Raw genomic sequence first — 144,179 nt, forward strand, 5'->3', positions numbered from 1 at the left:
CTGCAACAGATAAGGACTGCGGGTCATAGTCGCAAATGTCATAATAATTGTACATGGAAGAAGGGTCAGCTAGCCAGTGAGTATAGTACCGTGCTTGTAAATCTTGGTTTACTAAGGCAAGACTGTCCTTTAGACTAAGGTTCTTGTTTGCTGTCTTTAGGGAAACCATAGGTTTATGCATAGGTTTCTTAACCCGAAAGGAAAGCATCTTTGGTCTGTGTGTGCCTTTCCGGCCTTTGGCTCTTGCATTCTGTCAGGAATGGCACTCTATTAAGAATGGCACAGGACACCCAGAAAGGGTTTGGGTGGTTGTGCCAAATAAAGTGGACAGATAAGAACACACACAGCGGAAAGGAAAGAGAACGAAGAGTAGGCAAGGGAAAAGATACAGAATGAATACCCTCTTGGGGTGTATGCAAATATAGGAAAAGAGTATTCCACGAACCTTGAAAATACTCTAGCCTTCTGCACAGTTTGCTATAACAGAGGCCCACGCTGTTTGCTCATGACTTGGAACAGCAGCTATGGGTGTCTGTGATGTAGAAATGAGACAAGGGAAGGGGCAGAGGTTGACTGATGGGAACCAACAGACAAGCTCTGTACAAAAGGGTCTACAAACAGTACAAGAGAAGATACTACAGACAAATCCAGGAAAGAAGGTGATAGCAAACTAGCAGAAGGAAATGAAGGGAAAGTCGTGTAACAGGATAGGATTGCAGAGGACAGTAAGGAACAAGGTTGAGAGCTCAGAGGAGCAGGAAAGCAATGAATAAGCCCACAGGAGTAGGACTGTAAGGTAGAAAGCCCAAAGGAAAAGGGCTTAGGGCAGCAGAGTAAAGCAGACTGCACGGCAAGGATCCCAAAAGGGCCGGGCAGTAAAGAGAGAACCCTGAGGGACAGGGCCACTGAACGTAGAAGGTAGCAGAGGACTGTAGGGGGCTGCTAGGCCGAGCACCCAGCGGAAAAGGTAGGTAGTAGGCAGCGAAGCGTGATAACCTGCAAAGTAGGAAGGCCCAGAGGACAAGGGCTGTAGGTAGTCAGAGTGAGGTAGGCTGTAGAGCAGGGAGCCCAGAGGACAAGGGCTAAGGCAGCCGGAGTGAGGCAGGCTGCAGAGCAGGGAGCCCAAAAGACAAGGGCTGAAGGCTGGAAGGCAGCAGAGCGTGATCGGCTGCAATGTGGAGAGCCCGGCAGGGCAAGGGCGGAGGCTGGAAGGCAGCAGAGCGTGATCGGATGCAATGTGGAGAGCCCGGCAGGGCAAGGGCGGAGGCTGGAAGGCAGCAGAGCGTGATCGGCTGCAATGTGGAGAGCCCGGCAGGGCAAGGGCGGAGGCTGGAGGGCAGCAAAGTGTAACAGGCTGCAAGGCAGGAAGCCCAGAGGAGCTGGACTGAGGCAGGGAGCCCAGAATGCTAGGGCTGTAGGCAGCAGGGTGTAGCAAGCAACAAGGCAGGGTCCAAGTAGGAGTGAAGGTAAACAGCATACAGGATCCGTAGGAAGACGCGAAAGGTGGAGGAAGGACTCTCAGATGCAAGAGGCTGAGCCACTGCAGGCAGCAGCCTTTATACTGCCTAGCCCAGCACAGAGGCAGGCTAATTGGTTGCACCTGGCTAAGCACACCTGCAGGCAATCGGCCACCTCCCTTTCTGTTCCTGGGCTGGTGGAAGCAGGGCAAGTCCCTTGGGCTTCTGGGGGGGTGTAGTTCCTTTGATAACCCATAGGAACAGCCAGGAATCGATGCTTGTAGCCAGGTGCATTGTGGTATACGTAGTTTGTGGGAAAAATAATAAAGTTCCCAAAGCAAATATAGATGGATCCAAGAGTCTGTTGCAAATAAATGATAAACAAATAGTCCATATTGAGCGTAAATGGATGCGCCCATGGCGCAGGCATGACACTGGCCTCATACACTTCAGTAGAAAGGCAATGGTTTCGCCATCATTAGGCCCTTCTTCAGGCTCACTCATTGTCCCTCACAGACCCAGGCACTTCCAAGCACATCAACTGGGTTAACACCATTAGCCGCCACATGCTACGCACTTTATACGCACCTCAATTACACTTAATCTAACTCTTTGAGGCCATTCTTTCAGTGGTCACCCTGCTTCTGCAGAGTTACTCCTCCTTTTCGGAGTGGGTCCCTGGTACTGGCAGGCTTGCCCCACCCCTGCTTTCGCCCTTCCCGTTTCATGTACCTACCCACAATGCTCCTGGAACACTCACATGCCAGCTGCTCTGCCTATCGCACATGGATTTGCGGTTTATGGCTTTGGGGCGCTTTGTAAACGGCTACACACAGAGATTAGCGGATCCAGGGAGACATCAGTCAGGTGGGCAGGTGCTCACAGGCTCTGGCCTTGCCCTTTGAACCGCTGTGCCTCTTCCTCCACGCATTTCCTCTACTATCATGCTCGCTGTGAACAGAGGCACCCGGGGCCATGCGGCGGTGGTCTGACACAGAATGTAACAGAGTGAAGACTGACTGGGCTTGGGCGTGCTGGAAGGGCTGAGGCAAAGTCAGTCACACGTCAGAGGAGGAGGCCATCTCTTTGAACGCCCCAAGTGACTCTCTGCGTCTGAAAGTGGCGTAGGTCTGGGGAGTAATCAGTCAAATGCCAGCCGCGCCTTTTCCTCTACAAGGAGAGTGGGGATGGAGAAGAGTCAGTCACAAATCTGGCATGTTGATGGCTATGAGATCTCGCCAGACTTCGAATTCTGCCGCGTGCCAGGCACACCTGACATGTGACTGACTTTTTCGCACTCTGCACTAACACTTAAAGCCGTGATCCCGCACTTCCATCTTATGAAGTGGGCATGAATGGCCCTTGAACTTCAACAGCGCCCACGTTTCTATTGGTTGTCTTTTTATTTTTAAGCGGTAGCCAACATGTTAGACCGGGGGCCAAAGGCCCAAGAAGTACAAACAAAGCCAGCGCAGTACATTATATAAATAATGACAGTAGCCTTCACAGAACATAACCTGACCCACGTCAGAGGTTGGTGCTGGGTCATGGGAAGGGACAACACCGGAAGGGAACATTTTTAAAGTGAAATATGAAAATTGTATTCAATTTTCTTTTTTTATCGAAGAAAGTGCACAGGCCACACGAACCTTGGCGGGCAGTAGATTAATCACCAACACACAGAAAAGTTAACTAAGAGAGGAGTTTGTCCTGTCACTTTGCATTCAAGGTATAAAGGACACGCACCTTTTAAACCCAATATCCACAGTGAAATATTCCATTCACAGCAACATCTCAATAGGACATTTTGCAGAATAATTACCTACTTGTGGGGTCTAGCAGTAAGTATGCTTGTTTTATGCTTTGGCCTAGAATACTCAAGGTGGGTGGCGTCCACCCGCTGAAAAAAGTGGCCAGACACTGCCCATCAAAGTGTACTCTCGACTTAAGCCCTGAAGGGTGAAATGGATTGTGGGCCCTAAGAATCCCACATCTTAACGAAGAGAGAAATGTGACCTCCGCTAGGCACTATTCTGTGGATTCAAAGTCCAGGTCTGAATGGAAGCTGGAGTTTTGCTCTGTGAGAGCTGTGGTCGCAGCCATTTCATCACTCTCACGACCCCCCCCCCCCCAAAACCCTATCAGGGCTTTCCAACCTTTACGTTACCAAGAGCTATTGGTAGTTAATGGGCAATAGGCAGCAGCTACTGGCAAGAGCTACTGGTGGGATGTGGGGGAGGGGCAGTGAAGTCCATGAATATAAGTACAAAGACATTTCTGAGTGGTTTATTTGCTCTTTTTATAACAAAGGAAAAACATATGCATGTACCATGACATTTATATCTTCAAAAGCATCTTTATCTTCTGTTCTTAGCTGTGTCCTAAACATTCTATGTCAAGACCAGAGGCGAGCATTATACTTCAACTTCTTTAATCTACTCTTCAGCAATTTCAATTTAAAACAGAAAAAATACCAAACTTTTGTTTGTTGAAAACTACATTTCCCAAACTTGAATCACTCTCTTGTAGTCCTTCTCACTTCCCGTCCTTGTAGCACTTAGCCACTTCCTGTCTGTAACTCCTCCTCTTCTTTAGCTGCTCTTCAGCAAATTAAGTATAATCTGTACTGTCGAGCAAATACTTGATGTAATTATTGGGTTTTTGATGTTGGCTACAAAGGTTTATGTGGCACTCTTAAGCAAGATAAATATTAAAGACTCGAGTAGATCCGACTAGTAGTGCGCTCCTGATTTATAGTCCGGCTTGCTGCAAATCCAGAAACCTGAGGCTCTACTTCCAAACCCAAAGGTAAACAGAAATAGTATGCTAGTTGGTTCGGATTGTTGCACTAGCCTGTGTAATCATTAGTGACCTAGTCATATATAGGTCCCTCAAAGTGGTGGCAGACTGGAATGTGCGCTACCTGACGCACTCAACTGCTGGAAAACTGTCAGGGGAGTATTCCAGCACATAGATCTGCTTTGAGAGTCAATTCAAACAGACCTATTCGTGTCCAGACAGAATGCACAGATGGACAGCTTATTCAGTTGGAGGCTAGATCCAGCCGCAAAAAGGAACAGACGCATTCCTGCAGGACTGGGGTGGAGGAGTGCACTATGTGTTTCCGCCATTCATGATGCTAAAGCAGGGTGCTGGCAAAATTTAGCAGGAAGATGGTGACGATTGTGATCATGGCATCCATGTGGAAATCGCAAGTGTGGTTTCCAGTTCTGATGGAACTTTCCTCAGATTTCCAGTGGACTCTCCCATCAGTAACCCACCTGCTCACAGATCCAACGGGGTTGTTTCATCCTCTGAAAGAGAAGAATATGCTCCCGATGATGGTTTGCAGGGTGTCGCACAAAGATGGGCAATGCCAGGCATTTTGTGACACGCTGTCCAGCTCATATTGGACTCACGGGGCCCTTCCACCCACAGGAGCTATAATGCGGCGTGGTGTAAGTGGGAGCAGTGTTTCCTCACGTTTCTGCCCCTATAGTATCCGTCCTGAATCCCCTGGCATCTATTTTGAAAGGCGTCAAGGCATTCAGGACAGTCGGAGTGTATAGATCAACCATATCGGCGGAACACTCGGTGGTGGAGGTTGTGTCAGTGGGTGTTCTTCCGGCGGTGGTTACTCTTATGAAGGGGGCGCACTTTCAAGTTTCTTCGACCCCGAGGTATACATACCTTTGGCATGTGAACTTAGTGCTACATTTTCTGTTGGCTTGGCAGGCAAACAAACACCTCTCAATGGCACAGCTGTCAGGGAAGTTAGCTATGTTGCTGTGTCTAGTGTCATGCAGGAGAGTCTCAGACATCAACGTGCTAGAGATTGACAGGAAGATAATTGGACCAGATGGAGTGACGTTCACTTTGGCAAAGAGGAACAAGACCAATTCATCTTCCATCTCGTATCCTTAACTAACAGGACAGCTGCAGTGGTGTGTGGCAGCTTGCATTCACGTGTACAAGGCCAGGACAGCAGAGGTTAGTCCGGCAGGAGTGACGCAGCTGCTCATAGCTTGCAGGAGACATTACAAGACAGTGGCATCGGCTACGATTGCCAAAAATTGGTCCGGGAGATCATGCACTAGGCAGGGATCAATTTGGCCAGATCCGGAGCACACTCAGGGAGAGGAGAAATGGCACCCAAAGCCTTCACGGCAGGGTTACCACTCGTAGATGTATTGAGGGCAGCAGACTGGTCTAGCGATAGTTCTTTTAAGAGGTTTTACTTTAAGCAGTCACATCGGTAGCTGAGGCGGAGGTGCAGACCTTTGAACAAGCATAATGCCCACCTCCAGGTTGACATAAAATGAAGATTACCTAGGCTTACAGCCCTGGGAGTCTTGATTCTATTAAAGACATGAAGGCGAGCACTACTTTCCCGTCCGGCGCATGCAATGTATTGTGGTTTTATGATAACACTGTACTTTTCTATCTGGCTGTGAAGAAGGGCAGTGCATTCTCCCTCCCTAATACTGTTCTTTCTGATTTGGCAGGAGATGACCAGATGAATGGATAAGGGGAGCCCAGAGCAAGGGACTAGCACACAAACAGAGTTTGTGGAGCAAGTAGTTTGTTTATGTAGTGGTGTAGAGACGTTCTATCAGGATTGCAGTTCACTTGGCGTGCGTTTTACAGATGCAATATAGTTGTGTCTGTTCAGAGCATCCAAAGAAGAGGAGGAGTTACAGACAGGAAGTAGCTAAGGGCTACAGGGATAGGAAGTGAGAAGGAGTACAAGAAAATAAGCACAGTTTGGGGAAAGTCGTTTTCAACAAAAGAAAGAAAGAAAAGTTTAGTTATTTTTTTCAGTTTTAAGTTGAAACAGCTGAAGAGTAGATTCAAGAAATTGAAGCATAATGCTCGCCTCCGTGTCTTTAAAAGAATCAAGACTTCCAGTGCTATACGCCTAGGTAATCTTCCTTGTAAAGCATATCAGAATGTAGGAAACCAATCGAGATATTCAATGTGAACGCTGACACTAAATGCTATCCACCAGTGCTTAGTGAACTGGTGTGTAGCTTGAACAGGAACAGCACTCAGAGGCTGTCAGACAGAATCAACGTTTTGATTTCAGGAAGCTCTTGTCTGAAAAAGGCAGATTCACAGAGATAGGCAATCAGATTGGCTGATAGTGCTGATGCCCTCCATGCCATAGTGTTTGCACCGAGCTGCACACCTGACATGGCAAACATAAATACTGGACAGTTTTTAAAATCTATTACAATAGACTCAGCCACAGAAATCACTGCACTCTTCACAATTGCACCAAAAGTACCTTTATTTGTCATCAAATAATTAGCAACTTAGAAGGACTTCCTCTGTAATAGCATTTGCATTGCGGCATTCCATTTACCTACTTTTTAAGATCGCAGACGGTTGTTTCAGAAAATTAGTTTCATAATTTGTGTGTATTATTGCAAAATGCCTCTGAACGTTATTTATTTTTTTGCCCACTGTACCATGAGCACTGTAGATTGAAGATGCACATTTTCCTTTTGCGCTAAAAGGAAAGAATATTGGTTTCCCACTCTGGATGGAAATTGCACATCATTTGCCTTTTGTTGGATGGTGTGTCTGCATCTGCATCCGGAATTTCATCAATGGAAGTTTATTTGTTTCTTTTGGAGCTGCATGTGCAAAAACAATCTGCGGAGTATTTCAGTCAATGTGTTATACGGTTTTATAATAATTCAGCATATATCCTGTGCTTCTTTGTTAAAAAATACAATTAACTCCCAGTTTAGCATATCTCCAATTCATGCAAATTGCTCACGTGCCAGGTTACAGAATTCAGCCAAGGAAAAGTAAGCCAATGCATTCTTTGCTGACTAACCTTAAAAGCGTTTATGTCAAAGTAATTGGCAACATTGAACAAATGAACATGTGGAAACAATGTGATATAGGTATTTGGACAAAAAGTGCAAATCACAGGGGTAATATACATTCAGTTTTATAGCGATGACTTGAAAAAGAGTATGAATCATATTACAAACCAACCTGGCAATATATGAATGGAGTAACGATTTGTAGTGAGGGGCGACTTATTCCTAATGGGTGGCGATCTGCCACCCATCTGCCCTTTTATGAAGGAGGCAGCATTACAGAGTATCTTGTGCATGACCAAGGGGCCATAACTGGCTTGCATGCACAGCTTTCTCAGACATATTATGGACTCTATCTTCACAAAAATATTTACAAATGACAATGATGACATATTGTTTGCAATGGCATCCACATGTGTTTTACAGTGGCAGTGCCGGCACAGTGCCAGCATATCCTGCGTACTGTTTGTGACCAGGCATCTACTGGACTTTCCCATGTGTTGAAGAATTACTTGAAAATTGTATGGTGTTTTGCCCAACATTTAGCAAAACCAGTGCTCATAAAATGAATTTGAATATATCGGCATACAGGTTCCCCACAGATCTCTGTAGATCTCCAGGCTCGTGTACTTAGTCAAAGAGGATCAACCCCATTAATTGTTCGCCCATCCCATTGCTCTCCTCAATGTTCTCTCCCTGTATTCACCAACCTTTTTTGTGCAGTGCTCTGTTACTTAGTATTAGGTTTCAACTATATTAATCCTATACATATTAAAATACATAGATACAAACCACTGCTCACTTTTCTCACCCAAGTACTTAATTCGTACTCTTGTTTCGTAAAACATAGGCTGAAATAGAACTCTAAAATAATGTTTTTTAAGTCCTTGCATTGATAGCACATGTCATTTGACATTCCTGTTTAGTTTTATAAATGTAAGTGGACAAGCACCAGAATGCAGTGCAGCTAGTAGTTTTGCACATTTGCTTAAATGTAAAATTGCTGTTAGCGCTTGAATTCCTGTATTCGGACATGCATAGAAGTGGGCTCCTTCATATCACAGCAAATTCCATCTTAACCATTAATGCAAATGGGGTACTACTGCCTTAACACAAATAACTCAGTATCTTCCAATCAAAAAAAGGATTCACAGTTTTATCATAAACACCAACATGTACTACTGGATGTACCTTTTTCTTGCAAGCTGGGACTCACACCGATTGTCTTATTTCTATACACACCCACACACACACACACATCCACGCTCAGCAAAAACGATTACAGTTGTAGCTTTATTTAACCCATTCTGATTGAAAGCCTACAATTACCAGCGTGCAAGTCAATAACAATTAAAATGAATCTAAAGGAACACAGTGAGACTGAAACGATCACCAGCACCCAGCTTTGTTTCACACGACATGGCATGCAGATTTATGCACCCCTTCCCTTTCTAATCAGCCATCATTAGCACCTCTTGGCAACATTGGCCACAAAACACATTTCTCATCCCCTCCTCTCACCACGCACACAGCTGTTGAGGGTTTGCTTTGAAGGTGATGGAGGGGGGTGGGGGAGAGACCCAGGAATTTCAGACACCAAAATAAACACACACTGCTCATTTTGGTGTCTGATGCAAGGAGCTACATCGAAGCCTCACCCGAGCCACCAGTGGCTCACAAGCTACTGGGTGGAGGTCCTGGCTACATGCATCTCAATATGAGAGTCTATTATACAGTATAAAGTTTTATTGTCATCACTGCCCCCTTAAGGTAAGTGTCCTTACCTTACTCCTGCATAACAACTTTGCATAGATCAGTATCTTTGCAACACACATACAGGAGAACATTGTACAGTCAAGCAAGCCATAGTTGCCCACTACAGAATATTTGACAGCACAGTACCCCAGTATACTTGCAGGAGATCACTGTAGAGTGAAGCACTCCCAGAATAACCCTGGAACAGAATGCCATGAAGCTTAGTACCTCACAGTATGCCTGAGCAGTGGCGCAACACCATTGAGCAGATCGGGCTCTTGCTCCCCCAGGTTTAGGGGGTCGCATGAGGTCTCCCTTGCTACCCCTAAAAAAAATGTAAAACCTTTTTTTATTTTTTTTAAACAAATTGAAGCTCGTGGGCTGTGGCCAATGCCATGTGCCTCTTTGTTTCTAGAGTGGCTGGCATTATTGTTCAGGCTGCTTAAAACAAACAGGGGGCTCCACAAATGTAACACTATGAGCAGTGACCCTAAATAAGAAACAATAGGAATAACAAATGATTTGTCTTTCTGGAATCCTATACAATAATTGCTAGACTCATTAAAGGTTTATTTCAGGCACACTTTAGGGGGTGAGTCACTGATTTATGGCCTCATTCCGAGATTGGAGGTAGCCATGGCGCTATTTGCACCATGGCTGCCTCCAATACTGGGTCCGGCACCGGTCTGGTTCAATGGGGACTTACCAGTGCATTCCGACCCTGGAGGGACCGGTAAGTCCCCATTGGACCAACCATTCCCCATTCCCATTTGAGCCCCCCAATGGTAATGGGGAGGGTGCTAATAACGGGCTCGTAAATAGCAGGCATGTTATTAGCGCCCCTGTCCCTTAGCGGGATCCGTAAAGGACCTGTGGTCAGACCGCACGTCCTTTACGGTTCTCGCTAAGGGTCCTCGGAATTTGGCGGTAAGGGATTACCGGCACTGGTCTTTTTACCGGTGCACGGTATCCCTTACCGGCCAACTTGTAATGACCCCCTTAGTCTGTTCTTAAACACCTCAAATTCACAATGCAGACAAAATCCTCCAAAAAGCATTTAGAGTAGAATAAGCATCCATTTCGGACATTGTATTTTGCTTTTTGCAAGTTGCAGTTATAGCATGTTTTTTTTCTTCCGATACATATGGTGATCTATTCTTGTATGAAATGTATATCACGTTACAGTGATATTGTAACCATATTTTTCATAGTGTACTTAGAAACAATGCTATGTGATGCCACTTCCTGTTTTGTCAAGGGGTAAACAGTCGTGTTCCCACGTTTCCTGTGATGTCACTTTGGGGCAGGGTCAAATAACATCACTTCCTGTAATGTAATCAGAGGTCAAGGGTCATGTGATGTCACCTCTGCTACCCCAGGCATTTTGGTGAAATGTCGTCCCTGTGCTCCCCCCCTGAAATGTTGGGCTATGTTGACTCGACCTGGCTGACCTGCAGAGTTGTGGCCGGGCAGAGCAGGACACAGATGTTAAATGGCACCTGGGCTTTGCTGTTAACAAAGGCCCTGCAATTATTAACATAATGGTTTTAATTGTTAGGACCTGCATATATGTTTATGCAATTGAAATTGTGATGTGTGGTTAATACTTGCATGCTAGGAGAGTGACTGGAAGGGAAGGGGGGAACTAATTCTCACAGCAGTCCTTAAGGGTGTGGTTTCAGTTGCGAAGGCAAGAGTTAACCTCTTGTAACATTGAAGCTGCACTAGAATAGTCTCATTGGAATGTGTAAATACAGGTGCCCACACACAAGTACGTTTGTCCCTCCCCCACATTCTCTGAAGATGTATTTGTATTTGGGAATTTATAACACGCATAGCCACCAGGGAACCGGACAAAAAGATTGCATCTGGGCGCAGATATTAAAACATCATAGAAACAGCGAACCAGCATTGCCTACTATTTTAAATGAAGAGATGAGTTTTCAATTTTTTTCTATAGTCCAACAGGGATTTAGTATTGTGAAGATCATGAGGCAGGGCTTTCCACGCTCTTGGCCCTACATAAGAAAAACGTCTATCAACCTATGTCACAGAGTTCGAATGGGGAACCACCAAAAGCTGTTGTTGCGACGAACGCAAACAATGTTCTGGCTGATAAGCCGACATTTCTGACATCAGGTATCTCAGAGCAGTCCCTTGAATACACCTAAAAACAAAACAGAGGGTCTTGAATAGCACCCTCTGTTGTACGGGCAGCCAGTGGAGATCCCTCCAAGGTTGCAAAATATGTGAACGGTGTGGCAGTGAGAAAAATCAACCTAATGGCTGAGTTCTGTGCAACCTGCAAGAGCTGAATTTGCTTCTTCTGTGCTCCTGTTAGGAAGGTATTGCAATAGTCGAGCCTCAAATTAATGAGGGCACCGACCACCAAAGGGCGATCTTTAGGTGAGATCAATGTTAATAGCGGTTTTACCAACCTAAGTTGGATATATATAGATTTCACTGTATCATTGATCTGCAAATTACAGCTTAAATTTGCTTGCCAGGTACAACCAAGATTTTTTACTTTTGAGGCAAATGATGTAGAGGCATCACATAGCTTGGGACAGGGCAAATGTGATAATGTTTTTGCCAATTTTTTCTTCGATCCAAACAAAATAATCTCAGTTTTAACCATAATTATTCCCTACGACGATATTCTTTTTTCTGCGTTCTCAATGAATCAGTGAACCACTGGTTAGTCCTACAGCTGGGTTTCTTGATACGAGTTATAGGGGCCAACTTGTCACAATTAATTTGTAAGCAAGTCATAAGATTTGTATATAGTTCTGCACAGCCTGAATCAGTTGGACATGCCGAAAAACCATACAATAAATCAGAACTACTAATGGTGTCCATTTTTTTCTTGCTACAGGAAAACTGAGTGCTGTAGCTAGTGACTTTTCCATGTTGTTTTAACTCATTTGGAATAGCAAATTCAACCAAAAAGTGGTCCGACCATGATACTGGTGTATTCTTGTGATGGTATACTGTGTTGCCTCTGAACATAACTATGTCCAGACAATGATCTTCTAAATGAGATACAGCTTCAGTCAATAGGGAGAGACCGTGAGAGAACATAATGTAGTGTAAAGCTTCAGCTTCCAAGTAGCTGTCGAGACTGTGTAAGAAAGAGTCCATTTGTCCTGGAGGTCTATAACACAGCACCAAATGAGAGGAACTGTTATGAGATGTGTGTAAAGTACAATTTAGAAGTTGGGATTGTGCGTCCAAATTTAGGATTTGAAAATTCAACAACTCCAGGGGGGGTTGGGCAATAACAGGCCCTCCTCCTCCTCTTGTATCCTCTCTATTTGCGCCTCTCCCAACATTTGAAGGGTTAGGACCCCCCACAGAAATATTATCCTTGGTGCCCCTCTGCGCTTGCCGGAAATCACCCTATTGTCAAAAACCCTTAATTACGCTGGGAGAAATTGACATGAAACAAAGCAACCCTGTATCCCCGCAGGAGGTGACCGTGCACCTTCTTATAAGGAAAGTTGCTCCCCATTCCACTTGCCGAAGAGGTGTTTGCACTAGTAGGAAGGAACGCACTGAACAGCATACCATTTTGCTGTTGTGGTGTAGCCCAGATCCACCTGGGGTGCCACCGGTGATAGCGGCAGAAATCATTGGGCTATTTGCAACTGACAGTTTAGGGATTGGCAGCACCGGCTTAAGGTGCGCTCAGTAGATGCGGCTGCACAAGGGCACCCCCCCAGGCAGCAAATAAAGGGCACCTTGCCTCCAGCTCAGTGTTATGTAAACATAAGTATCGTATGGCCCAGCGCTTATCAAAGATTCAGGCTGCATCAGCACAGGTCTTAAAAACCACTTTACAAGAATAGCCGGGGGCTCAGTTCTGTTGTTCAGCTGATACTTGTTCTTAATAGGCCTTTGTTGTGGGTTGGCAAGATTAGTGATGGGCCCAGGACCCCTCGGCAAGGGGATCCCGATTCGACACTAATCACGCTAAAAAAACTGCTTACATTTTTCTGAAGCTCAATGTGAACTTTACCAAATGAAAACATAGGTCTAGGCTGGATACTGCATTTTAGCCAAAGCTCCTAGAGCCAGGGGACAAGGCACCAGTTTAAAGGTGAAATTAAACAAGTGTGCACCGACCCACCCTACACAGCTCTCAGTCCTCAATGTGTCTCATTTCCCAAGGAGTGGTGAAGCGGCAAGGGATCCGGATCTGCCACGCGTGGAGGGAGGCAGATTTCCAGCTACATTTTCTGCGGTGTGGTGCCACAGCGGGCCAAACATTTTAAAAGGAGTTAAAAAAAATGTTAACTGCTGACATCGGTCATGGCTGGCAAAGCATACGATGAGGACTGAGAAAGAATGCAACAATTCACTGTAGTGCCTCGACTCAGGCCGCCCCTGACCAGTGCTGTCAGAATGTTGGGGAGGGCGGGGTGAGGGTTGCGGTGCACCAAAAAATCTCCCACAGGGTGCTGGCAGACTGGGGATTGGCACAGTGAGAAGTGAGTAAGGGTGGGATGCAGCAGCACCCTCTATTGCCTTGCTGAGGACCACAGGGCTGACCCACCTTTTCAGAGCTGGTCCATCTCTCTGGAGACTGGACCGTGGCAAAACATGTGTGCAGAGCACCGCATGGTGTTGGAGTTCCTGGCGTGTCCAGCACAATATGTCTGCTTGTCTTGTGAGTCTGATGGTCCTTCATGCACAAAGCAGAGTGCAAATTCAAATTTGCCTTCCTTCTGACATGATAAATATGGAGTGCAATTTGTGGAAGCGAGGGACTCTAGTAACCGAGAGCTTAATATGGCCAAATAGTGCCCTCCTAATGCCTGCGTGGGACGCAGGAGGGTACTAAGGCTGAGACAATTTCATTGCATAATCACAGTGCTGTAAATTAGACTGGAATACTGTAAGTGCTGGCCCTAGAACGGAGAAGAGACTTTGCACAGTTGGCTGCGGTAAAAATCATTTAATTGCATCCACCTACCGGGTAAGGAACATGACATCTCCCCAGAGGTCGAAGTGGGCAGAACCTAAAGGGTACAACGTTCCCCTTGTTTTTGAGGAGATCAAACATCGTTCCCTTACATTCCCTTACATTATGTCCCTCAGATCACCACTGCATGATGGCAGGAAAGGGCACCTTTGTTCGTTTCGAACCTCGGCCATGCTGCTAATACTCCATTGTCACTTCTTCCTATTCTATCTGGTGTGCTGCATTCCTTTTGTTTATTTGAATAGACTGCTTGGGACATAACGCCCATTCCGGAACCCCACAAAGCTCAGCTCAGCAATGATCGGCCTTTATCTTCTGCAATCCAAGCCCTGTATTATCTCTGGTATGCAACAAAACAATTTAAACCTAAGTTGCATGATGAAAGTTCTAAGCGGTCTACAATTAGCAATAATGATATGTTATGTTATGTTGATTTATACCAATCAACGCTACCACCACGGGCAGTTTCCAGTATAACTAAAGGGGCTAGGAAAAGTAAAACCTTGCCTGACATACTCTTGGTACTCACTCTTTGCAGACAACTAGCTCAAAAGGCAATTTCTATCCCAAAGCGTAGCCTTTTGTTTCATATCTTTGAGCAATAACCCAACGTTAAAAGGTCGAGTAAATTCAATAATAGAATGAAAAATCTCCACCTCATTAATAAAATCACTAAATGTGGTTGATGGACCACCAGTCATAAAAGAGAGATAGTGTTACCCATATCTGCCATCATTTTAAGATATAGAGAACTTCGTACAATTTTCCATAAAGTGAGAAGTGAAGTCAGCCCCAACAAACTGCTTCAGAAGTTGTTGAATTTGGAAGTCACAGACTTGCCGCCAAAGCTTGTCCTCCAGTTTCTTACGCCAACCAAGTTCCTTTTCAGTTAAGGCCTCCAACCCATACAAAATTCCGGGAATGAGGCTGGCTTTAAAAACTTTTAATAAACCTTCAATCAAATATCTATGCTTCGTTGATATGAAGGATTTAATTTTGCAGAATTTTCTCAACATTCTGGGGGAAATGGATTGGGTCAGGGGCATCTTGCCAAGGCAATCACAAGTCAATACACATAAAAATATATACTCTAACTACTTCTGCGGGATAATTATCTAACTTCCAAATATATTTATTAGGCCTCTTCCTATTGGCATCAATTATCATAATTGTTGTCTTTTTCAAGTTAATTGACACAATATTATCCCTAGAGTAAACAGGGAGTGCCTGTAAACTGCGTTGTAAACCAATTTCCATCCTAGCCATAATAATGGTATTATCCACGTAGGAAAGCCAGGTGTTGGGAAATGTTCCAATACGCGGAGGAAAATGATTACATCAATTTAGAGATTCATGCATAGCTGTGACATACAGGTTTTATAACAGAGGTGCCAAAATGCAAGCCTGCTTTAGCCCATAAATAGTACCAATAGGTAGAAATAGAAGGCTAACACAGTTAAGCCTCACGTAAATCGTGGTGCCCCGATAAAGTTGTTTTATCAATTTACATTTTTTTTCTTTTTTAATTGTGCACATAGTCACATAAAATAACTTTTTACACATTCTTCATCCGATTTAAATGACAATTAAAGAAAAAAGAAAAAAACAATGATTCAACATGAATTTCATAATACTGTTTCTCTAACCAAGAAACAGTTGTCAACTAAGATAAGACATAAAAGAAGACAAAGCATGTCAACTTACAATAAGACAATATAAAATGCAACTGATGATTATTACTATTAGTAATTCAGTACAATATGTGTTATTACAGTGCGATTTTTATGAAATTCAATTCATTTAGGTATTTTACCAAAGCAATAGACAAATGGATCTCCTTACCAGATGAAATCCTATACCAAAAGTCCTGTGTGGAGAGCTAAACTGGATCATGAACGAAAAGGTGGGAAATACTTTACTCTGATAGAAGAAGTAAAGGAACATGAAATAACCAAGTGTCTCAGGTATTGTACCAACCCTTCACCACACAATGTTCATTCCCCTGCAGAGGAGTATAATTTTAACCATTTCTGCTGCGTTTTGCTTGTTTTGATTAGATTGAGACAAATAAAGTTTAACAAAATCTAGTTCCCACTTCTCTAATTTCCCCCCAAATTTCTGTTGTGAAACCGTGCGTGTCAAAGGCACCTGCATAATCCACAAAGCAGATGAACAATCTCGAGCCCTTGGTGCTCAAGGTAGACCAAATTAAGTAGATCACAATTCAAATACTATGCATAGTGCCAAATCCCTTTCTCAAACCAGTTTGTTGAGATTTCGAAAGATTGTTCTCCATAGCCCATTCATTCAATTTTTTTAACAACTTATATCGAGTTCATCATGCTTATGAATGTGTTTGAGATTGGATTTCTTCCAACTAACCGGAATATGACACGATTTAATAATATCAGTAAAGATAATATGTAATAGATTAGTAGCCGAAGATGGGGGAAATTCCTTAATTATTGTGTTGGCAATACCACCTGGACAAAGGATCTGAGAGGGCTTAAGCATAACTATCATTAATATTTGGTACTGAAAAGTGTACCAAGATGAGTCACTTCATCATACCACTGACTCAGAAGTCCCCACAGTATCCCTCACCACCGTAGGGGTTTCAATATTAAGGTATAGGGAACGAACGTGTTCAATCAAGGCCTTTTTGGTTACCGGATTAATGTACTTTTTATCATTATCTGTCATATGCTTAAGATAGTAATACCAACATTTCCGATTGTCCTTATCCCTAAGAGCCGTATAAACAATCTGCCAATGACCATTCCTAGTCAACGTTTTGTGAGTCTTAACCCAATTTTTATATTTAGTTTGAAGATTAGCAATAGAAATCCTTTTGATGGTGTGATTTATGCGACGTTTCTTCACTTTTCTAATATTTGCATACATTTCTTTTTTGTTGTTGCTGCGTCATTAACCTTCGATGATTTGATTTTAGCACAGGTTAACAGATTCAAAGAATTTTCTACTAATCTCTTCTGTAACAATTCTGGTGCTCAAAAAACAATCTCTTTAATTTAAATAGGCTTCATAATTCCAATTACTTAGGTTACTAAAGAGCCTTGCGTTGAATTTATCTATGTTGGCCACATTCCAAATCAGTCTATTTCAATTAATATTACTCACAGTATAATTCCTTACATAATCATTTCTAAATACATGGTTCAGATTAAGAGCACATTTCAACACAACATGATCACTCAGATTAGCAACTATAGGAGTGTAGTCGCAAAACAGCGTCTTCAATGAAGGTGTAAAAAATATATAATGGATCCTTGAATAAGAATCCCGATTATGACAAGTGTATTGTTGTTATTGTTGCTGGTATTGTAATTGCGCATTTGTATAGCACCTTATGTACCATTGGTATGATCTCAAGGCACTTGTGGGTTGAACGCCCTTGGGGACCATAGTCCAGATCAGTGGAGAGAGTTGGTGTAGTCTATAGTGCTTGGGTGCACTTTTTTATGTGTGCAGCCTAGGTGGATGGCACGTTGGTAGCTGCATTCTAACACAAGGTGCGGTGTGGTGGTTGTGAGAGATCAGTCGAATGGGAGCAGCAAGGAAGATGGTATCCGAGTCTGCATTCTGCAGACCATTGTCATGTGTAAGAGATTTATGTGTGCAGCTAGACTGATTTTTTCATGGGGTATAGCTGTGTTCTATTGTTTGTTGGTGTAAAGTGGAGAGTGAGCATATTGGTCTGAGTGATGAGTGATAGTGCTTAGTGGTAGGAGGCCTCTGATTCTGATTTCATAAGAAGTCCAATGTGCATGCTGTATTTGTGCTGGACATTCGTGGTGGAGGATCTTTGAGTCGTATTCTCTGGTTGGAGCGGGTATGTTATGTTCGCTCAGTTGGCGGGTCCTTGAAATCTGTAACTACATTTTAGGAGTCAGAGGGGCCATATTCTGTGTCCCTTGTCATGATTTATGGCGGTTGGTAGGGTTGACTCGTTGGCATGATGGAGGATATAGAAGTGAAATTATATCGCAGCAATGTGGTTTCATCATGGCAGGGGTGCCAGAGAGCAGATTGGGGGAGGCAGTACTGCATATTTGGTTTTCCGCCTCAGGAGGGTAGTGCGTAGCCTTCTTGCTTGCCTGACCTGAGCGTGTACCGCTTTGTATACAAGGTGAGGGTGACATGATAAGGCTATGTTTGAATCATAGTGCTTTAGGTTCTGCAGTAGTGGCTCGTTGGGTAGATTCTCGGTATGCAATGGTGGTTTGCGGATTCGTATCAGCGGAGGCAAAGTTGGTTAGAGCAGGTCCAGTTGCGTTTGCTGTAAGTAGGGCAGATTGAGCTTGTGAGTGCGGCAGTGCAGCGACTGCGGATTTGGAGGAAAGGCAGAGGTTTGTATCTCCTGGGCGGGGGCTGTACCTCCTTATGGGAAGATAGTTATTAGGCTTAGTTATGGTGCTGCTGAGCTATGGTCCCCAGGATGATATATACAGACAGTCATTTTATCGTCTTAGAGTTTGGGTATGTCAGGTCTGGATGAGATGTGCATGTCAAGGCGAAGTATATGATTAATATTGGCCTATGTAGTCAGGCCAAGATGCTCAGAGTCAGCAGCTGCATTATTGTCCAGCTTCTGAGGCCGGCAGTTGTTATTTTGAGGTACTGCCGAATTATTCCAGTTATGGTCACTGGTGGAGTGTTTCGACGGTCCTGGGTGGTCGCTTTCAATGATTAGGGAAATAGCCAGGTTTTCAATGCTTTATGAAAGGCCATGTGGTCCTGGATGTGTCGAATGTGGGGAGACAGAGAGTTCCAGAGTTTTGGTGCTAAGGTAGAGAATGCTGACCTTCCAATCCTGGCTGAATTGGAGGCAGGAATCACTAGTAGGAGGGTCATATTAGATCTTAGGGTGCGTGTTGGGACGTACGGCATAATCTTTTCGGTGTCCAGTCATTTGGTCGACTGAAAACTGGTCGAATGACATTTGGTCGACGCAATTTGGTCGAAAACCAAATGGTCGAATTTTTTTTTTATTTATATATTTATTTTTCGGGTTTTCGTTTTTTAAAAAAAGGGGGTTTTAGAAAAAAAAGGGGGTTGGAGGGGGGACCCCCCCCAAAAAAATGTAAAAAAAAGGGGTGAAAATAATAAAAAAAAAATTCGACCATTTGGTTTTCGACCAAATTGGTTCGACCATTTGTCTGGTGGACCAATTTTTTTCGACCAAATGTCTGGTAACCATCTTTTCTTGTAGGTATGTCGGACCGGTCTTGTGTACTGCTCTGTGGGTTATGCACAGGGTTTTGAAAGTGGTCCTTCGACCAATAGTGAGCCAGTGAAGGGTGCGGAGAGCAGGTGAGATGTGATCCCTTCATCCCTGTGCGAGAAGGAGTCTGGCGGCAGCGTTTTGCGCTCTTTGGAGTTTGTTAAGTTGGTAGGCTGGTGCACCTAGATAAATGGAGTTTGTATAGTCTAGACATGACAATGGACATAATAGCAGCTCATCTGTTGGGGTATGAGAGGTAAGAGAAAATGCGTTGGCAGGAGTATGAGGTGGAAGTGACAGGATTTTGATTCATTATTTATTTTAAGGGATAGGGTTAGGTCCGCGTCCATTGTGCAGCCAAGGTTTTTTACTTTGTTGGAGGTTGGCAAGGGAGTGCCAAGGGAGGGGGACCTTGGGGGTGGTTGCAGGAGTAGAGCTACATTGCCCCACACCCTGATTTCAGTTTTTCCAGTGTTCAGAAGTAGGTGGTGTCTTGTCATCCATAGGTCTATGTTTCTGAGGCAAGCTGCTAGGTCGGGTCATGGGTAGATGCTTGTTTTAGGGATTCTCAAGATGATTTGCGTATCGTCAGCGTAGTTCTAGCCGGTAAGTTTGTGTGGGAGGATGATCCCTCGGAGGGGGGACCGGTAGAGGTTGAAAAGGGGAGCTGAGAGGCAGGCACCAGCATTCACTGAGCAAGTGGTCGAGAGAAAAGGGGGGAGGCGGGTGATTTGTTTCCTGTTGTTGAGGAAAGAGGTAATCCAGTTGTAAGGAAACTCAACATCACTGCTATCAGAAGGGTCCAAATGGGTCATTTCATAACCCTTAAGCAACAAAGATGAGCAAACCCCTGCCTGAAACTTATGAGCATTTCATGACCAACTAGACATGCATATCACCTAGTGCAATATATTGCAAACAGGGGTTTTAGTAAAACCATTTGGTTACAATGAAATCGATATGTTTCAATATAAACTTAGTTTGAATACCACCTGGAGGGTCATGAACATTAATGACAAGTATCTTCATAGGAGGAGTAATGGTTGGTATAGCCAAGAATACTGCCAACACATATGGATGTGTTGTAGAGTGAGACTATTCACTAAGATGAGAATTCGATTTAACTCCTATTATGAGCCCTCCAGATGGTCTTCCCAGTCGTTATTGTAATGCAAATCTTTGCGATATGGTGTAACCATGAATCTGCAATTTATCAGTCCACCATGTCTCTTGTAATTTTTTATTGAACAGGTAATATGCAAAATGTGTACTTATGCGTCGTGGCAACATGGTGGCTATGCATTATGAATAATAAGGGTCGATCTTATTTGGCCTGGAGACTGTTACAGAGTTCCAAGTTCTTATTAAACTAGTTACTGAAGTTCACACATTGATTATTCGATAAGTGAAGTGCAAAACCATTCTCACGTGGGATGCTGGTGTAGGGTTCCACTAGCACAGGTCCACCAGAGCCCGTCAGTACCTGTTGTCTGTTCTTCTAGAGCAGGGATCTGTAAATCTGATGTTTCAAACTACAATTCCCATGACGTCTGGCTAATGACTATGCTAGTTAGGAATTTTATTTATTTTATTTATTTATTAAATTTATATAGCGCGCAGGCAGCCCAGGGGCATTGTGGCACTGTTACTTGCAAGGAAGACTTAGTTACAATGTGAGCAGGTTGTGCCTTGGGTTACAGTAAGGCAGTGACCTGTGATCAGATATATCACATAATACATCATACAATACAATTATGAGGGCTAGGCCATGTAATTGTTAGATGAACAGGGTCGTTTTCAGGGTTTTCCGAAAGGCAGTCTGGTAGCAGTTGTAGTCCAAAAGCATCTGGCGAGCTAAAGGGTGCAGGCTCCTGTTCTAGAGTGTGAAGAGAGTTAGAGGGATATACACAGTTACTGAAGGAGAGATTGACAGTTCAGTAATAAACATTTAGGCACTAATTTGTGGGACTTGCCCCACTCTCCGCGGACTTAACAAAAACCTTTGGTGCATGAGCTAATTTCTTAGAGTTGGTTTTGGTGTCATTGAGGGTTCCTGTGAGGTACCTGCAGGACTATCAATGTACCTGTTGGACAACATCATGGCTCATTTTCTTTTGTGCTTGCTGTCTAAGGCTTGAGGCGAAGCTGGAGAGGGTGGGGAAGCAGTGATGGCAGCTGGACGTAAAACAGTTGAGGGAGGCAAGCACAGTGGATGAGAAAGGAGGAGGTGAGCACAGTCGGTAAGGAACCAGGAGGCGAGCACAGAGGATTAGGAAGTTGGAGGTGAGCACAGTGGATGAGAAAGCAGCAGGCTAGCACCGTCGATTAGGAAGCAGGAGGCAAGCACAGTGGACAAGGAAGCAGGGGCCGAGCACAGTCGATGAGGAAGCTTGAGGTAAGCAGAGTGGATAAGGAAGCTGGAGGTGAGCACAGTGGACGAGGAAGCAGAAGGTGAGCACAGTGGATGAGGAAGAAGTGGGTGAGCACAGTGGACGAGAAAGCTGGAGTCGAGCATAGTGGATGAGGTCGCAGGCAGTGAGCACAGTGAATAAAGAATCTGGAGGTGAGCACAGTGGACCAGTAAGCAGAAGGCGAGCACAGTGGATGAGGAAGCAGTAGGCGAGCACAGTGGATGAGGAAGCTGGAGTCGAGCATAGTGGATGAGGAAGCTGGCGGCGAGCACAGTGGATAAGGAAGCTGGAGGTGAGCACAGTAGACCAGGAAGCAGAAGGCGAGCACAGTGGACAAGGAAGTAGTAGGCAAGCACAGTGGATGAGGAAGCTGGAGTCGAGCACAGTGGATGAGGAAGCTGGAGTCGAGCACAGTGGATGAGGAAGCACAAGGCGAGCACAGTGGATGAGGAAGCAGTAGGCGATCACAGTAGATGAGGAAGCTGGAGGCGAGCACAGGAGATGAGGAATCTGGAGGCGAGCACAGTGGATGAGGAAGCAGCAGGTGAGCACAGTGGACGAGGAAGCAGTAGGAAAGCACAGTGGATGAGGAAGCACAAGGCGAGCACAGTGGATGAGGAAGCAGTAGGCGAGCACAGTAGATGAGGAAGCTGGAGGCGAGCACAGGAGATGAGGAAGCTCGAGGCGAGCACAGTGGATGAGGAAGCAGCAGGCGAGCACAGTGGACGAGGAAGCAGTAGGCAAGCACAGTGGATGAGGAAGCTGGATTCGAGCACAGTGGATGAGGAAGCACAAGGCGAGCACAGTGGATGAGGAAGCAGTAGGCGAGCACAGTAGATGAGGAAGCTGGAGGCGAGCACAGGAGATGAGGAAGCTGGAGGCGAGCACAGTGGATGAGGAAGCAGCAGGCGAGCACAGTGGATGAGGCAGAGAGAATTTCATTGGTAGTTGGAGGCAAGAAACATAAGTATTTTTACCCTTTTCAGTCATAGACATTTGGATAGATATCAGGTTACTTCATCCAGTAGGTGTGAGTCTTAAAATATTGCTAAACCTTTGAAATACAATTGGTTAAATCATACCTTTGCCATAAAATAATATTGAAGGAACAGATTTGTGGCCATATGTGAAGTAACTGCAATCTCTTCAGATTACTATTGTAGAGAAGTGAAGATGCAATGTCAATGTCTTTGACAAAGGGTTTTGTTTGGGAAGAATTCTACAATAGAACACTATATACATGTGTATACATTTATGTAGTTGAGGTGAATGATGTGACAATAACATTATTATCATTTACACAATAAAACATAGCCACTAGGCCATAGGATTTACAGTTACTGGTTTTATATATGTACCCGCAGCCTAGTGTTGGAGGTGTAAAACACCCTCAGACAGGAGATGGGGCGGGATGCAGCGCCTTACCATGCACAGCCTGAAGCTGTAACCACGAAGGGGTACACATGACCTTTAAACATGCATGCACATGTTCCATAAAGATAGGATGGGGGAGTTAGATACCTGATTTAAATTATTTTCAAAGCCCATTTAAAACAATGCAAACTTTAATTTTGCAATGGACTACTGTCACAATACAATACAGCCTCATAAAGAGAACCAATGACACCTTAGTATAGTGCCCTATGACAGCACAACAATATCCAATGTAAACACAATTGTATCCAAAGCCGGCGCAATGGGTCCCGATGGCATCACAGCAGATGAGCAGGACGGCCCAACAGGAACCAATGTCAGGAAAATAGTTCTCAGTGACAATCGGACATAATGACATGGCAATAGAATACTGTCATGTTGTGGTTAGAATTGACGGCATTACAATGAAGCCCAAATTATGAAAAAACTATACTCCGTGGTAATGAAGCACATGTCACTTTCCTGCTTTCATTCACTCATGGTCCTTTCAGAATGCTTGGCTTCTATGGCCATCTCCAGTCTTAACGTATAATTCTCACTACCTGTACCCGGCTTCGCATAGGCCTACCTAGAGAGCCCTCTTTCTTTCGCTTTCTCTCTTTTTCACACTGTATACTTAATTTCTCTCTCTGTCTCTACATATCTGTCTCAATCTATGGCTCTCTCTCTCTCACACACGCCTTCGTGTTCACTCCCTCTTTCTCTCTGAAAGTCACATTGTCAGGTGCGCATTTGCTTGGGCCATCGCAGCCATTACAGACATCAGTGAAACCAGAGAAGAAGCGCAGAGGAAGGGATGGTGCTGAGCTTTTTCATGGTTAAAGGTAAAATAAAAAGAACAGCAGCAGAGTTCGGAGGACAGGCTTGGTATTTGGAGACATACAGTTTCGTTGTTTGTGTCCTGCAGGAACGTCGCCTTCGCATTGAGGGTACATTAGGGAGAGGCGAGGGAAAGGAAAATAGGCCTCTGTAAGAGATATGAAGCCCAGGATCTGGGGTATACAACTTAAGGGTCTACAACTCTATTTGTTATTTCTATGTTGTTTTTAAATTCTTGATTTTGTGCACTGTAAAAAAAAGTTGCCAGTTCGACAGTACTACCAATCAATCAGCTACCAGCATGCAAAATAAAACTTTGCATTGGTGCTCACAGAAGAAAAAAGATCATCCGTTTTAATCCGGGAGTGGCTGTTTCCAATAAGAAAGGACATTTTAAAAGACAAAATTGTGTGTAGTATGTGCAAAATAAGTTACTAAGCAAACTAAGCTACTAAGCTACTAAGCAAAGGAAACTTACATTTTACTAACAATTCGAATTGTCTCTTTTTTACAATGTTCATTTCTAATGATCAATTTAAGTATGCACTGTAATCATACTAAGAACATTACACTTGCCATACTGAGAAACGAACACTATCAAAGACTAGAATAAACATTCCATTTATTTCTGATAACGGGTTGTCATCCCAAGGATGGTAGGGTACACTGCTATTGTGCTCTTTCGAAATACCCATATGAGAAAGGCAATGGATGCAATAGCACCAACAAAGGTTCCTGGCTGCCTTGCATGAAATCGAATTGTATTTTGGGAACATAAGAATAACCACATATCTTTATATTTGACTGGGAAAGAAAGGGTTGTATATATGAATCACCAAGTACATAATGCACACTCGCCCTAACATTACATTGTTTGTAACCATTAACCATATGTACTCATTTAGGCAGGCAGTGAACTTATATGAGAGGCTGAAATGGCTGCAGCATCTGTTACTCCACTGTAGCCCAAGGGCCTACTTGTGTCCACATTTTACAAAATGATGGGAAGGAAGGGTAATATGGTCCACAGATAACCTTAGAGAATGGTATATAAAGGAAACAACGTTATCATGGATTTAAAGCTGGCATTCCTGCCCAGTGCCTGGACACTGGCTATCCAGGTCAGTGCTCTGAGCGTGATGTTCTTCACATCTGCAGCCATGCTCTACTCTCTCGGTACTTGCTGTCCTACAGCACCCGTTTGACTGTAGACAGACAGACTGGTTTCTAGTTTTCTCCACTGTGCCCTGTGACTACTGCAGTTGAGTCTCATATGTATTTCATTTAGTGCCCCAGAAGAAATCATAACATGTGTAACACTCTGCAGCCAGTAGCAGCTACACATACAGGCTCCCAGTTGCCTCTGTATCTTAGACTGTGCCTTCCAATTCTGCTGATCACTTGGGACATGTGTTGAACCCTGCTGATGATGAAACATGCACAGGTCCAGACCTAGGTCGATAGAATGGACCTACCTTACCCACAATACAAAATTACTAGGACTTTAAATTGACTGTCGCATCTCCCACAAGACTGAAATCTACATGATACCAATTCTCTGTATTACAGAATGTGAAGCCTTACCTTTCCAAAGCAAACTTTAGGTCCAGGGGGGCTGGCAACACCCTCCTTGCCAGTATTCCCAGCACCACTCCACTCTCACTCCAAAGAGCATTCTCCACGTAACACCATATCTGATCGAAGGACTGAAACAGCAGGACCGTAGCAACCTGTATCATGCAGGTATTAACCATCAAAGCTCCCACTGACCTCAACAAACATATTATTTATTTCTTAAGACCAAGGCCACCCTAGAAACCTTCTCCAACTATGCAACGAGAATATGAAGCAAATATTCAACCCCACATGGGCCTTGCCCCCCCCCCCGCCCACCTGCTGTAATTAAGTAAAGGTCAGCATGATAAATCTCTCCAAAAATGATATCACATATCACCCGTCTATCCTAAATGTATCTATATTATTTTAGCCTAGCACCCAAACTCTTGTGCTCTGTTGCTTTGTAGCTAGGGTTGTGCCTTGGAAGCAAGACAACATGCTGCACCACAGGTTTGATCCCCGGGGCCGCGCTTAGAAACCTCTGGGTATTGTGCAAGTTATAAATAAACGATCATATCATATCAAACTAGTGACATTAATGCAGATCAACCTTGTTTAATCGACAATCGTGGCTCTGTCCTTCAGCTCTCAGATCAATCCCAATCTACCAGTGCCCATTCATAGGATTGGGGAACAGGCTGAGATCTACAAGCAGTCATTCATTGATGGCTCCCAGATGTCCTCTTCAGAGGCGTCACGCGGGCGCTATGCTCCTTACCAATGCAGTGCGGCACATATCGGACACAAGCTGGCATTCTGTCTGTCAAACAAAACTTGTTTATTGATGGTATGGAGGCACCTCCGTATAGTTTATCTGTACAGCCGGGGGTGAAGATACTCTTAAGGGGTGACAATCCTATCGCTTTTTCAAAACCATACAATGCAAAAATAACACAATGTTTGACGTTTTCAATGAACCATTACAATTTCCCCCAGTAACATTTGTAAAGACAATTCAGATTTTTGGTGATTTAAAGTGATAACAATACAAAATTGGATGTGGTCTGGAAGTGTCTCCCTGAAGAGAAATGATTGACTTTTCTAAGTGATGGTTGACCTCACAACCCAAATCCCTAGTGAAGCTAAATCCTGCCATCATAGAAAATCGAACTTTAAGTGTCAGAGATGGGTTCATAATGGGGTGATGGTAGATGTGGCCTTCTCACTCCTGGACAGTATCCAGAAGACAGTCCATAAATGTGGCCTGTATTGCTTTGGCACTCGTAAAAGGCACATGCCCCGTCACACGCGAACCGAAGAACACATGGCTTTGACTGTCCACCTGGAAGGGTTGCTGATGCAGACCTTCCCGCACTCTGCTAGCAGATCCAGAATGCACACCGAAGCCATGGAACATCCTCTTTCTGGACAATGTGGATTCCTGCATCTTCCCTAGAGCAGTGCCAGAACACCACATCTGCGAGTCGGAGGTCCAGGGATTGCTGAGTTGCAGTAGTTCCTATGCCGAGGATGTTTATTAAAGATTTGCGAAGACATGATTTTCTTTTACAGGTTTATCCATTTATTGATCAGTAAATGAAACAGCCTTAGTGATGGCTGATCAACCACGTCAAACCCTGGCCACTGCAGTTTCTTGACCCTTACCCTGTGGACCTTGTTTGGCTTCATCTGTCCTGAAGCCAGTGATGATCCTACTGCACAAAGTCCCAGCAAACCCAAATCACGCTCCGGTTGCAGGACATTCTTCACATTTCTGGGTCCGTTTGACAAACTCCTCTGCTTGGAGTCCACTTTCTTGCTCTTCTGGTATCTGATAAGTCCCTCCCCAGAGGAATCTCTTTCGTGAGGAGTGGGATTCTCTACAGAAGGCTTTTTTATATTGTCTCTTATAGTTCATAAACGTTTCAAAGGCTCATCAGCCTCATTTAACAAAATAAAAATATACCTTCTTCACGTAATATGTTAAAATATATTCCTTCCAGATCAACACATTCCCTCAAAATACAGTAACATTAACAGGCACATTGGTGCAATATATATTATCCAAAGAAAGCTGTGTAGCAAAAGACGGTTCCCCTTCCAGGCTTACAGGAAGCAACATGGCAGCGGTGGAAAGTGATGTCACTTTCAAAATGGCCACCTGGTGCGAGAGATTGTCTTTGGAGTGAATTGTATTTGTTGGACTGTGGGTACCCTATGCGCCTTTTAGCAGACACCCATCAGGGCATGTACTCTTCCTTAATAGTCAGTGAAGAAGGGGACATGAGGTTGCTGGTGCTGCTGCATAGGTTGCCCATGACACCCCCACTGGAACCAACTGTTGGAGGGGTTGGGGTTGTGGTGCTGGCCTGCTGGCTCTGCTGTTGCATTTTCTTCTTGTTCACCTTCCGCTCTTTTGCCCGTCGATTCTGGAACCAGATTTTCACCTGCAGTTTGGAGAAATCATGATAAGAAGATTAGTTCTTGGGGCATATGAGAAGGGGGAAATTGTCAAAACCTCCACTCAAAAGGAAAGCAAAATGAAAAATACAGAAAGGGGAAGAAGAAAGGAAATAAACGTGTTCAGACTAAATTTGTTGACAGAGATTGCTTGGTTTGGTGAGACATTTTTAGAATTCCCAGCATCCAATAACATACATCTGTCTCAGAATATAAAGCATTTGCAACCGGGGAAGGGTGCTCAGCCAATCAGGTGGTTGGAACAGCGGCGAGAATACACAATCCCTGCCTGCTGTCTGAGCCACCTAAGGCCCTTCAATGGGTGGCGCTTTTTTTCTTCTTTTTTTTCATTGCGGGGAGGCAACAGGGAGCGTCTCCCTATTGCCTTCCCATCCCCTCCACTTGCCAGCGGGACCGAAGCATTGCCTTTACTCTAGCCAGACAAGTGACTGTTTTTTAAATATCATTGATGGGAAAGCAAACACAAAAACACATCTCATCTTTTGGCAACATCTCAGTAGCTGTAAGAGTGCTTGCATTTCTCAATGAGGCGTCATGGCACTAGAATAACCAAGAGAGAGACAGATAACAGGGCAAATAGGGGTGAATTACAAAGGAAATAGGAAAATTCTCTGATATTTGTTCAAATCCAGGTGATTCTCTGTAAGACGCAGATTCATTGGTAGGGAGTTCCCGGGACATGTGGCTTGGACTGAAATGTTCTTCCACCTCTTCCCTCTCTTTTATAGACAGGTTCAACTAGCAAATTATTATCAGAGGAAAAAAGAGGTATTAATACCATATGGATACAACTAGCAAATTATGATCAGACGAAAAGAGGTCTTAATACCATATGGATATGACTTTCAAATTATTATCAGAGGAACAAAAATGTCTTAGTACCATATGAATACGACTAGCAAATTATTATCAGAGGAAAAAATAGGTCTTGGTAACATATGGATACGACTAGCAAATTATTATCAGAGGAAAAAAGAGGTCTTAAAATGTCTTAGTACCATAGGGATCAAACTTTTCCAATATAAAACAAGGGTTGCAGCTATCAATGACAGCTTTCTGAACGGTGCACGCTGTTCTATCCCGCAGACAACCAATCCAATGCAGGAGACACGGGCACTGTCTTATAAGGACCAGTATCTATCTGGCAGCAGCTTTCTGAATCATTTGGCTGTGTCTGATGTCAAATTTAGTGAGAATCAAACAGACTAAATAAAAATACTCAAGTAAAGATAAAAACATAAAGCCTTGACTTAGCTGACTCAAAATGCCTGAAAAGGCATAGGTAGAAAAAAAAATACATTTTGGTAACTGCTTGCTTCTGGCACCGATGAATAAGGCACTAATCAATTACAATGTCCGTGTTCTGCGTCTTAAACTCAGGCTTTGGATGGAAACCGAGGGAAGGAGGCAAGAAATAAAGAGTAAGTAGAGGAGGGAACAGGAAGGAGCCCTAAGGAACTCAGCAGTCCATAATATTGGCAGGCGACAATCAAGGAGGAAGGGAGACACCCTTTCTTTGATAAGTGAGAAAGGGCTTGCTCTGTTTCCAGGCCGAGCCCTTAGACCCACGAATAGAAACTCTGCCCAGGAGAATTGGTAGAGCTAGTAATGTGAGTGCCCGACGTTGGAGCCATCCAGTATGTTCCTCAAGCTACTAATCATTGAGAAAATGGATGTCATTTTGGAATTACTAGGGGTAGCGACCCTATCCCTAAGTCACTTCTGACTAGCCTTGTGGACTTTGCATCTGGTGCGATGTTATCAATCTGACCATAGATCTATCCAAAGTGAGAATGCTAGTTTTAGCAGAGTCGAGTTTGCCTACTAACAAAGCCTGTTTGTTACATGTGGTATCCTTGGAGATGTAATAAAGAATGTTTAAAAATACAATGTTACTTAATGAGTGCTAACACCAAGTTGAGCTAGCGGATAGCTCAGGGTCAACGTGCTCGCCTTTGAAGCAAGACGTCGCGGAGCAGCATAGGTTCGATTGCCCGGGTCCACGCTTAGAAACCTCTGGGTATCAGGCGTGCTATAAATAACCAGTTGCCAAAACTTCTTAGAGTAAAGCCAGCTTATATGAAAACAACTTGTTTAATACATAGGCAGGCACGCATTTGCCAGAATCTGAGTGTGGCCAAAGCCCAAGGTCATAAGAAGGAAAATTGATTCAACAAAACTGACCACCTGCGCCCAACCTTGCCACACTCATCACAACTTAAATCAGAATCCCGGTGGATTAATTAAGCAATAAGCCCTGAGTCAGGTAATGCCCCGAGACCCATAGTTATACCTGACTCGGTAATGTCCCTGCGGCAAGGGGCTTATTGCTATTAGTACCCCGGCCCGCAAGACCGGGGTACTAATAGCATTTTTTTCAAAGAAAATGCCCATCGGGGAAGGGAAAACAGAGTCTGTTTTCCCTTTCCATGGTGGCCATTGTGAGCGGACGCGCTGGGAACAGAAGTGTTCCCAGCGCGTTCGCTACCGAAAAAGGAGAAATAAGAAGGATAGTGGGGAGGGCGGGAAGGGGATTGTTTACAGGGGTCAGGGGAGGATAAAAAAAACACTTACCTGAATCCCCGGCAGAGGAGGATGGCAGCCTCCAGCTGTGTGGAGGCTCGAAGCGGGATGGCCCCGTTTTGAACCACCCCATTGGCTGAGGGGCTGCAACACTCCCCGCCGGAACAATGGCAAGGGATCCCCGCCGAGAGATTCCCTGTCGGGTAAAGCCCTGGCGAGGGCCAATCAGAATGTTTGTTACATTCTGATTGTCCCTTTCCGGGTACTAATAATCATTTAATCAACACTGAAATGTAAGTGTTTACTGGACAGTCAACACGTATTTAAACCTATTTATGGTCTTCCTCAGGTCTGTATTACCAGGTGCTTCTAAGAACATATACATTCAAATGTTACATCACAATTCGAGGATGACATTATCCAAGTCAACATAAAATTCGAAAAAATACAAAGGTTTGTTGCAACAGTTTGAAATAATTATCACCCAGTTATATTAGTCAGAATACCACACAAATATTTAAACCAAAAATGATCAGAAAACGTAGTTGAAAAAAATGATATGAATGAAAATAACAATAGAGATGGGGAAAAGAAAGGGAGAGTGGGGGAGAACAGACAATTGATCACAAAGTAAATTCCATACTGACACTTGCAACTATTGGAATGTTAAATGTAGGGGTGCAACTTTTAAAACACCAATCCTTTATCCACCACCACCACATATCACCATAGTCCATCTATGTGGATAATGAGTCCTTAAATAAAATCAACACCACCAACCAAAACCATAAACAAACTTCCAAGGATGAATGTGTCCCACTAATTGTGCAAAAAGTGCAAATAGTGACTGCAAAGAATACACATATATAGTCACCAAGTCCTCATTAGCTCTGTTATGCTTTCAATATCTCCACAATCTTTAAGCTAATGTTCTTAGTTAAATCGGTCTTTGTAGCATAATAAACAAAAGCTTGCAAATAAAAGCCTACAAATTAGCCATATTATTCAGACTTATTACTCCATTCCAAACCAATGCCATTTTAGCCCATCTGAACGCTCAATGGCAATTATCACACAGCTCCACATATAACTGGGGTGCCAATCCAAGTGGCCTCTAATTGGGAAGCCATTTTCCTCAATGTGAAGGTGTTTACCAAATGTTAGATTCCATTGCAGCTGTGAATTCCTTGATTAAAAAAAAATATACGGATAAAGAATATGTAGTCACAACTTTCTCTCCATAACGTCACTGTGACCTCTCAAATCATCTGCTGAAACAAAGACTCACATTCACTAGGCTAGCTAGGCCTAGTGCCCGTACGTATTCAAACACAGCGCTCTATGTGGCAAAAAGCGGCTGCCATATTGGTGACGTTGCAGGCTAAATGGCTGATGTCACACGGCGATCTAAATAAATAAACACACCTCGTGCGATATGCACTTGCACAATCTGAACGCACCAGGCCTTTGATGATCCTCTATCTATCTTCCATGTATGCCCTCCCTAATGATTTGGGAAAAACCGCAACATAGTCGCCAGACCTATTTGCTGTTATCTACACTGTTAACTGTACTATATGCACTTGAATGACTGTTGTTTTCCCCCTTGTTCCCTCCGTCCTTGAGCGCTTTGAAACATTTGCCTTGTCTATAGGCGCTTTACAAATAAACATTACCATACCATAAATTCCACATATCTCACCGAACCTCTGCAGTAAATGTGTAATGCCTATTCACATAAGCACAGAGAAATGTACCAGTCGTTAGCGTTACTAGTCAAAGAAACGTGGTAAATAATGATGCAAACTTGAATAAAATAGATAAAGCATGCCAGGGCTCTGAGTACTTAAACAAAGTAATGCGCAGGACCGCTTAGTCGATTCCACATGTGTAGCAAGTGTAACAAATAGCACGGAAGCTATTCAGTGTTTGGGGAAAATATGCTCTAGTTGTTAACGCTATTTAGACTAAATAAATGCCAATACATATGACCATTTCTTACATTTCACACCCAAAAAGCAATGACTAAGATCTCCCACACACACACACACTGAACATGAACCTATTCAGTGGCTTCACCAGTAAAATAAGCTTGTGGCTGGATTTAAGGACTCAATTGACTAACACATCCCATAAATCAGCCAGTTGCTCAATAACCTCAAGTGCACTCAACACTCTGCAAGGCACACCGACTCAAGCCTGCTCAATCGAGATTACAACCTATAAACTTGACACTGATTAGCTCATATGTGACTGAATAGAATACTCCCATCGTAGAGATGTGCATTATTTAAAAAAAACACTCACAGATAATATGTTACCTAAGGTAAATTCAGTGACAACTAAAAAGTTAGATTGGACATGATAATAAAAATGCTTGGTCACAAAACGTCCTGAACTTCCAGATATTAATAGATAGAATGCTAGAAAGCCATAAAGCACAGCATTAAATCAGGTTGGGTAATAAACATTATTGAACATTTCCCCCCAAAATGTTAAGAAATGCCACATTGTGCATTTATTTATTTATTTATTTATTTATTGACTGATTAGGCATTTGTATGGCACCTATACACACGTGTTTCCAGCCACCACAAGACAAAAGGGATGGATAGGTGGGTATCATTGGGAAAAAATCAACAACAGCAAACGGTCCTTCTAGGCCTTGTGAAATTCGGACTGTGCAAGTGCAGTGAGAATAAGTGCGGGGGGATAGGGCAGAAATGTTGGGTTAAGGGAGAGGGGGAGAGGGGAAGTGCAGGAAGGAGGGGCCCCAGGGCTGGACAAAGTGTTGGGGGAGCCCAGGGAAGGCAGAAGGCAAGTGCAAGGGGAAACCAGGATCAGCTGGTCAGGGAAGGGTGCCCAAGGGCAAGTGCAGATTGGGTATGCTGGTGCAGACTGGTCGAGGAGGGCATGGCCCCAGTAAGACTCATAAGGGACCAGGCACTAGTTGCAGCAGCACGGGGGGATTAACACGGGAGGGTGAGTGGGAAGGAGGAGGAGAAAAGGAAAGTATTGAGAAGCTTCCGGAAGTTAAGGAGATCCAGGTAAAGCCTGAGAGTGGTAGGGAGGTCGTTCCAGAGGCAGGCTCCTGCCGAAGAAAGAAATTGACCCCCTAACTCTATGCTTGGCAAAGCGTGTGATCAGCAGAGAGTTGGAGCTAGAGGACCAAAGGACTCTAGCAGGGAGGTATTTAGGGAAAGAGAGTTGTACGTAGCGCAGTACCATGCACCAGAAAGTCTTGTGCATGATGTAGATGGTCTTGAATGTGACCCTTGCAGTGACCGGGAGCCAGTGTAGAGAGTTTAGGGCTGGAGAGATGCGGTCCCTGGGTTTGAGGCCAAGGATAAGTCTTGCAGCCCTATTCTGGATTAGTTGAAGAGGGTGACGGGAGGAAAGAGGCTGTTGCAATAGTCCAGCATGGAGAGAACCAGAACTCTGGAGACATTGAGCTTTTTGGGAAAGGTGAGGAAGGGTACAATGCGTCTGAGGAGATGGAGATGAAAATTGGACTTCTTGGCAAGGTCCATGATCTGAGGGGAGAAGGAGAGAGTGAGGTCAAAGATGACCCCAAGATCAAGATATATGCCCTGCAAGAGGGCGATGGGTGGTAAGGAGGGCAGCCAGAGAGTCGGAGGGAATCTGGGAGCAGGCGTCCCAATGAGAAAGATCCCGGTCTGACTGCAATTAAGGCAGAGATCATTAGCTGAGTACCAGGCCTGAATAGCAGACAGGCAGTCAGGTATGAGAGAGGAGGAAGAGGAGGTAGAAGAGGGACGCTTAAAGAAGAGCTGTGTGTCATCAGCATAGCACTGGAAGTGGGGAGAGAAGGTGGAGATCAAGTGGGCCAAAGAGGCAAGGTAGATATTGAAGAGCCATGCAAATCATTATAAACCACATAACTCCAGATTACATTGCAAAACATCACAAAAATACTCCCATTTCATGGTCTGTGCTCAAACCACTCTGCATCGTTCTATATTTGCAAATCATTTTAGCTTCTGTTTGTTGTAATGTTCTCTCTTTGTCTCCTCCCCTAGGATCACTTTGTAGCAGTTTCAGTCCAAAACATTGAATTTCAGTTTTGTCATCAAGCTGATGGTGTTCCTGCCAATATGTTGATAAAGACAGTCTGGGATCATCATTTTTCAGTGCACTCAAATGTTCTCGAATTTGTACATGCAGCTCCTGAATTGTGCTTCCAACATATACAAATCTACACAAACATTTGATACCATAAACCACAAATTTGGACCTGCCATTGATACATACAACTAGGTGACATTTATTTCAAACTGTTGCAACAAACTTTTTCTTTTCCTTTTTTAAAAATGTTATGTTGACTTGGATAATGTCATCCTTGAAATGTCATGTGAAATTTGAATGCATACGTTACAAGCACCTAGTAATACTGCCCTGAGGAAGACCATAAAGAGGTCAAAACACGTGTTGGCTGTCCATTAAACACTATTAAATGTAAGTGTTGATTATTTGATTATTAATCCAACTGGATTCTCATTTAAGTTGTGATAAGTGTGGCAAGGTTGGGTGCAGGTGGTCAGTTTTGTTGGATCTATTTAAAAACACAATGCCTCATCATGTAGGTCAAGAGCATGTGACTCAATTTTCTGTGATGTCATAGGAGGCAAAGGTTGTGCAATGTCTCTTCTACTACCTTTGAGAAACCCGAAGGTGTCTCACTTACTAGTCCCTGGGGATCTGTCATCCAGGTGGCCAGGACGCGGCCATCGCTATTGGATCCAGTTTCTGGGGGTGGACTAGTGCGGGAGAATCACCTAGGTGAGGGGTCCTTAGGGAGTGGAGGTGGGATACCGGCGGGTGAGATGCGGTACCCCTTTCTATTGACACCTTTTCCCCATCCTACCATGTAGGATACTCCCGACACTCTACCTCCTCCCCTTTTTCGACACGAACACTTTTTTACACCACGAAAGACCATAGACTAACACTAAAGACGTTTACCTTACATGTCCCAACACATGGGTCAGGCAAAGTCAGGCAACTGACCAGAACCACACACACCCGACGGCTTTCCCTTCCCCACAGGGATAAAAGTTGGTGCACGAGAGCACACTACGAGCAAGGCAGAACGCACGATGAGACAGCTATCTAAGTATGGCAGTTGAAGAGGAGGAGAAAGGCAGCGAGAACTGAAGGGGGCGACAAGGAGAGAAGCAACCTTTCCCTTTCTGACCCAGACCCGCAAAGCCTCGAAAGGAATCATAAGACAGCAAACAATAGCCAGCGTGTGTTACAGCAGATGTCAACAGTACACAAAGCCCTCATACAACGAAATCAAAGACCTTTTAACAGGGGAAAACCAGCTACTCTGCTTAATTTCCCTGCTGTTGAAATTACAGAAATCAGAAGGCCATAAGAGAGCCGTAAGGAAAAGATCAAAGTTGTCATACAGGGATCTATCAAAACCCCCTGTACAGTCGAAAGTCTTTGACCGGCACATACCTGGAAAGCTAAGGGAGCCGAATCCTGCATAGTAAGAAAGGAGAAGGAACTGTGTGGTTGACAAGAGTGAACCCGACGGAGGGTTGCCGACAAAAATGGGCGAAACATGATGCCCTAACGAACATTGGGCCTCATTACGAGGAGTGCGGCCACGGTATGAACGGTGCCGGTACGGGACCGGCACCGTACATACCGGCCCGCCCCATTATGAGTCCTGCAGCGGGTCCCGCTCTTCACGCCTGGTCAGACCAGACGTGCATAGCGGGACCCGCCAGCAGACCAGGATGCTAACAACGGGCCCATCATTAACGGGCTCGTTGTTAGCATCCCCCCCATTCCCATTGAGCCCTATGTGGGCTCAAATGGGAATGGGGATGTACCGGGTCTGGGTCCCGCGCAAAGGAAATACTGGGCCCTCCAAGGTCGAAATGGCCCGGTAAGTCCCCTTTTGCCGGACCCGGACCTGAGTTTGGAGGTAGCCATGCCTCTAATAATGGCATGGCTACCTCCAAACTCGTAATGAGGCCCATTGTGTTGATAAGAGTGAACCCGATGGAGGGATGTCCGCAGTGGATTGTTTAAAAAGACATTAAGACTTGTGAATGCGAAAACTGAGAATATTATGAAATAAAAGCCGCAGTGAACCGACAGAGGGAGGCAAACAGTCAAGAAGGGTCTGAGCCCAGAGGAGGGGGATCCAGGGGTGAAAATCCATCACCCAACGACATGTGAAACAGCCGAGAAGCCACGAGGACTGCCTTATTATTATTTGATGGTCGTAGCTTGCTCCCATCTTACAAACTTAGGTTTACATTACGCATTTTTCCAACCAACCTATACAGTTTAATAAAGACCCTTGAACTCTGATCACTTGTGTCTGTCTTTACTGACGACACCATGAGTTCCTTACATACCGTATGATTTTGGTGAAATTGCACCACTGATTGAGACCACCTCTGACTCCCTAATGTAGGCTGGTCAAAAGTCTGCTTTTGGGAGTGGGGATCAAGTGAGTGGTGGCCTTCAACAAATTTCTGTGGTTGGATGTTAGCTGACGCCTCAAGAAGTTTAGCAGAAAAGGGGAGTAGGAAGATAGGAAAAATTGGAAGGAGAGGTGTGCCATATTGTATGTTGTATTTTGCATCAAATTAGACACCTATCACCAGAGTCAGTAATGTACATAGCCTGTAGATAATGTATACCTCAGGGCATTAAATAGAGGTAGCCAAACGTTTGCTATTCTTGCACATGAATTAGATCAAAATCTGAGTTTAGTAAATAATGACACAGACTTACACCTACACGTGTTTCAAGCTGAGATCAGGTATGGTGACCACTGACATGCTTTCTCAAGGTCTTCTCAATTGTTCTAAGTATGTTTTCAGAACTGTCTCATCATGCAAGTTATTCAAATAAAAATTGGCAATGATGGAAATCAGTTTGTCATCGTGTGTAGCGTATTCTTCATATTAATGGCTTTTATATCCTTATCTTCATAACAGACATTCAAAATCACTTTTCATATTAGGCACTATAGTTTTTCTTTTCCTATAGGTACCGTTTCTTTGTGTGTTTTAATGCTATTTTACATTCAGGTGTGGTTGGTTGGTATTGGGATTAAACCAGCTTCCAATCAGATGCAGGTTTCCACATTTTCTCCTTATAATTCCTCTGGGTATTGACATAATAAGTATTTAGGCATCTTAGAATTGAATGCCGTCACAGCTATTTCAGTTTCGCCATCTTCCACCAGTGTTGCCTCTGACCTCAGTCACAACCTGAGGCCCTTTTCAGGTCATAGCTGGCTATGGATTCCCAGTTGCAGCAATTCTTGGGGGCTGAATGTTCTCTATAGGTAGAGCCAACGCCAGGCATAGGGATGCGACAGGAATACATGAATGATCAGACCATCAGTGGGATGGGATCACCAACTGGAATCAAATGAGTGGACGAAAAGGTCCCATCTAGAGTATGGCCTCTCTCCTTGGAGGGACAAGCCTCTTGTTGACATATGCCTGCTTGGTCCTCTAGTGCTTCGAAGCAACATTTTGAACCAGAAATATCTCTCCTTTCCAGCCAATGATTAAATCAAACAGAGCAATCAGGTTGGAACAAGAAGTGATAATGTTCACAAAACGGTCTGCAAGGCTGGAGGGGTAGATCAAAGTGGCACATGGTGGCCTGTAGAGGAAGACCCAGACCAGATTAATCAGTGGGAGGCAAAATGCTTTAGACATGCAAGATTGCGAGCATGCAAGTTTGGATTCTTTTTATTCATGCAGTGATATCGATTTTTTAAGAATCAAAGCAAGTCCCCACCTCCAATTTTCTCCTTTTGATTGATGGAGAAGGCAGTATCATTACTGCCACTGCATCATTCAGAATGATTACATAACTTCATGAAACCATTTCTCGACTTTACCACTCTATGCTGCAGCACTTTAACCAGACTCGGTGAGTAGCCCTGTTTGCAGGACTTAAGACTTTTTCCCCGTGCAAATATTAAACTTGATGAGCTTTTGAATTACCTTTCGATAGAGAGGACAAGCAAAAGGTCAACATTTCTGTAAATCCTGAGATGAGTAATGAAGGGCAGGGCTATAATCCATAAATTAACTTCCATCTGCTTCTGGGACGCAGACAGGCTTCCCGTTGGTACACATTTGTCACACAACTGCCATGCCGAGAGTGTGCACCCGCATGGGCGTAGGACATGAGGGGATAGGGGGGACAAATCTCCCCCACAATTGTAAGTGGGGGGACATAATAGCTTTTATCCCCCCAGAATGTGTGTCTCTAGCGCCTTCACCTCAATGCCACGTTTGTGTGTCGCATTCCTGCGGTGCCATAAACCACCTCACCGGGTCCAGGACCAGAACGCCCCCGCCCCTCGCCCACAGTGACAGAGTACACCGGGTGTTCTCCCTGCTGCCCAGTACACACAGTGCTAGAGCATGCACACCTTTTCATCCGTGTCTTTGTCACTGAAGTCCTGGGTTAAGGGCTGTGGTGAGGAAGGGGGGGTGCACTGCTGACTGCCCCCGTTCACAATCGCTCTATCTTCCTTGATTGCATGCAGTGGCAGACCACACCATATTTTTACCACTGCACTCAGTGCCCCAACAAAACACACATTTCTTTCCACAATGTATGCAGTCCCAGCACACACACCATATAACGTTCTTCTTCCAATGCATGTATTGTTAGAATACCCACGCTTCCCATCATAATGCATGCAATGCCTAAAGAAAGCACCCCAGATCACACGCACCCTAGCTCCCTTTAACACTTGCATGCAGTGACAAAACAGACCATCTATTTCACTGCACCCCCCACTACATGCACTGTGTGAAGACACACCATTTCTCTCCCCCATCAAGCGCATGTAATGCCAGAACACAACACACCCCTCCGACTCCTTTCACCCTAATACGTCAATGCCCCGTTGCAGGCCTTGCCTCCTCCCTTCACCCCTTGGCCACAATGCATGGGCTGCCACACAAGGTGCCTCGCCCACCTCTCCCCACTGTATGCAGTGCCACAGCGGCACTCGTGCGCCCTCCACCCCCTTCCACTGCAGTGGTGCCAACCTTGGCCCTCCCCGGACACTCCATTGCCTCTGCATGGAGAGCTGCAAGTGCCATTGCCACGGATGCCCCCACTCCATCGGCCTTTTGTTGCCAGGCCGCTGTGTCAGCATTGCTGTCCCTTCTTGGCCACATCAGTCGCCATGCCGACACTCTTTGTCGCCTCCTGTGAGATATTTTAGGAAGCATTTTGATAACAAATTATTCACCTTGAAAGACGAGCCTAGTCCCAAAAGAAAAATGTTTCTCCTTGTGGCGATATTGTAGCGCTTTTATATATTCCTGGCACTATGCAATACTCAGTTAGTCCAATATTTGGAGAACCAGCATACGCTGCCTCGTACAAACAGGGGGTGATACTCGGCTAGGAGAGAGAAGGGGGGAGGGGATAATGGAACTGCTGCACAGCACTGGTAGGGGGAGGGGGGTCGCATAATATTGAAATGCGTGCATTTCTTATGCTGTCGTTGAAAGGCGGAGCTGGGGGAGAAGAGGCAGTTGCGTGTCAGGTGGGTCGAGCGCTTCCATGTATCTTTCTGTAGGCAGTAAAAGAAAAAATTGATTTAATAATAATCCAGAAGTATTATAGATGCTGGTACTTCGAGGCTGTGCTAGGGCTGGGGCAGTTACATGTTGGTTGTGCCAACATAACCTTCTGTTCTTCTGACGGCCATCAAGCGTCTGCCACGGAATTGTGTAATGTATGAATGCATGGGTTTTATAAAGCATAAACCTATGTGGAAAGCAGCCCCTGTACATAGGTGATGCACCCAGGTAGCCATTATTAAACACAGGTCACTCTTAAAGACCAGTAGGGAAGAGGAGGAGTCAATCACATGTCACATGTGCCCAACGGAGCCCTTTATCTCGCCTAGAACAGTAAAATGAGAGACATTGAAATGGGGAAGATTAACATGTGCAGGCTTCCTACAAGGTAGTACTTAAGGCCATTCTCAAATGGTGCCGACTAGAATGGCTTCTTTGTGCCCCTGACAAACTAGTCAAAATATAATAAAGATTTCTCCAAAATGTGTTTGCACAAAGCGCAAAATGTAAGCACCACACCTCTCGCATCAACCTGGTTTGAGGGGTGCCACCCTCATTGGGATCAGCGTCACCCTCACGAAAAGCCAAAGGTTTTTCATAATCTAGAATGGGGTGGACGGACTAGTAATCCCTAATTACCGCCAGAATATATGTGATCTAATTTGCTTTTAATGCGATCACCACTACCAACATCTGAATTTGGCCATCTTGAAGGGACAGGTGGTTTAGCTGGCCCTGGAACACCAGGCAAGTATCTGCAGTGTGTGAAATACGATGTCAGCTTGCAAAAGTTAAAAATAGACTGTCTGCAACTTCTGCTGCGGTGCCCCGTGCCTGCGCATAATTAACGTGCCCAGGCCGGGGGAACAAACTGCACGTGCCCTGCCTGCGCAGTGCACTGCTGCGCAGCCTCAGCCTTCGTTTTTCCAGAATTAAGAAGATGCCAGGCAGCTACGCGTGCTCCAGTGACTCTGGGACAGCGTGTGTTATCCAGGAAGACGGAGATAGAGGCGACTCGACCTCCACCTGAGACCTCAGCTATCGTGAGGTAAGTCAAGTGGCATGGCCCCCCCTATCCCTGGTGCAGGGCGGCATTGGCAGGATTTATTAGAGGGAATGTGCCACTGCCAAGGTCAGATACGCAGTTTCTAAACACGCGTGGTGCTCAACTGATCGGAACCCTGGCCTCTTAATGTTTCATGATGAAACATTAAGAGGCAGGATTCCCTCATCAGTTTGCAACGCACCGCGCATGTTTGGAAACTGTATATTTGACGTTGGCACACTTTCATGAATTGAAAAACCTGAGGCCCTTCCGCCCCCAGGTTTTTCAATTCATGAAAGTGTACCCCTGCCAAAGAGAAACAACACATTGGAACAGCTCTTTTTTCGTTCCTTACTGTTGGGCAGCCAGGGCTGACATTTAAGCTCCAAGCATTGGCCAACACAGGCTTGCACGGCTGCACAAACAAAATACGGAGGCCATTCACTGATACAGCATAGGATCAAGGGTGCACAATGGGAGCTGGTATTGACATGTACATGCATTTTCTATACAAATGCCAGGCACAAAACAGTTTAATATATTATGTATTGCCTTTTTTAAGGAGAAGGGCATGACGATTATTTTTGCTGCTTACACTAGTGCTCCTTAACTGTCAGGTTACTTTGAGATTGTTTCTAGTTTATTTCCTTAGAGTTAGATCACGCTGACTGCACCTGACATTTATCTGCAAAATAAATTACAAATTCTATGAATGTATCTATAACTGCTTCCCAAAATGAGACCTGGTCCCCGAGCTGGAGGTGACATCTATTGCTGTGACACTTTGTCCCTCTTCGCACTCACTCAACATGCTTAGCATACATGGAGCAACAAGAAACACTTTTAGAACATTTACGATTGAGGCATTTCGTTATGGTGTACAATGCCAACTGAGTCACTTCTAGGTGATCCCAAGTAAACTTATAGAGAAAATAATGCACAGTGGAGGGGGTCACACGATTCGCCCAGGATCACACAATTTGGCAAAGACTGGATTTTCTCTAAGATGTCCCTGTACCCCAGGCCTGGCGTGCAAAGTGCAGACATTGCCTGAGCTATCAGCCTGACACTGTATACGAAATCCTTGTGAAACCATATAAAGTAAAATGAGGATGAGCCAATCTCAAGAAGAGCCGCTACGTGGGGTGTTTGCTCTTTTCCATAGTGATGTCTAAAGTAGGCAAGGGAAAACACTTGATGTATACTCTAATATCAGTAGGATTTAAGGCACACCCGCCACCTCTTCCCACCAACTCACACCTGCTTGAAGTTTGGATGGTACCACACCTAAAGCTTGGTCTGTGACATGTGGGCTACCTGCATTTCGCTAGTTCAATTCCAGCAGCAGCCGGGTCCACTTAACCTTTCATAAATTCAGCACCGTTCAAATGAGGGTAATAATACTTGCTATTACATTGCCTAGAAGATGAAAGCATCTAGCATGAAGCGCTATGACCAAAGTGTTATTATATTCCATAAAGCAAACTATTACCAGCCCAGACCTGAACTCTGTCCCTGCCCAAAATAAACCATTTGGTGGTGCCCATCCTGCGCATCTCTCAATTGAAATCAAGTGTTAATCTTTTGTAGGTCTTGGCTAAGCGTCACCCTGTTTTATTCAGCCTGGCTATTTCTGTCAGCGTACTTGAGTGTTCGCAGTGTGATCAGATTATGGGTTAGAGCCTCGGCAGTACATGGATTTAGTGACTTCTGTGTCTGTCCCCCCTTCCAAATATCCATGCTCCTGCCTATTTCTTAAGAGTTAATGCTTGCAGGTATCAATGGGCCCTTTTAAGGTCATGGATCTGGCATGGCTGTTCCAGTTTATTCTGAGAAGCTATATGGAGTGGTTGGTCATGAGAGGCGTACAAAAGAAAAACCTGTGAAATGTAAGCCAGGATATCGAGGGTGCTCTGAAGACTGAGGAGAAAGTGCTGAGTAAGTGTACAGATGAGAGTTTTGTGGGGTGCTGGCCATGAGGGAATGGGAAGCAAGGTACTGGGGTGCAGTAGATTGTGGGACTGCAAAGTGAAAAAGGGTAGAAGGGGTGAAGAGGACAGAAAAAGAGAGGAGCAAGGGAGGGGAGAGATAGGAACAAGAACAGAGTGCAGATGAAAGATTGGGATGGTTTGAAGCACAGGGTGACCAGTGTGTGCAGGGGAGGGAGGGGTGCAGGAAAGACCAGAACACAGGTAGAGTGGTGTAGGGCAGAAATGGCATAGGAGGAGCTTCAGGTTAGCAAATGAGAGAGAAGTACAGACAAGTGAGAAAGTGCAGAGGGCAATGTGTCAGAGGAGTGACTTGGTGTGGGGTGCAGGGGAGGGACTTGGGAGAAAAGGGTGTACAGCAGACGAGAATGTGGAGTAGAGAAGTGTACAGTGGGGAAATTTGAACAAGGAAGAATTGTGCCTCGCCTCATAGTCCCAAATAAAGGGTGGAGTCACGAATGCGTCTTCTTCTAACGCTTGATCCATGCTCACGAGGCCTGCACAAGGACGATTAGAAGTCGTTTGTTGAAATAATTGCAGATATATACACTACACCATATCTGTCTGCGCATTGATTGGGCCTGATAATACAAACAGTGCCCCCCCTCTTACAGGTGCAGGCCGGCATGGGGAGGATTTATTAGAGGGAACGTGGGAGCTCGGGCTCGGCGCTCTCCCACTGCCCCAGTGTCATCTACACTCCTGTATGATTCCTCTCCAGGAGGAGACAGTCACAGTAGGCTGTTCCTGCATCAACTCCCTTTTCACTCAATCCTACCTGCAGCCTAGGTCTGAAGTCAGGACTAACCTTAAATGAGGTATATATTCACCTCTGACCTGTCCTGTAGTAGGAGCTGGTGCCAGGGTGCGTGGCATCTTGCCTTGCGACACAGCATCATGTTAGTTGGGCTATCTTAGCAACTTTCATGGGTTTTGGTGGATGGATACCACGCAGGCCGCAGATTCATTTTACGCCATAACCTATTCCTATAAAGAAACACTAGAATGATCTATAAAGGGCATGTAAAGTGCCAGTTCTGGTTTAGATAAAGCCACTGACTTAGGGATGTTTACTACAAAGCTCTGTGTAGGTAATAACTTAATTTGAGATGGGAACATACTACTGGTGTAATATAAATGTCTTCTCCAGGGATGCCTTCACCCACTCTATTAGCACTATGCATTTCCTTCACTGAAGTCCTGCTAAAAACCAGCAACGGCAAGTGTTTGCTTGTGTATAAGTATTGGGCATTTGCCAGGCACTGCTAGTAAATGTCCAGGTACTTGCACCATTTTGCAGCTGCTACCATCAGTGGGTACCTAATACCACTACGGCGGTGCTTTGCAAGTGTCTTTTCCATGCTTACATTAAAGCCCAAATGGTTGGCGTTGCCAACACTTGTTTTAAAATAGGGATGCAATTGCATTTTTGGTACCCACCACCAGCTGAATAATGAGTTGTAGACAGGTTTTGATAGAGGCCACCATAAACCATCTGGGTTACCCAGAAAAAAATAAAGCAGCGCCTCGAGATTCACAACAGCACTTGTTCCGCTATCCATGTAAATCCAGTGAATACCCTGGTGCCGAGGTATGATTGCAGCCCATACACTGCTGTAAAGGGGCACACTCATGTTCCATCATTGAGTGTTCAAGTGGAATAGGATAGGATTGGTTGGCGAAACTCCATAAAGCATCTAAACTTAAAGCACAGGTGAGAGTATTATAAAAGATCCCTCTAAAGGTCCATCGCTGGGAGGATTTTATACTCTGAACTGCTTTTCTTTTTCTTAATTTTATTGTTTCTTTTCGTCTTTTCTCCTGCTTTATACAGTGATGATATATGCAATTTAATACGTACTGCTATTTTAATTTTGTGAAAAGTCGAGTTCTTTGACTAAAACACAATAAATAAAAAAGCAAAGTCCCTAAGGTGTCCCCTGTCCCCCCCAGATGTTATGGGTCTCCTACGCCCCTGTGCGCCTGTTGTACAGCAGGTGGACAGAGTGCCTTAACTAGTGCACTGTACAGGCCTCTGGAACGCACGGTTCCATGATGGCCGCCAGTAACGGAAAGAAAGAAAGGACTGTCCCTGCCTGGTTCCAGCTTTACAGGGCTGCAATACCCCTGACAGAAACAGTGCCCCTCAAATAAATCCGTAAGAAGTAAAAACTCAATATGGCACAAAGACAATAATGCTAGAAATACTCAGATAATGGGCGTGAAGTGCCATATGCAGCAAGGGGTAAAATGTGTCCAGAATATCTGAAATAAGGCGGTTTTCCGTCCTGGGAACAATCAACAGCTTGATGAGGCAAAAGGTAAATCAGCACATGGCCTACCAGACCTCTGAGGTCGCAAATGTCATTTAAGCAGCTGATAGCAGATATCTCCAGAGCTTAAAGATTGCGCCACGCATTAGACAATATAGTTTGGGGATAAAGCCGTTATTTTCACAGGCAGACAAAGCCTTCAAGAACACATTCCAATACCCTAGACTGATTTAAAAATGCTGTGGGGACGTGTCAAAGAGCTTCGACCTTCATATTCTGGACAGACACAAAATGCGCGTAAAGTAGAAAACTGAAAACAGCCTTTCCAACCGCAAGAAACGAATCCATAAACAACACCAGCCTCTGCTTCTCCGAGTGTGTTTTTATAATGAGAGGTGTTAACTGTTCAGGTTTAACAATGCAGGTAAAATATTAAAACGGTCTATACGGCACACAATGGGTCAAAAGGAACCACGACTAGTGGTTAAGTTGGGCTACCACAGTTCAAAGAGTGCTCAGAGTTTGTTGTGTTATATTCTGGGTGTCCGTCGTCGTAACAGTAGAGATATTTATAGCATTCGGAAAATCAGGTCTCACAGGACACTGGGAGATGGGGGATCATTCCATAGACAGCCAGAGCCAATCATCCCTCGCACTCCTCCTTGCAAACAACTGGATCAGATCTCAGAATAGTGTGAATTATTCCACGCTCATCTTCCTCGTCACAGTGCTTAGTTGTGAAGACAGTCCTTCTAGGGAACCATTTCCCCAAAAATCTTTTTTGTTTTTTAAATGTTCCACTCCCCCTCATCCGGTGGTATAAAAAGCTACTATGTATATCCGGAATCCTCCTGTTTTCTTTTCTGTCCATCCGGCAGTGAGTCATAGGGGGCAGCATGGCAACCTCCTTACTTCTCTTATAGCTCAACTCCTTGGCGCTGAGAGTTGCATTTTATTGTGTCCTGTATGTATAAGGCCCCCACGGCCCCTGCAGGGCTTGGATCTGGTTAAGGCATTTCACCCCATGCACACTGGGGTGCATGTAGAGGTGCTTCTGTTGACCCAGCAGGGTGGATTTGCAGAGGATCCCGGGGTGTACAAGTGATTTGGATCACTCTGCCCGAGTCTGCGTACGGCGAGTCATGGCGATCAAGCAATAGCTAAGGTTTGTGAGAGACAGAAGATAAGAACAATGGGGTTTGCACTGGGATCCAGGCATATGCAGCGGACGGGTGGCGTGGGCTAGAGAGCGTTGCACAGGCACATGTTCAAGCAACCCCATTTCTCGACAAGCAGACCACTCAGGGAAGAGAAGGCATGGGCCAGAATCCACCACTTCAGAGCCCTTCACCTGTTCTTGACAGACATAGTTATGTTATGTTATTTGGCATTTTCATAGCACTCTATATATCATTGGTATGATCTCAAAGCGCTTGTGTGTTGAACGCCCGCGGGGACCGCAGTCCAAGTCAGTTGAAAGAGTAGGGTGTTATAGGGTGCTTGGGTGCACTCAATATGTGAGTGGCTGATGCCATTGCTTATTTATTTATTTTATTTATTCTTTTGAATTTATAAAGTGCGCAAACGGCCCCGGGGCATCGTGGCGCTGTACCAGAAGGCTTTGCTTGCTTGTTGGTAGCTGCGTCCTGACCTTAGGTGTGTTGGTATTGAGAGATCAGTTGAATGTGTGTAGTCTGGTGGTTGGTCTCCAAGACTGCATTCTGGCGGCATTAGGCCTGTGTAGGATTTTAATGTGTGCAGCCAGGCCGATTTCTTTTGTGGGGTGTATCTGCATTCTAGCAGGATGTTGAAGTGTTCATGCAGTATTGTTCTTATGGGAGCAGCTAGGCCGAAATTGATCCAGGGTGTAGATGCGCTCTCTTGTGTGTGGGTGTAGAGTAGAGAGTGAGCATAGAGATAGGAGAGGTGAGTGTCTGGAATGGATGTTTTGTTCTTACAGGCCCACTGTTCTGGATTACATTAATGCGCTTCGCGATAGCTGCACTCGGTGGGAGATGGGACAGGGGGTAGCTAGGCATGTGTAGTGGACTCACAATGCCACTAGTTAGTGGTCATATATCTAGTGCCTGCACGACGCTAAGGTTGTCATCATTGGTAACTGTTTTCTGATTCTGTTTTGGTGACTTCTTGGTTGCTTTCAGCAGTGTCATTGCTCGGTATCTTCTCGAACATTCGTCTGCAGGTTATATTTACATTCCAATGGAAAGCTATTTAGGTTGTGGTCCATGGTGTTGTAGTGTTTTAGCGGCCCTAGATGGTCTTAATCATGGTTGTGGAAAGAGACAGGTTTTTAGAGCTTTGTGGAAGGCCACGTAGTCTTGGGTGGGTAAAATGTGTAAAGGGGGGAGTGAGTTCCACAGTTTTGGAACCAAGGTTGAGAAGGCGGATCCCCCAATTCTGGCTGAACTGGAAGTTGTAATCACTAGTAAGAGAGCAGTGATTGATCTTAGGGTGCGTGATGGAAGGTAGGGTGTAATCTTCTCTTGTAGGTACGTTTGCCCGGTCTTGTGCACAGCTCCGTGTAAATAATGCATAGGGTTTTGAAGGTGGCCCTTCGTCCTACAGGGAGCCAGTGAAGGGTGCAGAGAGCAGGTGAGATGTGGTCTCTGTGTCCCAGGACGAGAAGGAGTTTGGCAGCAGCATTTTGGGTTCTTTGGAGCTTAAGTTGGTATGTTGGTGCTCCCAGGTATAGGGAGTTGGCATAGTCCAGTCTCAACATAACAATGGGCATACCAGCGGAGAGTCGGTTGGGGTAGGTGAGATAAGGGAAAATTCATCTAAGGAGCATGAGGCGGAAGTGACAGGATTTTGATACATTATTGATCTGGGTTTTATCTGGGTTCAGAAGGAGGTGATTTTTTGTCATCCATCGCTCAATATCGCTAAGGCAAGCTTCGAGCTCGGGGCATCGGTTGGTGCTTGTTTTGGGAATTCTCAGGATAATTTGGGCATCATTGGCATAGTTGTACCAGGAGAGGTTGTGCGCATGGATGATTCCTGATAGCGTGGTCAGATAGAGGTTAAATAGGATAGCAGAGAGGCAGGCACCCTGGGGTACTCCAGTGTTCACAGCACAAGCAGATGAGACAAAAGGGGAGAGGAAAGTGATTTGTTTCCTGTTGCTGAGGATGGAGGCAATCCATTTGAGTGCCGAGTCACAGATTCCTAGCGAGTGGAGGCGCTCAAGCCGGATAGAATGGTTAACGGTGTCGAAGGCTGCTGACAGATCAAGGAGAATAAGCCCCTCAGAGTCTTCCAAGACCTTGAGATCATCCCAGATCGAGACCAGAGTGGTTTCTGATCCACGGCACGGCCTGAAGCTTGATTGCGCAGGGTCAAGTAGTTTTTTGGATTCTACGAAGTGGTTGAGTTGGGAGTATGCAGCCCTATCGATGAGTTTCGCAAGAAATCTGGTGCTGGAGATTGGTCTGTAATTCTTAGATTAAGGCGGTCGAGCGATGCCTTTTTTAGAAGGGATTTGACATGCGCTCTTGTAAAAGCCTCTGGAAAAGTGCCAGAGGTGAGGGAATTCTTTATTATGGACCTTGCATGGTCTCCTGCGCAAGTAGAGGAGAATATTTCTTTCAGAGAGAGGTGGGACAGGGGTCGAAGGGGGTATTTGGAGGGTCTGCTGCCGTTAAGTAGATCAAGGAACTAATTTCTCGAGATGGGTTAGAAAGAGTCAAAGGCTGGCATTGCGGTCGGGGGGGATGATCAGAAGGGGTAGGGGTGGGGCGGGTGGTGAGGGTTGAGGGTCTGGAGTTAAGGGTTGCCGTCCTGTAAAGTTCAGTGTTGTAGAAATGTAGTGAGAGGGAATCGCAGAGTGTTTCTGTGGGGGTGGTTTGGGTAGAGGTGCAAGTAGGTTTCACAAATTTGGAGATAATATTGTGGAATTCTTCGCTGCTGCTGCTGCCACAATTCAGAATTTGTTTATTGTAATAGGCCTTTTTGGCTTTTCGGATCTCGAATTTGTAGTTAAGGTGGCGGTGGGCAAACACAGATCTGCTGAAAGCTGTTTGAGACGTTCGCCATTTGCGCTCAAGAGAGTTATTTCGACTTTTGAAAGTCTTCATGTGGGGCGTGAACCATTTTGGTGATGGTCCTGTGTGTGAGGCAGTGGGGCATGAGGGTGTGAGAGGGATTAGTGATACTTTAAGCCAGGAGTCAAAGGATTCGATGGTTAAGGGTCTACCACAGGTCAGCGTCGCTGGTGGACAGAGTAGAAGGGCTTCGGCTAGATCAGGAAGTACTTTGACTTTGTTCCAGCATTTGAGATTAAAGGAGAGGGCAGGGGGAGCAGTGGGAGACGGGGCTGAGGTGTAGATAGAGAAAGGGATGGCAGAGTGGTCTGTCCAGATAAGCGGTTTGGGACTGGATATAGAGACAAGGTCATAGTTGCTAAAGATCGCATCAAGGGTGTGACCAGCACAGTGCGTTGGACCGGTGGTATGTCAGGAGAGGTTGAGTGCATCTAGAATGTTGACCAGAGGATGGGTCATGGGGTTGTTGGGCATATCGAACCAGATAGTAATACCTCCCAGAAGTGTGAGAGTTGGGTGATTTACGTGAATGGTAGTTATTGAGTCACAGAGATTTTTGGTGAAATGTCTGTTATATCCAGTGGGTCTGTATATGGGTCTGTATATGAGTAGGAGGAAGTAGGAGACATTTTGATGGTGTCAACGAGAGTGGAAAGAATCAAATCTAGGAGGCATCTATCTCCTTCAACGACTGTCCAAATATCTGTCCAAGTAGATTTCTCATGCATACATTACGGTGCATGAGATCCACGCAGAACAATGCTGTGGCTATTCCACAAAGTCCAATATCCACAGTTCACAGAGGATGCAAAAAGGGTTTGCTGCTGATCTATACCAAGCAGAGAAAGTGAATTCAGAGAATGGAGGGAGCCCAAAAGGATCTTGCTAACTTTATGCCAAAACTCTACCCTTTGGCAAGTCAGGAAGCAGCCCTTCCCTGGAAGTGGACTTCCTGCTGTGAATCCTGCCATGCCCCCTCTTTGATGGCTGAGGATTAAAGCAGCACTGAGGAGCATAGTCACCAGGAAAGTGCATGACGAAATGAAATAAAATTATGCCGGGCCTGACCTTTCCTTGAGGACGAACACTACACAGTCCCTCCTTAATTATTTTCAGGATCTCTATTCAAGAATGGTAGAGGGGCAGAGTGCACCTCATTGTGGCAGACAATGTATTGGTAGGCAGAGATGCTTTTGTGCAGACGGCGTATTCACTATGGCATATTCATCTGTAGCTGCCAGAAAACACATCCACAAACGGGGACACATAAAGACTTCAAAGAAGGCAAGTCTACTGGGATCCTGCACCAAAGAGGTAAGACCCAATCTGCCAGGACCAGACTGTTAACCATCAAATGTAACACAAAGCTGCAGTTCCCTTGCTCAAGAGGTGGATTCCATACAAGGGGAAGCCTAATTCCACAACCCACAAAACCCAATCCCCACCTAGACAAGAGGGATCCTGACTGAGCTTGGAATTCTGGAATTCTGGAAGATGGCCCATGGGGGACCAAGTTTGGCCTTTTCCACTCCCAGCGCCAAAGATCAGTTTCAGACATAGGAGTTCTCAAGAACATCTGAAATGGGCACACGATTGATTTCTCCTTTCCTTCAAACCGATTCGGGACTCGTTCGAGTCCCTGACCACGAGAGTGGATCATGAGACGTTTGCTTCAAGAAGGGGTTTGAGATCTTCTGTGGAAAGATTACTCAGTTTTCTTTCTGCTCCCCAAGAAGAAGGAGGACTTTCATATTTTTCCTGATCTGAAGGTGAATAAGTTCATTGAGCAAGTCAAGTTCAAGATGGATCCTGGCCCTGACATTGAAAGAGGACTGGCTGGCCTGATTAGAGGTTGTGGAAGCATATTTCCACATCTAAATGAGAGTGGCATGTTGAAAATACCTCCTGATTGCAATTGCAGCCGAGCATTTCCAGTTTACTGTTTTCCCCTTCGACATACGATCGACCCTGAAACTGTTCAAAAAGATGCCTGCTCTGCTGGTAGCTGTCCTCTTTAAAGGGGGCATCCACTTTTCCCATAGCGGGTGAGACAATCCACTGGAGATGGCATGTTTATGTTTATGACAAACAAAAGAAAACAAGGCAACTTTGCCTTATTATAAATGGCACTTCTCAGTTGGCCCCTAGAGAGGGCTGCAAGTTCCCAAAGTATTTATATCCAATGTTCTAATAAAATCAAAGCCTCAGTTAGATCCGTGCAGTTTTGGCCAGGAATGTTTTATTCACATCCCTGTTTTTCTAATTAGATTTATTCTGAATGTGATCTGTTAGGCGATCATATTTTGCCATCAATATACATTTAGCCAATGCATTTCGGTGAAAACCTTCATCAGGGCTGTATATAGGCTCTTAATTACATCATCAAGCTATGCATAGTCATACATTTGTCAATACAAGTTCATTACATGGTTTGGTTTGTATACATAAACAAATTCACATGCCTTGTTTTCTTTTGTTTGTGGTTTATGGAGGTCCTTGTGCTATAGGACCAGTTTAAACTGGCAGCTCCAGGTCAAAATTATTGGAAACTAACTGAGAGATGTACACATCGAATAGAAGTGAGTAAACATTGTGGTGTCCACCTCTCTGGTATTTTTTCATGTTTATGGACTTATAACGCATCTTGGGCCCAAATGCAAATGGCACACATAAAAACAAGACCAAACAGTACAACATAAACGCAAAAAGCACATTGAATAAGAACTGTAGGACACAAGTCAGAAAACGCAATAACGGGAGAATGGGCAAGTGGTTCCCAGAAGAAGTTTTAACCTGATCCTCACCCCTTACTATTTAAAGTGCTAAACCCTCAAAGATTGGGTATACTTGTACCTGCAAGATCGACCTGTTTTCAACGGATGAGCGCACTGGGATGAGAAGAGGGACACGCCTTGTAACCTAGCTCCACCTCCAGCCACGCTTGGACTTGGCCACAATGCAACAGTGCAATGCCCAGAGGACCACGCTATTCAGCTTGTAATTATAACTTAACAATACTTGCCCAATGTGCTTTGAAATGCAGAGTGTCTCACAAATTGTATGAAAGATCTGTCTAGGTATTATGCAAATGTTTTTTCCTAAAAAGTTAAGAGTTGCAGTTGGCGGCTATCACCAATTTGTTTATTTTTTATTGTTGCCCCGGTGTATTTTTTACCCCAGTCCAGCCGTGCCTCCAGCTACTGGTATGCGGTAACAATGCGGATATGGAGAATTGTGAGCAATGAGAGAGGAGCAATGGGCAACGGAGAAGGAGTCTATGCGCTCATCAACTGCACCTGAGATGTGATGGGTGCGCATGGAATTATTATGCCACTGCCCTCCACCGAACGTCGGTGCACACAGGGCACATGCACATAGGAACACCCGCAATAAGTTGGAAAACCTACTGACCTGCCGTTCTGTGAGGCCCAGGGATGCCGCCAGCTCTGCCTTCCGTCGGATGGTGATGTAGCGACTGTAATGGAACTCCTTCTCCAACTCGAGGCGCTGGTGGTCCGTGTACACCACGCGATACTTGTCCTTTGTTCTCGTCTTACCTAAAAGGAAACAGACAATGGAAGCGCTTAGTGACCCCTGCTGCTAGAGGCCTGATCCACTGTACAGGGGTAAGGAATTCCCAATGTATACTGTCTGTCTATGCTAGCTTCGTGCTTACTGCCTATGCTGCTAGGGCATTGCTGCTGAGATATAAGACTGGTGCAAGGACTAGTGGGTGCTAGTGTATCTGCTGGTGTGGTATGGGGCAAGTGCATTTGCTTTTGCACATGTCAGCCTGATCGTGCATGGGCTCGTGTTGCTCTTATGCATGTTCTTGTGTTGTGTATTGGTTGTGAATGAGCTAGTGCATGCGTGTATCCTCCTACAGTGTACACTGCACAAACTAGAAGAAAATGATATAATAAAGTCACATCACCACAACCACCTCAGACCCACCTACCACCCCAGTGTGCTCCTATAAACGTCACCCAGACACGCAAATTCAAACACAGGAAGACAAAAATTATTACCTAAGTATGCCCTAGAGACATACTTAGGAGTACAGCCCGCATCTTTGGCAAATGTGTAGCTAGCTGTACATTTTTGTTCATACATTTCAACTAAATATGTTATTTTACTAGCAGGACTAAAAAAAATGTAAAACTTTTAGGTGGTGTGGGGCCTCCATCACCAGAGGAAGGAGGGGGCCTGACTACCAGAAAGGTAAAAACTGTTAGGATGGGGTGAGGGGCTTCCATCACCAGAGGAAGGAGGGGACTAACTACCAGAAAGGTAAAACTGTTAGGATGGGGTGAGGGGCTTCCATCACCAGAGGAAGGAGGGAGCCTGACTACCAGAAAGGTAAAAACTGTTAGGATGGGGTGAGGGGCTTCCATCACCAGAGGAAGGAGGGAGCCTGACTACCAAAAAGGTAAGACCGTTAGGGGTTGAGGGTCCTGCATCACCAGAGAAAGGGGGAACTGCATCACCAGAAATAGAAAACTGTTAGGGGGTGAGGATCCTGCATCACCAGAGAACGGAGGGAACTGCACTACCTGAAAGAGAAAACTGCTAGGGGGTGAGGGCCCTGCAACACCAGAGGAAGAAAGGGGCCTGACTACCAGAATGGTAACATTGTGTGTGGAAAGAACCAGAAAATGTAACCTCATAATTTGCATTTTACTGCTATAAACAATTGTCAATCTGCACTTCCCGTCCTCCAATGATGCTACGTGCCTTTCCATAGAGCAAAGGCAGTTCACAAAATGGAGGACTCCTCAAGTAAAAAAAAAACGCCTACAAATAGTTGAAAATACGATATTTGGAATGACAAATCTTTTTTTGCATAACTGTTATGTCCTCTTAGTTTAAAACAGAATCAGTGCTGTATTTTTCTAATGTGTTTCTTTTAATAATTAGTATACTGTTAAAAGTTATAAAAGTGTTAGATGTGCGAATTGCATTAATGTATGTATTGCTTAAAGTAAGGCATAGCCTTTCGAAAAAACCTACACAAAACCTATTGGCCCTCATTACGACCCTGGCGGAAATCGAAAAACGATGGCGGAAATGTAATACCGCCATCGAATACCGCTCGGCGCGATTATGACCCGTCATCGTAAAGTACGATGCCATTAGCGACACCGTAGTGAACGCCAACGCTAACTGCACCAAGGACGCGCACGCGCGCCATGCAAAACCGTAATTACCACCATGGCGCAACGGTACGCGAATTCTGACCCTAGCGGACATTTACTTAACGCCATCAAGCATGGCGGAAAGTACCATTCCGCCATGGTGAGAATTACGGCATCGTGAACCAACCGTAAATGGCCCTACTGAGTGCCTGTACACCACTCCCTGGCCACATTGCACAACTCCTCGTAGGTGCAATGAAGTTACACAATGCAACCAGTGAAATGTACAAATCACCCATGCATGCCAACGAACAAATGAATGTAGGGGCCCCAAGTGCCTTGTGAGTGGCCATCCATATTTGGCATGTCACCATTGCCGTACTGATGCAGCACAGGCATGTGAAGGTCCAAGTACAGCAATATGAACTGAAACATGAGACAAAACAACAACAGGCCCCCATCGCTTGACACCAGTGTAAGGCAACATTCAAAGCAGTATCCTGAGGGAGACTGCACCAGCCCTGTACCCTTGCCAGTAAACAAACCAACCATCAGCATAAGCATGTACCACACAAGTTGGCAGAGTGACTGAGCAGCCAGGCTCATCTCAAGAGGGGCCAATGGGAGCTGCAGGGCACAGATGGCACGAATACAGAAGCTATTCCAATGGACATGACCTCAGTCTCCCTCCAAGAAACGCACGCAAACACAGGCACCTGTGACCAGCCATTTTCTGATAATCACATCATTCCACCAATCCACCTGGCTGACCGGCATCTGTTACACAAAAGCTAATCCCCCGCCCCTGAGCATGACATCATTAAAACAGTCATAATGGCAGCCCCCATCCCTGACCTTACTGGGCTTCGTAGGCAAACGCGGCCAGTACAGTACCACGCAACTATACTCAGAAGCCGGAACCCAATGCAGATCTTCTCACAATACATCGCTCCACAAATAGGAATATGCTACATTACTTGCAAAGAATAACGCTACACGGTTGATATCAGAATCAAAATTCAAATTCACCAAGCCCATACAGCTATTAGGCCATAAACTGCAAAATATTTTCATTACTGTGGGCTGCATCCGCAATAAATGACCAGCTTCTTCTTGTTGTTGGCCCTGTTCCTTCATGGTACACAGGGGCTACATTCACGTTCAAAAAGGCAACATGGAAGCGCCTAGAACCGCAGGGCCGTCCCATTAGGTAGGCACTAGTCCAGCTGAAAGGTTGATATGTAGCTCCTAGCCACTAGTACTGCGTAAGGGCATGTGGCCCATTGGCGATCGTCCCATAAGATCGTAATGGTGCTCCACTGATTAACTCGAAGCAGCAGGTGTCGGGAGTAAAAGCCATCTGCAGGAGTGGCATACAGATGGCAGCGGCAAAAGGGGAGGAGATACCTGTCACCCAAATGAAATGAAAAAGAATAGTATGGCCATCAGAACTTCATTTGTATTACTCACTTCAATGATCACACTAAATCTACAGCCATATGCATGCTAGCCCACTCAAAAGGATTATTTCCACCCAAAAATCACTTGCGAATCATAACTATATAAATCGCGGTGAAAACACTATTACAAACGAGTGTTTGTGTGCATGCGTCTGTTAAGACAGAATCCATTAGATGGGATTAGTAACGTGCATAGACACAAGTGTTTGAAGGCGCGTCGAGACAGGGAGGGTTCAACAAGGGCAGATAGACGATGGTCCCACTATGGCAGCTCTGCATCACATAGCGCAGGGGAAGGGGATAGATTCCAAAAAGCCATGTACATGGCAAACTCTCAATTAAATCATCTGTCCATGCATCCATACATCATTCCCTCATCCCGGTATAAAAACGCCTGATTATTTACTCACATCACATTTGAAATTTCCATTGAGTCTGTGCGTAATGCAGTCTGCAAAATCCACTGTGCGCCAGCCCGGAATTCTAGTGTTGTGAAGTAACATGTATTTGGGAACGTCCTGCCTTATCGTCCACTACGCTATTGCGCATCCCATACTATTCATATCAATCATTGCATTCTCGCCATGGCCCCTGTCCCAAGGACATTAAACAATAGAACGTTATATTTGCAGTCAGACCTGTGGGCGTCTCCTCGCCGCTAGCTGAAAACCGAAAGCGCTGTCCTTCGAATTCCTCATTTGCAACATCACGTCGAAAAGGCATCTGTTACCGCTTGAAATCACAAATTCATCCATGTAGTGCGGCAGTGTGTGAAAATGGCAACTGGCTTCACTCACAAATGGGACGCCCCGCCCGTCGGTGAACCTCGGTACAGTGCTGCATGAGGGTCCACCGTTAATCGAGTACTACATTCCACTGACCCTTCACAAGTTTGTTCGCGACTGCAAAGATAGTATGTGAAACAATGGGACCATAGCAGAATGAACATATAAACCAATATTTCACTGCCATCGGGATTAAATACATGATTGTAATAGCAAGATGCCATGCGTCACATTGCAGCGTTGTGTGCGGGACGTGCTCGCCCAAAGGGGATTGCAGCTGGCACAGGTGGAATGAATCACCACAGGTGGAGGCTATACAGCCTGAAAACACATAAATTGCACAGCCAACCCCCTCCCACAACCACACCCACTCCAAAATGCTACCGGCAGGACTAGCGATGTTGGCCCTGGGGGACCTGATAGCACTGCAGGTACTACAACTTCAAGAAGAAGACGAACACCAACTACAACAACAACCGGCCGCACAGAGGAGACGCAGGAGGAGGAGGAGGGCAAGGCAGGGCCAGCAAGGGCCACCAGCACAGCCACTACCACCACGCAGGCAGCCCGCAATCCCACGCCTCCGAGCTCATCCGTTCAACCTCACTGCTGAGCAGATCCACACCCTCTACCGTTTGGACGGGGACACCATAACCGCCATTGTGAACATGACACACGCTGACCTTGTCAGCATGATAGATAGCCCAACCGCCATCCCACCCCTACTGAAGGTGGTGTCTGTACTGCACTTCCTGGCCACAGGCACCTACCAGCACACAGTCGGACAGTTGCATGGCATTTCACAGCCACTGTTCTCACGGACACTATCGCAAGTGCTCGATGCCCTTCTGAAGCACGCAGACGACTACATCTCTTTACCACGCTCGGAGCAGGAGATTACAAACACAAAAGTGGGATTCCATGCACTGGCCGGCATACCGGGTTGCATTGGTGCCATCGACTGCACCCATTCTCTCAATGTACAGATGGTGTGTGACTCGAACAGGATCTTTACATTGTTGTGCCCGATTTCCTGGATCAACCCATGATTCTATGGTCTTGAGGAACTCTACAATACCACGCTACATGGAGCGACACGCAGGGAACAGATCCTGGCTACTCGGTGAGTCTCATTTCATGCATGATAATGTGGGGTATGTGATGCGGCAATGACCTGGCAGGAAGGGGGGGGATGCGTACGTAGCAATGTCATTCCACAAACATCCTTTATTGTCCACATACAGGTGATGCCGGGTATCCACTGAAGAGATGGCTCCTTACACCACTCCGGAACCCACAGAACCAGCATGAGGAGGACTACAACCATGCCCACTCACGTACCCATGTAGTCATTGAACAGGCATTCGGCCTACTGAAGGCTCGTTTCCGCTGCCTCAGCAGGTCTGGCGGGGCACTCCTGTACCGCCATGAGAAGGTTGCAAAGATGGTCATGGCATGTGTCATGCTACACAACATGTGCGTACGTAGAAATGTGCCCATGCCCCCTGACGCAGAACTGCAAGCACCTGAAGATGGTCATGATGAGGGTGGGGATGTGGCAGCACCTCAAGGAGTCCGCGAGGCACAGGAGGCCCGTGAAATTCGTCAGAATATCATAGATTCATGCTTCTAGCACTCACGCCTGGTGGCTGATACATGGACACGGGACTCGTGGCACTGTGTGTGTCTGGAACATGCACAATGTGGACTGTACGCCAATAAAGGCCTCGTACACAAAGATCAATGTCCACACATCTCATTGGATGATTATGTAATGTTTATAGCATATGTGAAATTATCTTACACACCCCATCGACCTGCCACCCAAGAAAGCCCAACACCCCCCTCCACCCTCCTACCTCCCCTCCGAACACCTGTGTCCAAAGATGCTCATTGTCAGTGGGCAGACGCTATTGCAAGCCCCCTCTCCGGGTATCAGGGGCACCCCTGCCTGTGGAGCGCAGGTTCCTCCCAGATCTACGTTGGGGGCTGCCCTGGACGGAACTTGCAACGGATGATGTCTCTGCCTGCTCACGTCCATGCATGTCCCTAAGGGTTTGTGAGAGCTCAGTGAGCACACGGCGCACAGCGGCAAGTTCACCACATACGTCTTTGGACGTCGCATGCAGTTCCCCCCTCAGGCTCTCGGTGCTTCTCTCCATTTGTACCCTTAGTGTCTCTGTACTTCTCTCCATTTGTACCCTTAGTGTCTCTGTACTTCTCTCCATTTGTGCCCTAAGTGTCTCAGTAGATGTTTCTATGACTGCCTTAGAACCCCCACATTCATCAGCATGCTCCTTGAGGAGCGTGGCCAGTTGCTGCTGTTGCACGATCACCTTGTCGAGGGACTGTTGCCTCTGCTGGGCCATGCCCATTTGCGGTGGTGTCACAGAGGGGCTGATCACCTCATGTTGCCTTGCCACAGGGCTTGTGGGGGATGGCCAGTCGTCGTCTTGTGGGTGCCCCTGCGTGGTATCCTCATGGTGTACGGGATGAAACAAACAGGGGGATTGAGACAGGTCATGGATGGGTCCTACATCGACAGCACCGTTTTCTGTGTCGGAGCATGCTGCCATTAATGCAGTGTCACCTATGGTGCTGCTGCCACCAGAAGCAGTGCCTTCTGTGGCATCCATTGGGGGGACCTGTGGTGCTGGTGTTGTGGGCATGCTGGCTGCTGGGGTGCCTGTTGAAGTCCCCTCCTGTGTGCTGCCACTTGATTTGTGCTGCTGCCGTGTCTTGATCCGTGCAGCTGAGGTGGAGGGTCTTTGGCCGTTGGACTTGGCCCTCTTTGCAGGTGTGCTGGTAGGGTTGTCCTGAAGCTCGTCGTTTGAATCGGACCCTGTGGTGGAGTAAAGGAGGGCGAGCGTTATTTATGGGTCTGTGGAAATTGGAATGGCAATGTATCACATGCATTGGGGTGGTACCTGAGGGTGATTTGGGTCAGGGCCTTGGAGGTGGTTTCATTTTTGTGTGGATTGAGGATGCAGTTGTTTTGCAGCCTGCAGTTAGGGTGTGCATGCTGCACGTGTAGAGGGTGTTTTTAGGATTTTTGATTATTTATGTATTTAATGTGACTTTTAAAGTGCGCTATCAGGCCAATGTATGTGGACGTTCTCCTGGACATGTGTTTCTGTTGCACTATGTGGACACATGGTACTTCACATGATTGGACATTGTGGATTTAGCATTGTTTTATTTGGCCCACCTACCTGATTCTTCGGATGTCTGCACTCCTTTCTCCATCCCTCCGACTCCCTCTATACTCTCCATTCCAATGGTGGAGGTACAGATTTCTTCCCAGGGGGTCAACTTGATGGGTGATTCCGATCCTCCCCCGGTAGCTGTGGCAATGTTACGGTTGGCTGATAGTATGCTCCGTACGCGTATCCGCAAGTCGTCCCATCGCTTTCTGCATTGCTGTGGGTTGCGGGGTGCGGTCCCCACCGCACTTACCCGCTGTGCCACCAGGGCCCATATGGCCTTCTTGTTCGCAAGTGCCGTCCTGGTCATTTGCGTCGAGAAGACGACGGCAGCATTCTCCTGGAGGGTCTCTGTGAGCACGGTGAGTTCCTCATGGGAGAAGTGGACCTGCCGCTTGCGGTCGCACGCTTTTTTGGCAACTTTTCCCATTTTGATTGTTTTGACTAGGGTGGCTAACGGGTTGGGATGTGTCTCAGGGTCGGATTTGTAATGGTTGTGTTGGGATTCTGATTTTGTAGGTGTACGGCGTGCTGTTTCCCGTTCCGGCCCCATGTTTTTACATGTGTTTCCGTATATTTACGGTCACCGTATTTTGCGATTGCCGCTCATTACGGTGACCGCTATGATGGGTGGCGGAATTGCACCTAGGGCGCCGTACGACGGCGGTGAGGGGCGTTTTAGGGACATTTCCGCCATCGCGGACTTTGCACTTCCGCCATGGCGTAATGCTCGTGCCCGATGGGTCATAATTAGCCGCACTTTACTCCATCGTGCGATGGCGGAAACGCTATTTACGCTATGGCGGTCAGGTCAGTTACTTTCCGCCAGGGTCGTAATGAGGGCCATTGTAATTAGTTCATTGCTGAGCTTAAAAACTGAACAGGTTACAGTAACGTGTATACCACATGGAATTATGCAGACACCACTAGAACTAATGTACATACTTCTTATAATAAACTATACGTGGTTGTGCATTCACATGGTGTGCCATCTCCGGGAATGTATTTTGGCCCTGTAGAGCCATAGGTATGGACTTGGCAGCTAAGCGAAAAAACCAGAATGTATATGTTTCTGGTGAGTCTAGATGGTCAGCAGAACTGAAAAGGAATGGCTATACGGACAAATGTTACAGTTGTGTTGGCGCCAGAGGGCCCTACCCGCCTGATAATGTATATAGCAGTGACATGAATGTACATATTGCCTCAATTAATCAGTATGCACTGTAAAGTAATGTACGTACATCTTAAAGTAGATATTAATGACTGCCCACCAACCCCCACAATCTTCAGTGTGATGTCCACAAGCATCTGGCAGGGCTACCAGCCCACTCTAGCCTGCTTCAGGGCTTCTCTTCACAAATACCCTTCCCGGCAGGCGAGTAGACCCGACCGGGATACACCACTACCTGGATATCACTCCAACTGCTCATTGTTGTCTCCCACAACTTCTTCCCACACTGACATATTCAAATTCTAATTTCCAGCCAATGATGCACATACCAACTAAGCCACACACACACACACACACACACACACACACACAGCAATCAAACACATCATCACAACAGACTTCAGACATCAGAATGCTCTACCGCGCCAACCAATTAAATATGACAGTCCCGACCACTGCACCCTCACACCACAGGCATGGGAGGCTCCCCTGAGGATTCAAATACCTCAAGTGCTCTTGACAAAAGGGTATCCTGTGATAACGTCAACTGGGAAAAGGTTGCCAGGGGGTGACATTTCCCAAATTTGCACTCCCACAAAAATGAAGCACTTTGCCCAAATACTCTTGGACTGGGGTTAGAATAGAAAATTGTACCCGCCCTAGAATATGTCAGAGAATACTTTGAGGGGTGCAGGGGGAAAAAAAGTCCCCTACCTGGTGACTTTTTGAAGGGGACATTATCACATGGAATGGGCAAAGGTCATTGAGATATGACCCATGCACAGTATCTGGATGCTTCTGCATGGCTTGTAGCAGCATAACGCAGCAATGCTAACTTGCAGTGTTGCTCTGTGTCCACTAACCAAACCCAATCTCCATCCTTTTCATGGCACATCGCACCAAAATAAGACGAATATTGGCAGTGGAGCATCGCCTAACATAACGTGCACTTCTGAAAGTGACGTGTATGAGGCTTAAACTAATATTACTTGCAGTCAAATAAATCATCCTTAAGGACATGCTTCTACTGTTGATTGTACATGCTTCTATAAATGTCAATGTGACATTAAGCAATGCATGTGTGTGTAAAGCAATGTAGTTCATGGCCTGCTTAATTTAGCTTGACAATGCGTCATTTCCTCTGCTCGTAAATACAGGCCTGCAAATCTATTCCTTTTAACGAGTGCAGTGTTCAAATAAAATAAAAGTCTGAAATGTTCACAGAAAGGCGCACGCTGATAATGAAGCTTGGGAGAATGTATTTGGTCGAAACCCAAATCACTCCGATTTTAGGGGGATTCAGGGCTTGGCGCGTTAGCCGAACTTTAACCAGATTCGAGGACGATTATTTGGGGGAGGCCAAATCGACCAGAGGGCGGTAGATCCATTTTTAGGCATAAAACACCACCACTGACCCACCTATGTATGCTTTCAAAAAAGTATACATTAGCGCTAAGTCGCTGACACAAGGACAGGGTAAAAATAAAAGAAGGATTAGTTTGATGCACTGCCCTGTGGGGGGCTGGAGTCTGGCCAGCTCCTACCCCCACAGGGCTTCCTTAAAAAGAATGAGTTTGGATTGGTGGCCCCGAAATAATGTATAGGTCACACAAACATTCATGGGTCTCCTGGATTTTGAGGGCCAGACCCGCAAATATTCGTGGGTGTCTTTTCAGGAAATTCACACAGGCCTACTTTTTATCGTAATGTTTGTTGGTATATGAAATGAAATTGATCACAGAATTTGTGCACGAGTTTCTTTTCATCCTTTTAATCACCTATTTTTGGGTGCTACAGTCTGATCCCACTCGTCTGCAGTGATGCAGTGAGATGCAGGCAGTATTTGCTGGTCAGCACAATATGGGGAAAAGTGAGCTAGTCTTATCGTAGACCCCCTTATCCCAGTGCTGGCATGCAATTTGCTGAACTAAGACTCCTTGATTCCTACCAATAGGGAATGACACAACAGCTCAAAGAAATATCAAAGATAATCGCTAAGCATATTTCAAAAATGATATTGAAAATAATTCCCATAAAACCTAACCCTATGCTCCATGATAGTTGACAATTTGACTTAGATGGAACAAGGCCATGATCAATGTTTTTGACTCCAGTGTCACAGTGTTTGAATCGAACTTCCACATATCACCAAAGATTCTGCGTTATAATAACGAAGGAAAAAAAAATTAGGCCCAAAACAACGTATTTTTGGGCCAAATTACGAAAAAAAACATTCGGTTTTTCACAGTTTTGTATTATTTAATGTGGGAAGACCCCTGGGGCTCCAACTCCACACACCCCTCACGCTTTTGTTTACCCTTACCAAACGCCCTACCTATTTTTAAATAAAAGGTACCAAAATACTGCAAACATTCAGACAAAAAAAACTCGTTTTCGCCCTCAGTTTTTTGTATTCATTTTTTTGATGTGATGCCATCACCAAACTGTGTGATCCTGTGAAGCATCTGTGCTCTTTCATGACACTTTAGGGAAGACACACTTTTTTATTCCAGTTAAAGCCCTGAATAATGCTCACACACTCACACAAACCAGCTGTGCAGCATCAATGCACGTGGCAGTGCAGCGGTGTGAGCTGAAATCGCACCCAGTGAAGGAACAGCGCTCGGGGTTATAGGACACACCCATCACACGCACTTACAGAACAAGTGCAGTACTTGCAGCACACAGGCACACACAACATAAGTAGCACAGGAAGCATTGGTATTGGGGCGGCTCCGGGGCACACAGGGCAGCTCACAGCAGCTGTGGAAAAGGACTCGCTTCCAGCCCATCAACGCACTGCGCAAGAAAAAAACAGCAAGCGAACCTGAACCACTCAAATAGGGTGGGAGGGAGCTGATCATCTTTTACCCCCCAGGAATCCTTTAAGCAATAGGGCCAGTTTTCGGATCCTCCCTTTCTTATCACCAGAGCACAAATAGTTGTTTTTTCAGATATTATCACTGGCACAAATTTGACAGCAAGTTAAACTCCTCATCCCATGATCCAGGAGCCAATTCCATATACATAGACATGCCAAATGCCTTTATTAATTTCACCATGTCTTTAAGCAAGTTCAATAGGACCAGGGACGTTTATTTTATCTGGTACATCACCAGAACATGAACTGATGGAAAATGTTTTTAACTATAGCATTCTTGTAAAACCAATCATTTCCAATTTTCTCAGCACCGTCGACGTTCCCTATTCCATTCCAGGCGGCTCATCTAGAATAGGCCAAAGTGTCTCATCGGCTCTCAGCATATAGCTCGTCGAAGGTTAAAAAACGCTATGTGGATCAGACCCATAGTATTTAGTCACCTTTCCTAGCTCCTGTAAATGCAGCAGTGTGCAGACCCCACATCTCGTGCTTCCGTCTTCGATTACACAAACCCAATTCTCTGCTTGGGATCAACGAGTCACTCTTCGAATCAGAGCCAATGACGGGCAGCATGAGACGTTGGCACTGCTGTGCAGTTTGGGAAGTTGCCTCTGGTTCGCAGTGTGAGGAGCTGACACTGGGAGCAGTGTGAGAAGCAACCACTGGTTGGCCGGTTTGAGCAGCTCACACAATTAGGGCCTGATTCAGAGTGCTTGTGATTGCATCATTTAAAATGCTTCTGTGAATCAGGCCCCCCTTGTGGTGGGATAAGCCTTGTGCCTGCTTCTGGGTGGCATGAGAAGCATGTATTGTTTGGTTGTGTGTCCAGCTTGCTCTGGTGGGTGGCGTGAGGGTAATCCATTGGCAGTTGATGAACGTGGCAGGCGGTGTGAGCAACTTTCACAGTTGGGAAATGCAAGCAGCTAGCACTGCAGGGTGGCTATTGGCCTTTGCCCTGGACAGATGCACGAGGAGCTCTTGTTGGTGGGCAGTATGACAAACACTCACTGATCAGTAGGGCGAGTGAGGTCGTTAGTGGGCAGTGAGAAAACCTTGCTTTGGTGGCAGGTGTAAGGAACTTGCTAGATGAGGAGCGCGAAGAGCGTTTACTTGTGCACAGTGTGATCAGCATGAGGAAGACTCGCTGGAAGGCAGAGGAGCTTGCCAATGCGGGCATTGTGAAGGGCTTAACAGGTGAAAGATGATTGGCTTTCACTGGGCGTCAGCATGATAAGTGTGCATGGCGAGCTTGCAGTTGTGTCAAAACTGAGGCACACATTGCCCCCCTGTAGTGGGTCTTTCCTATGAGGTCAGTCTAATCAGTGCTGTTGATGTGGCTAGGGTTAACAGCTATTTACTTTACCAAGAGACACAGGGCAATACAGTTTATAGCGTGCGCAGCCGGCTGTGCCTTTAATAATGCACATGAACGAATGGTGACTTGTTTTGCTGAAAATTCACTAAGCCCTGCAATTTTCCAGAGATTGATAACTTTCTGTGGTAGGGGCATGTCCTGCAAGGCCCTGCATTGATCCTGACCGCCAAATTCCGAGTTAAGCGCGATATGCGACGTGTTATCGGAGCGCCAGTTTAATTAGAAATCTATACAGCGCGCGGCGCTGCGTGCCAGAGGCAGGGCGCGGGTTAATAGCTTGCGTACACACGTGGGAGCGCCTGTCCGCGTTAATTAAAGGCGCCGCCGTCGCATTAACCCGCCAATTGATCCCAATCCTGTATGGAGTTCGCCGCCTTGGCTGACAGCCGGGCTGCGCTTCTCCCCTTCCCCGGGAGCCCGTCCAATCTCTGTGGATAAGTCCAAGCTTTATCGACCGCACGCGGGCCTAATCGACTCTCGCCCGAGCCCGCCTTTTGTCCATTGACAGGCAACAGCAGATTAATAGTTAAACGATTCGGCCTGGCGATTGCGAGGCCAGGAGGGGAAGGCGCGGTGTGCGCATGCGCGCCCGAGGGCCGCCCTATCTGCGCTAATGGATAACCCTTGTTGCGCTCACCTCCAAGCTGATTAGCTTAGCAAGCGGCTTTAATGTTCTGAAATTGCAAAAGAATTAGTTACAGGATAAGGTCAGGGCTTGCGGCTGTCACCGAGCCCCAGGAAAAAATAAATGCGACTATACTGACGGCGGCCGACGGGGCCCAATGGTGATAGTCTGCAGTGTACGACTATCGGACGGGCTGTGTAAAATGTAAATTCTAGGGCGCAATCAGGCGAAATTCGCGTATTTACAAAAGCGTTTTAAGGCTACCGTTTTTTCACTTCACGCAATTACGAATTTGTAGTTTTGCGTTGCACCTTCGGCAGCAATGGCAACGGCAAAATAGGTCGAAAAGTCCGAGACGTCACTTCACATGCAGAGAAAATCGCCATCAATTGTCTTCTTTTGTAGTCGTTTTGACATTTTTGAGAACGTTTAGCAGATTGGCGCCAGAAATGTACCGATTACATCTTTGTAACTTTCTCAAAATGTCGTAAAGTTGGCAAAACATCATGAAATTAGTGAAAGGAATAGTGCCATTTACCTTACGCGCTTCGTCAAGCATCCTCGCAATGCGTAGGTCGACAAGCTAAGCATTTCTGGTGTGGGAACACGCATGAGACGGAAATATCGGAAGGCAAACTTGTTAGCAATGGTTAACAGAATCACAGAATACAAAAAGGGAGCGAGCTAGTAAAATGTGTATTGCCCGAACCTCCTGAACTGACATTCATTTAAGATTCCCGGATAGAAAAGATCAATTGTGCAGGAGAGAAAAAGGATCCCCCCTGGACAAGCTCGAATGTTCTTTAAAGTGAGCAGCCCTAAAACCCAACTCTGTGATGAACGGCGAGGGCTCCGAAGTTAACGCGCCCGCCCCGCCAACAATCATGGACAATTTGATCAGACTATCCAGTTTATAGAAATGTTGGTCGCACAACAAAATAGGGCAACGTTTGTCATTTTTAAACGTGCCGCCACATTTTTCAATTGCCGCCAAAAAGGAGCTAAATATAGTATTGGAACCATCTGCCACTTATCATCATTAATTTGATACATGAATCGATGTCAGTTCCTGATATCCGGTGCCTGCCACAGCAGTCGCGGAAAGCAAAATACAGCATTTATATGAAGGAACTTCCACTGTAAAGAGATCGTTTTCATATTGGAAGGTTAAGATGAGCGTCAGAAATTGAATTATGTAAATTTAGTAGCTACCCATAAATATTTTACTTGTTCGACTTAAGCATAAATGCTGCAAAATGTACATATTTGTGATTTTACCTGCAGCAAAATTTGGAAATGTATGCCTCAATATGCTGGGGGCTGATTAATTGGGAAATCAATGTCATGGCAAGATCGCGGGTCAAGCATGCTCTTGAGCAAAACATATAGCCGCTGCATATTAAACCCAGAAAGCAAACCAACCTCATAGACGCCACCTCTTCTGTGGAACTCTCTCCCCGCCTCTTAGTCGTCTAGCCAACAATCTCAGTTCCTTCAAGAAAGCAACTAAAACACACCTCTTCAATCTTAGCCCTGATTAATTTAATTATTTTCCACCACTGACTACTCTGCTGTGACTCTCTTCCTGTGCTTTGTGTTGTCTTGTCTTGTTATGTTCTTTGTGCACTCTGAGGCCTAAGGGCATGTGCGCCGCTCTATAAAAATTAAAATAAATAAAATTAAAAATAAAATAACATTATCTTCTCAATATATAGCCAATATCCTCCAAAATTCGCTTCACAAAAAAGGAAAAAAATGTTGTGAAAACGTTATAGTGCAACAGCAACTCCCCTCCCCGCCCCCGAACTCCTGTTGAAAAGTAAGGAAAGGATGGTCAGTCCACCTGGGAACACCAGAACAACAGGGTGAGTCCCGAAACTTTGAAAAACTATTAGTCCCTTCATGCGCCAGCCTCCTGATTTGCGAAAAGTAGCACTTCACTCCTCCAAGTGCCCCGCCCCGACATGTGGGCCTCAATATTGCGGTGCAGGAAAGAGTAGACTTTAGAAAAATAATTGGTCGGGGAACCTTCTAGACACTGAAAACAGCTACAGGAGGCCCCGTCAACCTTGTAACTTTGTGCAAGTATGTTTCGCACGCACAGCCTCCCTGCGGAGACAGATGTATGCTGTTTAAAAACAATCTGTTTAATGTCTATGGGTTTATACCACACACTGTTGCCACTTGCGTGGTCTCTCGGCGTGCTGGCGGATCTGCAAAGGAAGGAGGATTGGGGGTTGTTGGTGGGATTGAGAGGGAGAATAGGAAGAGAGCTTTGATGTGCAGTTGGCAGCTTCAGTTCAGAGAAGCAGGTCACTGAGCGTCGGTGCTTTTTCGGTTGGTAGCCGCCATGTGGTATTGAGGTATGATTGTGCGTGGTTTGGTTTATGTTGGGTGTTGTGAAGTGCGCATGGTTTGTGGTGCGGTAGAGGTATGGTTGTGTTCAGTTCTGAATTTGAGGCTGAGTATGCAGAATGGTGAGTTTTTAGTACGGTTAGTTAGAAGCAACACACATTTCCTTCCGCAGAAAACCATCTACGTGCAATACACTTCTTACCCCCAGCACTCCATCTAAGTGCAGCACATCTCCTGCCCACAACACTCCATCTAAGTGCAGCACATTTCCTGCCCGTAACACTCGAGTGCAGCACATTTCCTGGGTATCACTACATCTTACCCCCACCAAAAAAATAGCCGTAAATATGGTCATCTGGAACGGCCATAGGTGATATCTTTGGGGGGGATAATGTTTAGGGGTTTTGGGAGCGGTGGTTGCGAGGGTGTCCCCCGCTCCTTTAAAAATAATGCAGGGATTGCAGAGGTGTCCCCCGCAGGTTCCATGCTTTAATATCACCGCAAAAATATGGCAATATTTTTTCGGGGATATTAACACATGGAACCATTTCCTGTCCACAACACTCCATCTAAGTGCAGCACATTTCCTGCCTGTAACACTCCATATAAGTTGACAAGACACTCTTTAAATGCAGCTCCACTATAACTACATTTCAGATTCCAATATTTTCAACATTGACCCACTAAGAGAATTCAACTTTATAAAAGGAGGACTACATGACTTCCACTTTAAGGTAAATTCAAAATTAAGTTGGATCACACACTGAGTAGTAGCGCTGTGCACTAGCCCTTTCCACTTTGAGGAAGTGAAACAATAGAAATCCCTTTTCTACACCTCACCTGGTGTTTCCTCTCTGGTTGCACAACCAATGACCTTTCAGGACACACTCAGGAACATGTGAAAATAGACTTAAACAATATTTATTGACCTTTGAGCATGTCTAGGTTCAGATCCGGCTGAACATGTGTGGTGGCCCATTTGAACATGATGGTTGGGGTCCCCCTTTCTTAGAGTGGAAAACAGTCTGAGGCACCTGCCGGGTGCATACATTATAATGGAGACAAATACAGCAGGAGTTAATAGCCGTTGATTATCACGAGGTGGCAAGCCAGCAGGGAGCTGAAACACTAAATGTCCACTTAAAAGCTTTACATCTTTATTGCTCAGCAAGTGGCTAATGTGGAGGAACCAGTGTTAGAAAGCAACAAGGTGATAACACTTCTGTATTCCCAGAGAGAAGTGAGAGCCGGATGGGCTCCAGCAAACGCAGCTTGTAACTTGAGCAGTGCAAAGCCCACATTGTAAGCCCCAGAATGTAATATATAAGGGTATATATTCGCATGTTATAAGACTGATGTCTGGCAGCACGGGAGCAGTTGCTAGGGCCCCCTGACACTTGAGGGCCCTTTCATTTGAAACGGTTGAAAGGCCCTGGCGCCGTCCCTCCAGGCCAAATCCAAAGGCGTCATTAAATGCCTTTAATTAAAGCCCCACCAGAATGCTTTGTGTCTATCTCAAATATTTGACAGAGCTGTGATAATTGTATTTTGATTGTGCATGTAATAGTCACAGACTTTTCAAACATCAACCTCCCCTTCCGTTCCACAGATAAAGGTCTGGCGACACCCTGGCAGGGTCACAATATGCCACCTTTCAGATAAGGCATGGTGCCATAAGACCACTGCGGCGGTGGTGGGCGCAGTATAAATATTGGATGACATAACACAACGCCTGAAAGTGAATATTTCACTCCAGAGTCTGATCGCGTGTCACATTCCAGAGTGAAGCGCTTGGCTCAGTGGCCTCGGGAAATCACACAAGATGCAGGTTGTTATACCTTTTATAGAAAAATGCTATGCAGCGATGGAGCAAAGCTGCAGCCTTTAAGGGCAATAGATTTCTTCATCAGATGTTACAGAGGGAAATCTTTAGGCAGAAATATGCATTTGGTGCATGATTGGACCAAGACAATAAGGAAAGATGATCATGCTGTGTTTTATGATTATTGGGTTATAAACAGCACCAATGGATTTAAGATTCAGATCATGTGCACAACAAACTCAACGCAAATTGATAGAGTAACTATTGGTTCTGGCTCCAATATGCCCCAAATCATTTTCTTAACAAAGAATGTTTGTGTCCAGAGGGGCTTGATGTTACATGCATAATGCTTATGCCCCCATTTTTGGACATCGGCTTTAATGTTATGTCGCCAGGAAACACTCTGACCACATTACTCCCGTTTTGAAAGCACTGTATTATCTGCCCATCAAAGAAGTGCGCAGATGACAGGCCTATTTGCTTAACACATATATATGTAGCTGGGTCTTCCCCGGGACACCTGTACAGACTCTTTCAACACCAATAGCCATTCAGATGCCTTTGGTAGAATAGCCACACTAACCCCTTACTGTCACAAATGGGAGCAATCCCTCCTCACTCACTCACCATTACCCATTATGTGGCACTCTGTATGTTTTAAACCTAAACTCCAGTCAGTTCCAGTCAGCTTAATGAGTGATGAAGGTTCATGGGCGTTGTAGTCTGAAACATCTGGAGTACTACATAATGAGCAAAATAGAGACAACTGACTCTGCTTTTAAGAATCTCATTTTTTAAAAGCTTGCATTCTTGTTGAGTTCCCAAATTAGTCAAATGTGTTCCTGAGAGTTACAAAGTCATCAACATCTAGTCCTCAGAAGTCCTGAAGCAGACTGGCTTGACATTTCTGCTGGCACCCAGGGTGTTCTGGGTAGAATTGACAAACTTTTCCTGCTAATCCCACAATTTAAAAAGAGAAAACGTACGGTAATAAACTGGAGGCCCCTCCCGCCAGAGGAATTTCCAAGCTGACTCCTTCCCTCCATTCCAAAAGGATCCTGACACCCCCTGTTTTTTATGAAAGCTGCTTCACTCTCTCTTCAAATTCTTTTTCCCGAGCTTAAAATCTATTGTTGGTCTTGTCCCCCCCCCCCCCCCCCCCGCGAAAATGCTGACTGAATCTCACTGTACTCTCCCTCTCGAAGTCTGTGCTCCTCTTCTTGCAACAGCTTGTCACTAGCCGGCAGCATCTGTGCCTCCTCCCACATCCGCTTCTCCTCTCTACTTGCTGGTACTTCGCTGCCTTGTTGATTATCCCTCAACACACTTCTGATTCCACCATACCCCATGTCCCGCAGCCCCCTGACCCCCACCACAAAAACACACGGGGCTTTGACAAACTGAATATGCCCTCACGCCTACGTTACTTTTCAAGAATTTGTTCTGTCTTTATCCTGACACCTTTTGTGCGGCCGAAATCCATGCACCCACCATTTTTCCTCATGGAAAACGTAGCTATAATATTGTTATTCACTTTACTTTGGGCATTTTAATATGCTACTGCTAAGCCACAGGAGCACACACATGTTTCTGCTGTTTACGTATGTTTGTGTTCCCAGGCACACTCCTGTTATCTTGTGTAAATGGATCCAAAGGATTCTAAAGCCGGGTAGGGAATTGCTCGCTATTAACACAACTGCACAACTAGATGGATTGCTTTGAAACGTAGTTCGTTGAAGTACCTTGGAGTGACATTTAGATGGCACGAGGGCTATGTAAAACAATGGCAAAAATAAAGAACCATATCAAGACTTCACTGTAAAAAAAAAACAATTTGTGCTTGGTAGGATTTAAATTGAGGAGCTAGTGTTAAACACAGTTGTACGCCAGCACCAGGCACGTTAACCCAAAGAGCTATTTTGCTAGTTCAGAGGTGTTGTACCCACTAAGCTTCCACAAGCCACCTAGGATTACGCAATATACATATGGTAACAGAGGACTCACTTTTGATCTCACACTTAACAACTGGTTCGACCGTTCAACTGAATAAAAGTCTGCTGGTTAAAACGTGCATTTCTTTATTTTCAAAGTGCCAGTAACCTCACAAAATACATAGATTGCATCCAACATATGGCATGTTCTTTACGTTTATTTTTTCTTTCTGCACCTTAATTTAAATGTCAACCTTTCTGGCAATTTTCATGCCTCCTTCATCTCGTTAGGCTGCAAACTAACTTCAACGCCCTAAACTTTTCAAGGCTGTTCACATAAAACTGGGTGTATTTCTTTGCAAACCTTTGCTGAGAGTTAATTTTGCACACTTACACCGCCTCCTATACTTGTAACTATACATGAACATGTCATGCCGTTTACATGTACATGTTTCTCAACACAGAACACCCCGTCGCTGATGAGATAATAGTTAGGGATCTAATTGGAAGCATGGCATTGGAACAAGGTAATACAGTTGGGGTAATCGTCTTCGGGTTAAATGAAATAACTTGTATTACAGCATATATGTATAATTCACTTAGGATGTCTTTGCATTGGGTACTGGGCATTCTCGCATGGAAGCCCAGTCCTTCCTATTCTAAAACTTCACAGCCATAGAAAGCAAACACAGCCACATATATCATAGCCTTTTAATCTCAAATCCAAAACCTTACGCTATCCAAATGTGTACATATGGTTATGGTTACAAACTTTGTAAAGTTAGGATGAGTGTTGTGAAAAACTAAATGAGCTCTAACCTATGGGTGTAAAAGTATACAACTCTTTTATCCCATACATATTCATAAAGTATAAATATATGTGGTCATTCTTATGTTCCCAAAATACCTTTTGTTTTATGCAAAGTAGCCAGGAACTCTAGTTGGTTCTATTTGTTTTCTTCCCCTTTCTAATAGGGTTATTTGCCAGGGTACAATAGGAGTGTGCCCAGACTATCCATCTTAAAATGATAACCTTCTATCAGAATATAATGTATATGGTTACTCTAGGTTTTGATTAAGTACTTTATTAGTTAGAACACGTGTAACATTCTTATTCTGACTATAATGCATACTGGCCATGGCCATTAGAAATGAGCATTTACACTTTTAAAAAGAGGGAGTTTACAGTGTTAATGTGATTCCTTTTGTAATAGCTACTTAAAAAAAAAACACAGCTGCCAGCATTTTCAGGATGTTTTCCCTGGCCGTGCTGCTGTAAGCAATGGCTGGGGTTACTCTAGCAAACTCGTACGTGACACCGTGTCTCGCATTGGCAAAGACAAAGGCTGTGTGAGACAGAGAGAGTGACAGAGAAGAGAGGGTGAGAGAGAAGCAGATGATATTTCTTCCATGTTTTCCGTTTGTACTGATTTTTACACATAAATAGAGACGGAAATCAATCCTTTTGATTTCAGCATGTATTTGTTAAAAAATGATAAAAACGGACATGCATGTCTCCAGATTGGGTATTTTAGTTGTCAAATATTTATTTATTTATTCATTTAATTTATTTTTATTTTTACATTTGTAGAGCGCACTTCAGCCCAAAGGCATTGAGGCGCTTTTTACATTAAAGTGTACGTAGGTAAGAAGACAAATTAGGACATGCGGTTACTTAGTTACATCATAAGTGCTAGGTTACAAAGTACAGTTGGGCAAACATGTATGTATTGCCGGTCAAAGTAACATAACAGGTTGAAAAAGAAATGTATTTGTCTCGTTGTGCAAGAACACTGCTCAAGGAGCATCCCATTACAGGCATCTACACCCTACTGTGTATTTTTCATGTAAATACATGTAGAAAATACTAGTTACAATTTATTTTATTACCTAGCAAAAAATGAATTAGGATAAATACAGCTAAAATGGTCAACAAATCAATATGGGTAAGTACAGACGCAAAAGTGCACAAATGAATACCATAAAACAGTGAGCCTTCTCTATGATACACAAGGTATAGATAGTTATAGCTAGTTTATTATAAATCCCAGAGCGTCCTGTGTTTTTAAGCAACATTTTTTGTAACATAGATTTATTGTAGTTTGCCAACTTCTGCTTCTAGAGATCACATGCTCTAGTGCACTAACTCACTGTGTGAACACACCTGGGAATGCAACTATACACAATGAGAAGAAGATGGGGTTGAATCCTATTGGGTGCCATTGAACCATGCACTGTCATTTTCACTTGCATAATGCATTCACCCAGCGTACCCCTAACATTTCATGGTACTAATTTTAAACACCATGTAAGTGTGTTTCCTTACTCAAAGGTTTTCTTTGAGAAGGACCACAAATTAACGGTCAAGGTTATCTGCATGCAATACAGCCCGTTAAATCCGGTCCTTATGAGGAAACTCTGCAACATTGTTTTTCAGGTTAACAAATCCAAATGCATTTAAATAAAGTGAATTTATTTACAGAATCAATGGTTCACTTAGAAATCTGGTGTGGAAGGGGATCTGGAACTTAGAGATGCAGGAGGAGAAGGTTTCTGGAGCTGGCATTGAGGTGGCAGGTCTGGGCACCACCAGGAGGTGCCTATAGAGATCTCATTTGAAATGAGTTTCCCTGGGAAACATTGGCACATTGTGGATTTTTCTATGACCAAATGGAATAGTAAAAATCAGTTCCAATTCTTCAGAAATGTTCCACCCTAACCTACCCGGGAGTGCAGGGCACGGTGGTTTGAGGGGGGAATGTTGCACGCTAAGGGATGTTGGTTTAGTCGCTCAATCCATTTACAGAGACAATCCATGCACTCTAGTCACCCAGCCATTCATTAAGTAGAGATGAGCCATGTGATATTATAAAATGTGCAGAGATGTATGCCATCTTGATGCAATATCACAGATGTAAAATGCTATAAGTGAGTCGCAGGGCTATGTTCAAAGGAGTCACAGTATATTTGAACATTTTTACATTCCGAATTGTGTGTGCATGGTGCAGAAATACATCAATTCTACTTTTCTTAGGGGCAGATCCAGCAGGGAAAATTGGCAAACACCCCACCTGTTTTCTCTTTTGCAATACAATTCAGATTGTCTGCCCATGTTTCAAAATGAGGGAAAATGATCACTAAATATTTACTGAAAATGGAGTTTAATAATTGCTTATTCTGCAACAGAACTGGCATCGTGTCTAGCATCTTTCGAAACTTCGTAATTAGCTCAACATTTTCTTAAACCCACATTATTGTAAAACTTGTTTTCATTATCAAACTTTTAGAAATTCATAAGTAAACTTTGCACAGCTTGTAAATCCCTGGAATACTCTTAAACTAACAAACTAACAAAGTCTTTTTAACAAATATATAATATCATTTCCATCTCTTAACATATATTTCCATTTTTTAAAAATTTCAAAAATGTCATGTATACATTTTTTAAACATACCTTTTTTAACATCTAATTACTAATAGCAACTTTGACATCTCCAAATTAATATTTGAATGAGCTTAATATTTCTAAATGGTGTGTTTACTGTTCGAATATCTTTTAAATGCATACCACGCTATTCATACTTTTGAAATTCTTAGGCTTAATTACCTAGTTAGCATTTAAAAATACATAAAATGATCAAGATACTTTTTATGTGCCAACATCAACCTTTTTTAAAGTAGGTCCTGTTTTGTAATTAGCAGTATCAATCTAGTTTAGCTGAAATATTTAAGCAATCAAAAGGGTTGACATTGAAATGAGTGTGATTTATACTTGTATTACTTTTGATTATAGCCCAATATTTCTTTTCCAGCAAATATTGGGATGTCCTCCTGGGAATCAGAATCAATGAATATTTTGGCCACCCCATTTATGATATCAGAAATCAGTCCAGAGCAGTTTCCAGGGTGCCCTGTGATATCGCTGTTAATGTTTATGTATTTCTTAAGTGCACGTACACCACAAGTAGCTTCTTGAGAATTAAACCATAGTTATCCAAAGTCATATTGGTAGCGCTGGGTGGTAGACGCCAAAGCATTCCATGAAAAGGAAGGTTTGACTTTTTTTGGATACATGAACTTTTAGAAAATGTTCTCAATATTATAGCAAACGTATTCCAGAGTCGAGGAGTCAAGCAACTGAAGGACCTCCCACCGATGCATATCTTGTGGCATATCGGTTCATTTATACAGATGACGCTATACGCAGCTTACTCCTAATGAATACGGGGTCCTTGTTTGTAGAAGGTGCGATGGGCAATGCACAAGAAGTGTGAGCAGATGTAGATTTCTGAGAGATGGCGATATGAGCTGTATACTATCAAATGAAGGCTGAATTATATTTGATAACAAATTTTGTATTGTTTTGTAAGGACATTCTCTATGGTATCAATATGCGGAAGATGGTATTTCCTACCTGAAATCAAAGAGAGAATGTTGTTATCTTTACAACTACTAAATAGCTTGTGTAACTTTTTTAATTGAAACTATTTGCTCAAGTATTTTATATGTATATGTAACAAAGAAGTTTTTAATTTCAGAAGTGAAGAATGATATGACATCCAGCATTCAATTGGAACATTTATTCCATGTATGCCTAAGGTCTGCACAAATATTTCATAAAAGGGGAAACAATAAATAACACGAAAAAACAAAGAGGATTCGCAATGGTGTAAGATTCTTAATAGTTCAGAGAAGGAAGATGATACGTTTTGAGAGAAAGAAAACAAGAGTGACAGCAGAACAAACAGTAGGGAAGAGAATTCCAGAGTTTAGGAGCAAGAGGGGAAAAAGGAGAGAATTTGAATTAGGTGTGAGGGAAGCGTGGGCATGTTTTAAAGTCCTATTTAGTATTTAAACTTTAAGGAATTCGACTGCAATATGCGCTGGGAAATGTGCTAAAAACACAGTTGGTGTGGGATTTCTTTCGATGTATTATATTTGCGGTATTTCATCCGGGGAGAGGGCTTTACTTTCCTGAAAAGGAATTGTGCAAAGGCAGACATTGGCAATTGCACCCACCTCCTTTGCAATTGTGGGTCTATAACATTCAAAACACATGATTAGCCAAGCATGTCAAATTGCCAGTCAAGATACTTTCAGGCTGCAGCGATTTGGGAACCTCCGTGCACTCCAGATTCGCAGGTGACTTTGGTTTCGAAGCTGCCCTTCATTTAGAATCAACACCGGGACTGAAAAGTGGCACGTTTCCCTGGGTGGTAGCATGGCCGTACAGTTGGGCTATAATAGCTCAAAGTGGCACTCGGGTGGAATCTGGCAACGTAGCGCTAGATCATAGCCTATGCTCGTCTTTTTGCAAGGGCCTCCTACTGTGGCGCGCTTCTGGTTTGCGGGCACAGCACTTGGGCTTAGTGCCTCAGATAGACAATGCCCCCATACAGGGTTCCAATAAACGCTTCTCTGCCCGGTAGACTAGTAGAGTGAAGGTCACACAGGACCACAGGCAAGGGGCCCCTTTCCAAGGCCAAGTGTGCTGCGAAGTGGACTGGCATTCAAATAGTGTTGCAGTGGTAAACTGTAACCGGCGCCTAGACGCCCATGTGCTAAGTGTGCTCTACAAATGTATAAATAAATAAAACTAACTAAATGGAGCTTCAATGAAAGGTCTAACGTGAGGCCTCATTCCCTACACTGTTCAAGTGCCGCCTGCAGTGTAGGGCTGCAGAAGGACAAAGTCAGGCGCTCTCATGGAGAACAGGACCTACGCAGTAGGCGTTTTTGAAGTAACCATGTTTTTTTTTTAAAGAGCTGGCGCCTGCTGACTTCAGGAGATGCTGTGGAAAGTAAAAAGGGATAAAGGGTGGAAGAGAACTCTGAAGTGCTTTTGTGGCGCACATAGAAAATAGACATGGCATTATTTTCGCACCGAGACACCTGGGAGTTTTTAGGGACAGTTGGGTCAAAATGTTGGCAAGTTCCGGAAAGCAAAGTCCACTTTCTAATCTTGCTTTGCACGCAAAGTCAGGGCGGGGCGATGGGGGAAGGGGAACAGTGGAAGGCGCTGACCTGATAGGACAGTCTTTCTGGAGACGGAAATGCGATCAAAGGAGCAGAGGCACAGCTTCTGTGGAATTATAACCCGAAGTGGCAGAGGTTGTGGTGTCGTAATGTTAGTGAGTCCATGCAGTCACTAAGCGGAACTTGGCATCAGTGCAGGACGCTGCGCTTTACTTTGCTGGCAGAGCCCAACGACTAATGGCTGCAGACTCGGGGCTCTATTCTCAGCAGGGAGCCTGCTAACTGCATGGCTCCCTAACATTGAAGCGTCTAGAGGGTTGCCCTGTCAGCGGTAGATATATTCCTGGCCGTTGGAGGCTGAGGGGCCCGCCAGTGTAGATGTTTGGGCACACTGGTGCACCCTCAAAACCTCTCTCCCAACCTCTAAACCTCAGTACTGGGAAGTATCCTCACAATCGCGTGAAAGCGCTATACAAGGAGCAAGCATTTTCACCCTTATGTGGTGGCAGCCATGCAACACACGGAGCCCCCCGTGCAGGAACCCTGAGTGGTGCAACGTCGACACGGTCAGACAACATATTACACAGTATTTATTATGACCGTATTACATTATCCCGCTGCTCTCGGCGCACAGTATGCGGACCTGTAAGTATGGCAGTCGGAGAGGAGAGGTGACCCACACATCTGATTTCCTTCTTACACGTGGCCACCACATTTGCCCCCCTCTAGGCTCTGTTATTTATGACAGTCGCATGGGCATCTGAATTAACAATAGGTGGGCACCAGTCTTTAAGCAATTCTTGAATCACAAATATAGCTAAATTCTTCACAAAAATGTGCACACCAGAAAATCCCGTGGCACACAATGGGGTGGACTATACAAAGCAAATGTAACCCAGGAAAACCTCTGGGTGCCCCCTAGAAGTCAAGCAATACTATATCCAACTCGAAGCATCTAGTTTAGAAAATGACATTTCTCCAGACGAAAAACTCACATCCAGTAAGAGTCTCTAAGGAAGTCTTGTAATCTATCCACAATTCTCCTTATAATACAAAAGAAGGCAGGTGTGGTGTTGCCAGTGCATTTTGGACTCAAGAGTCCATCACCAGTGCAACATTCTTAAACAGTAACACAAAACAATCCATTTTGTTAGGTTCAGCTATTTGCAACAACACAATACTACCTTAATGCTGAGAAATAGCATTGCTGTCCTCTATCAAAACAAAAGGAGATAACAAATAACTTCCCACATAGAGGGTTTTCTGGTAAAAATATATATGTACAAAATACCCAAATCCTGTCGCTGGGGAAGCTCTGTGTCCGCATTCACACATTATCCCAAGAGAAATTAAACAAAAAACTGTGAAGTGAAAACATTTTCTAACCATGATATGCTTGCAATATATACATTCCCAGAGTTATAAACTCACCCCTACTCCTTTCCAGTTGTGACACTATCCACAGTTTCAAAGCAATCACTAGCACCCGCGTCAAGAGGCTGTGTCTACGTAACTTAACTTTGTTGGGCATGAAGTGCTCCAATGAGCACATATGGTGTGAAGATGTGTCATGACATCTTCACGCTCCCCCAATCACGCGTTGTCCCCAAGCGCGATCCGCATTGATCCAAACTTGAACCCAGTTAATGTCCACAAGCCTCATGACTGCTTCAATCTCCGTGCAATTACATAATACATATCTTTCAGATTATGAATGATACACTTAAATAAAACATCATGTACTATTTCAATCATATTGTCTATCAAATCTATACTACCTATCAAGTCCAATCTGCAGTACCGGTCTACATTTATCTAATACAAGTATTTGCAAAATCCACCAATCACTTAGTATATATTGTCTTTCAATGTGCATACAGTCCCCCACCAACAGCATGCTATGCCATTTGCTTAATGGTGAAATATAAGGAATTTTACCACCACTGAAAATTCAACTATTCCTGTTGCAAAAAGCATGAAAAGTCACAGCTCTCATTTAGTCCTCCAGGCACACCTGTTGTCAAGTCGATACATGTAACATGTTTCTTTTAGTTCCATTCCTCTGGTTACATCATCATGTGAAGGTCTGTCCGTAATTGTCTCCTAAACTTGAAGGCGCATTTGCCAAATGTGATGTTGTGCTTCATTAAAATATCGAGCTCAGATGAATTGACATTACTGGTCCCGACATTTGACCCGTGCTCTGGCCATCTTGCTTTTACTTTGCGTGTTGATTGGCCCGTGTTGCACAGGCCACACGGGCACCAGATTGAGGGAACAACGTTTGTATGTCAGATGTGGCAAAAGTTCTCAATTGTATTTTTTCTCCTCTTCTGGGATAATATAGCCTCATGGCTAAGGGAGGGGCCATTATCGCTGGATAATGGGCAGTCACCAACCAAGGGCCATAAGTTGAGGAAGGGTCATTATCCCAAGCGATAATGGGACCCCTCCCAAGACGTGCAAGGCTATTATTAGCACCTAGTGGTAATAGCATTCCATCCTTTGGAGTTTTCGTAGTGAAGTAAAAACGTTATTTTAATAGTGAGAAAAGTGTTTTATTCTATTGAAATAAGGTTGTCTTCATAATTTAAGCAAATAGCAAACCTTGTTATACTACAACAAGTTTCACATGAACATGCATTGGGTGTCATGTAAAAGTAAACTATTTCAGTATAGGAAAGTGAAAGCATTTTCCCATTTTTTAGCTTTCTCTTTGTTGAGTTGAATTGGAAGTTGAAGCAAAAAACAGATCCTCCCAGAGAGAAAGGGCCTGATTTACAACGCGTTTTACAATTGGATTGCGCCATTGTAAAAAGTTTTTATTAAATCAGGCCAAAAGTGTCTTCTTGAAAAGAAAACTACTGGGAAATTAATTTTTTTCTTCCATGTTTGCTTTTTAATACACAGAATATTCAGAATTCAGTCAATACCAGTAGTTATTGACTGCACTGTGTTCATTATGATTGGCTGAGAGGGGGTCAATAATTGTCTCCATGTATAATACACTATATTCCCATTTACCACATTATTGGCAGTTAGTGCAATTCCAATATGGGAATTGGCCTGTTCTTGTACTCTTGGATTGATTGATTCTTAGGCCATGTTTTATTTGTATACACTAAATAATCTCTAACGTTTCTACACAGGTGTAGTGCAAGCGCAGTGATTGAGACAGAGAGTGCTGTATCAGCTACCTCTGTGTATGATATGCTGGGTACAGATACGTGCATGTGTTTATTAATTTCAGGGGTTGTATAGTGCCACGCGGAGCCAGGAGCACTTTAAGTGTGCTAACAGAGGAAGAAGTGGATTCGTGGAGACACAGGATTGTAATAGAGTAGCATGCACAACATTCACAGTAGGGCAGAGCCTACGTTTATAGAGGACTGAAGTGCAAACTTGGAGGCAGGGGGGAACTAATGGGGTCGGGGCGCTTCTCTGGTCAAAGCCAGGGGCAAGGCGGACAACTTGCGGGATATTGATCCAGGCTTGGCTTCAAAAGATGTAGTCAATAGTAGAACTCCAACAGTTCATTTGGAGAAAGTTTGCATCAGATTAAAACCAATATTTTCTTTCTGTGAGTTCCATTGTCATGTTTCATTTTGAGTGACAGCCACTGCTTAGTTGGTAGTGCTGCAGAATCTGCAGATTTTCTGTGAGGCAGAGGTTTTCAGGAAGTCTGCCCTCGTTTTAGATTTAGGATAACCCACTGTCTTCCACCTATGTAGAATCTGTGGATCTACGTGAAATCACTGCGGCTGATTTTCCTGCGACAGAAATGTTCGCATGGGAAATGCACGAATACAAAGTGTTCATACATTTCCCATGCGCACATGCAGGGGTGTCCCCGGCAAACTTCCGGTTACTATACTGTTTAGTACAGTGAGCGGGAGGTTGCAGGGGATACCCCCGCACCCTCCTATTTTTTTTTTTCTGTAGTGAGCAGGGTGTTGCGGTGGCCACCCCCCCAGCCTCCTGCAGACTTTTTAAATTTATTTTTCAGACGGACCCCACCAAAACACCTAAACACATTCCATGAAAAGTTCGAACTTTTGGTAATTAGAACTTTTCGTGGTGTGTGTTTTAGGTCTTTTGGTGAGGTGAGGTCGTTCATTTCGGGTTAGGTAATTTCATCCCAACCCGAATCTGTTGGGTATGGCTGTCCAGGTGGCTTCACTATTTTTCATCCTGAGGTATCTTCAGAGGAGGCTGCAATGGATTCCTCTGGTCAAGTATGTTTGGTTCTTGTCCCAAGAGGCAGTGTGTGAGACATAGCACTGTGCACTCCAGGGGGCATTGCGACACGATGGAGTGTGTGACCGCCAGTTGAGATGTGGTAAGTCCTTTAAGGCATGCAATCATTTGTGCAGCTCTCATTTGGAAGAGTCGCTGAGCTTTCAGAGATGTTGTTTGGTGACCCAATATATAAAGCATTGCAATACTCGAGCTTGGCCACGACTACGACCATAGTGATTTCTTAAAAGCCCATACTACCAAAGCTAGTGGCGCTATGCCCTTCTTCGCACTGACTTCCATACGCCACAGGAGTTGTCCACATTCACATCTTTGGTGCAGCAACAACAAGAAAAGACCAGAGAGCATAACATTCCCTGCAGTAGAGACAGAAGCTTTCCACTTCTGATGAGGGGAGGCCTCACATGCTGAGAGCCATACCAAGGACTCCCAAAAGGGCAAAGACAGTTGGACTACTAACCCTTGCAGGGAGGGCTTCCATGTAGGCGTGCTCTGGGCCCAAGGCCATCTTGTGATGGGATTGTTCGTAGCCAGCAGTTGGGTTGGAACACTTAAGGTCTCTATTACTCTTTCAGCGGTAGCTAGAAGTGACAGGTGCATGTCCATAGTGCTGTCCACACTCCACTGGGATCCATGCTGCCTGATATAGCTTAAGAGCGAGATGTGGATGTTCCAATCCTTCAGAGGTTGTGAGTAGCAATGCTGTGCTTTCTTTCGAGGGATCTACATTTCCAGCTCTGAATCAGGACTTTTTATCCTAAAGCAGTTCAGTGTCCCTCTATATTACTTTAAGCGTCCTACAGTCCTTTGATTCCGGCTAAGAGTAAATGCAAGCTTGTGTTCCCAAGTTACTGTTCATCAACTCAGGCTGAAGTGAGTTTGAGAGGAATTCTGGGAACTCGGACAAAAATAAGGCCCCAGTCAGGGCCGCATAGGCGTAGACAGGGTAGGGCCTGAGGGGCAAGGCCCACCCAAAATCTATAAATGCCCACTAAGCAGCGCTGTGTGGGCATTTGCAGTGTTAAGGTCACTGTGGTTGGCCCAGCAACATTAGCTTCAGGCCGCACTTGCAAGACGATCCTGGCTACGCAGGGGTTCGTTAGCCATCAACAGCCAGAGAAGTGTGTCTTCCTGCATGTTCTTTCATTAACCCCCAATCCACACCGCTGCTCGAATTGGTTTCTAGCATCTGAATACGTCTTTAATTTCTTTCAAACCTACTTTGAGAACAGGAGTTGGTCTGTAAGTGCCTGGGATATTTGGGGAGGACCGGCACGAGACGGAAAAGTTAATCTAAAGACAAACAAGGGGTTTCGAGGAGGACTGGCTTCACCTTTGTGGTGAAGGCTTAGGCCGCACTCTCTAGAAGGCAGGTGTGCTGGATTGGATGACAGAAAAACACATTGATGCAATGACAGTAAATAAACAGATCTTATCAAGTTCCCAGAAGAATAGAATCCTTTTAGTCAGAGATACATATCAGAAAATTATAGTTTACCTTCTGTGTCTATAATAAAATACATCAGAATAGCAAAAAAGTTACTTTTCTTGAAAAAATAAACATTCGTTAGGAATACATAGTGCAGGAAGATCTCACCCCTTAAGTCTGCTCATCCACATCAGTGGGTAGATTGTTCTGCTGAACACGGCAGGCAATGATGAGTCCCTAACACTATTCTCTAGCCTAGCTGGGGAATAAGTCTCCTTATACTGTAGTGGTGCAGAACATGCAGCCCTTCAGGGCGTTATTTCCTGCCCTCCAAGCCACACGAGTTTAATGAGGAAGTGTTGCCTGGCGTAGTGCCATTAAAAGGTTATGTATCGCATGTACAATAAAATAAAACAATCATGAGATTGTGTAATGTAATACATTCGACCCTACAGCTAAACCAGTTTTGTACCCCTCCCTTATAGCATAGCACATCAGTTCAGATGTGTGTACCCACACCAATGGCCAGCAGGGTATTGCACCCAAACATGGTAGCCAGAGGCCAGGGGCTACACAGCAACAGCTCATTGAAAATGCAGGCCTTCACGTATATGGTCTCAGTTCCTTTGCAGGACATTGCAACACTTGTCTATATCTCAGTCAATGGGTCCAAAGTGATGTACACAAAAAGGAAGTGCTGGGATTTCCTTACGGCTGCAAGTGTCATTTCAAGACATGGTAGGTTATTTATAACGCATTTAATACCCAAATGTTTCTAAGCGCGGACACGGGACTGAACCTGTGGTGCTCCGTGTCATCTCGCTTACAAGGCGAGTACGTTGCCCATGAGCTATCCTCCTGAGATAGCTCAGGTATGATATGATAAGTCATTTATAACGCACCTGTAAATAAGTGACATCAATAGTTCACAGATAGAGCTACTTGTCCTCTGTGACAGAGGGGCTGTATTGCGCATGTTTCACGTCTAGGTGTGGAGGGGCAAACCACGCTTAAGGCACCAGTCATGGTCAGAAAGCTCTCTTGCGACACCTAGACCCAACAAGTTGAAAGCATGAAGCATGATCCATCTGCGCAGAAGTCCTTCCCAGGCTCGGACAGGGTGGCAATAAAATGGGCCTTCATCAGGCCCGCAGAGGCAGCACTTCCTTTCCGAGGCTGTCTATAGGAGCAGAAAGCCTTCTCAGCAAAGACGCCGTCCCTCAATATGTGGGACTGTGGATCGATGGCTACGAGTAGAGGTATATCCCTAAATCGACATCCGTGGTGTTGGCAGTTCACCAATCGCTACAACTACTCTAATAATGGGAAATATTACACCCAACAAGGGATTTCGCCTAGCTGGGGGATTCTCCAGAACAGCCACGATTCATCTTATTTAGGCTGCCTTGCAATTGGCAACGAAAAGCCCCAAAGCACATTTTTCATTTCTAGGAACTCCCCTTTAAACACAAGAGTGAACACAGACTTTTTGTGCTTGTTGTGTTTGTTGAGGTAGATCAAACAAGACTTCCATTAGATGATGTTAACATTTTGCAGCAGTGGACTGAGTTTCTTCTAACTATAGCAGAAGTATTCAAACTTTCTCATACTGAGCCAATCATCATTTCTGCCCCTCTCCCACAAGCTATAACTGTTTATATTTTCTATTAAAAGCAGTCACCGTAATGCCTTTTTCAAGAGCCCTGCTCCCCGCATGAAGGCTTTTGCCACCCCCACGCCCTCAGGGGTGCCACACCCACAATTTCAAGACCACTGTTCTTGGGAACATTGTTCTCACTTTAGTGATTAAAACTAACATATTTATGAATTTCAATTGTTGCCATTATAAAATAAAAAGCACCAAATTATTCTGAGAATTTTAATGTAGAACTTACATTTGCGTTCTTACTTAAATGTAATATATGTTATTAGAACTTGGTAAAATGTAATGAAAATATTTAAACAGTTGTGATTATTAATGTGAATGTTAGAAGTAATTTGAGGTAAAATGTGATTTCTACTGAGGGCCAATACTAGCAATACCTCCTTTTATGGCTGAAGTAAATGCGGCCATAACCTCTCGCTAAACTCCAAGATAAGACGTTCCAGGGTTAAAATAAACATAAATGCCGCAAAAAATGTCAGATTGCTAAATATTTTGGCAGTTGTACATATAATCAGTTGGGAGAAAGAGAAAGTGTGTACGTGCCCTTATTGTCAAGCTCGGTCCCTTTCAGGCCGCTGGGAATAGCACCCACCTGCTGTCCATCTCTTTTAGGAACACTGTGATAACGCAGCTTGAAGCTGGTGGCATTTGCCATGTGTCTATTGAATGGGTTTCTTGAGTGCCTGCCTGCCTGTTGCACTGTGGCACTGTTGCTGCGCAAGAGTTCAGCTGGGCGTCGGACTGGGTGATCAGACTCTCCTCGGGGTGCCTGGAAGCGGGTGTTTGGCACCCTCATCTTGCTTTGGCATTCCAGTGCTAGTCAGCGTGGACTTTTCTGCCCACATCCACACAATCCCTGCCTAGCACAGCGTTCACACACCAACAGACCTAAGGCAGTGTTGCATTTCTTTGACCCTTCATTTCTCTGCAGTTGCTCCCATTAGCTCGGGCTGCTTCCTTCCTCTATTGCACCTGTGCTGCCGCTTCCTTCCTCTTCTTCTTTATTTTTTTTTTTTTAATTAAGCAACTTTCCACCTGCAAATAACTTGCAACTAGAAGGAGAAACCCCTTTCTGGGCACTAGTTGCTGATCACCGGCCAGCGTTGCATAACCTGCACTTTCCACCTGTACCTCATTATCCACATATCCTTCCATTAGAGCATTACCACAAGTATTTAGCTTCAAACGTTCTTATTATGCATGTCCTTTCCAAGCCTCTTCCATTCTCTCCTCTTCTGTTTTTACTGTCTGAAATGTACTCTAAGAATCTGCTTACCTTGATGCCATGGATCCACTACATTGAACTTGGGTAAAAATCAAGTGGTTTTTTGTGCCACATGTCGCTCACCGACTGCATGATTCATTTTACTTTCAGTTCTATGATTGGAAATAAATGGAAAAACCCTCCTGATGAACCAAATTAATTAATTTGGAGAAACACGTGTTGAGGGTAAAACAACAAGAAAGTAAAACGAAAATAAAACTATTATTCATACAGCAAATGACATCAAGACCTTTCATTTGATTTAAGAGGGCACAAGCAAAGGTGTTTTCTCAGTTGTCTAGTATTTTAACACACTGGGCAGCCATAGTGTTCTAACACCCAGCATTGCAGCCCCTAATGATCCATTGTAAGAACACAAACTTGATCCTTACAACATATACTCGCCACAGGTTGTTCCACGGCTGAACTTCCCTCTTTTTGACTGTGCACGTCTGCTTCCTTCCTCTATTGCACCTGTGCATGTATTGCGGCTTCCTTCCTCTATTGCACCTGTGCATGTATTGCAGCTTCCTTCCTCTATTGCACCTGTGCATGTATTGCGGCTTCCTTCCTCTATTGCACCTGTGCTTGTATTGCCGCTTCCTTCCTCTATTGCACCTGTGCATTTATTGCAGCTTCCTTCCTCTATTGCACCTGTGCGTGTATTGCCGATTCCTTCCTCTATTGCACCTGTGCATGTATTGCGGCTTCCTTCCACTATTGCACCTGTGCGTGTATTGCCGCTTCCTTCCTCTATTGCACCTGTGCATGTATTGCGGCTTCCTTCCTCTATTGCACCTGTGCGTGTATTGCTGCTTCCTTCCTCTATTGCACCTGTGCATGTATTGCGGCTTCCTTCCTCTATTGCACCTGTGCGTGTATTGCGGCTTCCTTCCTCTATTGCACCTGTGCATGTATTGCTGCTTCCTTCCTCTATTGCACCTGTGCGTGTATTGCGGCTTCCTTCCTTTATTGCACCTGTACATGTATTGCGGCTTCCTTCCTCTATTGCACCTGTGCATGTATTGCGGCTTCCTTCCTCTATTGCACCTGTGCATGTATTGCGGCTTCCTTCCTCTATTGCACCTGTGCTTGTATTGCCGCTTCCTTCCTCTATTGCACCTGTGCATTTATTGCGGCTTCCTTCCTCTATTGCACCTGTGCATGTATTGCCGATTCCTTCCTCTATTGCACCTGTGCATGTATTGCGGCTTCCTTCCTCTATTGCACCTGTTTGTGTATTGCTGCTTCCTTCCTCTATTGCACCTGTGCATGTATTGTGCATCTTGTGTTGCTTTTGGGAGCGTCATTAAGTCTGACCCGTCTCGACAATTAGTCGGGACCCTATTGACTTTCACCTTTCTTTTACCAGCATTGGTCTTTGAAGCCTCGTCTACTGTTCCCACTATTGTCACTCATATCATCCCCATAGCACGAAGAAGACCCCCCCAACACTAAAAGTGCTGTCTTATCCGTGACTGACTCTGCCCCAGCCCAACTGGCTTTCCACACAGGTGATGCGTGTCTCATACTAAAGCTATAAACAAAAGGAACGAAAAACAATATTCTACTTTCAACGGCCAAGGCAGAGCCAGCTGGTGGAATGTGTGCAAGCAAACCAATACATTGTTTTTATTAAGCACGTGTCACCATATGTTCAGCCAAGTCACTGGTACTCATTTTATCAACACATTTTATCAACCAATTTGATCATTTCACGCCTAGAAGCACGTGTGTACAGCCACGTTATAAATGGCGTATATCATATTATATATCATAACCCCAGAAGATGAAAGGATGAGTTAATTGTGAACGAGGATATCCCAGCGGCAAAATAGGGGTCTTGGGAGCCAGACCACGCAGAGCAACAGCAGTTCGAATTCCCGATCCGCGGTTAGAAACTGAACTTCAGTATGGCGCATTATGTTGAATTTTTAACCCGTGGTGTTAAAGAACACCAAGCGTGTGTTTACAGTGTAACCGATCGCCTAAAAGGTCACTTGGGGGCAGGCTGCTATAGCTTTAATATGGCTTCGGTTTAAAATAATAAAGAGCCCGATCCATCCGCACTCTGTGCTTCGTACCTTGCCCTGGATATGACTTAGCAGGATATGTTTTAACCAGTGCCATGGATTCTAAAGTTCTACCTAATGAAAGCGGCAGATATGGCAGGGAGGCTCATGAGGGCTACAAGAGCAACGTCGCAGCGTGACCCCACGAATGCAAAGCACCCTTCTCTTTCGGTCTAAAACTTGTGCAAAAACCTTCTGCGCACACTTGTTTCCAAGAGCATGCATGTTTTCATTGCGTTTGCCGTTTATTTCAGGACCTCCATTTGAGCAGGTTGTTTTCATTTCTGTAATTCTCTTCGTCGCGTTTCCTTCCTTTTGGCCGACAATGTTGAATTGAGCTACCGGAAGGAAAGCTTTGGCTGTGTGTGTGTGTGAGGCGCCCTGTCCATGGTGCTGAAAAGCAGACCTGGTTCTTGCCTGACAGAAATTAGACGTGACATTTTGGGAAAACCACGTGATGTTTATGGCGGGAGATGGCGGAAGGAGAAGAGTGCGGGGAGGGCGTCAGGGCCTGTCACATTTTTCAGTCGAAATGAGGCCAGCGTTGGTAGTGCTATGACACAGCAACACACTCCAGGCACGTTGCAGGCTGCCTTTTCTGGTACTCCCAGGCAATCACCTCTCTAGGGCTTCTTGCAGTTTCCAGCAGCCATTCCATCACCTGTTGCCTTTTTACTCTGGTTTCGTCTACATTAGCCCCTTGCTGTGATAAAACGATTACTGGCTTTTCAATGAACATTTAGCGCCTCAGTCAAAGTGTTTTTTTCAATGGAACAATCCCATTGAAAAATGCTTTGCGAACCAGGCACTAAGGGCCCGATTCATGGAATTATTTGTGTGAAAAATAGGGAACTTGTGTGCCAAACTACGTGCATGATCCCGTTCGTCGACTCATGGAATCGACTGTTCAGGACTTTGACGGGACTTGCGTGGAGTTTGCGCAGGCTCAGCATGGCTCTGCGAGCGGCCGAGTGCCTTGCGTGAAACTCCACTAAGGCGGTAGGCATGACCTGCATAGGGGCCAGAGTAGGGGGCGGAACACACAAAATAAGGAAGAACAAGCCAGAAAGTGGGTGTTAAAAGGGACGAACTGCAGGCAGTCCATAGCACGGCCACAGATGCGCACAACAAAACATATTCATGGATGTGACCACGCATTCTCTTGCCTGCGAAATGCCAACACAGTGCCCTTGAAATCTCTGCCACCCGAAAGCAGGTGTACAGACTTGCGCGGAGGAATCGCAACTCTGGAGGTGAGTTTGCATGTCAGATTTAGGGGTACGTGCATTGAGAGACATGGTTACAATCGTACTTGGGCATGCTTAGTGGGAAACTGTATGCATGTTCCCGAGGTGCCGGTAACAGTTACAGGGGACCCCAAACAGAGGCGCTGAGGTGTAGGCTTGTTTGGGGGGGGGCACGCACCGCTCACGGGATGCATGTGTTTTCACCATGGGATCCCGCAAGTGTAGGTGAATGTGGCTGTTTTGGCATTATGTGGGGGTGTGTCGGCGTTGTTCCGGCCGCGATTTGCGTATAGACCTACTTTGTGGAAACAATTCCATGAATACGCTGGGCGTGCATTTTTTCTTATGCAAGCAGGCTCGTGCAGAGCCGTTCTCAGCGCGCAGGCTTTGCGAGATCCATGCATGGATTTCCATGAATCGGGACCTAAGTGTTTCAGCTCCCTTTTAGCTGCCTGTCCCAAGATGATCGACAGATGTTAATCTCCTTGCTGTCTTCATCATAATTTAAGCATCCCACAGATGGCTCAGAATGATTTTCCAAGCTGTAGGCAAGGGCTTTGTCAAATGTAAAAAATGTCAAATGAACTTAAGAAATATCACTTATGAGGGCCAAAAACAAATGTAGACCCATGCAAATTAGTACCACTCTGCGGATTTCGTCATTCACTCAGAAGACAAATGAATGGACCTTCTGTGTGCCCTTTTTCTGTACTTCTCATTAGGTTTTTACAAACCCATCTGAATGTGTGTTCTGATTCCAAACACTTCAGCACTTTATCATGAACTTTGCAAATAGTGGAAATGCATTCATTTTAAGCACAATAACCCAGTGTCGTCTCCTGCTTTCCCCTTTCTGCAACAACAACCCTCCTACTCTAAAAAGCTATGTGCTCCCTTCCCTTTCACTTCCTCTCTTTGACATTTTCTGTTCCTTTCTCTGAGGAACTTCTCCAAAGTAATCTTCAATTGAAACAAACAATATTTCCCCTTTGATTTTTTCTGTGTAAACAAATGCCCGGTGTAGCCAAAAAATGTATTAAGAAGTCAAACACAAACTTTGATTTCCTGTATTGCCTGGCCCGATACACACATTATTTACAATAACCAATCCAATGTTTGATTATTTATTTTATTGGTTTTTTGTAACGCACCTAATACCATACCTGAGTTCAGTTTCTACGCTGATTCGAACCTCTGTTGCTCTGCGTGGTCTTGCTTCAATTCACAGCGCGTTGCCCCTGTGCTATTCTCCGCTCAGAGAGAAGGCTGTGATTCCCATGAGTGGGAGAGAGAGAACTAGGCCGGCTTACATAAAAGTTACTACTTTTCACAAGGATACGCCCAGATACCCTGCTCTAGTTAATAATCCCATTGGGGGTCTCACTCTACATAATGACATCAGTGGATCTTCCAGTTGAAGACGTTAATACCAAGAAGTCTTAGTGGATATGGAAACATTCTTCCAAGTCTGGAAATTCCAGCCTGGGCTCTGGAAAAGTGCCAGGGAGGGCGTCTTCAAGGCACCCTTGAACAGTGCTGCAAAGCACCTATGGGTGGGGACCACTACATGCTAAGTGTAAGAGTCTCGGGAGGATAGCTCAGGAGCAACGCGCTCGCCCTGGAAGCAAGACGACGCGGAGCAACACAGGTCCGATACCCCGGTCGCGCTTAGATACCTCTTGGTATTAAGCATATTATAAATAACCAATTACATGACCTGGCTATAGGATCAATAAAACAGCACAGGGGAAACTCACAAGAAAGCTTTGTTTTATTTGATTAATCAAAGGTAATAGAAACAAAGTAGAAACAGAGCCAAATGCATGTGTTTAAAGTGGGACCCTTCCAGATGCTGTTGCTACTTCTTGCACAACAGCCACAAGTAACACTTGGAAGCTATTGATTATTTTCGCACATAAGCAGTGCAGCTCTTTCGAAATCCTGGAAATTAATGGGTTATACACATATTAGGTTTGCAAGACCACAACACCTCCCAAAGATTATACACCCACACACACACAAAGTAAAACATGGGCTCCAGCAGGACAACCTTCCTTTGCAAGTGTCCTTCGCACGAAAACAGGTTTCACACAGGCACGAGTGGTGGACGCCTCCCAAACACGGTAAAGAGGAACAGGTATGGCATGCGTAGTACAAGCTCCCCTCTCCTACCAAGAATGAACAATAGACCTACAAACATAGATAGAATAGGCACAGCAAAGATAATGACGGTTCAAGTTTCCTTCTGAAAAAGCAGAGGTATAGCTAAGGTGGCCTACGCAACACAAAGATCCTGCCCACATAGAATAGGTGCAGCGTGGATAATGACGGTTCAAGCTTCCTTCTGAAACAGCAAAGGTATAGCTAAGGTGGCAGACGCAACACAAAGATCCTGCCCACATAGAATAGGTGCAGCGTGGATAATGACGGTTCAAGCTTCCTTCTGAAACAGCAAAGGTATAGCTAAGGTGGCAGACGCAACGCAAATATCCTGCACACGTAGAATAGGTGCAGTGTGGATAATGACGGTTCAAGCTTCCTTCTGAAACAGCAAAGGTATAGCTAAGGTGGCAGACGCAACACAAAGATCCTGCCCACATAGAATAGGTGCAGCGTGGATAATGACGGTTCAAGCTTCCTTCTGAAACAGCAAAGGTATAGCTAAGGTGGCAGACGCAACGCAAATATCCTGCAAACGTAGAATAGGTGCAGTGTGGATAATGACGGTTCAAGCTTCCTTCTGAAACAGCAAAGGTATAGCTAAGGTGGCAGACGCAACACAAAGATCCTGCCCACATAGAATAGGTGCAGCGTGGATAATGACGGTTCAAGCTTCCTTCTAAAACAGCAAAGGTATAGCTAAGGTGGCAGACGCAACGCAAATATCCTGCACACGTAGAATAGGTGCAGCGTGGATAATGACGGTTCAAGCTTCCTTCTAAAACAGCAAAGGCATAGCTAAGGTGGCAGACGCAACACAAAGATCCTGCCCACATAGAATAGGTGCAGCGTGGATAATGACGGTTCAAGCTTCCTTCTAAAACAGCAAAGGCATAGCTAAGGTGGCAGACGCAACACAAAGATCCTGCCCACATAGAATAGGTGCAGCGTGGATAATGACGGTTCAAGCTTCCTTCTGAAACAGCAAAGGCATAGCTAAGGTGGCACATGTAATGCAAAGATCCTGTAAATATAAAATAGGTACAGCGTGGATAATGACGATTCTAGCTTCCTTCTGAGACAGCAAAGGTATAGCTAAGGTGGCCTACACAACACAAAGATCCCGCACACACAGAATAAGTGCAGCATGGGTAATGACGGTTCAAGCTTTCTTCTGAGACAGCAAAGGTATGGCTAAGAGGGCAGACGCAACGCAAATATCCTGCACACATAGATTAGGTACAGCGCAGATAGTGACAGTTCACGCCTCCTTCGCACAGTCGACAAATCCTGACAAGTGGTCCATTAACCGAAAAGTGCAATCAGTCGTGTAACAGCTCAGACAGGGCACCTCTCTTTTTCCAGAGCCACAGGCCTGTCAAGAATACTCCTAATTCTAACGTAGGCCGGTGCACCTGCGTTCATTACTATTTAAGATAACAGGAAGGCGATATTGCAACTGAGCAACGATCGGCATTGCAAGATTACAAACAATGAAAAGGCAGGATTTAGCAGGTGCATGCAGAAATGGGACTCATTTGGCCGCCATCTGAGTAAGGTTCGCTGTTTGGCTTCCATCGCGTCTTGCGTAAAGACTCTTAAAGGCAGACTGCTGACTCCGCTCTGTGGCTGGGTGATAAGAGGGCAGATTGTCATGGGTGGAATCTGCTTGCAGTCCTTGCTGGGTCCTGCAGGGGGCAGGGTTGGAGTGACTCGATCAGCAGATTTCACGGAATCCTGAGGGAGGACATCATCTGGGCACACATGGGAAGCTTAGATCAGCCTTTGCCTCCCGAGGGGAGCCCTACAGAAAGGGTGATGCAGCCTCACAAAATGAATGAATTGCATGCGTAAACTCTGCAGTGTGCAAGGCTCCCATGTGCATAAACGGAATGTTTGGGTATTCACACGTGCCCCCCGCTTTGAATGCTTCAAGTACACATTTTGTAAAGTACATGTATACCTGTATGGTGAGCACCTCGGTGTTATGCTACGTCATTTGGTAGTTGAATAGCTCCTACTGCCGTTGGTATGGCCTTGAAGCGCTGTGGTGGATGAACGCCCTTCGGAAGACCGTTGTCTGAGCAGACATGTAAATGAAAGGAGCGGTACAGTGCGCTCGTACATTTCTTGCCAAATCGGTGATAAACATAGAATGAACTAGGTTTAAAGCATATGGTATATATAGTAAACTTAAACCAATTCCATAAACTCTACGTGTGCCCATTCCACAAATTATAGACTGAACACATGCACAGGGTTGGAAACAAGATGCACAATTCATGGTTTTTCCTACTGGAATAACATTTTTTTGCAGCTTATCCTATAATAAGGGGAATTGCTCTTCACTTTCCGGGCTGCTGAAGAGGTGAGTGAGGACAGGGGACAGGCATTTGGCTGTGTACAGCCGCTAAGATACTACTTCCTGGGTTGAAGACTAATGCCTGTTGCACCACCCCTGAGAAGACCAGGTCTGAAGTCTGTGGCAGGTTGAGGGCTTCATTTAACACTGTGGAGTGGGTCCTAAAGGCAAGGTCGCTGTTGCTGACAAGGGCGAGGCATGCAGTGATGGACAGGCGCTAAGCCGAGAAGGCATACAGTGATGGACAGGCGCTAAGCCGAGAAGGCATACAGTGATGGACAGGCGCTAAGCCGAGAAGGCATACAGTGATGGACAGGCGCTAAGCCGAGAAGGCATACAGTGATGGACTGGCGCTAAGGCGAGAAGGCATACAGTGATGGACAGGTGCTAAGCCGAGAATGCATGCAGTGATGGACAGGCGCTAAGCCGAGAAGGCATACAGTGATGGACAGGCCCTAAGTCGAGAAGGCATTCAGTGATGGACAGGCGCTAAGCCGAGAAGACATACAGTGATGGACAGGCGCTAAGCCGAGAAGGCATACAGTGATGGACAGGCGCTAAGCCGAGAATGCATGCAGTGATGGACAGGCGCTAAGCCGAGAATGCATGCAGTGATGGACAGGCGCTAAGCCGAGAAGGCATATAGTGATGGACAGGCCCTAAGTCGAGAAGGCATTCAGTGATGGACAGGCACTAAGCCGAGAAGACATACAGTGATGGACAGGCGCTAAACTGAGAAGGCATACAGTGATGGACAGGCGCTAAGCCGAGAAGGCATACAGTGATGGACAGGCGCTAAGGCGAGAAGACATACAGTGATGGACAGGCGCTAAACCGAGAAGGCATACAGTGATGGACAGGCGCTAAGCCGAGAAGGCATACAGTGATGGACAGGCGCTAAGGCGAGAAGGCATACAGTGGCGGACAGGCGCTAAACCGAGAAGGAATTATGCTTCCTTTCCGGAAGTCAGTTCTGAATTTGGGAGGGTTCCATTTCATGGGGAAATTGAATTCTGCTTTTGTGGAGTTCCGCTCCAGGTATGCGCCCGACATCCACGGCTCAACGCGTGAGAGGCAAAGTGTCAGTCAATGGAGGTTTGGTATTGTCGAATGTAGATCATAACGGTTGGGAGTAGTCCATAGCTTCAAGATATAATTATAATTGGTTATTTATAATGCGATTAATACCCAGAGGTTTCAAAAATAACCCGCGCTATATTCGCAAAACGGGTGCAAGTAATAACGTGCCTTTTCTGCACCCGGATGCTGACAGGCCTATGTACTCAGAGAGCGCCGAGTGCACACATCAACATCTTTGCAGCGCTATGAGAGCGCAGCGAAATATGAAGAATGCACCTTCAACTCTGACCCCTCCGCCAGCATGGGGTGGTTGTGACTGAAAAACATTCAGTCGCTGCTTTGCTGTATGGCACACTGGAGGCCTGCAACACCCTACTGCATTTCTATTGAATTGTACTAAGGAGGATTATTTCGTCCAGGCACATACTTCCGAGGAAGATCTCAAGGTGATGGGTAAATCGGCTGCCCTCATCCCACACTGTTTTAATATCGCACTGTGTTAATATCCCACAGTATTAATATCCTACCGTGTTAATATCGAACTGTGTTAATATCCCACTGTGTTAATATCCCATTGTGCTAATATCGCACCGTGTTAATATCGCAGTGTTAATATCCCACCGTGTTAATATCCCACCATGTTAATATCCCACCGTGTTAATATCCCACTGTGTTAATATCCCCCCATGTTAACATCCCAGTGTTAATTTCCCACCGTGTTAATATCCCAGTGTTAACATCCCACCTTGTTAATATCCACTGTGTTAATATCCTACTGTTAATATCCCACTGTGTTAATATCCCACAGTGTTTATATCCCACTGTGTTAATATCTACATTGTTAATATCCCACATTGTTAATATCCCACAGTGTTTATATCCCACTGTGTTAATATCCTACAGTGTTATTATCCCACTGTGTTATGTGTGATTTAGCTCAAGAAGGCCAGTGCTAGATTTCTGCTCACCTGATATGGGAGAAGATGTCCTAAGAAAAGGGTGGGTACATGGTGTGGCCATCAACCAGACCAATGGTTTCAAACCCAATCCTAATGCCTAGCCAGTGTGGAAATGTCAAAACTGCTGTAATGTCCCTTGCCTGCTTATTTATGCTATGCTATTTCATTTTGATTGATGCTTTTATACAGCGCTGGTCCTACCCAGGGATCTCAGAGCACAATACAGAGTTCAAAGGGAGGAGGTGAAAAAAGAAGCTACAATGTTTTCAGAACAGGATGGGAAGATAAGGATAGAGAAGGCTAGCGGGCAGGAGGTCTGGCTGGATTAGGGGATGATGGCTGGTGGTGTTTGGGTGTGGGATGGAGGGTGTGCTTTGAAGGCTTGCTTTTGGGTGCAGGTTAGCTTGCAGAGTGGAGTGCATACGTAGGAGAATGTGGTTGGCTTGTCTGGTCCTTGTGTGGGTGGTCAGTTTCAGTTTGTTTTGAAGGGAGCAAGGGGTTTTCAGGTGGATGCTAGAACCCAAACACTACAGTGGGCCACTTAAACAACCTCTGTAATTGGCTGGGTACAACCTCACTACTCACCTGTAAACTACTCTAGTAATTTATTCCAGTTCAAGGGTCATCAAACTGATCCTGTGGACGGAAATCTAGAATGCACCTGATCTCCCGAGCAAAAACGGGGCAGGGTTGAAGATGGCAAGCACAAATAGTCGAATTTCTGAGATTTCCTCAAACAAGTACCCGTGGCATGTTTAGAAAAAGGTGTTTGCCTCCAGGGAGGTTCAGTTCCTGCATGAAATGTCTCTAGTCATTTCCCTAACTGTCTGTATGGACCACTGTCATTTCCCTAACTCTCTGTATGAACCGCTGTCATTTCCCTAACTCTCTGTATGGACCACTGTCATTTCCCTAACTCTCTGTATGGACCTCTGTCATTTCACTAACTCTCTGTATGAACCGCTGTCATTTCCCTAACTCTCTGCATGGACCACTGTCATTTCCCTAACTCTCTGTATGGACCACTGTCATTTCCCTAACTCACTGTATGAACCACTGTCATTTCCCTAACTCTCTGTATGGACCACTGTCATTTCCCTAACTCTCTGTAGGCACCGCTGTCATTTCCCTAACTCTCTGATGGACCACTGTCATTTGCAGTAGAAGAAAAGGGGACTTCTGCACACATTTCAGCCATCGAGCAGCCAGAAAAACATGCACAGGGTGTCCACATGACCAGGCATGCAGTTGCAAGGGAAGGTTGCTGGGAGCTATGCAGTGAGCATGCAGCATAAACAGAGTGGGTTGGAATATTCTCAGTCGATGATTCGGGGAGGTTGGTCGGCCTTCTCAAACGTCCAAACAAATAAAACAGTATGACATACTAGAAAAAAAACTCTGTGATTGAAATTAAAGAGAGAAACCCAGATGCTATAAAAATACATCCTTAAAAACAAAAACAAACACGAGGATGAAAGAAATGATCAAAGGGACTTAATTGAAATATGTTTTAAATCAGAATTGAAGGCCACCGAGAGTGCTCTGTACTTGACGCTGTATATATAACAGGGCATGGCCCTTCTGCATTGCAGGTTTTATGTGATGTCACAAGTTGCAGCGCAACATGCCGCAGCCTTTACAGCAAATTGGTAAGAGCATACAGTAATCCAGTGAAATGCACGGGCACGCAATTACTTCCTTTCTAGGTTTTTACAGCAGATTTCCAGCGCATGCATGGGTACATCCATACATTTTTCTAAAGAAGGAAATACTTCAAGTTCAGCTGGTGTGATTTTTTAATTGTTTGCCGCATACAAGGGTGTGTGTGTGTGCTAAAAGCCGCAAAATCGAGGAGTGCAAATGAAAGCTATGGATCCCAATGGAAAAACACACACATTGGCATTAGTGTTTGTATGGGACCATTTACGGGCTCAGATCAGTTACTTGCCGAATTTGGCCAGCTTTCAAGGATGAGGTCAAAAGGTCAACATAAAAGACTGCTTTTCATTTTCCGACGTAGATTGCCATGTAACCTTAACGTTACCATTACTGTGGTAGTATATATATATATATATATATATATATATATATATATATATATATATATATATATATATATACATATATATATATATATATATCTATATATATATATATATACACACACACAGTACATCACAGAGGATCAGTAGCCACACAACTGAGCAGCGTTACCTCGGAAGGAATAGCTCATTGCATTGTGACTTGTAGTTCGATGTTTCTCGCCAGTGGACCTCGCCCTGTGGCCCTCACGTTGTTTTGAATTCCGTATTTAAGATGGCCGCTGCCCTTCCCCTCACAGCACCTCACCTGCAGGTGAAGGTGCTTGTTTTCTTCCAACTAAAGACATTGTGCTTTGTTACAAGTTGGGTGGTGCAGGTTAAATGGGGCAGTATAACCTTATTTTGCCACATTACTGCACTGCCCAACTATAGGTTAGGTGGAAAGTTGGAGGATTCACCTCCAGCCATGAGCTGCAGGTACATCTGCCAGCTTCCCGCCAAATTTCAGCAGAATTCCCACTGCTGAATTACTGCCGAGGTAATTCCGCCAAAAATGTTCCATTTTTTTTGTCCTATAGACTAAAAAAAAGGGGGGGAGGAATTTACACTGCCAACCGCTGCTGGACCAAGTGGCGATAATAATAATACAGTTTGGTGGTATCTGGGTTGATTTACCACCCAGATACCACCAGACTCGTAATGAGGCCCATATGTGCTAGATCTTTCCACTCCTCTGCAAATAAGTTTCTCACTGTGACTGCTAAGATATCATCTGTGAAAAGCCTCCGTTTATCCAGCACATAGCAGCACACTTTTTGCTAGGCCCAAAAAAAAAGAGAGTGGGCCCCTGTAATCGCTGGAAGCTTCAATATTTACCTGCCATGCGGCATGTGCCATCTCATGCCCCATCACTGGTCCATAGGGTGGTTCATGTATCGGGTTAATCTTTTCTTGTTCACAAGTGTTTACACTGTCTTTGGTTCCGCGCCCTGCAACTGAAGGGAAACGATTGATTGCCTCCAGCTTTGAAATACAAAAGGGGTGGTCGGGGATTCTCGGCTCTGGCTCCCTCCTTATGAAAAGCATTGCCAGAGATCCTATACATCTTTGATCATGTTAAAAGGACATTGTAAGGCAGTACTCTCTACATGAACCTTACTTATTCCCTTACTTGGGATGAAGCCTAAATTGGGCAACCTCAGACATGCCTCAAGAGGCTTCAGGTAGGGCCTGCAGGATAGTAGAAACCACAACACCCATCCCGTTCTCCTTGCTCTTTAAGACCCCTTCCAGTTATATGTTACATGTATTGAAACAAATGAACAAAGGATTATTTTTATTGATGTAGCTGAATTTAATCAACTTTTCAATGTTACATATTACATACAAAATAATTTTGATAAAAACAAAAAAGGTAATCAATTGAACATTGCTACTTATCACAGAGAAACAATAACAAATTGATATGGTTAAATAAGGAGCTGCATAGAAAATGTAAAACCCTGGTGACATCAGTTTAGGTAAATCATTATTCAAAGGAGTATAAAAAGGAATTAGAAAATATTATCAAATTATAAAATTTTGCTTAAAACAATACTTGTCTATTGCCATAAAACATTTTCTCGCCCTATTTCCATATAGAGCGATCTTCTTAACACTTACTCAGATATATTAACACATCAATTTGTATGTGCATTGATCAAAACATAGGGGTCATAACATTTCTTCATCTACAATTGCTTTTTATGCATTCATAAATCCATACAATCTCTACAGAGTTAGATGCGTTGTTGCTCTTGACATTTTCAGTATCTCAGAATTGATTTTCTCATATCCATATCAATTACTGTATCATCATATGCTTAACAATGAATTGGGTCGTCGTGGTCTAATAATAGTGATTGTATAAAGTTAATTGTGGCAATTCGAACTGTAGTATACTTATTATAGAATATCAGATGCCATATTATGTCCGCGTACTTATACTAATTTGGTCGAAGTGTTTGCTTAAGAACTTTTGTCGAAACATATTAAGTTTGGGGCAATCTATTTTCAGGTGCCTCAATGTTTCCGGTTCTTTGTTGTTGTTACAAAACCGACAAATGTCCTATTTCCATATAGAGCGATCTTCTTAACACTTACTCAGATATATTAACACATCAATTTGTATGTGCATTTATCAAAACATAGCGGTCATAACATTTCTTCATCTACAATTGCTTTTTATGTATTCATAAATCCATACAATCTCTACAGAGTTAGATGCGTTGTTGCTCTTGACATTTTCAGTATCTCAGAATTGATTTTCTCATATCCATATCAATTACTGTATCATCATATGCTTAACAATTAATTGGGTCGCCTTGGTCTAATAATAGTGATTGTATAAAGTTAATTGTGGCAATTCGAACTGTAGTATACTTAGTAGAGAATATAAGATGCCATATTATGTCTGCGTACTTATACTAAGTTGGTCGAAGTGTTTGCTTAAGAACTTTTGTCGAAACATATTAAGTTTGGGGCAATCTATTTTCAGGTGCCTCAATGTTTCCGGTTCTTTGTTGTTGTTGTTACAAAACCAACAAATGTCCTTGTCTTTACTGATGATTTTTCATCTTGCCAATATTTCTCTCATACAAGTTGAATCATAAGCCCAATACCTGTGATCTATATACCAGGGATCGATGTTTTATCAAATAGGGTTCCATGGTACGGAATTATTAAAATGCCGTGGTGGATCTCCCTCTTGAACACAAAAGCATTTTTCAATGGGAAACTACCATTCAAAACCCCTTTGATAATCAAGTCCTCTCAGTCATCCAGATAGTGTACATAGGCAATGTTAGGGACTGTTAGGGACCAGCATTTAACTATTATATCTCTTTTCATGGTGGGTACAGCTGAGGACCCCATAACAAGCCTATTTTTGTACGGTTTGGTGGTGTCCATGTCTGGGATACAGCACATTTATAGGGCCTGATTTACAAAACGGTTTCCATGTGTGTACACCGGCCGTGCATGTACGTGCCCACTTAGACAAAACTTGACAAAACATTTCAGGAAGATTCAAAGCGGGTTAAACTTTTTTGTGGAAAGTTCTTTTCAGCTTCCTCCGCAACCAAAAAGAAGCACTATCGACACTTCAGCAAATATATATATATATATATGCACACATATATATTTATTTTTCGTTTTTCTTTCCCTTCTCTTCAGTTCCACTGACCCCTAACCCCACTTAACAGGTACAGAGACAGCTACAGATAATGGGGTATTTCGGGAGGGGCGACTTAAGCCGTAACGCTGGAATCTTTTTGAAAGGCTTCATTCCATCCCTCCCTGAGGAAGTGGAGACATTCCACAAAAGCTCTGAAATAAGCAAAATAAATAACTGTGTTCGCCTAATTTAGGTATCGACTTGTTGTTTTCTTTTGGATAAACTACATATTCACATAAACACTGTCATTGCAAAATGTAAATCGCTGCTGCTATCAATGCACCATGCACTTAGATCTCACACACTTGGCACTTTAGCAACCAGTTTTATTATGCGCTTGGTTCCATTATCTGCAATCTATTCTCGAAATTATGGTTAAACCTTTTTGCAGTGTTATATGGTTGCTACAGTCTCAGAAATCAATTCCTGCTCGCAGTTGGTGATTATATATATTGTTTTTATCTTTGCATTCTGTGTCTTGCATTTAGCAAACTTGTTTTATGAATGTCACCCTGTTACTTACATAAGGGGACGTTTTAGCACACTTTGGAATGGGGTTTGCTTTTGCCTGGCCTCACGAGTGTTTACCCATTTCTTTATCCATTATCTGAAAGTCGTATGTCTCATGGTTTCACATCATCTTGGCGAACATAATGTTATAATGGACCAGGTGGATGTGGCTTATGTTGTTGAGGAGGTACAATTATAGCCATACCAACGGGTGCGTTAAAGCACTGTGCTCTACCACAACTACAATTATTAAGTACACCAACCTGCCCATTTTTTTAAGGGCTAGGTTCTATTTTTTTAAAGGCTACCGTCTATTTTTAAACCATCTTTAATTAATAGAGTGTGACCGAGTATTGCGCTCAGTTTAACTAACAGTTATAAACATGATGGCTTATTGACAAGCCTTTGTGACTGGCAAACAATGTTATAAAATGGCCGCCGTGTTTCACAGTCTTGTTTTAGTCCCATACTATGGCAATAAACTCCTCTACATCAAGAAAGGACCACCTCCATTGGAGCCATAGAGCTTCTGCTATTTTACTTTCACTTTGTGATATAAGCTGATCAACACATTGAGTGAGCCATACGTGAGCAAGCAACCAGGAGGTTGCGAAACGCGTCGTTTTTTCAGTTTTATGAATTCCTTTGTGACGCACGAATAAACTGGAATTTTTCAAGAACATTAAGAGGGAATTTTCAGCAATCTTATTTATCTGCATGACCCGGAGAGATTTCTTTGAGTGCAAATCCCCAGCGCTTGCTTCTGCGTTGTTGTCCGGTTTATATATATATATATACACACACACACACACACATCTAAGGGGGCAATTCTGAGCATTTTTCAGTAGAGAACATTTTGTAGATACATTCTGAATATTATGCACTTTAAATCAAATCTATAAATACATTAAGGGGACTTTCAGAGGATTAAAAGTGGCACTGTCTTGGGAGGATAGCTCAGGGGCAACGCGCTCGCCTTGGAAGCAAGGCGACACAGAACAGCACAGGTTCAATCCCCGGATCTGCGTGTTATAAATAACCGATCAAATTATATCACCGATCTTTACTTTTTGGATTTTCAGAGTGAATGGGTAAAAAAAATTCAGATGAAAAAATATGTTCTATAATAAACGGGAAGAAGTGAAATATAAAAGAAACGACATGTCTTAATGCTTGAAACACGATGGATAAAAAATACAGGGCGCATTTTCCGAAATAATTGCAACATTAGAATCTGCAGCCATGCGAGGCAGTAAGAGCAGGGGAATGCGACTGTTTCCAGGGTGCCGGTGGGCTCAAGGAAGTTTAAGAATGAGGGGGTGCAGAGTCCTGGGGCCACAGTCCAGCCTGAATCCACTGGGAGAATCGTGTTCAGAGCTGGGAGCCTCTCGTGTTTAAGCCCTAGTTCAGGGATCTTCAATCTGCGGCTCTCCAGATGCTTTGGACTACAACTACCATCATCCCTTGTCAGCATCGTCAAAGCTGAGGGATCATGGGAGTCAGAGTCCAAAACGCCTGGAGAGGCGCAGGTTGCAGACCCTGCCTTGGTTTCTATAAGGCAGTTGAGTTGAGCGCACTGTGGGGAGAAGCTCTAAGGGTCCTTCTCCAATTCCCCGAAGTATAAAAGTAAGGTGTAAAAGCAAGGAGTACGTGGTTTACACCCCGTTTTTACGCTCCGGGGTAGTGTGATCCTGTTGGGAGGCAGGGGGGGACACGGAATGGGATGTACGTGTTCACTGTGCACCCCCTCTGCCGTCGGATAGTACACGGTCTGCAACCAGCAGAATATCTTCATGCCCGCAGAAAGCCAACAGATTCCTACGGGATCCGCCTGTTTGCCCACCTCCTCGCTAGGTAATGAGTACCTGGCAAACTGCATTTACACTTTCTGTGAAATGAAGCGGGCAAGTCAAGGCGCAGAGAGGATTCAGCCAGCTCTGCGGAATATTACAACTGCAGGAGGGGCAGGTGTCAATGCCAGGTGAACGCAGGGCAATTGCGGCTGTTTGTAAAACGCTCCTGTGTCCGTTGCCTCTTTTTAGACATCCCTAGGGCATAGTCAAGGCACACTCTCCATTTCACGCATACAACCCGTGTACTATTCAGTCAAGAAGAAAGTGCACCTTTAAGTCTGCGGGACCTGGTCTATGTAAGACACGGTGGCCCTGGTTCGCGAAGCTTTTCCACTGCGAGTTCCCCATTAAAGACGCTCTGTGAGTCAGACGCAATACATGATCGCAGGGCCAGCCATGTGCTGAGGTTCTAACGTCGGACTTAAGATGGCGACGCCTGCTGTGCAGTGTGCTGCATATTGGTGCGGATGGTCAGCATATCCCTCGGGACATAGTAGGACGTGTCCTTGCATGTGGGCATGACGGGCCAGTGTGGGGGGGGGTGAGAAACTCTCCATAGGTTTCATAAATGTATGTATGCCTCACTTTAAATGTTTGTTCCGACAGAATTGCTTAGGGGAGTGTAACTAGTAGAGGGCAATCCCTCCCATGTGGGCTTTTCCATCCAATGCGCCTGAAACCTGCATTTGCGCATCATGTGCGAGAGGCTCAAAGATTGCGAACTTTCCAACGCAAATTGGTACATTTAAGACAGAGCCTTCTCTATGAGCTGACAGACTTCTAAGAATCTGTTTTCTTGAAAAATCCCCCTAACGTGGTTGCTAGTGTGGCTGTGGGGGGCAGTGTTAGCTCAACGTCTTCCTGACATGCGCAGAAGCCCCGAGTCTTTAAAAGGCTGTGCTTCTACATTCACGTGCGGGAAGCGAGGCCCAGCCACCCTGCCGTCGGCACAACGGTGCTGCCTGGAGGGTGTGTGTGGGGGGGGGGGCGATTAGGGTGGTGGTATATTTGCGCCTGTACGAGCCAGTTACCGCAAAGCAAGCAGCAATTCCGTTTGCACTCAAATGCGACGTAGGCCAATGGGAACAGACGGCCAAACTATACACCACACAAGCCCCGTGCATCACACACGCATCTGGCAGCGCAGACATTTTAATCTTGGAAAGACCATTGGCCATCCCTTTGATACCCACTAAATACCTTAGAGATAAAGAAACGTGTGCTGGCCATGAAAAGAGAGGAGGTGTTTGTACATCACTGGTACCTGGAAGTAGGTTCATTAATCCAACCTCTAAGTACCATCGAGATTTTTGGGCAAACTCTGTTCACTCGGGCAATAGTGAGTCAATGGTGAAGGACACTTGCATAAGACAATAACACAAGGAAAATGACCCATGGGATCTTCGGAGCTAACTGGTCAATAAAGCCCCCCTGGCAGCGCAATAACTTCAGACCTTATTACAAAGCAGCAATACAAAGCGTTCTGAATGGGGGGGGGGGTGAGTGTGGCCCAGAAAAGAAACGAACCGGCAATGGTAGGTTTGTAATGTGCGCAAAGACAGAGCTGGAGATTCTGCAGCTCTGTCTTTGCACACAAGACTGGCCGGTGGAGGTTATCTGAGGTCAAGGAAGATGTGCGCCCGTGTCCAGCGCGGTGTTATAATCAGCGGCGTGGCAGCGCTAGCTGGCATCGCAGCGCATCGTGCCACTGCCTTGCAACCTTCTGTAGCTGCAAGAACAGGCGTTATTTCAAGGGGCTCCGAAATAAAGAAAAATAAGAACATCGAGGGCAGAGGAAATTGAAACGAATGTGTAGCACACAACAGAAGCATAGTGTGGCGAATAACACTAGGAGTGCAATGTGGGCGTGCATGTATGTCTATGTTAAACGTCTATCATGATGCCAAAGCACATTACATGATAAATAAGTACTACGATGCTTATTGTTATGAATAATGTTATTACAGAAGCACTAGCAACCATGCAACAAAACCTGCCACTGGGTGCACAGCGAGGCCTTAGTGGAGTATATGGACCAAAGATGCCCGTCTATATGTTATATTATAATTATAAAGACTGTCCTTCTATAGGTGACCCGTCTATATGTTATATTATAATTATAAAGACTGCTCTTCTATATGTGACCCGTCTATGTGTTATATTATAATTATAAAGACTGTCCTTCTACAGGTGACCCGTCTATATGTTATATTATAATTATAAAAACTGCCCTTCTACAGGTGACCCGTCTATACGTTATAATTATAAAGACTGCCCTTCTATAGGTGACCCGTCTATATGTTATATTATAATTATAAAGCCTGCTCTTCTATATGTGACCCATCTATATGTTATATTATAATTATAAAGACTGCTCTTCTATATGTGACCCGTCTATATGTTATATTATAATTATAAAGACTGCTCTTCTATATGTGACCCGTCTATGTGTTATATTATAATTATAAAGACTGTCCTTCTACAGGTGACCCGTCTATATGTTATATTATAATTATAAAAACTGCCCTTCTACAGGTGACCCGTCTATACGTTATAATTATAAAGACTGCCCTTCTATAGGTGACCCGTCTATATGTTATATTATAATTATAAAGCCTGCTCTTCTATATGTGACCCATCTATATGTTATATTATAATTATAAAGACTGCTCTTCTATATGTGACCCGTCTATATGTTATATTATAATTATAAAGACTGCTCTTCTATAGGTGACCCGTCTATATGTTATATTATAATTATAAAGCCTGCTCTTCTATATGTGACCCATCTATATGTTATATTATAATTATAAAGACTGCTCTTCTATATGTGACCTGTCTATATGTTATATTATAATTATAAAGACTGCTCTTCTATATGTGACCCGTCTATATGTTATATTATAATTATAAAGACTGCCCTTCTATAGGTCACCTGTCTATGTTATATTACGATTATAAAGACTGCCCTTCTATAGGTGACCCATCTATGTGTTATAATTATAAAGACTGTCCTTCTATATGTGGTCCGTCTGTTATATTATAATTATAAAGACTGCCCTTCTATAGGTGACCCGTCTATATGTTATATTATAATTATAAAGACTGCTCTTCTATATGTGACCCATCTATATGTTATATTATAATTATAAAGACTGCTCTTCTATATGTGACCCGTCTATATGTTATATTATAATTATAAAGACTGCTCTTCTATATGTGACCCATCTATATGTTATATTATAATTATAAAGACTGCCCTTCTATAGGTCACCTGTCTATGTTATATTACGATTATAAAGACTGCCCTTCTATAGGTGACCCATCTATGTGTTATAATTATAAAGACTGCCCTTCTATAGATGACCCGTCTGTATGTTATATTATAATTATAAAGACTGCCCTTCTATAGGTCACCTGTCTATGTTATATTACGATTATAAAGACTGCCCTTCTATAGGTGACCCATATATGTGTTATAATTATAAAGACTGTCCTTCTATATGTGGTCCGTCTGTTATATTATAATTATAAATACTGCCCTTCTATAGGTGACCCATCTATGTTATATTACGATTATAAAGACTGCCCTTCTATATGTGACCTGTCTGTTATATTATAATTATAAAGACTGCCCTTCTATAGGTGACCAATCTATGTGTTATATTATAATTATAAAGACTGCTCTTCTATATGTGACCCGTCTATATGTTATATTATAATTATAAAGACTGCTCTTCTATATGTGACCCATCTATATGTTATATTATAATTATAAAGACTGCCCTTCTATAGGTCACCTGTCTATCTTATATTACGATTATAAAGACTGCCCTTCTATAGGTGACCCATCTATGTGTTATAATTATAAAGACTGCCCTTCTATAGATGACCCGTCTGTATGTTATATTATAATTATAAAGACTGCCCTTCTATAGGTCACCTGTCTATGTTATATTACGATTATAAAGACTGCCCTTCTATAGGTCACCCATATATGTGTTATAATTATAAAGACTGTCCTTCTATATGTGGTCCGTCTGTTATAATATAATTATAAAGACTGCCCTTCTATAGGTGACCCATCTATGTTATATTACGATTATAAAGACTGCCCTTCTATATGTGACCTGTCTGTTATATTATAATTATAAAGACTGCCCTTCTATAGGTGACCAATCTATGTGTTATATTATAATTATAAAGACTGCTCTTCTATAAGTGACCCGTCTATATGTTATATTAAAATTATAAAGACTGCCTTTCTATAGATGACCCGTCTGTATGTTATATTATAATTATAAAGACTGCCCTTCTATAGGTGACCTGTCTATGTTATATTACGATTATAAAGACTGCCCTTCTATAGGTGACCCATCTATGTGTTATAATTATAAAGACTGTCCTTCTATATGTGGTCCGTCTGTTATATTATAATTATAAAGACTGCCCTTCTATAGGTGACCCATTTATGTTATATTACGATTATAAAGACTGCCCTTCTATATGTGACCTGTCTGTTATATTATAATTATAAAGACTGCCCTTCTATAGGTGACCAATCTATGTGTTATATTATAATTATAAAGACTGCTCTTCTATATGTGACCCGTCTATATGTTATATTATAATTATAAAGACTGCTCTTCTATATGTGACCCATCTATATGTTATATTATAATTATAAAGACTGCCCTTCTATAGGTCACCTGTCTATGTTATATTACGATTATAAAGACTGCCCTTCTATAGGTGACCCATCTATGTGTTATAATTATAAAGACTGCCCTTCTATAGATGACCCGTCTGTATGTTATATTATAATTATAAAGACTGCCCTTCTATAGGTCACCTGTCTATGTTATATTACGATTATAAAGACTGCCCTTCTATAGGTGACCCATATATGTGTTATAATTATAAAGACTGTCCTTCTATATGTGGTCCGTCTGTTATATTATAATTATAAAGACTGCCCTTCTATAGGTGACCCATCTATGTTATATTACGATTATAAAGACTGCCCTTCTATATGTGACCTGTCTGTTATATTATAATTATAAAGACTGCCCTTCTATAGGTGACCAATCTATGTGTTATATTATAATTATAAAGACTGCTCTTCTATAAGTGACCCGTCTATATGTTATATTATAATTATAAAGACTGCCCTTCTATAGGTGACCTGTCTATGTTATATTACGATTATAAAGACTGCCCTTCTATAGGTGACCCATCTATGTGTTATAATTATAAAGACTGTCCTTCTATATGTGGTCCGTCTGTTATATTATAATTATAAAGACTGCCCTTCTATAGGTGACCCATCTATGTTATATTACGATTATAAAGACTGCCCTTCTATATGTGACCCATCTATGTGTTATAATTATAAAGACTGCCCTTCTATATGTGACCTGTCTGTTATATTATAATTATAAAGACTGCCCTTCTATAGGTGACCCGTCTATGTGTTATAATTATAAAGACTGCCCTTCTATGGGTGACCTGTTTATATGTTATAATTATAAAGACTGCCCTTCTATATGTGACCCGTCTATATGTTATAATTATAAAGACTGCCCTTCTATAGATGACCCGTCTGTATGTTATATTATAATTATAAAGACTGCCCTTCTATGTGACCCGTCTATGTTATAATTATAAAGACTGCCCTTCTATAGGCGACCCGTCTATGTTATATTATGATTATAAAGCCTGCCCTTCTATAGGTGACCCGTCTATATGTTATAATTATAAAGACGGCCCTTCTATGTGTGACCGTGTTTATGGAAATGCAGGGACTGCGCTTGGCCGACACTATAATGTTAGCAGTGCCAGTATAGCAGTGTGTGTGCTGGATGACATGGCCGGCAGGTGAGTGGCAGCAGACACGCTGGGAAGAGGTCGTATTTGAATGAGGCACCCTTTACAGTCACCCCTCCATCTGTAAGGACAGAGTCGCGCGGCCTATACCCCCCGGGCATCATGGCGGCTGCCGCCATGCGTTGCCGGGATCCGTGTGAAGGCTCGCCTACAGCACGCGCGCACGCACGCACGCACTTCAGAGGGAACTTTGCTTTAGAAGGCGCCTTTCAGCAGCGCCCCCTCGCCTCGGCCGGAGCGGACCCGTTCTATTTGAATTGGCTCTGGGGCCAGCCTCCCGGCAGAAAGGGCCCCGGCCTGGGAAGAATGGAGCGCGGCCTTCAAAGGGCCCGTTCCTCCTCCCCCGAACAAGGTGGGACAAAGGGCCGGCACAATGCGGCGATTACCAGCCCCTCGCCAGCCCCCTGCAAACAGAGCAGCCCCTCCCGCCCGCATGACAAAGGGGGCAGCCCTTGTAAAATGTGGATTTGCCCCAGGGGGGCACTTCCAGGCCCTTTCTTCCAAGCACTTTCTTTTCTTGTCCCCCCCGCCCCTGGCAGCCTTTGAACCGTCCGGGGAGCCCATGGCCCGACTTGTTCATTTGGGTTTCCACGTGGAGCTGCTTCCACTTTTTATGGGGGGCGGACTGTGCTCTATGTATATCTTGATTTCCGTGGGCGTCAACAACGAAAAAGCTCCCCTGGGCCTGGCAGGTGCAGGGCTCCGGCAGCCGGTGACGTGGCACCCTTCCCTGCCTCGCCTTTCAGATCATGTTTTCATGGCAGTGTGTGTGTATATATATTTATATATATAAAAAAAAAGATATATATATATATATATATATATATATATATATATATACACACACGTGCGCAAACCAGCTAATCAGCAACTTGCAATTGAGTGCTATTTGTTTTCGGACCCGCCTCAATCCGCTATAGGTTATGGCTGCGCCCCTTTTAATCCTGGTTGTTGCCGCCAGTTGTGAGACGCTCTAAGCAGCGGGTCACTGCCGCAAAGTTTGAAAGAATTCGGTTAAAAATAAAAAATAAAATGCACCTACTACAACTGGAACATACACCTCGGTCTGTGGCGTGTGCATTGCAGGTGGCAGGTGTATTATACGTGCACATCATACGTGTTATTAAATGCCTTCCGATGTAGTCTCAGGTGGGAAATCCACTGCAAATAGAACTCGGTGTTGCTTTTCTAACCTGTGCCGTGCTTTTTTTAGCGCTTGCGGCCGTTTATATCGAACTTGGCGCTGCCAGGGGGTTTCTGCGTCTGCTTTCCTTCCTCGTCTGTTGATTTGGCACTCATTTTGGGATTAAAGAGGTCCTCATTTTACCATTTTGGCAGGCCCATTTAGAAGCGCAGTGAATTAAAAACACAAAAAGGATTTTATTGGGGAAAGTGAGCAGATCGAGGTTTGTTTCTGTCGAAAGCCCCGTGCCTCCCACTCGGAGCTCCGCGTGTCTGTGTGTGCTGGGAACACCCATCGCCCCATCGAAAAATAAACTCACGGTTCCCCTGCCACCAGGCGATCTCAACGCGGGTAAACGATGCACACCAAAATCAGCCACTCTAATAGGTATTCCACGCCACACTCAATGTAAATGGGCGGGGTTCAATTAAAAAAAACACATCTAGCGCAAATCACTTTTTCGTAGACTACTGGGCGCTTTGTCAGCAGATCCGCGATGTCTGATTTATTTTAGGTAAAAGTAATGTTCGCGTTTGAGAAAATCCTGTCTAGCCGTCCACACAGGTGTACCTGACAAGCGCTATCTGGACAGGTGGGCGCTGCAAAGCGCGCATGGTTTCAGCCCGCTGCACGCCTCCGCAGTCTGAACGGGGACCTCGGAGGTGTACCTGGCAAGCGCTATCTAGACAGGTGGGCGCTGCAAAGTGCGCATGGTTTCAGTCCGCTGCACGCCTCCGCAGTCTGAACGGGGACCTCGGAGGTGTACCTGGCAAGCGCTATCTAGACAGGTGGGCGCTGCAAAGTGTGCATGGTTTCAGTCCGCTGCACGCCTCCGCAGAGTCTGCTCCAGGATAAGGAAGCGGCAGCAGGAGTTGGGTCAACTCATAAAAAGTTACAGCCCATTTACAGGGCGATTCCCTAATGTGCAGCGCTCCGTGTCTAACCCTTGTAACAACCCCGGGGGTCTCCGATAATGGCCGTTGGGAGCTTCGGCCTTCACCTCCTAGCACCCCGGGGCCTTAATGAATATATGGACATTAGAAGCCCGCTGGCAATGGCAGACCCGACCTGGGCTGGCACGACGCGGACCTGTCACCCTGTGTGAAATGTCACACATGCATTTACGTGTAAAGGGCACGTTGACAACAATGTGCTATGACCGCGGCCGTAAATGGCACGGTTTCAGTGGCGATTGGCCGGTTCCAGAAATATGCCACGTGTGAACTAATCACCAGAAGAAACCCAATCACTACTGGAACCCTGACAATGTGAAATGAAACTAAACGGGCTTGTATTATGACAACGCCCTTTAAGGCCCTGATTCATGGAATTGTGCTTGTTCAACTGGGATTGCCATTATGCCCGCAAATCCCTGATGACGAATGGGGATTTGCGGCCAGAATGGCACGCAAATCCCAGTTTTACACATCATTTCACGAATCAGGGCCATTATCAAAGGAGAGAGGGGGAGAACGACACAGGGGGGGGGGGGTTGTGTTATTATATACACATATGTAAGCGATAGTAAACATTGTTCATTTTAAGCACGTATTATGGTGTATGGAGCACAAGAAGCAACAGGTGTAGAAATGCAGCGCGCCCAAAGGAGGGCTCTAAAGCGCCTTGACACATAGCGCCATGCGCAGTTCTGACAGAATGGTAACTGTGGGGCAATGCTAATTTATATTAGCAGCGTGTAGCGTTTCCCAGACACCCCCCTTAGTGCAGCCCCCCCCCCCCACAGTTCTTGGGGTCCCCAGGCCCTCATACAGAGAGCCGGCCGTCCACTTACCAGTGCTGGGGCCAGTGCTTCCGGGGACCGCTCCCCTCCTCATCCACTCGTAGGGGTTCCGTCTCTGGGAGTTGGGGGAGAGCTGGGGCCCGGCGCAGCCCAGGGCGGGGGGCAGCATGCCGGGTCCCGGTGGCTGCACCGGGTTAAAGTCCACGGGATTGAACCCCATCTGCCCCGGGTTGTTGGGTGCGGCCGGCGCGGGTGCTGGCGTTCCATATCCGTGCCATTCCTCCCTGGTGGGGGCGTAGGGAGGCCCCCACGCTGCGGGCCCCTGCCCGTGGTGCTGCTCGCCGCCGATGCCAGGCAGGTGGTGGTGGTAGCTGGAGTAGTCGGGGTACTGCGGGGGGGCGGGCACGTAGCCCTGGGGGCTCAGGCTCAGCCCGGGGTGCCTGGTGCCCGGGTTGGTGTACATGGCGGGCTCCTTATCTAGAAGGTACCCCACATACATCTTCCAGGCGGGCTCCTGTGGGCATGCTGTGCCCGGCTGCGAAGCGGCCTGCAGGTGCCCCGCCGAGGTGTGCTCTGTCCCTGCCAGCCCCGCCGTCCTGTGTGCAGCTGCCACACCCCGGCCGCGGGCTTTTATTGCGCCGCCCTCTGTAGCCAAGGAGCCTCGCGCATTTCAAAGGGTTCCCGGGAAGCGGGCCCGGGGCTGCCAGGCGCATTCAGACACTACAAATTGCCCAGCGAGATAAAGACAAGAAAACAACTGGGTGTTTGTGTTCTAGGGAAGGGGGGCCATGGGCTGACCAGCACCCCCTTCCCCTCAGCAGCCGACCCCACCTCCGCCTGGGCTCCAGGAAACATGGGACAATGGCCCCAACACCCATTAACGAGCCCCATCCATTGAAGTGTGTTGCCGGGTTTGGGGGCACGTGGGGTGGTGTACGTAGCGTCAACATGTAGTGAGAGGTGATCTAATACAATAAGCACATGATTTAAAATGTCATCATTTTAACTAGATCACCTAGAGGATGGACCAGTGGGGGGGGGGGGCCTTCTCGGACGGGTCTGGTGCAGGACAGTAGGGGCATTCTCTGCTCTTTCCTCGGCTTTCTAAATGCAGAACAACAGAAAAAGAGTTCAGCACCGCCCTCGTCGTGTCACTACCCCGTCTATCTACACCCACTGATACATTGATAGAGCCATCAAGCCAGTGATCCATCCATCCATCGATTTTCCATCCGTCTGTCCACCCATACCTTCATCTGACCCGTTCACGCATCCGTGTATGCATCCAATCATCCATCTATTCACCACACCATCTGTCCGCCCCCACCATCCATCCATCCATCCATCCATCCATTAATCCATCTACCTATCCATCATCCATTCATCCAGCGATCCAACCATTCATCCACCCATCCACCCAGTAGTTTGTCCATCCCACTCTCCATCTGTCCTATCTATCTATCTATCTATCTATCTATCTATCTATCTATCTATCTATCTATCTATCTATCTATCTATCTATCTATCTATCTGCCCCCTTACCTTGCGCAAAGGATCACCAAACCCACCAACCTTAGACCACCAAGAACTCCCTACTCCAACCTGTTATCCGTTCCCAGAACATGAAAAGCTTGTGCAAGCAGCTCCAGTTTCCCCACGGTGGCCCCCACACTCTGGAACTCCTTACTCCCTCACATCAGGCTAATTTAATCCCACTCCGCCTTTCGCAAAGCCATCAAAACAAGCCTCTTTGTCTGATTATTTCCCTGTATTTGTATTTCTGCTACTGTGTAACCATTGATCCTGCATTGCAACAAGTCTTTCTCACTGGGCGGCTTCTTTGTAACCCTTAATCAAGCCTTCTGAAGAACTGATACAGCGCCTCGATGCCTGAGGGCTGTAGTGCGCTCTACAAATCCAAATAAATAAAAATATATATATATATATATCTGTCTGTCAATACACCCATCCATCCACCCATCCTTGTATCCACCCATTTGTCTGACCACCCTTCCTTCCATCTGTCCCATCCCCTCATCTATCTATCCATCCATTCATGTATGCATCCAATCATCCATCCATTCACATCATCCGTCCGCACCACCATCCATCCAATCTTCTATCCATTAGCTTGTCCATCCCATCTCCATCTGTCCCATCTGCCTATCTATCTATCTATCTATCTATCTATCTATCTATCTATCTATCTATCTATCCATCCATCCATCCATCCATCCATCCATCCATCCATCCATCCATCCATCCATCCATCCATCCATCCATGTATCCACCCATTCGTCTGTCCGCCCCGCCCTCCATCTGTCCCATCCACTCATCTATCCATCCATCCTTGTATGCATCCAATCATCCATCTATTCACCACATCATCCGTCTGCCCCCACCATCCATCCATTAATCCATCCTTCTACCTATGCATTGCCCATCCATCCAGCGATCCATCCATTCATCCATCCATCCAATCGTCTATCCATTAGTCTGTCCATCCCTCGCTACATCTGTTCCATCTGCCCATCTATATATCCATCCATCCATCTATCCATCTATCCATTCATGCATGCTTCCAATCATCCATCTATTCACCACATCATCCAGCCGCCCCACCATCCATCCATTAATCCTTCCATCTACCTATCCATCGTCCATCCATCCATCCATCCATCCATCCATCCATCCATCCATCCATCCATCCATCCAATCATCTATCCATTAGTTTGTCCATCCCTCCATCCATCTGTCTCTATCAATATCTATCTATCTATCTATCTATCTATCTATCTATCTATCTATCTATCTATCTATCTATCTATATATATATATCTATCCATCTATCCATGTGTCCACCCATTCGTCTGTCCACCCCTCCCTCCACCTGTCGCATACACTCTATCTCTCTATCTATCTATCTATCTATCTATCTATCTATCTATCTATCTATCTATCTATCTATCCATCCATCCATGTATGCATCCAATCATCCATCTATTCACCACATCACCCGTCTGTCTCCCACCATCCATCCGTTAATCCATGCTTTTACCTATCCATTGCCCATCCATCCAGCGATCCATACATTCATCCATATCGTCTATCTATTAGTCTGTCCATCCCTCCCTCCATCTGTTCCCTCTGCCCATCTATATATCCATCCATCCATCCATGCTTCCAATCATCTATCTATTCACCACATCATCCGTCCATTAATCCATCCGTCCACCTATCCATCACCCACCCGTATGTCCATCCAGGGATCCATCCATCCATTTACTCATCCAATCTATATCCAGTCATCCAGCTATTCACCACATCATCCGCCCACCCCCCCACTAGCCATCCATGAATCCATCCACCTATCCATCGTCCATCCATCCACCTATCCATCCACCCATAATCCCACCTACCCCCTCATCCATCCATCATTCTTACTATTAATATCTCTGTGCATTTGTGGACCTCTGCTTACCACATGCATTTACAAGCTTAGTGAGGCAGGTGTGGAGGAGGTCTCTATTTCCAATGTTTCTCCTACCAGAACCCCAAGGAGACCCTGTCTGAGGAATGTTTGTGCACTTCTCTGATCATACTGTGGCTTACACAGCCCCAATTCTGCTCCCATGGACTTGTTTCTCTGCTCCCATCACCATGTTCCTACCCCTATGACTTGTAAAGCGCTCGGTAGCTTCTCGGAGCTAGGCCTGCACTCAATTAATACCTTAATATTAATGGTTCCACAGAATTCATAACCCATCCATAACACAAGGCATGAAGTCACATTTATTGTGAAAAAAAATCGATTTATGGACACTGGCCTTTTTTGACTGCAGGCTGGAAAGCATTCCTAGGATGAGATGGGACACCGGCACTACATTAGGACTTGGCCTTTCTACCTGCTCGCTGGGCCCCATGATTGGTCTTTAAGCAGTATCCAAACTCACAGGGTGAGCTGGAGTTTAACCCCCCGCCCTCCTCGCTCCCCCGTTACTCAGTCTCAGACGCCTTACAAGCTCCGCAGCCATCATTCCAAACGATGACATTCAATGAGAGCCATACTATATGAGCAGTCTCGTTGGAGATGGGCGCAGTGGGGTATAGGGGCGCTCTGAGAGTTGAAGCTGCATCATGGTTGCGTTGGGTACAGACCGTGTGTAGCAGTCGGTTCATATGTGCCCCAGAGCACTGGCACAAGCTTAAGTGGAAAGCATTTAAACAAGGGGTTAAAAAAAAAAAATTCCCCAATCCTGGGGTCCTGAAGCAAAGGGCATTTAGGCAGCAACCTCCTCAATGTTGGACCGCTCCCTTGAAATGAAGGTCCCAGACGAAGGCTCAGACTTATGTGGCAAGAAAGGAGTGCACACAATTGGAGGGTCCTCCCTGCACCATGGCCAGTGGTTACATTTTGGGGGTGTTTGCCAGGGCTAAGCCGTGGCACTTATCTGTGAGCTACGGCCCATATTGTGTCAGACACACTTTAATTATGAAGTGGTGATGGTCAGTGCATCCATCAACCCCAATGAGCAGGTGTGAGCTGTAGGGTAACCCCAAATATGTCGACATTGTGGGGAGCAGTGATGGGTGTTGGCAGCCGTGGTAGGGAACTGTCCACCCACAGTGTTACAGGGGTGCTAGAAAACATTTGGGCCCTGCCACTTATTTTTTTTACAAATCAAGCACTGAATGGTCCTTGGTACACACAAGAAGGTGACTTAGATGCACTGCCTGGGCTCCTCTTTCCTCTGTGCGGGCACATAAGGGCTGAAAGTGTTGCTGGGGATGTAAAGGACCTTTGCATGGCTGGCATGAAAAAGCCCTGTAGGTTTCTAGAGTAATGCGAGTTGGCCTTTTCTCTTTTCATTGGTCACAATACTCATCCTAACAAAAAAGTCTGCAAATTGCAAAACATATTAACTAATTTGGGCAGCTGCTAAGCACTCTGCGATGCTTTGGCTGTTGGACAGCATCCACAGGCAGAAGAAACACACGAAACCAACTTGGAGAAAAACTGGCCACATTATTTAGCTGCACACCACACAAATGTGACCCGGAAATAAAAGAAGCAGCAAGGTAAAATACATCAACACCGGTATGAATTTCCTTCTACAAAATGTGATGCATTCCATCCCATGGGCGGTCCATGGCAGTGATGCACCGCCACAGCCTCTCCGCCATGCCTTTTTTGGGGTGGTACCAAGAGGCTCCATAACCAGTACCTATACTGGCTGCCTCCTAATTCTGGACCGTGACCCTTACCAGCAACAACACCCCAGTGAGAGGACGCTAAAATTCACCAGCAGCGGATCCCGGACACCAAGGCCACCTGAAGAGGCAAATCGCTGGCATGCCGCTAGCTCCACTCCCTGTCCCCACCTTATCACCACCCTCTCGGACCTCCACCACCTACTACAGGGACTTGGACCTACCGGTCTGTGGCACTCCCCCAGCCCATGCAGTATGTATAAAAGCCAGGAAGTTACACCACAAAAATTCAGTTCCTTGTTGAAGCAGGTGCACCCCGTCCTGATGGAAGTAGGGTGGGCCTCTCACTAATCCATTGGACATAGTCCTGAATGGTTGGATGCCAACCGGCCAGTCGATTGGTCACTTTCTGTGTCAAAATGTTCAAGGGACCAGTCGCCACACCAGATCCCCACCTAGTCCGTGGAATGATCTGCGACCAGGCGATGGTTGCCTGAGGGCAGAACCTACCCATCCATGAGAAGAGAGACACCAGGCCCTCCATGAGCTTGTTCCTGCCTAAGGGAACCAGGTTGTTGCCCCCGATGTGTAAAATTACCAAATCCGGTTCTGGCATACCCAACCTTGCACTCTGCCTTGCTATGACCTGCGGCACCTGCAAGCCCCAACACCACTCTTTGAAACTACATATTTCCTCCCAACATACACGCAGTGCCTTAAATGGAAAAAAAGAAGTTCAGGTACTCACCAAGCTACGAGGCCGGACATTCCGGCACAGTGCTTTCGGCACTGGCTCTGTCGGTGCGGCACCTTGGGCACAAGTTTCTTTTAGGTACATTCTGCTGTTTGCTGGCAATGCCCAGTGAGTTTATATGATGTGCCAAGGGGTACACACTTTGGTAAAGCCGTGTATCTTGGGTCCTTTCACAGAAACTTCCAGTTTGTTTTATGGATTGTGCTAAGAAAGTTTGAATATCTATGTTAAATGAGACTTTTTTTGCCTCTCAAACTAGCAGATTTCATAGCTGTAAACTAAGCTTTAGAAGGGGAGTTTTATTAGTGTTCGCTTTCATTGCCTAATTAGAAATTCAGTAGGTAATTAGAGCTGTGTGCGAGTTTTCAGTCGAAAACGTTTCATCAAAGCTCCAATAACTTAAACATTGATATATTAGAATAGGCACTGCTATTAACAAAGAAACATCTTAAAAAAGTAATCTCCCAGGCTTTCCAAATCAATCACTGCTCCATCAAAGGTCACCAATGGTAACAGGTGAAGCCCACTTAGGAAAACAGTGTTCCGCGCCTGGTGTGCTGAGAGCACAGTACCTGCATGTTTGTCTCTCCCTTTGTTCTGCAGGATGTGGCGTGAAGGAGACATTAGGGGCACGGCAGGTGATGGAGACAGAAGGTGGGAGAGGGCGCTGCTTTCTCCCAGCAAAGGCTGCAGAAGCTTAGTCTTGGTGTAATGAAGTGAAATGAAAAGCTTGCATTTTCACTTCATAACATAGTTGAGTACCAGTACTCTCTTTCAGGTGTTGAGAAGTGAAGGTACTCAAATGCTCAAAAAGAAGAAGTGCAGGTACTCAGACTGGTTAGGACCGGTCCAGTTAAAGCACTACACACAGGTCAAGCTTTCGGTTTTTCCATGCCAATGAGTGGACTTGAACCTACAACCTAGCCATTGGTAAACTCATGTTTTAACCCTTGCACAAGTGGGTCTGTTGAGGAGCAGGTATCCGCTTTCTCCCTAGTTCCCGCCCCCTCACCACCGCCATACTGAAATGGTCAGAGAAGAGCAGTAAATGGGACCGCCTGTATCATTCCCATACCACATTGTGTGTACAAGAGACGTTATGCACTCAGACAGCCATCCAGAATGTACCCTCACATTGTACCAGTAGAAGGATGCCGCATTGAAGGATGCCAGCACGCAACAATGGACATCATGGAGCGTTAAGTGAAATCTGTTGAGGGCAGAGTGATATCATAAAGAAGTATGAACCTATGTTGAAAAGATTTGAAAATACTTAAGAATAACGATGTAAATGGAGCACGAAGAGAAACATGTACCCAAAGCTAAAGTAATTATGACTACAAAGAAGATGAAGTTACTTACTGATCAATAACTGTAAAAACGCATTAATGCAAGGTAGAAAGGAAACATATAGAAGCTTGCTACAAAGGCATATATAACTTGGATAGGACGCCATGATAGGAAATGGATGCCAATTCATGTCTGATACAACCATGCTACCTTCAAAACACACTAAGGCTGCATGATCAGGAGACGCAGAAGAATAGTTCCATGTGCAGAACCGACGATGAGTCATGGTTGGCCCAGAATAAAGGATGTTATTTAAAGGCAGCAGAATGGGGTACCTTGTGGTGGAGCAATCGGGTAGATGTATCGATTGAGCTACTACTTCAGAGTTACATTCGCCGGTGACTGCTGCAAACCTCTGGAACTGTAGACTCCCCTAGCCTACTCCAATAAAGCTTCAACAAAACTGATTGTTCCAAGATAATGCACTGTCACAGAAAACCAGAGGATGAATGAATGCATGTAGATTAGAATTACCACAATCTATGTTTTAATCACAGTAGAACATCAGAAACTGGGTCAATTATGCCAACTTTGCCGACACGTGTTTCGACCCTTCCTGGGTCCTTATCAGGGGAAACCCCATTGTCATCAGGTACCGGGTATCTACGTAGATACACGGTAACTGATGACAATGCAGCGGGGCGATGACTTGGTGGCATGACTAGAGGCAAACATTCTAAGTCTAACAGCGTTTCACAGATCCTGAAGAAGCCGATTGATGAACGGAGCGTGGAGGAGGCCGACCTTCTTATTGAATGTACAGAGCTGGTAAAGGAGCTAGACCGGTGAAGCAAAAAGCAGGAGAATTTGAGGAGACGACAAGCAGAAGTATGTGATGAACCAGCTGAACTTCAGAGGAAAGTTTCTGAGTTGGCTGCAGCATTAAAATACGCCAGACATTTGGTCATCTACACAGGTGCTGGGATCAGTACGTGCCTTGATAAGGAGGAAGGGTCGAAAAACGTGTCGGCAAAGTTGACATAATTGACCCCGTTTTAGATGTTCTACTGTGATTAAAGCACAGATTGTAGTAATTCCAATCTGCATGCATTCTTTCATTATCTGGTTTTCGGTGACAGCGCATTATCTTGGAACAATCCGTTTTGCTATAGTACTATTTTAAGGGATAAGCACAGAGCACGAAGGGAGTTACATGGATAAGCTCTGAATACGGGACATTCCTCACAGTTTGAAGAATAGGAAAACATCTGCGAAAGCCAATTGTTGGTCAGTTAAAAGTGTATAAAGTTCATATGAGATAGAGTGAGCAAGTGTCTAGAGGCCAAGAGGATCAAGTGCATCCATCATAATTACATTCTTTTAAAAAAAATGTATGTTATAGTTTTCATACAAACTTTTTACATTTCATTGAATCATAAAATTGCATTATGTCCATGTTGATGCATTTGTGCTCATTAGATAGTTTTGTTATTTGCAGTTTTCATTTGGCATAACGTTTGTCCAGAACTGAATTATCCTAAAAGTCAGTATTTTGTTATTGCCAGAAATGATCTGTGCCCATCTTTCTTCTGCATCCTGTTGTGTTCTTTCAGAAGGGAGCATTCCTCTAAATATGTTCCTCTGGTCAGAAAGGGCTGGACAATCCATTATAATATGGTGTATCATTTCAATTTGGCTGGTTTGTTTGCAGAATCTGCAGTTTTTATCCTCTGCAGGTATCTGCTAGGTTTTTGCAAGATATTCCCGTGTCAGGAGAACATTGAGGCGAGGCGAAGTCTAAGGAACGTGTCTCTAATTCGTCAGGGAAATCTTATTAGATATTGTGGGAGTTTGTTTATCGCTCTGATTTCCATTTCCGAGTTTATAGTCATTTGGTACTGGGCCTTCTCATCAAGAGTTTTTAGCCAGTCATTTTGTTTAATTCGTTTTTGACCTCCAATGGCCTATTTATCAGAGTTTTGATTGACATTTCATTTTTTTAGCAGTTGGAACCATGCTTCTTTCCAGAAGTTAAGGGTTTTATCATTCAAGGCTTTGTTTGTTGTTCTTAATATCTTGATTGCAGGACTATCGTCATCAATAACTTTTCTGAACAGGTCCAGATATTTCCAATTGATGATTGATTCAATCGATTGGATTGCAAGTTCATTGCGGATCCTTGGCATTGGATATGCCTGTGATAGTGGGAGCATCTTGCACCAGAAGATGCCTCCAACCAGATTCCAAGTATGTCGGAGACGTTGCTTCCGTATGTTACGATGGCAATCACCTTTTGCCTATAAAACGCAATTATAGGTTTCATTGAATATTGTCCATATTTCTTATGAATGGTCAGACCTTGTCTAGCAAGTGATCAGGCTTTGATTTTCAAATGGTCCGACCAATCCGTTTCCATTTTGGATTGTTTAAGCCAGATGCCGAGGTATTTGTTTTTTTTTTGACTACCTCAAGTTGTTTGCCTTTGAGATAGATTGATAAGGGTTTCGATTTTGTTCTTTGACGACATCCCAGTGTCATCACTTGCGATTTGTTGGTGTTGATTTTCAAATCATTTTCCTCAACATACTTTTCTAGTATCCTCAGTCTTTTTTGTAGCCCAACTTGCGTCTTGTCCAATATAACAACGTCATCTGCATACAGAATATAAAGGGTTGCTGTTGCATTTAATTTCAGGAGATTTGCTAAGATGTTAGTTTGGTTTTCTGCGAAATCCAGGAGATAGAAATTAAAAAGTGTTGCAGCTAGCGGACAGCCTTCTTTTAATCCATTAGCTGTTTGTATCTCAGACTATAGTACTCCATCTTGTCTTAATCGCACTCTGATTGAAGTGTCTGTGCAGAGTGCTTTTATGGGTTCCAAGATTTCTGTGGGGCATTTCTGCCACTTTAGTTTGTTCCATAGTTTCATCCTGTTGAGGCTGTCAAACCTCAATTGTAAATCTATGAAAACCACATGAGTTTGTGTCTTTGATCTTACTGCTTCCTGCTTTACTAGATTGAGAATGAGTAAATTGATGTTCGTCCATACGTTTCTCACAAAGCCAGTCTGGCGTGGGTCTTCATTTTCATTTTTTTTCGCCCATTCTGTCAATCTTTTTACGAGGATGGAGGCGGAGATCTTCCCTTACGGGTCCAACATGGCTAATGGTCTGTAATTTTTGGGTTGTTTTCTGTCACCTTGTTTGAAAATAGGGATTAGAATCGCCGATTTCCATGTTTTTGGAAGATGCCTGTTTTACGGGATTAGGCCAAAAATGTGGATACATAGCTTTGCCCATGCTTCTGGATTTTTCTTTATGTTGTTGTTGCTTAGACTGTCTGGTCCAGGGGCACTAGAGGTGTTGAGGCGCCTGATGTGTAATAGGATTTCCTCATAGTCCCAGTTCTTGTACCAATTTCTGTTGTGATCAGATGTCTTAAATGCCTGAGCTTCTACGTCTGTTTGGACTTTGTATAGCTGCGAGAAATATTCTATCCACTCTCTCAGGTACATCTATGATCATCTGCTGTTGATATGTGGATTTCCTTTTTAAGTAGATTCCATAAGTCTCTTGTGTTTTGATTTCTCAGCGCTTTCAGCATTAGTTCGGCATCATTCTGGGCTAATGAGGCTCTTATGTTTTTCATCCAATTTTGATGTTTTTGTTTTAGAATTTTGCTAATTTTTTATGCTTCTTGGGAATCCTTTCTTCGAACGCTTAAGTTCTTTTGCAGCTGTTTATTCTTTGTAGCGATTGGTTCCTTGTAGTGGTGTGTATGTTCAGTTTTTTTATTGGATCTGTGGTTCACCTGAGTTTTATATGGAATCACTAACCACTCATAGTCGATTTTCTCCTTATCACCTCTAGTGGAATTGGGGAACACTTCTTTCAGCCCTTCTATCTGTTGCTCTGATAGTCGGAGTCTGTTGAGGCCAGAATTTATTTCCACATTTGCTATTTTTGCTTTGTTCAAGGGCTGGTGTGGAGCTGACCATGTCATGGCGATTTTATGATGGTTGCTGTGCGTCGCAGGAATGAGTACCAGTTTTTTAATTCTGTCCAGCAAGTTAAGCGAGACGTATATGTAGTGTAGGTATCCTTTTGAGTCGCCACTTGACAATGTGGGTTTAGCTGGTTTGTCTCCTTTTATCTTTCCATTTAGAAGTCTTAGGTTTCACCTGCTTGTCTCTTTTGTCCATAGTTTTGCTTTGAGAGTAAGTTTGTTGCCTGGCATTTCAGTGCCGTTTCCATGAAACAAGTGAATATTCAGGTCTCCACATATGGTCATGTCCATTTGGTTATATTTCATTTGTAGGTCATCAATGTTTGTTATGATCGAATCAAGGAACAAATCGTCGGTCAATGTTGATGTGTTCCAATATATGTTTATAATGACAATTACTTTTTGATCTTCTGGTTTGGAGTTGACTGTCTCGTAGATTTGTTTGTGTTTTAATACCGTTAAATAGGTCCAATGATTTGGATTTGAAGCTTCGCTCAGTTGTAAATTGGCTTCTGTTTTCCACAATGTGAGGAGCCCAGAATATGGACGTCCTTTTGCTCCTGTTAAAGCGAGGTTCATGTGAATCATGCATCCATGGTATATCGCTTGCTGGAGTAACCATGTCTCCTGTAGGCATATTATTTCATAATTAAGTAAGTCGTTGTTTTCTTTTCTGAATAAGTGCAAAGAGCCTCTAGTATTCCATGAGCATAGGTGTTACTTCTGTTTGTTCTCACTCGATTTAAGTTAAAGGTGAGTTTTCATTTGCCTTCTTCTGTTATCTTTCCATGTGTTTTTCCATTTGGACGCTTGTGTGTTATCTCCATGTATTGTTCTACTGTTGTTGTGTGGTCTCTGTGAACTTCCTCGTTCCCATGTATTCCTGAAAGAGTTTTCATGGGTTTCTGCTGAGAGCAAACACTAATCTCTTACGGCTCTGCCAGTTTCTTTTTATCTAGGTTCTTCATCTATCCGATTGAATGCCAATAGATGTACATGATCCATATTGTGATTAAAGGTACAGTTGAAGCCTAATTGTTTTAGTTTCTTTGTGTTTTCGATGACTTTGCCTGTGACTCGGCGCAAATTGTCTCTATTACGTCAGCTCTTTCATCTCATGGAAATTCTACCACCTTAATGTACTCGGTTCTAATCATTTAAAGCGAAGGTACCACATGTACTAATCTTTGCAAATTTGTCCTATTCAACATTAGTCAGTCGTAATGTTCCATCATTCTCTGTACCTTGATTGAATTCTTTGTAAGGTAAATTTGCGGGTCAATGGAAATTGGTAGTATTAGATGATCGTTTGTCTTTTCTATTTTTGGGAATGCTACAGTAGGTTTGGGTCCCTTATTTCTGACGTTACGGTGGTCGATGTCCTTTTTTTTGCAGTCTTTTCTCAGTGATTCGTGTTGATTCATTGTCGGTGTCATATATCTCAAGGGAATGCGCAATTTGTTCTTTTGACCAATCTCCTTAATTTTCTGATTTGCCTTCGCATGATAGTGTGTCATTTTCACTTAATTTTGTATGCCTTTCTTTGTATTCATCTATGATGTGCAGAAATGATGTATCCTTATATTCGTCTATGATATACACAGATGTCATTTCTTCAGGCATGTCCATGCTATCTTCTGAGTTAGCTTCAGATGTTCTTTTCTTCATATACGGATAGGTTCATCAGCAGCTCCAATTTTGTTTTGTCCTCTGTTTCCTGATCCTTTGTTTGGAAGAATTTCTCTAGCTCTTTTGGTTGCTAAGAAGTAGGATCTTTTTTCTTTGTGTTCTGTTTGTTTTCTTTTGGAAAAGGAAGTTTAGGCGCCATTGAAGACATTGTCAGATTCCTTAGAAAGGCTCGGGAGCCTCTCTTGGTCGCTTGTATAATTTTCTTGTTCGTTTTTCCATACAAATTAGTTATTTTCGCTTTGGGATTATTTGCTATTTTCCTAGTGCTGTCAAAAATTGGGAGTGTATCTACTTCATTTCCCATTGTCTGGGTTTTACATGGGTTTATTTTATCTTGTGTCCCATTATGATTTGCATTGGTGGTTTCCTTCATTATCTGTAACACATTATAATAATTCTGATTCGCCAGTTGTTCGATAGATGGTTAAAAATGTACATAAGTGTCCTGCTTCCTGTGTATGAGTGGGACACTCAGATGTTTATTAATTTGTATATTTATTCAAGCCCTTTTATCATAAATATAGTGGGTCTTGGAGTCTGGGTCATCGTCCCAGGACTACTTATTGAACTGGCCGAATCAGAATTATTTTACTGATAAGACACAAACATTGGAGGCGGGAACATTAAAGTAGAAATCCGACCACCAATGGATGTGCACCTAACGTTTTTAACATAGGAAAGTAGTGAGAGAGGAAAGGGATAGGCTTTCTACACCCTCATTGTAGCCATCACACCAGCGACCTCTAGAGCTGAGGTGATAACTACATATGTAGAATAGTAACACAGGGCAAACTAGCTATTGCAAAGGGACATAGACGTACGAATAAACCACCCTCAACAATAACTTCTGTCAATTGTGTGTTACAAATATCAGGGTATAGACAGGAGGAGACAGCCCGTCAACTCCATTTATATTTAACATTCCGAGATTATCTGCAAGTCTTTCGGTTTCATAAGTTGAGCTCCTGTTCCTTTCGACGTTCTTTTCTCGTTATTTCCACAGGCAGTGGGCTGCAAGGGGCAGATTTTTTGATCCCTTTATCTGTCGATTTGTCTTGGTGGGCAAGTCTGTTTTCTCGTGTATTATTCTTCCCATTGATGCTCGCTTTGTTGTTTTTGAGCGCTTTGTTTGCGTGTTTTGCCCATGGTTTGTCTTTTCTGAAGTATTCTCCTGTTTGTCTGTTTTCTCCGAGTGTTTAGCGGAGAGTAATTTAATTGAAGTTGATGTAATTTGTTCTTTTACTGCGCGCTCGTGTCTCGCGGTGTCGAAGAGGCAGCTCTGCCATTGATAAATTGCTTCAGCTTCCGTGTCTAATTGGGTTTGGATTTTGTTGGCAAATGTTTCCATATAGATTTGATTTGTGTGTATTAGCAAAATCAGTGTAGCTTGGTCACGCATGGTGTCACTAATAGTTTCATATAGTTTTATGAAAGGGATTAGTGCATGCCTTGAAGCTGCTATCAGTGCGCTTTGTAATTCTGCCTTTGTTTTTGGGATAGGAGTGATGTATTTGTCTTTCTATACTTCACATTGGCATCTCTGGTCTTCCTTCTTGTGATTAGTGCTTCTCGTTGGTGTTTGAGAATTCTGTAATAAGTGAGTGTGGTTGTCGTACTTGAAGACCTCTTCATTTTGTTCTTTCTCAAGTTTATCATTGAATGAGGTTGTATTGCGGTCTATTTTGCTGTATCTCGGAGTCAAGGTCTTGTCGGACTCTCTTAGGTCTAATTTAGCAGGCAGTACGTTTCCGAAAATTTCGTGTCTTTTCTCATGATTATTCATTATCGATTCGATTTCAGTAATATCGAGAGATATTCTTGCAAGGCGTCACTTTTCAAGTTTTATCATGTCAGGTTTATGGTCTGTGGGTCTCAAACGTGTTTTGTCGTAGTTCTGTTGCCATAACCTTTTTGCTTCTAAAGCCTTTTTTTGCAGGGTAGATGGTGTCATGTCCTTGTCATTTATTTGTTGCACAAGTTCTTTTTCCAATGTCTTATTGGTGTTCTTGTCAGGATGTGGATCTCTTTCGTGTTTTCTCATCCCTTTTGTTTTCTCTGCTGTCGGAAGTGCTGTGACGTTCGTTGGTATTTGTCTGTTGCGTTATTTCGCCGGCAGTGTTTGTTTTTTGTGGAGTGCCTTGATAATAAGAGTCTTCTTGGGTTTTATCCTTTTTATTTGCAGTTTGTGGGTTGGTTTTAGGTTTGTATTGTGTCTGTACATCTTCACAGCCATGTGTACTCGCTGGCCCGGCCCCAACTTCCATACTTTTATGGTTTGATTCAAGCGCTCCGCTTTGTGTTATGTTTGTTATAATTTCCTCCGTTTCTGGGCTTTGTGAATTTCCATCTTGTTCGTATGAGACAATTTCCAACTCTACTGTTTCAGTTACAGATTTGCTTTCGCCTTTGTTTTTTGTCTTGTTTGGATGCCGAGTGTGCCATCTGACAAGGTGAAAGCTGGGGCTCATTTAGAGTGGAAACAATGGCGAGCCTAGCTGTTTCTAGAAAAGAGGATTGTTTTGCTCAGTATCAAGGTTGCGGGACGGACGAGGCGACCCTGATATTGGGGCTTAGCGCAGCAGTCAAGCAGTACAGCTCAATTTGAAAATTGAGTGTGACATCTGTTTATAAATGTAGTTGTTCTAGACGTACCCAGGTGGGACTGACGGTAGCAGCTGCCTCCTCGCAGAGTCCCGAAGACTCCTTAAGACTCAGCACCGACTCTGCGCCGCATTGAGTCAGGTGCTATGAGTTAATTGCTCCTCTTCCTAGCAACAGATAGAAAAGAAAGACTCACAATACAGGCAATAGAGTCAGCAAAAAAGGAAAAAATATGACGCACTCCAAAGTTCGCTCTTCTTAAGACTCAGCACTGACTCCGGGCCGCTCCGTGGTGAGTCGGGTGCTATGAGTCAATTGCTCCTCCTCCTCCAACTTGTATCTTGGAGGTAGTCAAAACTGTGGGCTGAATCCTAAATGCTCGGGCGATTCGATTTCTTCTGGATTGAGCTTCTATCCTGCTATGCAGTGCGCTGGCAATCTGTGCCGCTTTGTGTTCTTTAATGATGTGCCGTGGTTGTAATGCGTGTAGCGGCTACAGCAAAATCACCAGGGAGAGTCTCTGGCATGAAAACGATCAGTGCGCAACGGAATGAAAACTTTCTCACATGCGTGCTCCAGTTCACATCTCACCGATCTGCATTCATTCGCACACTGGGCATCTTAAATAACAGAAATTAGAAGGCTGAAATTGACAAATTTGTGGTCTGCTAACACCTGATTTCGGAGCAGAGAACAAGGCCTATTCATTAAGCCTGAGACGAAGATACTGGTGTGCTCACACTCCCTTGAATGTTCCAGGTCAGTGAGCAATCATCAAGGTAACTACAAAAGCAAGACTTTGGCTTATAGCCGACTGATGTGAGGTGATAGACTAATTGGGAAAACAGGGAGCAGTGTGACAGAAATCAAACACCAAAGTTTTGTTTTGCTTACGTGCAGCTAAAAGAGTCGAAAGTCCAAGGTTGGGATAGTATGCCAACCAATCAGTGGGTTTGAGAAACAACCTAACATATAATGTAACATAGACCAATCCACTGACAGTTTGCCCATTATAATTAGTACTGTACGTATTTAGAGGTAGTGTAAGGCATGCTCTACAGATAAGGGGTAGCCAATGATGCACTAATACTTATATATCCTATAAGTAAATATGTTCCCTTATCCAATCCATCCCCTTGATAGGTTTTGTATTTTGCCACGTAGAAGGACGCACATTGGGGTATAAAGACCTCTGTGTAATCAAGCTGCCTTGTGAGCATACATGAATCAGTCTGATGTTTGTCAGGTCTTCCGCTTTTGAATAAAGTAATGTTTTGCCATAGTGTTTGAGTCTGTCTGGGTATTTGGTCTGTGGTCTTTATTTCTAATTCCAACTTGCACAAGAGATGCTTCAAGGTGCTAGAGCACAGGTCTCCCAAAATATTGAGACTTCCGGACCCCTAAATTGGCTTGGCCAATCTTGGACACAACGCTCCATCCTTCGGATGAATGAATGGCCAACGATCCACTCCACTCTCCTTGGCGGCATCCTTTATAGTACCAAGGAAACAAAATGTGAGATACACAAATACTGAGAAAACTGCAACAATCAAACGGCACAAAACCGGGTGCGATGCTTCCGTAATGGACACTGCAAAAAGCTTTCTATGTGAGTGAGAAGTGGCTGTGCACTTCATTTGGATGGAAAAGTGTTTGAGTCATATGGATTTCCTTCCAACCTTGAGTGATGTCTATTTGTGAATATTATTTTGGAACATTAAACTTGGGTTTTGCCGAAGTAACACAAAAACACACACTGGCCCTATGGATGTGAATACATGCCTTACCCACTGACTGTCATTATGAAACTTTTTTACTCTAGACTTAAGTACTTCATCTTAGTACGGACCAAATCAAATAATTACTAATTGAACCCAGACTCCTGTAAAGATTACTCAATACTGGTTAGAGATTTACAACTGCCTTCATGGGTGCTGGAAGATTATTCACAACTTCTACGGGAAAAGGTGTAAAACCGTCTCGCATTTGTATTGAAAATCCATATTTTCTATTATAAAAACAGCGTTTACACCTTTACTACTTTTTATGTTTTTTGATTATCCAAAGTTTTGTTGAGGTGTAATTTGTGATCTTTTTCTGTGAATGCTCTAGTACTGTAAGAGGAAACCGAGAAAATACTGAATCATGATAGGTATACCCAGACCAACAGACCAACAGACCAACAGACCACTCACGTATATAAAACATACCATTATTTATTTTATTTATTTTGTATTTGTAGAACGCACTACAGCCCAGAGGCATCGAGGCGCTGTTACAGTTGAATGTAAGAAGGCTTGATTAAGGGTTACTAGGAGAGCAGCCCAACAAAGTGTATCTTGGTTTGTGAAAACAAAATCAAAGTATCGAGGCTGAGTACCCCAAAAGGAAATAGACTGAACACGGGTTACAAAGGAACATACAAAGATCTTTAATTTATACTGAATCAGTTACAAAGAACAAAACAAAATCAGATAGCTATCGGCCCTCAGTACAACACAGCGAACTCCAGCATGGTTCAGTGTGTTCAGTGAGAGACGCTGTACATTAGAATTCGTTGCTCTTTTATACCATTTGCGAACACGATGTCCAAACCTACTTTGGGTTAATATTCCTCTAATACATTACTGATCTAGGGTTCATGCCGAGTTCGCATATCCACATGTAACTAGTTTGCCTTTAATACATACGTCAACAAGCCTACACGGCAACTGTGTATTCTGGGATTTCCCATACAGGTCTTCTCAAACATTAATACAATGGGCCTCATTACGACCCAGGCGGTAAGTTACCGCCTGGGCCCTGACTTTACCACCATGGCGTAAACTATGTTTACGCCATGGTGGTTGGCGGACTTACCGCCCCATTCCGACTTAGGCGGGGCGGTAAGTCCCCAATCCCCATTTACCCTTCCCCATTCCCATTTTTGCCCCATAGGGCATAATGGGAGTGGGGAAGGCGTTAATTACGCCACCGTAAATTACGGTGGCGTAATTAACTCCATGGTCCCTTAGCGCCATGGATTTTAACACCTGCTAAAAGCAGGTGTTAAAAGCACCATGGCGCTAGGGGACCTCGTACTCAGGCGGTAAGGGTCGGCGCTGTTAACGCTGCCGTAAACCCCTTACCGCCTGAGTTGTAATGAGGCCCAATGTAGTTAAACAAGTGTTCTTAGTTGAGTATTTGGATACATAGTTCTTAACATAGGCTTGCGGATTAGTTTCATTGACGCTAGTAATCCTTTACACACAGGTCAACGAAGGACAAGGTCTCAGTTCACGACCTCAACAAGTGGCCTGCAGGCAAGTTACATATTAGCTACACACAGAGGTCAAGACGGCCATGTTGTATTTCGGAACTGCATCGTCCGCCATTTTAACTCACAGGGTGACTTTACAAAGCAAACTTAAAATGGCGGATTGACCTAAAATGGCGGCTAACATTGATTTGAAGGTCAGGACCTTGCAACACGGATGTCTTTGCAAGTGCACGAGCAGCTTCGCGTAGGCCAATATACATATATTCATTGCAATAGGAGGTACGATATAATATCATGTTTGACAAACCCTCCTTTTGGCCTAGGCCAAGTGCTAAACTACTTCGGATCTCCTTGCAAATAACTCCATGCATCATCGTCCATGCACCCTGAATCGCTGTCAGAAATATCTATTGCCATCAGGTCATTCGCTAAAATTTCTTTTAACACGTATTCCTTGGAAGTTTTATCCGGGGCATACACTTTATGTCCTATCGTACCTATTGCTTCTACGCAACATCCCCCTAACATCGAACATATAGTAGGTAGACACTGAATACAGCAACAAAGGAACAACAGAATTCCCAAAATGATCAGTAAGACCGAAAGTACCTTCCAACCCCAAGATCGCAAGAAGTCCCAGACCAAGCGCTAAGATCCCAGTTTCCCTTGGGAACATGCACTTCTGAACTAAGGACGTGCAGATTCTGTATTGCCTTGAAGATAGTTGGAGAGGTATCTGGCACGAAAACACAGCAAGCGGACCCCACTAATTTACACACTCCACCACGTTCTGCCAGAATGACATCTAATGACATCCGGTTCTGAAGCGCTACTAATCTTATCGCTTTCTGTTCTAATGTCATATTATAGAGTATGTCCATGGTCCGGTTGATGGTTCTATCCAGTACTCTTGCTAGTCTTCTGATATCCTCGGAATTCGCTATTTGCCCCCAAAATGGCACAACTGATTTTGCTATATCTCCCAAGATTTGTGCTGGAGTGTTACCGTTCTTGTCCCGCCGTGGACAAGCCTTTGAAACCTCTAGTGTACTAGCTATAAACACCCCAGGTAACAGGATGCCTAATAACAGGTTCCCTTCCAATCCCTGGGCAACCATGGAAATGCTACATTACCGCAAACAAAGTAGACAGGTTCAACTACATACAAAGGTCTGTCTTCCCCAGTCAAATTTGCAATGTTGGCACAACCTTTAAAATCTCCCACTGACTGAGTACCATTCCTCTGTATGCAAAAAGAAACTGAATCAGGGCTATGGTTAACAGTGTAAGAAGGAGGCATGGCATCCTTATTGCCTATCGGAGCCATCTTAAAGCAAATCAAGGATTGGAAAGGACGAGACAGTCTGTCGGAAGGCCTAATAGAAGCAACGTTGGGCTTACTCCTATTTGCGAAAAGTGAGCATCCCAGGGGAGTCAGAACACGTTTCTCAAATCTATTCAAAATAGTGCCATCAAAGTTCCCCGAGATGCTATCATTCCAACGGCCAAAGAACAATGCTCTAAGAGAAGCATAACAAGCAGTTGTCAAAGGTAAATCATGAATATACCAACCTAGCCCCTTATCCCTGTGTTGCGGTAAATGTGAGCAGACCCAACAATTAGACTGCGTAGCATTCATGATAAGTAGCAGAGTATTATTGTGGTACCTTTGTCTATGCAGGGAGTCCCCAGGGGACAAAGTATGCAAATGTACAAAGGGGGTAGGAACAGTAGGTACATTTTCAGTCGGTAACAAGGACTCTAGAGGATGCATTTCCTCGAGGTACCATAAGCCTAGGACAGTGACTATTATAAAACCAAATATCATTATAAAAACACAGCAATACGTTTTCGGGGCCCAGGTGCATTGTCCATTGTCCCGGTTGGTCACACAATCATTTACAAGTCCCATACGAGCGGTAGCGGTGGCAGGCATTGTAGTCTTCAAACGGAAACCCCCAATGTTCGTTGCTAGCGACCTCCCGGCCGTGCAACTTCTTAGTCCTTCCACAACCCTAGCCAACAGAATCCCCTTTCTCAAATTTGGGCAAAACAAGCCCTCGATGATACTTTCCTTCTTCGAATGCACAGCTGAACCGTGCCGTAAGTCTATCAGATGCACAGCAAAACCGTGCCGTGAGTCTATTTTCTTGGACGCAGATTGTACCTTGCTTTTCCCGGTACTGATTGATCCGGAAACAATGTGTCGTCACTTCCCATAGGAAGCAACGTATCAGAAACAAGTGATGTTGCCGAATTTAAAACAGCAGTTTTCGGAAGCAAAACTTTTGGAGAGTGCGGAGACGAAATTGCTGGTTTCCCAAGCTTCATGGGCTCAGAAAGATTCTCCGATACACCCTCAGCGCTATCTACTGCTTTGGGATCATTGGTTGCAGCGTTAGCGAGAGGTTCTGTTTCTTCTGTATTGTGTGGCACTGGGTGAGGAAGTTTCTTGACGTGCAACGCGTGGATCCAGTTCTTTCTTCCAGAAACCCGCACCGCCGTTTGTGTGACCAACAGGACCTGGAATGGGCCCCGCCAGCGAGGTGCAAGGCAGGGAGAGCGCTCAAATGCCTTGATGAGCACCCAGCTTCCAGGCCGTATGCTGTGGCCCGGGCTCTCGTATCGCACAGGTAAAGCCTCTCGCACCTGGTGATAAATCAAATACAGGTTTTTAGTCAACTGGCTGCAATAATCTGAAAGTAATACATTTTCAACATTTCGCAAAGATCTACATTTAGGAAGGTTCCAGATATTGGCAGGTCTCCCCATTACCACCTCAAATGTAGAGAGCCCAGTCTTAGTTTGAGGGGTTGTACGCATGGATAATAACACGATCGGTAAGGCGTCCAGCCATTTTAATTTAGTGCCGGCACACGTCTTAGCCAGCGTGTTCTTGATGATACCATTGTGTCTTTCTACTAGTCCGGCGCTCTGAGCGTGTCTGGCCGAATGGAACCATTTGGCAATCTGCAGAATTACAGCAGCGACAAAATGTGGACCATTGTCCGACCAGATGACTCTTGGTAGCCCGAACCACGGGAAGTACTCTTTTAACATGGTTTTCGCAGCAGTCATGGCTGTAGCATCTTTGACAGGGAAAGCCTCAACCCATTTACTAAAAGCACAGATGACCACTAGTACGTACTTCTTATTGTTGCATCGTTCCATTTCAATAAAATCAAAGTGGATGACTTCAAAGGGGCCAGAGGGTGGCCCAAAACTTCCCCTTGGAGTTGCTGTCCCCTTTCCCACATTGTGTTGTAGGCAAATCATGCAATCCTGAACATACCGTTGGGCAGTTTTCAAAATGTTGTCATTTAACCAAACTTTCTCTAACATTTGTGTTACTTTCTGGGCACATACATGCGTAGGAGCATGGGCCATGATGACCATCATCATTACATACGCGACAGGGAGTAGCCATTTCCCTTCAACTATGTCCACCCAACACCCGTCATCATCGAGTTTCCCCAAGCCTTCAGCCCACCTCTTGGATTCTTCTAACGTGGCATCAGCTTGGATATCCCGTACAGACCCAACACCCTCCTCCATTGCATAGACATTTACAGTCTCCCTTGAAACATACATCTCCGTAAGGAGATCGGTAGCAGTTTGTCTAGCTATCTGATCAGCAAAAGCATTCCCTTTTCCTATGTCATCTGTAATCTTTCGATGTGCTGCACATTTCATGATGGCTAACTGAGTAAGGAGCGCAAGCACTGACAGTAGTTGTACTATTAGGGAGCCATGTTGGATCTTGGTACCATGTGAAGTTAAGAACCCTCTCTCTGACCAAAGTCTCCCAAAGTTGTGAACCACCCCAAAGGCATACTGACTATCAGTATGTATGTTTACTGCAAGCCCTTCGGAAAGTTCACAAGCTCGGGTCAATGCTATAATCTCTGTGGCCTGCGCAGAGTTATGCGTGATTCTCTTGGTTTCCACGACCGTGCTTAATGTGGTGATTGCATAAGCAGCTGTGGATGTACCATCCGAAAGTTTGAAGCAGGAGGCATCACAAAACAGCTCTCCTTGCGGATTATCCAAAGGAGTGTCTTTCAAATCAATTCTACCCTTTGTCTCTTGTTCGGTAGTATACAGACAGTCATGTGACTCTTCATCGCCGCAAGTAGTACCTTGCGGGAAAGGTAGGAGTTCAGCCGGATTAAGAACACAACACCTCTTAAATTGGATGTGAGAAGCAAACAAGATCAATTCATATCTCGTCAACCGTGCGGAAGTGAGGTGTTGCGTTTGGGTTCGGTTCAGTAGAACGTTTACCGAGTGAGGCACCATCAGGGTTAGACCATGGCCTAGGACCATTCCCTCGCTCTGTTTTACAGACGCAGCAGCAGCAGCGACAGCTTGCAAACATCTTGCTGCACAGCCTATTCTTCCCTCCATGTTCCTGCGTTAATACAGCCAAATATAGCCAAAGCATATCCATCACATTCATGCACAAACAACACAAAGGCCTTTTCGTAGTTTGGTGGGCCCAAAACATGTGCCGAGCATAATGCAGTCTTGAGCAAATCAAACGATTGCTGGTGTTCCGCGTTCCAAGGCAATGGCGAAGAAATGCCCTTCTTTGTCAAAGCCAACATCTGTTTGATCACTAGTGAAACATTTGGGATCCGCAACCTACAGCCATACCTATCAAGGCTCTAACTTCCTTCTGTGTATTTGGGACAGACATGCCAGAAATGTGTTTTATACGTTCAGGTGTCAATCTTCTTCCCTCCTTTGACAGGAGGTAGCCTAAATAGGCGACCTCCTGGCAACAATATTGAAACGTTTTAAGTGAAGCTTTGTGACCATGTTTAGCTAGATGAATAAGCAACAATACAGTGCCCTCCTTACAGGCGCTCTCAGAGTCAGCAGCTAAAAGAAAGTCATCAACATAAGGAAGCAATGTACAAGTAGAGGGCAATTCAAGGGTATCAAGCTGTTCTTTCAAAGCCCTACTGTGGATTCTAGGACTATCTGTGTACCCTTGAGGTGCACGAGTAAATGTGAACGAGCGTCCCCCTGAGGTGAACGCGAACAAGTATCTACTATCCTTGTGTATAGGAATACTAAAGAAAGCATTCTTTAGATCCACAACACTAAAGTAAGTAGCTGTAGCTGGAATCATGGTTAATATTGTCGTCACATCAGGCACAATTGGAAATTGCGCAGCAACAACTTTATTAATGGCACGTAAATCAATTAGGAAATGGAATGGAATAGCATTGTCGCCTTTCTTGTGCACGGGTAAAATCAGACTATTGCACAAACTTCCTGAAATTTCCTTAATCACCCCGCGATGCACAAAATCGGAAACAATGCATTTCGAAGCTCGCTCGCCCTCAACTGAAATCTTATACTGGGGAATGCGTGGCAGCTCAATTCCATGTTTCAAGACTATCTTAACAGGCTCAATCTGTAAAACACCGACATCTTTGTTGTCAACAGCCCATAAGCTCTCTGTTACATCAATGAATTCCGGCGGCAAAGGTCTAGTCAAGAATTGCGAGACAGAAAATTGCTGCGGTGAAATCGTCAAGCGCACTCCATCAGAAGAACAATAAATCACTGCATTTAATTCTTTTAACAGGTTCAACCCCAGCAAATTCTCTCCACAATTCGAAGTCAACAGAAATGGACAGTGGTCCGTAAAGGGACCCAAAGAAATAGGTACCGGCGAAGAAACTGGACAAACAACTGGCGTGCCAGAAAACCCTACAGAAACATTGGTTTGCCCTGACAGTGGAATGTTTGGAACCCGAGAATGATCAATGGAACACTTCTGTGCTCCAGTATCTATCAAAAATTGATGTTTCCTATTTCCCACCACCATTTCAACGTAGGGACCTTTCTGATTGACGGTAATAGGTGTAGGTTCCAAACCCTGCTTCGGGCAATCCTAACGAAACAGAATATTATCAAAAGGAAGCTCTTCAGATAGATATGCAGCAGAAGGATGGTCAGATATGTTCCTAGTAACCACACTCGAAGTCTGATTATCCTGTGAAAAAGGTTGCTGAGGATCCTATGCAAACTGACCTCTACCAGGGCCCCCTACACCCGGGCGACCTCTGGATCGTCTATCCATATTCCCAAATGTGCTATTCGACCTCTGTAGAAGGACGGGGCATTGTGCACGCCAATGACCCTCTTGTCGACAATAGGCACACTGGTTAATGTTCACAGGACCCAAGGGCACATTCCCTTGTGGAACATACTAACCTTTAATCTGCGAACTACCCCCTCTGGGGCCTCTAACAATTTGCTGTAATAGTACTTTAGTCTTTAAATCACCTATTCGTTTTTCAACTCTATCTTTTTCATTATTGACACGATTCTAGTAGTACTTTGCCATATGCAGTACTTCTGATTGGGACTTCGCCTGCCAAGCGCTCTCAGAAGACATAATTTGTGACTGGATGTCAGGCAGCAATCCACGCACAGATTTGTCCACAAATAACCTTTTCCCAGACTCTGTGCCTAGGTCTTGTCCGCTGAAATCCGGGAATACCTGTTCGAACCGATTAAAGAACTCAGTAGTACCCTCAGACGTCCCTTGGACACAGGCCGTAAGTTTGTCCCAAATAATTCTTTTCTCAGGAATTATGGTTTTTAATTTTGCAATGATTCTATCAGGCAAAGTTAGTATCACCTGAGGCGGTCTTTTACCAGCTGGCCTTTATCCATCGAATCTAGTTATATTCGCCCATGTATCTCCCAACCCTGGTACGTCGTCTATAGTCCTGACTTGTTTCCACAAATCTACGGGCAGGAGTACAGGAAATAACAAATCAATATCGCCTAAGGTGAACACTGAGGACTGCAAGACGGACTCTATTTCTTTATAGAATCCTGTTGGATTTTTCCTAATATCAGGAATAGATTGTCTAATAGTATTCACTTCTTGTCTTGAGAACGGGATATGAACAAACTGTGATATATAATGTGCAGGAATGTCCACAGCGACTATACCCCGTGCAGCATCGGCCGCAACCTCAACCTTCGCGACAAATGTCCAGGAACCTCTCTCATAGGCAACTGAGAAGTAGGTGACTCCAACTGCTTACTAAGCAACAGAGCTAAGTCGAGCGCTAAAGCAGTCGAAGAAGTGTCAAGTGAAAAAGCTCTCTTATAAATACTCAATAACTCTGTGGGACAACTAATCTTTCTTTTTACACAATCATCCTGTAGGTACTCTAACATTACCTGTATCACTTTCCTCTGCATTTCTGGCGTATACTGACTATATGTGTCATATACCTCAACTGGAGTTATCGACATATCTGAAATCAATCTAAGTGCATCTTTCGTACAAATTCGTGCTTCCTCAGATATCGATTTTCGACAAGGAAGGAACCGTTTCTGTATGTACATACTTTCCACCTCGTCATCCTCATTCTGTAACCTTTCCAACTCCTTTCTATACTCAAACAACCTCTCAGAATGCTCATTTACTTTCTCCATTGTCTGTTGAAAACGCTGAAGTGTTTAGATCCCTCAATCCTTGCGGGAGATCTGTATTATTTAATTTTCCCCACATTACACATAAATGAATCCCTAAACTTTCAATAAAAACATTTTTCTCAGGAAAATTATCCATATTATAAAGTGTGGCAAAAACATTACCTTGATCATCTCTCTCCATACAATGCTTAGCCCATGCAATCAAATCCCGTTTCTTCTCTGGCGGTACAGTTTTGCGAGAGACAACCTTCGACCCCACACCTTGATCGACTACAAGTGGCACAGGACCACTTGGAAGAGAGGGAGCAGGCAAATTCAATGGAGGTACTGTTACTGGTGCAATAAGAAGAGGTGGAGGAATAGGTGGAGGAACAGTAACTGGAGGAAGAGGAACATTAGGAGGAGCAGGAACAACAGGAACAACAGCAGGTAGAGCAGGAATAACAGGAGGAAGAGGCAAAGCAGCAGGAAGAGGAACATACGGAGGTGGCGCAGAGGCACCAGGCCTTCGTTCATTTAATAATTTGTCGGTGAATTCATCGGAAACATGAAGATCTTTGAAAGGATAGATTTTCTGAATTCCAAGTGAGAAAGCCCTATCCATATTCCTAGTCGACTCAGAATGTTTATCTTGGTCATACAATAATGCTTTTGCAGCGTTCGTTTTATGACGGGCGCATGTTTTTCCCTACTCTTAAGTTGCTGCAACGCTTCTTTTTTCCAATTCTGCAAAACATCGAATGCTGCAGGTCTAGCCTTTTTCTTTAATAGAATTGACTCTAAATACTCAATACAAGGGATTTCAAAACTACCATTGATTGGCCACTGAAGTTCAGAGTCATGTCTGGGTTTTCTGTGCCAAATATCATTAAACACTATACTTCCAATGCCATGCTTACAGTACATAGTACACGCCGGCGACCCCTCCTGCGGTGCCGGACGGCTAAATTCCAAAGATTTTCTATCACTACGGAATAACGCCCTGAAGCAGATAGACAATTTCCCAGGCATATCAAATTATTGGTGTTACCTGGTCAATAATTGTGTCTGCAGATACAATACCCCAAAATCAAATTATCAGGATATTTAAGAATCAGGTCACGACTCACCTGATCAGTCCTAAGGAGGTCTGATTGGATTACAAAGAATCTTAACTAACTAATCTTACCTCGTGTTTGGTGATTTCGGCAAATCGGCCGGCCTCGATTAGTGGACCCTCGTCAAAATGCCGTTCTCGGACCACACGCTAATCGTCCAGGGATCGGGTCGTGCAGCGCTGCTGAGATGTCGCATCTCGTTCAGAAGGGTCCCCTTATTTTGTCACACCGTCCGATACCGGTCCGATAGCGAGGGTCAACCTTCGATAATCTGGCATCAATTTTAAAGGGTCCCTATTCGGGCGCCAACTGTGAAAACAAAATAAAAATATCGAGGCTGAGTACCGCAAAAGGAAATACAACGAACACAGGTTACAAAGGAATATACAAAGATCTTTAATGTATACTGAATCAGTTACAAAGAACAAAACAAAATCAGATCGCTATCGGCCCTCAGTAAAACACAGCGAACTCCAGCGTGGTTCAGTGTGTTCAGTGAGAGACGTTGTACATTAGAATTTGTTGCTCTTTTATACCATTTGCGAACACGATGTCCAACCCTACTTCGCGTTAATATTCCTCTAATACATTACTGATCTAGGGTTCATGCCGAGTTCGCATATCCACATGTAACTAGTTTGCCTTTAATACATACATCAACAAGCCTACACGGCAACTGTGTATTCTGGGATTTCCCATACAGGTCTTCTCAAACATTAATACAATGTAGTTAAACAAGTGTTCTTAGTTCAGTATTTGGATACATTGTTCTTAACATATGCTTGCGGATTAGTTTCATTGACGCGAGTAATCCTTTACACACAGGTCAACAAAGGACAAGGTCTCAGTTCACAACCTCAACAAGTGGCCTGCAGGCAAGTTACATATTAGCTACACACAGAGGTCAAGACGGCCATGTTGTATTTCGGAACGACATCGTCCACCATTTTAACTCACAGGGTGACTTTACAAAACAAACCTAAAATGGCGGATTGACCTAAAATGGTGGCTTACATTGATTTTAAGGTCAGGACCTTGCAACACGGATTTCTTTGCAAGTGGCTTACGAGCAGCTTGGCGTAGGCCAATATACATATATTCGTTGCAATAGGAGGTATGATATAATTTCCCGTTTGACAGGTTACACAATCAAAAATTAGTTACAGACATTCATAAACAAGACAAAGTCAGGCCAGTCAAGGCCCCGATGATGTATCACGCTTAAACACTCAGGATAGCAGTTGGGTACCTGGTACAGGTTGCTCAGGCATCAGACAAATAGCATGGTTTCGATTGCTTTGCGGAAGGCCAGGTGAGAGTCAATCAGCCTAATGTGGGGTGGTAGGGCATTCCAGTGAGAGGCGGCCAAGGAGGGGAAGCTAGTACCACCTGCACCAACTCTTCGGGATTTAGGCATGGAAATCCTATTTGTGTAGTGTAACGCTCACCTGATTCCCGTAGAGGTGCCGGTCTTGACTGGGCGTATACCGTATCTGCAAAGGTGATGTGTAACACACGGCTGGCTCTTTGGGCTGGACCTCTGTGCACTGTATGTCTGACTTGAAGGGTAAGATGTCTGCAGATAGAAAATATGGGATTAAGGAACTGGGTTATTGAATGTCTCTCTCTTCTTCCCTTTCTCTTCTCCTGTAGAACCCCAAAGGTTAACGCTCTCACCTTAGGTAAGTGAACGCTGTGCTCTCCATCTGCCTCGGGGCAGGGTGCTGTAACCAGTTTCTTCACTGGATAAGGGGAGCAGGCCTCTTGACTTCAGAGGAATGCTGTCCGTCGTTTACTGCACGAACAGTAAGTTTCGAGTAATTCTAATGTCTTTAAAGTCTTTAGTAATGATGTTTCTTGTTTTGCAGGGTTCCGGCGATGGCGGATGACGGGCTGAAGTGAGTTGAAGATGGAGCCCGTGTGATGAATAGAAGCGCCTGGAAGCACGTAAGTAAGCGCTTGTTGCCTGCTTCACGATGTGCTCTAACTGTCTTTTTATTTTGCAGGTACAAGTTCGGAGCGGCTGCAGGGTGCCGGAATACCCACTGGGTTAGATGTGGAAAGGAGTAATGGCACGTGAGTATTAAAGTTCCCCAATGTCTTTAAACGCACCTTGTTTTGTCTTTCAGATGCGGGATGCAGCGCCGAAGGCCTCCGGAGCGTGCAAAGAGTTGGTAAGCTTTTGTCTTTCAGATGCCGGAATGCAGTGTGAAGACCTCCGGAGCGCACGAAGAGAAGGTAAGCCTTTGTCTTTCAGATGCCGGAATGCAGCGCGAGGCGTTGGTGACAGCCGATGGACCAGGTAAGTGAAGAGCTGTCACTGAAGACCGTAATGCTAACCTGTTCTTTCTTGTCTTTATAGGTGTTGCTGAAGACTGGATTCAGGATGGTAAGCCTTTTTCCTTAGGCCCAGGATTAGATGCAGAAGACACGATGAGCGTTCTGCTGCAGAGGATGCAGAATAACGCAAAGCAAGATTCATCCATCGGGTGTGGTTTAAATAGCCTCCTGTAGTGCTTAGGTGTCTCCTTCCACAGCCACGCCTAGGTAAGAAAAGAGTTCCTGCTTTCCAGAAGAGTTCCAGTGTTCTGAATCTAGGGAGTGGCTCCTGCCCCACCCAACAGGAAAAGTAGTTCCAAACAGAAGAGGATCAGAGGCTCAACTGGTAGGCAAGTAAGCAGCATGGTCTGCTGCAGGTAAGTCCACCCAAGCATTATGAGCCCGGCGCTTCCAGCGCTGGGACTGGGCATATTTATGAGCCTGGTGCCACTGGCGCCAGGACTGGATCCAAAAGGTCCCAATTGGGACTGGTTGGCACTCGGAACCTGGGTTATGGATCTGCTTCCAAGGGAGTTGGGAAAACCCTGACCTTTTGGAAGCAGAGATCATGACAGAACCCCCCCTCAAGGCCCCTCCCAAACCGGGCTTCTCCGGGGTTTTGGCTTGTCAGGAAATGTTGGGTGAAATCTTTTGATTAGGTGAGGAGCGTGGACATATTCAGCAGGTTCCCAGGATCTCTCTTGGGGGCCGTAGCCTTTCCAGTCAATTAGGTAAAATAGTTTAGATTTGGAGATCTTGGAGTCCAGAATGCTTTTGACTTCAAACTCGAGTTCTCCATCAACTAGGATAGGTTTTGGAGATTTAGTTAGTCGGGTTTGAGGTTGCACGGGTTTTAATAGAGAGACGTGGAAGACCGGATGTATCTTCATGTGCGGGGGCAAGTCCAACTTGACCGCTACTGGGTTTACTATGGTAGTGATGGAATAGGGACCAAGGTATCTTGGGTTGAATGTGCGTGGCCCTTTTAGAGGTAGATATTTGGTGGATAACCAGACTTGATCCCCTACTTGATATTGAGGGGCTTCCTTCCGATGTTGATCTGCTCCTTTCTTGTATTGTTCTTTAGCCCTTTGAAGGTGAGAAACAGCTTCCTTAAAGGCTTGGGTGATTGTAGAATGCAGGTAGTCTATTGCCGGTGTTTCAAGATCTTGGAGGGGATCCAACTCCGAGGTTCGAGGGTGACTGCCGTACAAAAGAAAAAACAGGGTTTTCCCAGTTCCCGAATGGACAGAGTTATTGTAGGCATATTCGGCTATCCAAAGGATGTCTTTCCAAGTTTTTTCAGTTTGTTGCAGCATGCAGCGTAAATACTGTTCCAGAGTTTGATTGGTCC

At 44.5% G+C, this 144,179-nt stretch overlaps 1 protein-coding gene across 1 annotated transcript; it reads right to left on the reverse strand.

The window, feature by feature from the left end:
• Positions 1-26,193: 26,193 nt before the first annotated feature.
• On the reverse strand, positions 26,194-113,659 carry CDX1 (caudal type homeobox 1). Its single transcript, XM_069654063.1, has 3 exons — positions 113,180-113,659; positions 52,896-53,041; positions 26,194-27,943 (listed from the first exon to the last, which is right to left on the reverse strand). Exons 1-3 carry the CDS (start codon positions 113,625-113,627, stop codon positions 27,737-27,739), a joined length of 801 nt encoding a protein of 266 aa, XP_069510164.1. The 5' UTR covers positions 113,628-113,659; the 3' UTR covers positions 26,194-27,736.
• Between the last annotated feature and the right edge of the window lie 30,520 nt (positions 113,660-144,179).

This window comes from Ambystoma mexicanum, chromosome 3q (assembly GCF_040938575.1).
Source record: "Ambystoma mexicanum isolate Mex_15411 chromosome 3q, UKY_AmexF1_1, whole genome shotgun sequence".
Lineage (NCBI taxonomy): Eukaryota > Metazoa > Chordata > Amphibia > Caudata > Ambystomatidae > Ambystoma > Ambystoma mexicanum.

Excerpts from the sequence above, each read along its gene's own strand:
- CDX1 (XM_069654063.1), bottom strand. The coding sequence starts at position 113,627 with ATGTATGTGGGGTACCTTCTAGATAAGGAGCCCGCCATGTACACCAAC. Across the intron at positions 53,042-113,179 it reads AAGCACTGGCCCCAGCACTG|GTAAGACGAGAACAAAGGAC; the intron begins GTAAGTGGACGG and ends GTTTCCTTTTAG. Across the intron at positions 27,944-52,895 it reads TGGGCCTCACAGAACGGCAG|GTGAAAATCTGGTTCCAGAA; the intron begins GTCAGTAGGTTT and ends TCCAAACTGCAG.